At 35.9% G+C, this 123830-nt stretch overlaps 4 protein-coding genes across 5 annotated transcripts; 1 reads left to right on the top strand and 3 right to left on the bottom strand.

The window, feature by feature from the left end:
* Positions 1-27846: 27846 nt before the first annotated feature.
* Positions 27847-119008, bottom strand: LOC133534823 (pyrokinin-1 receptor-like). 2 transcript variants are annotated; one of them, XM_061874111.1, is made up of 5 exons: positions 118432-119008; positions 48973-49856; positions 46530-46750; positions 38263-38385; positions 27847-35947 (listed from the first exon to the last, which is right to left on the bottom strand). In XM_061874111.1, the coding sequence occupies exons 2-5, from the start codon at positions 49754-49756 to the stop codon at positions 35891-35893; spliced, it is 1185 nt and encodes a 394-aa protein (XP_061730095.1). In that variant the 5' UTR covers positions 49757-49856; positions 118432-119008; the 3' UTR covers positions 27847-35890. The 2 variants fall into 2 exon arrangements, with proteins under 2 accessions (XP_061730095.1, XP_061730094.1); XM_061874110.1 differs by having other exon boundaries at positions 38263-38371.
* On the top strand, positions 68870-71529 carry LOC133534818 (bromodomain-containing protein 4-like). The gene is made up of 3 exons (XM_061874105.1): positions 68870-69353; positions 69508-69660; positions 70481-71529. The coding sequence occupies exons 1-3, from the start codon at positions 69111-69113 to the stop codon at positions 71378-71380; spliced, it is 1296 nt and encodes a 431-aa protein (XP_061730089.1). The 5' UTR covers positions 68870-69110; the 3' UTR covers positions 71381-71529.
* On the bottom strand, positions 69376-72123 carry LOC133534817 (uncharacterized). Its single transcript, XM_061874104.1, has 2 exons — positions 71558-72123; positions 69376-70484 (listed from the first exon to the last, which is right to left on the bottom strand). The coding sequence occupies exons 1-2, from the start codon at positions 72098-72100 to the stop codon at positions 69669-69671; spliced, it is 1359 nt and encodes a 452-aa protein (XP_061730088.1). The 5' UTR covers positions 72101-72123; the 3' UTR covers positions 69376-69668.
* Positions 94318-95211, bottom strand: LOC133534833 (uncharacterized). Its single transcript, XM_061874121.1, has 2 exons — positions 94813-95211; positions 94318-94438 (listed from the first exon to the last, which is right to left on the bottom strand). The coding sequence occupies exons 1-2, from the start codon at positions 95209-95211 to the stop codon at positions 94433-94435; spliced, it is 405 nt and encodes a 134-aa protein (XP_061730105.1). The 3' UTR covers positions 94318-94432.
* Positions 119009-123830: the final 4822 nt, after the last annotated feature.

Below are 123830 nucleotides of genomic sequence, written 5' to 3'. Positions count from 1 at the left end.
TTTTTTTTCTTTCAACCCATACGTGTGGGGTACCCAACAAACATTATACCGTCAGTTACAGGCTTCTTTAAAACTTTAATCTTTTGAACGGCGTTATAATAATCTCAGTTATAGCTTGGAACGTTATAGAGGAGTTAAGAAATAAATTCCACTCCAACAGTGGTTCTAGAGCTACAATGGATGATGTTATGCAGAATTGAGAGTAATAATAGTGTTAATTACAGCTACTGGAGTCAAGCTTTATAGCTTTAACCTGTTTGTAACACTTAAATCTTTACAACAGCGCCCGCTGACACTTACTGATGTTTATTGTTACTTAATGGTTACTGTGAAGTATCTTATATATCTTTAGGTGTTGTGATAACTTTAAGCTGCAGGCATGGGTTGCATAAAAGAGTTAGTCAAGTATGTCGTAATACCAGATACTAAAAGCGTTGCATAACTCTCTTATGAAGTTTCAAGCTTTAACGTAAGTTTTGCTTATGCTAATTGTGTTAGCCGAGTACCTTTTTGAAGGCTTTCTACAGGCAATGGTGTAATGAACAGAGTTTGTCAAGAGTGTAGTAATACGAAAATTAAAGAAGATGCCAAAAGTTTGGATCATCTCATTTTTGCAGGTTTAAGCTGTAACGTTGATTTTACGAATGCACATTGTGTTAAGTAAGTGCATTTTAATGACATTCTAAAGGTAATGATGTGAGTTAACACAGTATAAGAACTCAAGGAATCCAAAGGGATACATGTCAATTTTAATATAAATTACGCGAATAAGTTATTAAAAGCATATTTTATAATATTATAACAAACCTAAAGAAAATATTTTACCGAGCTTTAATTAGTTACATTAAAATGAAAAGATTACACACTTGGACTAAGCAAAAGAAAACGGGTGGTGTGAAAAACAGGATAAAGCAAGAACGTCGTTCTTTTTTCAATTCCGTTTCTGGTACGAATAACACAAATGAATCTAGAAATTCTGATGAAATCCGACTAGATGCTATTGATGAAGTGCTAACAAATAACAAAAACCATTTGCTACAAATTCAAAACACAAATTGCCATAATACGAGTGATTTTGGTCAAGTTCGAGTAGAGGAACAGCGACAGGGTTCTGTACAACAAGATCAAGAGGAATTAAATTACATTGTTTTCGATTCTCTTCCACTGAGTGAGTCAGACGAAGAAAAGGAGGAAAATAAGCCAAGGCCGATATCGCAGATGTTTGGGGCCCGAGCCGCAGGCGAGGGTCGCAAATATGCGAGAGAGGGCTTTCTGTTTTACGACCCGTGTTTTGTACACAACTTTGACAAAGAGTGGGTTTTCCCGGACGCACAGCGTGCGGAAACCCGCGCTTTTTGGCAAGGTGTGATGTAAATATTATTTATCAATTATCGGCGCAAAAGTGTTTTAAATAAACGCAGTAAACATGAGAATAAGTTACCAAAGTGAAAAGTCTACTGTTTTTGTTTGTTATAACGAAAGTAACTACGTTCCAACCCGGTGTCCCACGACACCACTCGCCATTTTTATTTATGTTGCTTATCACGGGCTAACCTTTTAAAGCTACATTAATTGAAACAAGGTCACTGTCGTGTCGATATAGATTAAATAATTCATTTATTATTTTTACATTTATATACTGTATAGATTAAATAATTCATTTATTATAATGATAAAATATTAAAAATTCTACTTATAAAAAGTTACCAAATTAAAATGAAATTATCAATTTAAATTCATTGTTGCCTAACTGTTTGACACTTAATCGGTGGCATACAGTGAGTGGCATAGTTTGTTATTTTTCCAAAGTTTATAATATCACTATAACTAACGACGATACAGTGACTATATAGGTAGGCACCTACGACTATCAACAATCAGACAATAATAATAATGAACTTTGCTGAATATATAGGTATGTATTTTTATAGTGATTATTTTTTTACTATCAGGTTTTGATTACTTTGTCAAAGAACCCTAATTCTATCAGGTTTAAAAATGCTTAGCCGGTTGTATTGTCTTCTATATAGTTAAACGCTTTGTTTGAGTCTATTATTACACTCTTATGTATACTAAAGACTGCACAATACTCTCGACTAAAGATGCTGTATCTCAAAAAGTGTAAATGATGCGTTAAGGGAGAGCTAAAGCTGTAATAGCAAGTTCGCCATTGTTTTAGTAAAGTAACCTAAAAATGTACTTGTTTGATCAATATTTATGTACAAAATACTCCATTAATAATTTTTATTTTATCATTCTATCGATGCCACGTAACTTTACTTGCCAATGGCCGACAAAAAGAACAAGTTGCTGATAAAACTTTAAGGCGTCTATTTTATTAAGCATAAGTTTTACTTTAAATCTTTAATTAATCCGGAGCGCGTTAAAATTAAGATGGAAAACATGGTATACACTTACCGTAAAATCGCAGGCGCAGCACTTTTTCACTTTTCACACGATAAAACTTCTTCTTCCTAATAAAAACTTGCGAGCAGATCGCCATTAAATGTTGCTGTGATAAGTTTTATTTTCTTTGTATCATTTATTTTATAAGTTTGATCGTTTTGGATTTCTTTGAAGCTAATACATAAAAACAGTACAAAAAGAGTTCTCAAAAAGCGGTCACATATTTAATTGAGAATGTTTTAGATATCTAGTACGCGTTAAATCGTTAACCCACTCTCTCTTATAGGTTTAACAAGTTTAAAATTCTTAACTGAGGGTTGTCTCACACCTATTGTGTTAGCTAATGATTCTATGAGAACGTAGAACCGGCTAAAGTAATAGCTGAGGGTGAATTAACTCCCTTCTAAGTACTTCTAACCCTTAAGTAACACTGTTGTATAGGCTTCCTGACACCTTTACCTGTAAAAAGTGGGGCCTGATTCGTGGTTATAAGGGTGGTATAGAGTCCTCTACCAACCTACTACAGGTATTCTTAACACTCTTAATTCTCAAATGAGAGCATTATAACAGTGATATGTAGGCTATTTTGACGCTGTCATGTTAGTTGGGATATCTATGGATAGGTCTTCAACAATGATATTAAGGTTAATAATATCATTTTTTTCTAAGCTGAATAGTTTGCGCGAGAGACACTTCCAAAGTGGTAAAATGTGTGTCCCCCCCCTGTAACTTCTAAAATAACAGAATGATAAACCTAAAAATAATAATTATATGATGTACATTACCATGCAAACTTCCACCGAAAATTGGTTTGAACGAGATCTAGTAAGTAGTTTTTTTTAATACGTCATAAATGCTTACGGAACCCTTCATGGGCGAGTCCGACTCGCACTTGGCCGCTTTTTATTATTATTTCAGGGTTATTAAAAGGGGAACGATAATATATGATTATTTTTGCGCTACGACGCACGGATTAGGAGAAAATTTTAGGAAATACAGCCCTGTATCTCCTAAAACTTTCGCCTTTCAATAACCCCAAAGTAATAATAATAAAACACAAAGAAGAAAAATGACGTGCGTCGTAGCGCCAAAATAATGAAATTTTTGTTCTTCCTCAATACCCCACGCCCTGAATAACAAACACATGAAACAATCATCATCATCCTATTTTTATTATTATTTCATTGCAAGTTTAAGAAAAGCACTATACAAATCTAGGCGAGAAACGGGGTTGCCGGCCGCGTATCCCTATGCGACCTCGCTCGCTCGGCCGTCTATATCTACTTAGCCTGCAACCCTTCGTTTCCCGGCCTCAATAGTAATGTACTATAAATTAAATTTTACATTCAAAAGTGTCGCCTTCAAACTTTAAATGGAGTTTCTAAATTCAGTTAATGTTTTTACCTTATAACTTCGTATATTCAGAAGATTTAGAGGTTTGTTTTACAAGGGGACAAAGTTGTTGCATAACTCTTTGTGCTAATATTGATAACCAAGCAAGCGAAAGATTTAATTTAATAAAGTGGAATCTTAAGAGGTGCGAGGGTATCAAGGCACGATGGTTAAACAAACTTTTCTACCGCGTGTTAAACAACATTTTTCAACAAACCAACGCGCGGAAAATACTAACTGTAAAACGATACAAATCAAATGCAAATGAATGCTAGTAAATATTTATCATTCAAAATTCCACCAGCCAATATGAGAACATCATCAACTCGAAATTTTCATCAACTTACTTTGCCGCTCTTGTGGATGAAATGCAACTTTGTCATGAGTATTTGGAGAGAGTCTTTACGAGCCGGCGGTGTGAAAAAATCAATACTCATGAAAAAATCAAAGACAGGGCTTTTTGGGGTTATTACCCCAACAATACTAGTATACCTACGAAAAAAGTATCATTCTCACTGCCCATTCATCACTGAAAAGTTACTAGGTACCTATATTGCCTATACTACGCTTATTCTGTAACTTAGTGACAGACGTCAAACGCCGAAAATGGCGGACACAATCTTGACCTCGATACCTAGCCGGTCTAGTACATATAAGTCAGTGTTTTTGGAACCTAATATTTGTACAGTCCGCAAAACTATTAGCTTAGCACCGCTGCATACAACTATGTTACAATAGGTAGTCTAATAAAAGAAGCTAGCCTGGAGCTATTGGTATTATTGGTATTGTATCAGAGTCTATCAAATAAAGAAGACTGACAGCCCCAATGTAACGCCGCGAGGATGGTTAATGTTTTACATTACATTGAATATTATTTTTACATTTATGACTTGGGACATTTGTGACCGTGGGAGCCCAGTGCGAAATCTCTATTCAAAGACATTTACGAGCGCCTTGTATCTACAGAGGCATCTGCCTCTGGTGGCCAGAGGGCTGGCAGCTAATTAGTAAGATACTAAGTCTGGCCATCTAAAGAGGTAACGCTGCCAGTCTTCTGAGCACTGTCACACATGTAAGCGACCTGGGGAGCATTTTTATTTATAATTTGATTTAAAGTTTTAGAATACATGTAGTCTAGTTTTATTGATTAGTTAGTTTACTTATTTAATTTTAAGTGTTACTGTATATTGTGATTTTATGTCGCCTTTAAATATATTAAATCAAATTTTACCTTTTAGTAATTTGTCTATAAGAACTGCCACCCTCTTGCTATTTCAAAACGTTAAATGAAACTTGACTGACCGTAGTTATAGTAACAAAAGTAGATTAAAAAATGTTAAAACTAAATATTATGCTTTATTTATACTTTTATGCATATGGCAGCGCACATGAAAGTCGGATATTACATTTAAAAGTTATAAATAGCAGCATGTGACAGTTTTATATGTATGTATGTATAAAGCTAAAATGAAAAAGTAGTAATATAAAAAGGCACGCGACGCCACCAGGAACATGGTGTTGTATGGAAGCTCTCGGTCTTGAATATTAACTAGTCTCTGGTATATACGAGTGTTAAATCGACATCTATATTAACTAGGTTTAATTGAAGATCACTCTACACTGTTTTCAAAGCAAGTTTGTTATGCGACATGATTAAAAACCTAGACGTGATTCAATAAAAGTCTACCTTTCCAACTAGCATATCCACGACGTAAACCGACTCTCGATACTGACGATGACGTGCTCAGCATTAAAGGTAGGTTACTTAATATTATAATATTCAATATGGATGTGGACGGTAAATTAAATATACGGGTTATTTATTTAGTACCTGCAATAATTTACGGGCTGAATATATAGGTCATATTGAGCAACTTTTACAATGGGCCCAAACATGAAATCGAAAAATGTACACTCTGGACGAAATAAAGCTCTAGAAAATTTATGGAAATAGTAAACAGCCACAGTAAATTATGGAAACAATTTTTACTAAATAAAAAACTTCAAAGAGTTGGTAAGTAATAAGTTGTACGACCCGGTCGGACGATTACGGTCCGCACAGTGGGTAGTGACCCTGCCGAAGTTCCGGTCGAAGACAAAATTTGAATATACTATAGACTGTCTTTTTATCAAGGAGGGTTCTTTAAACTACGTAGTTTTAGAGAACATAAGAGCCTTGGCATGTCTCTAAACAAAAATCTTTACAAATAGCCATCAAAGTTATCATACCGTATGAACTCGACTATGAACGTTACTTTAAACGTGATTAGTAGGTGTAGGTACAATTTTATTATTTAAATGGAGGTACAACAAGGTGGGAGATTTTAGAAAATTGTGTACTCAATTAGTGCGAGTTGTTAAGTAAACTAAAATTTCAATAAATACTTGGTTTTGCTGTCCAATTCATAATTTATAAGCGATATTACAATGTAACAAAAGACAAAAAGGTGATTTCCATAAAGTTTTTAAGCTTAATTATCGATTAACTTTTTATAACAACTCACGCTGATTGGGTAGGTAAGGTACACTATTTTCTGGTAGGTATGTTTAACAATATTATTGATTTAAACCAACACGATTTTCGTTCATAGTTTTAAAACGAATACGGGACTTAATCGCGTAAACTTACGTTTATTATATGGCCTGTACCCCTAGTGTAAATTTGATCGACATCATAACGTGACGAACGCGTTTGCGTTAAGTCTCATTTTGTATAGGATTTTGAGTTTCCAAAACGTCCCGCTTGGCGCGCTCTTTCTAAATCCAATACAAAAGGTCACGTTTCGAAATCGAATTTATTTACACTATTTTCGAACGTGACGTTACATTCGTGGTCATAGGCAGACTGGCGAGGAATTGTATCAACAACTTGCTGCGCGAGTTTTGCGAACTACCCGCACTTGATCTTGATTCATCACTTGTACGCTAGGGTTGTCACTTAGCCTACACACAACACTCACGACATCCGATGGTATGTGTTGGAAAGTTGGTATAAGTAGACCTCTCGTGTATTTTCAATGAGTGTGTGCAATGAGTCTTCATTAAAATACCAAAACAATATAAATTATTCATAAATATCAGATCTTAATAGACCACTTTTAAATATACCTACATAAAGGCTGTCCAAATGTTCATACGATATTCCATTATATAAAACTACGACGATGTTTCTTAAAGTCAGATGATAGCTATTAATCATTAATAATAATCAAACTAAAAAAAAAATACATTTGTTCTTATTTATTTCAGAAGGATCCTTAACTTCATTAGTTAAGTTTTTGAACCGTCAGTTTTATTTGTATTATGCTTTAAAAACATGCAAATAGATCTTAAATGTGAAATATGTCCTTAATAATCCTATACGTTTATTATTTTATTATTGATTAATGATAAAACATAGTTTAAATAGGAATAATTCTTATAAAACACCAAAATCCAATTCCCATGCACAAAAAAAATACCCGTGCCCGGATCGAATTTCCAAACTGATACATATTTCATAATTTTATGAATATGTGTATCCTGAAAGTAATATTGGCTTTATTTTATTTTTCTACAAATTATGTTTCAATTTTGGTGAAATTGACGCTTACACAAACTCTATAGCTGGTTAACGTTTTGACAGTTAAAAAAAAGCTGATTTGGCCTGCCAGTCAACATTCTTTAAAGACAAAGGAGAAGAAAAAGATAGTTGCTATTATAATACTAATTAATGACTAAAGTGTTATCTCCTTCATGCTTGTTCAGTCCCAGTGCTATTGTAAGATTGTTGAACTGTTGTCCTTTACCTACTGAGTACTGAAGTAAAATTCCTGTGATCAGGATCGGCGTTCTAACTTTTATAATGTTAAATTTGGTTTGACAGTGCTCGTAGTGCTTTTTGTTCTCGCCAATATATATGAGAACGAACAAGATCAATATATCTATATAATACAGATTTTCAAAGCTAGTTTGCGACTGACAACCACAATAAAGGCGATATTAAGAAAAAAATGCTATATCGACTTTATGATTACTAAATCAAGGTAGAAAATCAAATGCAAAACAAATAAAAATACAAAGAAGTCGTTAGGTGCCAATGTGCCCTCGCCGCCGCCGCCGTCTGTGCCGTGCCGTCTCTTATAAAGGGCTGTACATTACAGCACGCACGTGCACATCTATAGATACGCACACGCATCCGGTGTGCACAGGCCTTTAAACAGTTTAAACTATTATCATCCCATACACTAAAATAACGAGTCTTTGACCATTCGCGAATGTTTTTTGGCCATTATTTGGTATTTTGTCGATGTGATGTTTTTTTAAATTCAATGTAGGTACTTCTTATCTAATCTTCATTCATATCTCGCATGGCGTATACAATTAGCGTAGATACCTATTGCATATGAAGAAGATGATAAAATTTACCTAATCCGGTAATTTATATTCATTGTCTTTAGTAATTCTTTAAAAGCTTTTCTTTGAAATGTTAATGTCTGAAATGGTAACGTAGGAATAGCAAAATAGAGTTAAATAGTGTGTTTTTTATTTATTTATTGTAAATTCTATGTTATTTAAAAATTTAGGGGACCAAATGCACCTGAGATCAAGTCTCTTAGGTAGAGGTACTTTAATCAGAATACTCCAGTCAAGTAGTCAATTGTTGTTTTCAAAATTATTATTTTTCTTATTATACAAAAAACGGTAGTACCTATAATTACCCCGCGTTGGAAAAAAGTGGGCCTAAGCGTGAGACCTAAGGTTAAAAAATAACAAATTTATTTCTATAAAGTACAAAAAAATTAGTTACCGATATTTTAAGAGATGGTACTTTTCATTAAAACGATTAACATATAAAAATCATATGAAAAGTTTTCTTTTCATATGATTTTTATATGTTCAAAAGTTCAATATTTCAAAAGCACGAAAAAAGGTCCACCTGTTTTCGAACTTCAAAAATGCACAGTTTCGTTTATATAAATTCTGTCACTGATAAAAAAAATACGATAAGTAATAATGTTGGTATTGACATTCTACTCTTAGCCCTTACAACTCACTCCCATAACGGACTGACCGGGAGTATTAACGCATCCGCACGCATTTCGTGTATTTCTTATTGGATCACATATTCCACGGTTAGTTAATGTAGGGTCTAACGAATTAAGTAACGTATATTTTATAAAAAAAATACTACTTTTATTTTCCCCGTACATAACAATTCCGCACGCGATGTATCATCAGTAGTTTGTTTTTATTCAAAATGTCACACTTAGAGTTATTTACCACTGATGTCCAGTTTTTACGGGTACGGTATTCTGCAGGATCCCGTTTTTAGTAGCGTGCGTGCAGTATCCCGCAAATAGAATGCTCGTGTGAACGTTACTATTGGCCGGGTGCAGAGGGCTTGATGGCGGGAAAACGAAAGCGATGTGGCCAAAAATGGCGAAATTCTAAAGTCGTGTCCTGTCAATTGTAATACTACTCATGTTCACGTTTTTTGCTTTAAAATCATATTTACGATAAAATTGGTCATGAAAACTCTTGTGTGATAAACTGCAATGCCTAATACTGGACGAAACAGTAAATTATAAAGTTTATACATTTCCAATACATAATTGGAAATTAGACCAAAAAACAAAATGGATAGCTGCTTTAAAAAGAAGTAATTTTAATTTTATTTATTTAGTGCACTGAAAACAAGTAATATTGGAACAGAATAATAATTAGATACATTGATTGCACTAGGATTAGGTGTATCTAATCACGCACGAGTTGCACTACCGGAGGCCACGGTTCTTCTTTACGTTCCGAAACCTTAACCTGTAACACGTAAATACAATTATCTATTTACTTAATATTTAATGCATGACATTACACCTAGTAGGTATGGATTAATGCTCACGATGTTAAAATAGTTTAGGATACTTAGTAACTAACTATTACCTACAAATGAAAAAAAGGTACCTAAAATAAGAAAACAAAATCGAGCTATGAACAATGTATAACCAATCACCGTGTAACGTGTCGAAATGTAATTTACAATTTAATTTGACAAAAAATTATGTATTAAGTACAAAAACATAATAAAGTAGTAAGTAGGTATATGTATAAAAACTAAACATGATGAGTATATGAGTAAAGGATGTCTGGAAGAGTAACCTTTTTTATTTAAAATTTATTGCACAAAATATATACAACAATGTACAAATGGCGGACTTAACAGGTTTAAGTGATGAAACGCCTGTTTATATTTATTAGTGCAATGATGAATACCAGCTTAGGTACTAAGTACCTTCTTACTCGTATCTTAAGATTTGATTGAACTGGGAGTCCATTTTTCTTATAAATAATTTTTACAAACAAAGTATTTTGGAATATGTACGCGCAATACTAAGCCGCCAGAACATTAGTATGACGACACAGCTACTGCGAGGATAAAGAGCCGAATGAATATTGAGTTTGAGGACTTCCTCGCCGCATAATGTGTACATTAAAGGAACTCCAATTTACCAAGGGAGCTTATGATATAAGATGACCACAATTTTTTTCGTAAACTCTACTATGATATACCTACTAACATTTCTGTTTTTACGGCCGCTGGCGGCGCGTGCGTCCAGTCCGCAGCCTAACAAATGATAGTTGTATAAAATAATAGGTAACTAATTATAGTCGGCATATGGTACTGGAGTAGAACTGTATCACTATATAATTATTTTTTTGGGTTAGATATCCGATATCCCGTATCATTTGTGGTATATTGTACAAAAAAGGAATCAGCCATATAGCATCTGGAGCAAGCTTGGTATGTTTTGATAATTATTTTATTTTAATTTAAAAAAACTGGCTGAAATGTAATAATGTGGTATATTTTTAAAATTGCCTCAAAAAGCCCTTTTATATAAAACCACACACGATAAGTTTCTGAAATAAAAAAAATACATACAAAAAAAATATGACTCAGCACTCCCCTCCTAAGTGTTTTTTTTTAGGAACTGCGGGTAAAAAAAAAATTGTTTTGACCTCTAGTATGCGTGTGCCAAACGGCTAAACTGTACATCGATTTGCGGTTTTTTTTTATGCGTACACCTTGCGAGCCCTTATGGAAATTAGGCATATTAACAGTTATTTTGCTACTGACACGATCGTCAGACTATATCAGTTTAATTAAAATGTGGCATTGTTCGAATGTTTAAGTGCGGCTAGGGCAAAAGATCGAAAATATCCATTGTATGATAATTTGACCAAGGCAGGGGTTAGTGAGCCGGTGTTACTTTCTTTAAGGCGGTTTTGTGGCTCTTTCAATGATATAGTATTTTGTGCAACAGGTGCCTACATATGAAGGTTCTCAAAATTCAAGGGTCGTAGTTACAAAAGTCTTGATTTGTAAATACAGGCCTGAGAATTATTTTAAGACCTAATTAATGCAGGTGTCACTCCATATTTATATACACGGTGCAAGTGTAAAGTACACATCATAATTACATAGAAGTTTGACGTTTAAAATAACCCGTAAATCGTCTGGGCTATCAAAATTGCTGCCAACTTATCTTGGTATGACTCTACCCCATGTCACACGGCGGCAGCTGACATGAGTGTATGTAGCATCGATGTGTACGTAAGGGCTTAACGTAGAGCAGTAATACCTCTTGCGTCGACTGATGGTCCCATGTAGGGTTGCCATCCATCCGGGTTTCCCCGGATTTGTTCTAGTTTAAAAGGCATCCGGGGAGCATTCGGGGGGGGGGGGGGGGGCTTCATTTGTAGTCCGGGTTTAAAAATTGTAAGACTTAGGCCGCCCGCGACATACAGACAACCTGTTTAAAAAAAAACCTGTTGGACATGTCCGGGTTCTGGACTCTAAAATCCGGGGTTTTCACGCGTCTTGTCCTGGTTTCCAAGTTTTAAAGATGGCAACCCTAGTCCCTTGGTATGGTATGACAGTAATTTTTTTTATGGATTAGCTGTCACGTAAAATGTTTCTAGACATTTTTTGGAAGTTTGGCTCATGAATGTATTTTGAAATGTAACATTTAAGTTATAAAATTACGGTAAAAACATATTTTATCCATAATTGCTAAAGTCCACCAAAAGACACTTGAAGGAACTGACATAGGGACCATCATTTGATGCGAGAGTTATAGATGAACATATTTTAGTGTAACTATGGCAACGTGGTACAATAAAAAGTAGTTATAGTTTGGCCCAGGACTATCTCTTTTTAAACATAAACGACGAGTGGTCTGGCCTAGTGGGTAGTGACCCTGCCTATGAAGCCGATGGTTTAAATCCTGGTAAGGGCATTTATTTGTGTGTAGAGCAAGGAATTTGTTCCTGACTCATGGCTGTTTACTATGTATTTAACTATTCATATAGAACACAAGCCTTAATTGAGTTTACTGTAGGATTTAGTCAATTTGAGTAATAAACCAAATCAGTGATCTTCTATCAGTCAGGTTGTTTATCTTGAATTCAACACGTAAGAAGCACAAGTTATTACCATACAATCCTGCATACAAAAGTGCGCGCACACACACCTAAGGGAAGAGCGGCGCCTCCCAACACAGACATTCATTTGCTTACTAGGAGGCCCCATCCCCTACATCATAACTATGGACGCTTTTATGAAATAAAGAATTTTGTTAACCTACTGCTAGCACCCAAAAGAAATAAGTATAATTTTCCTGGGTCTTATTGACTAGTTGTGTTCGCCAGATTATATTTGCTGCAATTGACAAACATCCGTACATGGCCACAGATTAATAATTACTACCATACAGAAATGACACTTTCTACATAAACAACGTTTGACAGCTATTCAGGAACGAATCATTTTGTCCCTTTCTAATGTATGGCGCTATACCTTTCGGTAATTTAGGTTCAAGTCATTATCTTACTGAGGTTGTGCACGCAAAGGAGCGTGAAGTTTTGCCTACCCAAATAATTGCTCGTAGCAATGCTGAGCCGAGAGCGCCCGCGAAAGGTCCAGTGTCACCCCACTGACATACTGAACTTTCCGTCATCATGTAGCAGTAGTAGTAGAAAAACACTTTATTGTACAAAAAGAAACATAAAACAGGAAAGAACACACATAAATTGTACAAAGGCTAACTTATGCCTTCAGGGATCTCTTCCAGTTAACCTTTGAGCAATCGAGGAAGAATTGGAGAACGGTAGTCATCAAAACTGTACCAAACGGCATAAATGAAACATTTGGTTTCCTAAAAGATAGGTAAGCCTATAAGTCCTATAACCTATAACTTAAAATATATAAATGAGATATGAAATAAAACAAATATGTAATGTAAATATTTAATGCTTATAATTTTATTATGTCAGACCACTAACTCTGCGGTAATCACAACGAGGCAATGTTGCATTATCTTATACAGACTCTAACAACTGCACATTAATAAAGTTTAACTGACCTGACCAAATAAGTACTTACATAAATTTCTCACAAATATATCGTAAAAATTAAGGTCCTAATTTAAAAATACAAAATGAAAATATTAAAATGTACTTAAAAAAATCTTAACCTAAATTAAAAACTAACAAACACAAAAACTATTAACGAAATTCGCCCTGCGTTCCTTTAGATGCAAAGAAGCCCAACACGCTCGCCGCGCTGGTTGCCAGTGTTGCCACGTTGAACCGCGATGGACAACCTTTGCATAAAAAACGACTCTGAACGAGGGTCATGACCACTCTCTCTCTCACTCAAACGTCTGCCCACTTCCCCAATAAACGTCTTTAACGTCGTATGTAATAGTACATTACTATAGAGGCCGGGAAACGTAGGGTTGCAGGCCAAGTAGATAGAGATAGAGATACGCGGCCGGCAACCCCGTTTCTCGCCGAGATATGTATAGTGCTTTTCTCAAACTTGCAATTAAAACAAAAAAATGTAGTCAATTTTTTTTGTGGCGACGGTGGCGACCTACTCGGCTCGCCACTCTACCAGCGGTGTACAACCTTACGCGCGTAAGTCCGCGCGCCTGCGCGATGCGCCACCGCTGTTGCTTAGCAACGAATATGCACAACAAATCACCGTACCAAGCTAACTGAAGCTAGTTGATGGTTGGACGCCAAGACGTTGTGTCACAATTTGACGTTAAAAAACAAAAGAAGGTTGCTTTGCAGTCCTAGGTGTGTAAGGCAGTATGAAATTCCTTTACATATCATTTTCACTCATCGCACCTGATATGTAGTATTTCCGGACCTAATTTGACGTAAGTCATGTCATCATTTCATAGCAAGTTTGAGAAAATATGAATGTCATGTTGCTATTCGAACTGTTATTCTGTCAATCTGTTTACAATCTGTTGGGGGCGGGCGGGGTGGTGCGGGGCCATTCTCTATGAAATACTATTAGGTAGGTACCAAACCCCGTTATCAATACCTATTGCAGTTCATTAAAAATAAGGATTGTCAGAAATACGTACCCTAAATTCACCTTAAACGTCACATGAAATCATAATTCCGCTATAAAATGTATCATGGGATTCATAGGCCTATTCAGTATCTAGGATTTGGAATAAGTTTGCAATTTTCATGACAATAAAAATGATAAGGCGAAGTTGAAGACGGGTGGCAAAGATGCAGCTTTTTAGGGTTCCGTAGCCAAATGGCATAAAACGGAACCCTTATAGTTTCGCCATGTCCGTCTGTCTGTCTGTCTGTCTGTCTGTCTGTCTGTCTGTCTGTCTGTCTGTCTGTCTGTCCGAGGCTTTGCTCTGTGGTCGTTAGTGCTAGAAAGCTGAAATTTGGCATGGATATATAAATCATTAAAGCCGAGAAAGTCGTACAATAAAATCTAAAAATTTAATTTTTTTAGGGTACCTCCCCTACACGTAAAGTGAAGGTGAATTTTTTTTTTCGCTTCAACCCTAGAGTGTGGGGTATCGTTGGAAAGGTCTTTCAAAACTAATAGGGGGTTTCAAGAAACATTTTATGATAAAGTGAATATATTCGGAGATAATCGCTCCGAAAGAAAAAAAAAATGTGTCCCCCCCCCTCTAACTTTTGAACCATAGGTCCAAAAAATATGAAAAAAATCGTGGAAGTAGAGCTTAAGAAAGACATTAAATGAAAACTATAGCGGACATGATCAGTTTAGCTGTTTTTGAGTTATCGCAAAAAGTTTTCCCTTCATAGTAAAAAGACTTATTTTAATTAGGTACTGATTATGCCTATTTGTTTAACTCAGGTGAAAGGTACCGTTTCATCCCTTGGTTAACAATTTACTATACTTTAAGCTCGAGTTTAGCTTATTGTGACGGAAGAGTAACTACGGAACCCTCCACTGAGCGTGGCCCGACATGCTCTTGGCCGGTTTATTTTATTGTGAGATCAACGGATATCTACGAGTATTTATTGGTAAAAATTTGAAATTTTAAGAGTTCCCGGCAAGCTCGGCCGAATTTCACCTTCCCATACAAACGGAGTTTCGTTCTCATTTTAAAACTACGTGTTGGATTGTAATGAAACTTTGCACAAACAATGACATAAGGTATATCTAGTCCTGTAATTTATTTATATAGCTCCAGTCAATAAAACAAACAAAATAGAGCAAAAACAAGTTTTATATGAAAAACCTAGATTCGCTGTATTTTTAACTATGGTACCTGAAGCTACATAAACTAATTACAGGATTAGATATACCTTATTCTATTGTAAGTATAAACTTTCAGAGCAGTCTAGTTGTAGCTAGTCGTTTTAAAATGAGAGCGTAACTGCGTTTGTATGGAGAACCGAGCTTGCTAGGTACCATTAAAATTTTACTTGGGTGAAGTAGTACCAACGGCGCAGTTAGGGTTTCAATGAATAGCAAAATTGATAACAGGGGTCGACTAATACTTATTCTGTGTCTAGAATATAATATAAACATGAAAATCGAATGATGCCTCATAAACATTACTTCCCGAAACGATATACACCGGCCATGGCAAAAAATTTGACATACATATACATATACCTACCACACATTCCGAAATCTTAACCCACCTTGGGCTACCCGAGTTTGAGTAAATGATGGTAAATTATGAGTTTGAGGTCTCAATAAATACACAGGCGTTGTAACTAAGTGCCTGGAAAAGATATAATAGCAATGCGTCATAAAAAGGATTTTCTTACACCATCGTGCAAGTGTGTAACATTATAAATATTATAGGAATTTTTATACAAGAGGAAAAGGCTGTCAAAAAATTCAATTAATATGTACCTATAATCTACATACTCTATTTCTATTAGGTTTAAATTTAATGTCGCTTGGTAAGGAGGAAGGATGAAAACGTGCCGAGCGAGAGACACGAGGGCGACTTCTGTCCGTTTTAAATATTGCTACCTATTTAGGAAAATCATATTCTTTGGTAGTTAAATTTTGCATTAAATATAATTGTTTATTTATTTATTTAAAATGTTTAATAAAGGTGTTTATTTAGTCATCTGCAATAATTTACGGGCTGAATATATAGGTCATACTGAGCAACTTTTACTATGAGACCAATCCCGAAATCGCGAAAAAGGTGACTAAATCAACAGCCTGTATAATATGAAAAGACTAAACGCGGCTCTCTCTGAACAAAAAGTTTCCTTTGGCAAAATTAATCTTTGCGTTCCTAAGATGTATTTAAGGAGTGGAGCCACCCAGATTTTTTTAGTACTCGGAGAGTGTTCTCGTATATATATACATATATATATATATATATATATATAAATCTTGGCTGTCGTCTTGCGTCCAACATAGCGATTTTTACATATCATACTGCGTCCGACTGACTTGTTGCGTCTAGTATACGGACGCAATATTGAACTACCTTGATTTTTCGTCAGTGGACGTAAGTGATCATGCAATGTCGTGTAGCAAAATATTGGCATGGAAGCGAGATCGCCACTGGGAAACATTCCGCTGAATTCTTTAGTTTCGCGAAACTCCGCACGTTACAAGAGGAGCTGGCGTCGCGGTGTATATTTGTGACGTGTATATATGTAATTTTTACTTCGCTACGGTACCGATCAAGTTGCGCCCTGGATATCGTGACCTTGCCATTGTTATCTCCTAAGAGTTTGGCTTGGAATGCGATGATGGTTTGTTTTTAATTCGTGTACCAAGGGTTTGAAGCTTGTTTGAACGCCAAATTTTATTTGTGCTGCTGCGTCCTTTGTGAACAGACGCAAGGTAACTTGTAAGATGTCTACCAGAACGAGACTAATAATGGATACTAAACTGTGACGTCACCCTTTAGGTAGCCGGCCTTTTTTTAAGTATGGGAAAATAATGAAATTGCGATTTTGTAGCCTACAAATTAAATTGGTTGACCGTACCTACACAAATTGCCGTCCGATTTATTTCGCAATCAAAATCGCAATTTCATTATTTTCCCATACTTAAAAAAAGGCCGGCTACCTAAAGGGTGACGTCACAGTTTAGTATCATTTTGCTAGAAGATTTTGAGTGTCAATTCTGACTTTTTTGTTACTTTAACAAAATTGGCCACATATCTATACCTAAATTTGGGGTCAATTGAAAAATACAATAAAATAAACAAATATGCCAAAATATTATTAAACAAATTCGTTTTCACTGAAATATATGAAATTGATAGATATTTTAAGTAAAAATGAATGTAAATAAGAAGTTATAAATTGACAACGAAAAAAATGGTTGTTCTTTAAAAGTGCGTGATTGCGAAGCAATGAAGGTAAATGGGCTTGTTTACATTATTTCAAATTTCTATCGACTCCGAATATATACATTTAATCATCACAACAAAACGAATCGATTGATACCCGATTTAGACCCGGGTATGTCCTTAAACTACGTCCAAAAGAGAGGTATGGGCAATGTGAATGTCATCTCGCCTTGTGTGGTAGGGCACAGCACAGCAGATGTCATTCCAGATCTAGAGCAGAGCCCAACTGGGGAAGTACCTCCACCTTACAGAAAACCGCAGCCAAATAACACTTGACCCTACTCATAGTGTTGTGTTCCTGCCGGTGAGTAAGGTTGCCAGAGCTCAACGAGGGGGGTGGGGTTAGGGTCGGCAACGCGCATGTAACTCCTCTGGAGTTGCAGGTGTACATAGGCTACGGAGACTGCTTACCATCAGGCAGGCCGTATGCTTGTTTGCCACCGACGTAGTATAAAAAAAAAAAAAAAAAAAAAGATACCAGACATTAAAAAATCATCATTGTTATTATTTACGAAAATTATTTACTCACCATTATCCATTATTATTGTGAAAACTCAGTACTAAACTTTGCCAGACATTTATTAAGACACCACACATACGAAATCGAGGTGCAAGAAATTCTATCTTATCCTAAAAAAAGTGTTCAAAGAAAAAATAAACTAACAGAACTCCGAAAAAAAGGTAATTACATACAAAATTCTGTTGAAGTTATAAAGCCCATGAGGAAACAAAAATTTACTGATTACCTACCTTGTACACACTGTTTGGGATTTTATTCAAAAAATTACTATGGAAACACAAAAAAAAGTGCACTGGAAAATCCAGTAAAAATGTGCAATCTGAAGCCCAAAATTTGTTACTACGAAACTTAAAAGTTGATGAAAAACTGAAAAGTACCGTATTTCACAGAATGAGAGCTGATAAAGTGTCCCTTATTGCTAAATCAGACGCCCTTATCTGCGCATTCGGATCACAATATTTAAAGACCCATAGAGAAAACCATTTCGTCAACGTTGTTTCACGAAAAATGCGAGAACTGGCAAAATTATTAATCGAAATAAAAAAGAATAAACCGTGAGTAAAAAAATTTTTTGATGTGCTTAGACCGGAAAACTACGATGAGATAGTAACAGCTACCAAAGTTGTGGGTAAATTTGACTCGGAGAAAGACAGGTTTGACTCACCTACATTCGCAATGAACGTTTCTACCAGCATCAAGCAGTGTTGCAACATAGCAATCACGATGGCATTGAAGAAAGAAGGGCCATACACAGATGTAAATACGGCTGAAATAGAAGCAGGCCTGAAAACTTTAACACAGCTAATAGACAACCACTGGAAATTTGACATTTCTAGCCAGGCTTCAACAGACCTGAACAAAAAGAAATGGAACAAAGTTACTATCATTCCCTTGGCAAATGGTTTGAAAATTCTAAAAGAATTTCTTGAAAAAAAAAGCTGACGAAGCTGTAAAAAAGATCAAAGAAGGTTCATACAACGTTGCAACGTACATACAGCTATTAGAAACCGTTTATTGTAGAGTCTTGTTACTGAACCGACGTAGGCCAGGGGAATTACAGAGAATTTTGGTACATGACTACTTGGAAAGTGAAAAAAATACTTCAAACTATGAAGAATTCGAGAGGGCACTCACCGCTTCCGAACGAATACTAGTGAAGAAATTCAAAAGACTCGTAATAAGAGGAAAACGTGGTCGTGGAGTGCCAGTGTTATTCAACGAAGAGGTTCAAGAAGATATCAAACTATTGCTTTCCATAAGGGATAGATTTGTTCCTACATCAAACAAGTTACTATTCGGGAATCCGGGATTTGAAAACTCAATATATGGCTATAAAGTTTTAGAAAGATATGCAAAGTTATCTGGTGCAAAAAATCCTAAAGCAATTTCATCTACAAGGCTCAGAAAACACTTGGCTACGTTAACACAAATATTCAGCATGTCTGAGAATGATATGGAGCAACTGGCTACATTCATGGGTCATACTAATGATGTCCATAAAAAGTCGTACAGGCTGCCAGATGACGTTTACCAAACGGCTAAAATTTAAAAGCTGTTGATACTAATGGAAGATGGAAAAGCTGATGCTTTTAAAGGAAAGAGTCTAGATGAGATCAATTTGGATTTAAATGAAGAGTTGGAGGGAGAAAACATTGAAAATAAGGAGATTTTAGAATATGATTTACCCGATATACGTCAACTGTCACGTCAGGATTGCGTCCAGGAAGAACGTAATGAACCACAGCCGGGACCGTCTGGTCTACAGAACAAACGTTTTGAATCTCATGCCGAAGGGTTATTGCCGGCAACGGCAGAAAAAAATGTTAAGAAAGGAAAAAAGAGAACTTTAATACCATGGACGTCAGAACAAAAAAAAGTAGTCACAACGTTTTTCAAGCACCACATAAAAAATAAGCGCCCACCGAAAAGAAATGAATGCGAAACTTTGAAAGAGCAACACCGAGAGCTACTAATAAATAAAGATTGGTTGAAAATAAAAGTTTTCATACAGAACATTTATTCAAAAACTTAGATTAAGTCTTACACTAATTATATTTTTTATTAGTATATTTATTTATTAGTATATGTTTTATTTTTATTAGTATTTATATTTATGAATTAAAAACAAAACGTAAAAATGTACCTTACTGAAAATTCTTCGCTTTTTTTTTAAAATGTACCTATACAAAATCAAAAATAATGTTAAGATTAATAATATAGGGTGACTGGTAATTAATGACCGATCCTTAAACACATCATTGTACTCGTGAGAACAAACAACTTTCCAAAAGAAACTTTTTTTTAACAAGAAAAAAATATCCTCCCATACAATATCACCCGTAACAATTTGTATGAAGACGACAATTTTATTTTAATTTCCTCATTTATGTATGTTTCTGTGGGAAAGTTGTTTGGTAAAACGAGTACAACCACGTGTTTAAGTATAGGTCATACATTACTAGTCACCCTGTATAAAATAACACAACAAAGTGCTAAATAAAAATTGATTAAAAATAAAAAGTTTTCATACAGAACATTTATTCAAAAACTTAGATTATGTCTTACACTAATTAGATTTGTTCTTAGTTCCTATGAATTAAAATGTAAATAAAACATCTAAAGGAGGGTGGGCTTATTGGCCCACGGCAGGTAGTTTTGTCGATGTCGATGATTTTGTGTAATATTTTAGTTTTCTATTCGTTTTCTGTTTTTTATGTCATTCTGTCATTAATTTTACACAGTGAATAAGACAATTCTCACCATACAAAAAAATTGGAGTATATAAAAAAAACCTTTCCGATTGTATATCGCTTATTCTTATTGGTTCCATACAAATTTATCACCCTCCTTTACCTGAAGAAAAATCTTAGAAATTTATTTTTTAAAAATATGTATACAAAACCAAAAAAATTGTTAAGATTAATAATATAATAATACAAAGGAGTGCTATGGTAACGAATATTTTTATTTTATTTATCTCGAAAGTCATAATTTGTGTTGTAGTTACTAAAAAACTAACAAAGCTTGTCAGTCGCATCGCATTCAACTCGCCCTCTGGATCTGCTGTCGGCGCCAAAATCGGTTCAGTGTACTCTGAAACGGGTGTCGGCAGCAAATTCGATGGGATTCTCCGTAGCTGGCTTGACTCTGATGATTCTTCGGTAGTAATTTCTGAGGCTGGAGGCAGTGTAGGCAAATCCATTCCGAACTTCGAGTGGCCCGAGTCTGATGAGCTTTCTGTAGGGATTTCTGTAATGCATACAACCAATAGAACTTTTAATCAAACCTCGTGTGCCAGAATCCTCATGTAACGAAAATTAGTTTTATTGATCCCGATATTTAATACCTAATCTAATTAGTGCCAAAAATAAGACAATTAGTGCCACTCAACTTTAGAAGTTTCATGCATAATAAGTTGAGGATTCTGGCGGGATCCTACCGCCAGAATCAGCATACGGCACGCCAAACCTTATGAAGAAACAGATACTTAAATATGCTATGCTGGTCATCTCACGGTCCTAAAAACCGGCTCCAACGCCTTGGAATGCTACGCTTGATGAATGACCATGGAGGGAAGTGGGATTCGGAGAAATGGAAAACCGTTCCTACAGATCCCACTACCCTCAGTGGAGCACCACTGGCCGACCGCTGTTAATAGGTGTCCAAGTCCTGCGTCCTATGAAACTGCAGTAGGCACCTATGAAAGACTGCCCCTCTATGAAAGTCATGTATCCTAAATGTGGCCTGACACTCCGATTAGAGACTGAACGATAGGGCATAATGAACACGTTTGGGGGTGTCGGGCATCCCAGCGCGTTCCAGCCAAGTCATCCAATATAATTAATCTAAGTTATTATAATGTAATTTAAATTCTAATGTGGTGAAATCTCAGTGGATAAAGCCAACCTATCAGTAAATAAATCATTCTTTATTTATAGACAACAGTCAAAGTCATAGATAAGGATATCAATTATAACAAATATTTTAATTTATACAAAAAAAAATACACCGAAATGAACTATAAACTAAAACTAAACTTAAACAATGTCATAAACAAAACCTAGTCAAACAACCCGTCCCGAGCCCTTCCAGGCGCAAAGGTGCCCATCACGCTCGCCGCGTTGCCTCGCTGGATCGCGATAGACAGCCTTTGCATCAGGAATGACCCGGAACGAGGGTCATGACCTCTCTCCGTCAACCGCCGCCCTAACTCTCCCAAGAAAACCTTGGCTTCATCAGTAAATTAAAAAAAAAAATTGTTTTACTTACGGTACGTGCTGCTACTGCTATTAGCTGCTGTATTTGGGGGTGCTAACGGCCCCATCTCCACGTACTCACTACTATTCATCGATATCGATTGAGATGCCATGATAACAACTAATTTTAAAAACAGGTTAACAAATTAATTAATTTTAATAAGATAGGTAGGTTACATGGGTGTCAAAACTAAGTTCGCTCGAGGTCGACTGAAGAATGTTTATTAGATATATGTACACGTTTATAACTATAGGGATAGGACCGATGGGGTCTCACGTTGCAGAATTACGATAGGCCAATCGATGCCGATAGGCCAATTTTTGCGGTAATTAGTACGATTGAGGGGTAGGGTATCGATGTGACAGTGTCCGCTAAAGCCGAAAACCATGAGCAAGTTAATCAACATATTCACCTTTATGAACGGAGTCACAAAGTGAGCATAATTAGATCAGACATGAACGATAATAATATACAGTATGCCACAGTGTGCCACATAGTTACCTTTATGAACTGACGCACAAAGTGAGCACCTAAATAAATCAGACATACATGATAATATACAGTGTGCTACATGGTTACCTTTATGAATGGATGCGGAAAGTAAGCACACTACATCAGATATACACGATAATATACAGTGTGCCAGATAGTTATCATTATAACTGGACGCACCAAATTACCGAGAATTATTCAAAATTGAATATTGCCATATCACATTTAAACGAGTTCTTTTTGCAACACATTACTTCGTGTGTACATAAACCAACAATATTCACAAACATGCATAATAAAATCCTGCCGGAAGAGGGAGACGCAATAAGTATCGACGCTGAAAAGACGCAACAGTGCGTCTGCGATGTATATATATATATATATATATATATATATATATATATATATATATATAATTAACACGTTCAATCCTGCTTGATACACGTCTTTAGTACTATTTAAAAAGTTGAATATAATCACATTGTACTTTTTGAAATTTATGGCAAAGGCCGTTTCTCAAAAAAATGGCATAGTAGAATTAAAAGTGACTTTTTTCAAAAAAGTAGTGATGCCGCATTTTTTAAATTTGGATTATTAAAATGCTAATTAAATAATTGATAAATGTTGAAGGGAAGAAAATCCTTTCATTATTTTAGAAGATATAGGTGTTTCAAATTCAGGTGAATGACATCAATGACCGGTGAAAAATAATTAATACCCAGGTTATCGACAATAGAAGCAGGTTAGCGAGAAATCAGTACAAATTCAAATGAGAAATTTGATATATTATTGAAAGGTACCACGAACCTGCATCTCATCCCGATTACTTGGTAACTCGTTTTCATTTACCCAACATGGACGTCATTCACCTGCCCATCATATTTTATTCAAGACTTTACTTATTTCCATACATATTTATTACAAAGGGAACATAATTCTGTCGAATAATTGCAATGCCTAGAAACAAAATATATCTATAATACCTATATATGTTTATAAATGTGTTTCAGATTTTTTTGAACGACTGTAATATATCCCATACGATCTATTACTTTTTTTTAATTTTTTATTTGTTTTTTATTTATTTTTTATTTTTTTTATTTTTTATATAACGATAGGCAAGCGTTTGACCACGATCTAACCTGATGGTAAGTAATGATGCGGTCTACGGTGGAGCACGCTTACCTATGAGATATCTATTTACCCTAGCCTTGAAGAGACCCAGATTGTACTCATGCGGAAACACAGACTCGGGCATTCCACTCCTTGGCAGTTCGCATAAGAAATGTAGAAGCAAAACGCTTCGTGCGTATTTGTGGAATACCTACCATGAAGCGGTGCCGGAGTGCCGATTGTCTGGTAGTCCGATGGTGAAATGGGGACGGAGGAATAAGGTTGTGCAGTTCCTCGGCACACTCTCCGAAATTCTTCCAATTCGAATTTCTTTCATGCCATCTCGCTAATATTCTATGATTTGTCAAGTTAACATGTTGGGCAGTAGCGGTAATAGCATTTAATTATAGGCGCCTTCATCCAAATTACACTTATTTCATAGAATAGGTAGAAATAGAAATCTGTATAATTATAGTTGATCCGAGTCCAAATTAATGTTTACCGGTTGATAACAAAATGAATATCGAAAATTCGTTATGTGCCCCTCTATCTTAAATTATAAGCATAATAAGATATTCGTATTTTTAGGGTTCCGTAGCCAAATGGCAAAAAACGGAACCCTTATAGATTCGTCATGTCCGTCTGTCTGTCCGATTCTGCCACAGCCACTTTTTTCCGAAACTATAAGAGCTGTACTGTTCAAACTTAGTAAGTGGATGTATTCTATCAACCGCATTAAGATTTTCACACAAAAATAGAAAAAAAACAATAAATTTTGGGGGTTCCCCATACTTAGAACTGAAACTCAAAAAATCTTTTTTCATCAAACCCATACGTGTGGGGTATCTATGGATAGGTCTTCAAAAATGATATTGAGGTTTCTAATATCATTTTTTTCTAAAATGAATAGTTTGCGCGAGAGACACTTCCAAAGTGGTAAAATGTGTCCCCCCCCCCCGTAACTTCTAAAATAACAGAATGAAAAATCAAAAAAAAATATATGATATACATTGCCATGTAAACTTCCACCGAAAATTGGTTTGAACGAGATCTAGTAAGTAGTTTTTTTTTAATACGTCATGAAATTAAAAAAAAAATTTTTTTTTCATCATACCCATACGTGTGGGTTATCTATGGATAGGTCTTCAAAAATGATATTAAGGTTTCTAATATCATTTTTTTCTAAACTGAATAGTTTGCGCGAGAGAACCTTCCAAAGTGAAAAAAAGTGTGTCCTCCCCCCCTGTAACTTCTAAAATAACAGAATGAAAAATCTAAAAAAAATATATGATATACATTACCATGCAAACTTCCACCGAAAATTGGTTTGAACGAGATCTAGTGAGTAGTTTTTTTTAATACGTCATAAAAATTTTAAAAAATTTTTTTCATCAAACATATACGTGTGGGGTATCTATGGATAGGTCTTCAAAAATGATGTTTAGGTTCCTAATATAATTTTTTTCTAAACTGAATAGTTTGCGCGAGAGACACTTCCAAAGTGGTAAAAATGTGTGTCCAAAGTGGTAAAATGTTGAACAAGATCTACTTAGTAAGAAGATTTTTTTTAATACGTCTTAAATTGTACGGAACCCTTCATTTTCAGTAAGGCTTCTGCTGGTCAAGTAGCCGTTGTTCTGCTGTTACTGGTCTTCATCGTATATCTTAAATATTATACCGACCAATAATGTTGATGGGAGTTTTCAGAATCTAGTGTACCCAATTAGCGTGAGTTGTTAAGAAAAATTAATTGCTGTTAGTTTTATAACGACAATTAAGCATAAAATCTTTATAGAAATCACCTTTTGCCTTTTTTTAGGGTTCCGTAGTCAACTAGGAACCCTTATAGTTTCGCCATGTCCGTCTGTCTGTCTGTCTGTCTGTCTGTCCGAGGCTTTGCTCCGTGGTCGTTAGTGCTAGAAAGCTGAAATTCGGCATGGATATATAAAGTAATAAAGCCGACAAAGTCGTACAATAAAATCTAAAAAAAATATTTTTTTGAGGGTACCTCCCCTACACGTACAGTGGGGGTGAATTTTTTTTTGCTTCAACCCTACAGTTGGGGTATCGTTGGAAAGGTCTTTCAAAACTAATAGGGGTCTTCAACAAATATTTTTTGATAAAGTGAATATATTCAGAGATAATCGCTCTGAAAGAAAAAAAATGTGTACCCCCCCCCCTCTAACTTTTGAACCATAGGTCCAAAAAATATGAAAAAAATCGTGAAAGTAGAGTTTAAGAAAGACATTAAATGAAAACTATAGTGGACATGATCAGTTTAGCTGTTTTTGAGTTATGGCAAAAAGTTTCCCCTTCATAGTAAAAAGACTTACTTTAATTAGGTACTGATTATGCAAATATGCCTATTTGTTTAACTCGGGTGAAAGGTACCGTTTCATCTCTTGGTTAACAATTTACTATACTTTAAGCTCCAGTTTAGCTTATTGTGACGGAAGAGTAACTACGGAACCCTACACTGAGCGTGGCCCGACATGCTCTTGGCCTGTTTTTTACATTGTAATATCGCTTATAGTATATGAATTGGGCACCATTTATATTTTAAATAAATAAATTGACTTGGCAATCGCACTATACAATCTAATTTAATATAATATTTATTACTTGTGAGATACACTGTGGTTTCATGCGATGGCCAAGTCATTCTGTTTATTTAAAACATAAAGGTTTTTAATTTTGATATGGTCACTATAAGATGTTGTTAGGTTAGGTAATTACGTAATAACTTAAGACAGAAGGTCCCTTAAGTAGGGACTGAATAAACTAACCGATTTGGTATTAGGGACATGGATCTCACTACTTTTTACAGTAGAAGAACTGAGTTGCGAGACTTGTTTTTTTTTTACAAGTTATGTTTTTGATGGCATCTCATTTATTTTTGTAGAAAATCTTACTTTTTCTTTTACGGTATCTTCTACTTCTTTAATTCCATTATATTATACATATACAGGTACACTGATTCATTCACTGCAAATGTAACTTTGTGATCCTATACATATTTGATTTTCTCCTTGATCTATACACTAAACACTAATTGTATTCTAAATTTGAATCTTCTATGTCTGCTAGATGTGCCTTAGAGTTTTGATGATCGGTCAGTCAGTGACTAAGTGACAAAATTAAGAAACTTTGACTAGTTACAATTCTTAAACTACTACGAATTTATAGGGGGTCGAAAATACCCTGAACTCTTTCGAGAAAAGGATGGTACGGCCGTGCCGCTTTTTTGCTCAACTTGGCGGGGGCACTGCCGTGTCTCCAGATTTACTCTCTCATAGGAAATGTCAAGGTCAGATAGCCAAAATGTATGGGGTTGGTCCCATAGTAAAAGTTGCTCAGTATGACCTAAATATTTACCCCGTAAATTATTGCAGGTAACTAAATTAGCACCATGTATATTATAGAGTACTTACCCGTTATAAGTCCAGCTTGGAAGCTCCAGCCGCTACTCGTTAGTTTATATCGTAAGTGTGTCGTGACAACTGTGACAGGTGAATGAGAAAAAATGCCGTGGACAAACTTTAAACGAAAATAACTTGATTTTTATTTAGGTATGCAAATAAAGTAAGTACGTTGTTCAAAGTTAAGTGAATAATTTGTGTTATTATTTTAAACATCGAAACGTGAGTACAACCGCGTTAGGACACGGAAGGTAAATGGTAAAACGTAATTACAAATTGTTTTATTGGGATTAATATTCACTGAATCTATTTCAAACTATTAGGCCTCAGTGTAAAAAGTCTCTCAAAACATATTTAATAATTTGTACTCATTATTCATAGTAAAAAATGTTCTAGCATGAACAGGAAACGCGGTGTAATTTTTTTGAGAAACAGCCCAAAGTATAGTCCTTTATGTGCAGTGAGCTACGAAATTGCATGGAGAAATTATGAATGAATTCATTGATTAAGTCGCCATGCACTTTTAAGGCTGATGGTAGATCAACTATTAAGAAAAGGTTGAATAAAAGTAACACCAGAACCAAAAACCATTTATATTTCAACATTAACTAGGGGTTTAAAGTTAACACATTAATTAACAATTTGTCTACCTAATTTCTACGAACAGCACACCTACGTCACAGTCATACCCATCTTTGAAATTGCTTCGAAGTACATATTTACTTACTTATATTGAGTGGTCTGGGTTGGACTTGTTTACATGAACAAGACAAAAACAATATCGGTTAATTACGGCATGCTCTTTGGCAGCCCCACATTGCGTTTTATCCAGGATTATTGAGTTTTAGCGAAAAGTCTATTTTGACGGACGGGTAACCACGGAATCCTACACGGAGTATGGCCCGACATGTTCTTGGCCGGTTTTTTCATATAACTTATATGCTTATTTCGCGTAGTACTAAGCCACGATACAACCATTTGAAGTAAATGCTGAGAGTTGGCTATATTTGCAAGTTTCCCAGCAACTAACTATGTATTTACAATCTAGACAAATCTTATACCTTTAAACGAGCAATTCTTGTATATATATTTATATATATATTTCTGTGATCTCGGAAACGGCTCTTACGATTTCGCTGAAATTTGGTATATGGGGGTTTTTGGGGGTATACAATCTATCTAGATTAGTCTTATGTTTGGGAAAGCGCGTGTTTTCGATTTTTCATGCGTTTTTCTTTCGACGCAGAATATGGTCGCTAATTTCGTATTGCCCGCCACTGTCCGTCTGGTCCAGCGGGTTAAGACGCGGACTGCTAAACGAGTGTTACGGGTTCGAATCTCGCCCGGTAACTAAATTTTTTTTTTTTATGTTCAAGTTTATATATAATTTTTTAATTTTTATTGTTTTAGACAAGTTTAATTTAGTAAAAAAATGTAGTTAAGAGTATCACCTATACACGACCATATTACAATAAATATTTATAACCGAGCAAAGCTCGGTCGCCCAGGTACTATTACATTTATGTGAGAATAAAATCGTTAGTACCATTATTTCCAGCCTCTCGTTTGCGGAAAAAGTAAGTATTGGAATTCAGTAAAGGTTGCTGGAGATACGCCCTACAGCAACGGCTTCATTTGACTTGTACTCGTACCCAAATATGTACAAATTGTGTACTATCTTCACGTTAAAAAAAATCCAAATCGCAATGAGGGATGCCGGAGAGCATGACGTGGTTAATTAACTTTCAAACGGTATAAGTAAGTAATTGAGTTAATTCGGTACATTACGAGTATTACTCGAGTTCGCAATCTCGTCGCGCTGTCAATTTGATAGGGTGTGTGGTATGTGTTTCAATATAAAATCAAAATAAATAAATACTATAGGACATAATAAATACTATACTATAGGACATTATTACACAAATTGACTAAGTCCCACAGTAAGCTCAATAAGGCTTGTGTTGATGGTACTTAGACGATATATATAATATATAAATATTTATAAATACTTAAATACATAGAAAACACCCATGACTCTGGAACAAATATCCATGCTCATCACACGAATAAATGCCCCTACCAGGATTTGAACCCGGGACCATCGGCTTCATAGGCAGGGTCACTATCCACGAGGCCAGACCGGTCGTCCAAATAATTTGAGTTTCGGTAATGCATTTAATACATATATTGTTTTATCATCATGTTTATACTATAAGTATACTTGTACTCAACTCAAAACAGCTGACATAACTTGACACATGTGAAGACTTTCCTTATGTTCTTCTATAAAACAAATATCAGTTTGAGTCTAATATACTTAATTCTTAATTTTTTATTTAGCAGTCACAAGTATAAGTTTCTGGCGTATATGTAGATGTTTCTGGCGCTGACTCTACATTAAATTTATTTATTTATATTTTATTTCGCTTTTAGGTGAAGGAAAACATCGTGAGGAAACCGGACTAATCCCAATAAGGCCTAGTTTACCCTCTGGGTTGGCAGGTCAGATGGCAGTCGCTTTCGTAAAAACTAGTGCCTACGCCAATTTTCGGGATTAGTTGCCAAGTGGACCCCAGGCTCCCATGACCTGTGACAAAATGCCGGGATAACGCGAGGAAGAAGAAGAAGATTTATATTTTATTTACTACGTTACATTATTACATAGGAAGAGTTAAAACTTGCAAAGATTTCCATTTGTCCGCGAATATGTGTGCGTTTGGACTGTTGCTATGAATTTATTTAGTATGAGTTTCATGTATAATACAAAATATTGTGTAATACGACTGTTATATAGGTACAACGCAAAGTCATTTAACGAAAAATACTTTTATTTAGAGAAATACTTTTTAGAGAAATATTTTTATTTTGATACAAAGTAATTTGCATGCGTACTTTTTTCTGTTGAAAATTATTTATTTTATTTCGGTTGATTATTGATTAGATAGAGCTGTAGTGATATTCGTACTAATTTGAACATTCACCCCCCAACCTCCCTCGTCGCCTTGACAGCGAGACGATATTGTAGAGTAAGTATAATTATTACATATTATGACAGTTTATGACAATATGAATATTAATACTTGAAATGAATCACGAACGAAATTTTTACTTCGAAACTTTCAGATCAGTACCCCTAGTGTAAATAAATTCGATTTCCAAACGTGACGTACGCGTTTGCGTTTAGTCTCATTTTGTATTGAATTTCGAAAGAGCGCGCCAAGCGGGACGTTTTGGAAACTCAAAATCCTATACAAAATGACACTTAACGCAAACGCGTTCGTCACGTTATGATGTCGATCACAGTTACACTAGGGGTACTGTACCCCTAGCAAACGCAAACGCGTACGTCACGTTTGGAAATCGAATTTATTTACACTAGGGGTACTGACTACAAATACATATTTTTAAATATTCGAATAAATTGACGGGTAGGTAACAATAGTCAATACGAATATATTTAGGGAGATAAAAATGTACAAAATTAAATTACTTACCAAATAGCAATTAACCTTTAAAAGTAGATTTTCTTTTTAATTATAATAATATATTAACTTACATAATATAATGAAATCAGTCTTACAACACCTGTAGTTACATATTTATGGATTGGATTGGAATTGAAACATCACGATGAGAGTAAAATCTTGACATGAACGGGCGTTCACGAAGGTTCTAGATCTAGATCCGAAATGTATGGAACTAAGAGATCCGTCGGATCTAGAGAACTACAGGTCGATTGACAAGAGCAGGGGGCCAACCGCAAAAACCGAAATTCGCAAATTGCGGGGATCTTTCTCCTTTACTCTCATTAAGACGTAATTAGAGTGACAGAGAAAACTGAAAAATGCCCACAATTGACGAACTTCGATTTTCCCGGTTATAGCCCTGACACGAATGGAATGAGTGAATGATATCAATCTATGAGTGTATCACATTAACCAATAGAATGGTGGCTCTCACTGTATACATCGGTATATCGAGTATCGGTATTCGGAGTGACACCTGGGGGCCTACCGCGAAACCCGAAATTCGCAAATTGCGGGGATCTTACTCTTTTACTCTTACTACGACATAATTAGAGTGAAAGAGAAAAAGGCCCGCAATTACCGAACTTCGATTTTCGCGGTTATAGCCACAGGGCTTTACGAATGACACCTGTCGTACAGACGACAGGTGTCATTCGTAAAGTACAAGTTTCGTTCATTCAATTCGTGGTAGCTTTCGTGAATCAGCCTTGACAGAGAACTATTACAACGATCACATTTCACATGTATAGGTATAAGGTTAAATGTTTATCTACTACATGAATTACATTAATAAAATATTGTGTTTTCAATCTTGACATTCCCATTTTGATCCCTTAACGCCGGCTCCGGACAAAGAGTTCCTCATACGAAGTTAAACAAATATTTATATCTGAATACGAATTTGCCAAATGTCAATGACAAATAAATAAGTTTTTACTCGTACTGTCATCTGTTATTTGATTCAGGTCTAAATCGTCTAATCAATATTTTTGTGTACCTATATTACTCATTATAACAATATTTTTGTGTTGTGTACCTATAGATAATATTATATATGTCGGCAGCCGATCATAAGATCAGGCAGATCGCAATGTTCTTGTTCTGTGTAATGTATTGACGGTAGTAACAAAAACCAATAAATAGGTAGGATAGGTTCGTTCAGTTGATTCAGATGCCCGAGGGGAAAACTGTCCAGAAATAGGGAACTCAGGGAAAGAGACAAAAAAAACACGTTTCACGATATGCCTAGGAATTTCAGGATCTGCCTGATCTTACGATGGGCCACCCACATATACCTTACTAATTTGCACATGTGTAAAACCAGTCTAGTGGGTAAAAAACGGGGGCTGAAAATCTAAATTAATATATACAGATATATATCTGGAATTAAGTAGCGAAAAGTTTACCTATACATTTTACGCTACACAATTTTAAATAAAGTATATTATAGAACGCGGGCCAGGAACATCGTTAGTCATCGCTTCCTGGATGATTTTTTTTTACGTGTTTCGGTGGCTGCCATTCCTCAACCCACCAACGGAGCGGAACCTGACGTCCACGAGGGATCATCATACATAGCCGTTAACCACTACACGAGTTATCGCCCGGTTTCATGGAAATCTGTTACTGGCTTGCGGTCTATTATAATCATGTATGACATAAGGTCTTATTAAGGCATTTTAATGCAATTATTTCGTAACTGAACTAATGAATTAAAGAAGATAATGAATTTTGAGGTAATATGAGTTCTAGGTCTTACGACGTCGATTCGATATTTTGGTATAATTAGGAATGTTGGTACTTTTGTACAAACAAAGACATTCTAGGATTCACGCGTCTTAACACTTTTCCGTTTTGTGATCTAGACATTTCTGTAAAAAAGATGCAATCAAAGTGAGATGCAATATGCAATCACACTAAAGCAATATTCTTAATTACATTATCATCCCCTGATTTACTAAAGCCATGTGCAATTTCACAATGCATTATATTAACTAGGTACTTAACATACCTTTGTTCTTGTTCTGAATCAAATAGCAAATGAGGGTTAAAACATTTTACATCATACACAATCAATATTAATTACATGGAAAACTTTCTAATTCCAATTACAATTTTACGAAACCATGAAATACCGAGTTTTATTGGTTTTACACGGGGGCAAAGTTGTTCTTTACTCGAAACTCCTCATGCCCAATTATTCCAAAATTGAATATTTCGCTTCGTTTCCGTTCGAAAAGTGGAATCTTGACCGTTGCGAGGGTTTCAAGGCACGAGGGGTAAACAAACTTTGCTACCGAGTGAATCACAAAAAGGTTCACCACACCAAAGCGAGAAATATACTAACTGTGAAACACTACAAATTTAATCCAAGTGAATGCTGTTATGTAATTATCATTCTAAATCATCAGTATCATCACTTAAAAGTCAATTCCACAAGTCATCTCAGAATTTTCATCATTACGTTGCCACTCTTGTGAATAAAACTTAACGTAACTTTGTCACCCGTTTTTGACGAATAAAGACTGACTTTACGAGCTGTTGTGGTGAAAATGCTTTTTCGCTTTCTGCCTTTATGCAATGCAAAAGGTTACTAATAAATACCCTGCTTGCCTGCTTGTACCAGTAACAACATTAAACCTTACCTACATCATTTTAATTATACCTGCGTTCACATTAAAAATCTTCATATTGTTAAGCTCTGCAATTTATGTAACTATTAATAGAAATTGTTTAGGAGAGACCGAGGCGTTTTGAAACAGAGGTGCGTTGGAATAACATAATTTTTTCTGCACCTATAACCGTTATCGATTCGCAGATTTTTTTAGCTGCGCCCCTCCGTCCGCGGGCCCCTCAGTTTACGACATACGTTATTGTCTCAAGGCGCCCGGTATTGGAGTTACCACACACGGCAAAAATAATACGAAATGAAAATTTTAATGGCTTTGTAGTTATCAATAACTTGCTAATGTGTCACAGGCCAATTCAAAGGTAACCCTATGAACTAATCGACTAGCTAGTTGAAAATTTTACCCTTAGATTGTTAAATCCTGGTTTAAAGATTATAAAAAGCACACTGTCGTCAGTCACCGGAGTTACCGGAATGAGCCATTTAGAGTCACGCAATGAAAATGTTTATTTGTTGAAAATATCGCATATTGTCTATTTTTAGATACAATTTGTTCGGTGATGATTTGTATTTTAGGAATGCTGTTTGAAAATTATATGGCAGGGATTTATTACAAATATAAAAAAAAAGATTCCAGGAACTTTCAGTATAACCTAAGTATAATTGAGAAATATTTCCTTTGTCTAATGCTAACCCTCCGTTCCCCAGTTAGCCCAATTGATGGTACGAACAAGTACGAACTAAATACAATTTCTGATGTCAGTGGCAGTGTGCGTTCGAATTGGCCTATTAGATATAGTCGTATGTAAGTCTTATGGTCGACGGTCTGACGGTACTTGTATTGGCGCGAGAGAGAGACGCACGATAACTAAATTATATCATTTAGACAATAATATAATTCTGATGTCAGTGTACGTTTGAATTGGCCTATATGTCTTCCTAGTTTCCCTTGCTAGAAATTGTAATGAAAAGAAATTGATGGCAGTAGAAATTATACATACAAAATTTTCTACTCGTTCTTTTTACTCCTATTGTATGGAGCGGCTTTTAGCGACGTGTTCGTGTGACTTAGTAGTGAACGATGCGAGTCATTGCTTATTGTTTGTGTTTGGGATGCCAATTTATAACAGATGGGAGTTGTTTTGCTACTGAGGGAATTTCAAACAGATTGTATAAACTTTCCTCGGTTTTATTTTGGTACAATTAAAAAAGGTGAAGGTTATTTTATCCTCTTTAAAAAAAATTATATGCCTGCTGAGTACTAAAAGAAACGTAGACAGAGGTATGGCGAGCCAAGAAATATCTACAGGATTTGCATCTATAAGTCAGTTGTTTAATTAATATTATGTCTGTTAATTTTGATCTCACGTAACAAATTAATGGTAAGTTTAAAAAAATGTTATTGTTGCGTAAAATGCAAAATTGAAATTCAGTAAAAAAATGCTTAAAAATTGAATGTTAATATTTAATTTTTATAAAAAAAACGTTTCAAATATTACAGCTAAAAAAACATTTCAGCCTAGGCTTGTTTCAACTCCCCACAGAATTATTTGCTCAACTTCCCACAAAATTATTTTTTCGCGCAAGCGTTTATATTGACGGCCTGTCTGTCTGGCCTAATGGGTAGTGACCCTGCCTATAAAGCCGATGGTCCTGGAGTCGAATCCCGGAAAGGGCATTTATTTGTGTGATGAACTTTGTTTCTGAGTCATGGATTTATATGTATTTATATTTATTTATCTTAGCTTCGCTTAGATTGGGGCTAGGTCGATCTGAGTAAGATTGAACCCAAATATTTATTTAATATTTAACTTTGGTACCCTTTTAGAGAAAGTTACGGCATTTATAAAAGAGGAAAAAATGGGCTATCCATCGGTAATAATCTTGTACAATTCTAGGAAAAAGATTTAATGTCTAAATTGTTTCAACTCCCCTCGGTCTCCGCTACTTTAATATATACCATAGAATGAAGAACAGTACTAATATGCAAGCACTTCACCTACTTATTAAAGACCGGATAGTAGACCAACCTGAATGCAGTCCTTTATATATCGCAAAACATGTGCCTTTTTGACCCGCTTCGTATGACAACGACGCGAGCGCTAATGATGAGCGCACTGTATAATTAACTGCTAGGAGTATCCCAGCTGCCATTTCCTGTTTGAGAAATGCTCTGATTTATCCATATCCCTTCTGACGTCGATTGATCCTGTCTCGGATTTCTCTAATGTAAGCGTCAGGCTCGTCTGTCAGAGTAACTTTGGAGTCTTGAGTATCTTCACTGGGCTCCGTTGAAGCTACAACGTATATTTCTTTAGGGCCGTTCTTTTCGTCTATTCCTTTGGTTTCATAAAGCCCATTTTCTAAATCTCGCTTGAATGAGACATCGGTTTGGGCATATTTGTGTTGATAATAAATTATATTACGTTCAAAGTCGAATTTGATCTTTTTATCTGATGATGACCTTAGAGATCCTCTTGTAATTCTTTTGTCACCAAAGGCGCCATCTTTAGGATGATTACCTGTTAAAAATATCAAATTAAAACTTAAAGAAAATACCGGTAACAGCTGTTTAGTTCTTGCACTTATATTAGGATAAGTATACCTATAGTACACATGCAGAGCGAATTATGTAAAATCAAAACTTAGTTTAGAAGTTAAAATAACTAAAACAGAAAAGTAACTAACTACAAATCTTGAACTCTCTGAGCTGTGCGAGACAACATATAGCACTTGTAAGGTTATTTTTTCTGCGATTCTATTACGTTTCCTGTAATTTTAGGGACGTCGAATAACTAATAACTAAATTGTTAGTCGCAAGGAAAAAAGCGTGTTTTAAATGGTATTTTATGGCTTCTATTTGAGTCATCTATTATCATAATTCGTATTGTATCAATCTTGGATCAATGTAACAACAAGGATTCGTTCAAGAAAAATATTTTTCCACCCAAAATACGGAGCTCATCAAACTAGCCACAGTTTATCTAAATGTAACGAAAAAAACAGCGTTACCCTAAGAAAAAAAAACACGAACACATGTCCAAGTTTTATTTATTTTCAATTGTATTGATTAGGTCAAATTATGTGCTTCGAAAAACAAATAATATTCTTTGTACTTCCTCCCCCTTAGCTAGTTTCTGGGCATTTTCCGCAAATCGACAACCATTGTGCCTACTTTGCGTGAAACAAGGTAGCGCTACTCTAGCCACCCCAGCTCCTCCACGAAACCTAGTAATGTCTTCCTTCAGGTTACTAACTGCCTCCTTTAGTGTGCATGGAGGTATTTGCTCTTGTGTACTATTAAAATCCCCTCTAGCATAAAAGTGTTATTCTCTGGGAATATGTCTGCGGTTGCGTCTCATTGCCACGACCTTTTTCATACAATTTATATGGGTCGCAGCGATTAGACCGCAGACATATTTTTTGAGATTGACCGAAAATCTGTCCCGGTTGACAGTTATAAGCCCAAACAAGTACATAAATATAAACATATATACAATACTATTATTGGAAGAACAATACTAAGGAAGGGACAAATACAAATAATAATCTTTAAGATGGGATCTCCTTACAAACGTAGTTACGCTCTCATTTTAAAACGACTACTGACGACTACTTTGTACTTACAATAGGAGAAGGTATGTCTGTAATTAGTTTACGTAGTGTGGGAAGGTGAAATTCGGCTGAGCTTGCTGCAGACTCTTAATCCGACAAGAAGAGAGTTATATTAATTAGTTGCTAACTTGCTTAAAGGGGGGGCGGGGGGAGGGGATGCTAGTGTACGTAGAGCACCATACCTAAAGGTACTTTGTTTGTCTTCCCCATACATTAGAACATAACTTGACCGAATCCTTTACCCTGCATACGATAGCAGTATAATTTTAGCATAAAATAGCTAATAATTTAGCCGAAGTATTTGACCAGATTTTTTTTTAAACCGAATTATACTTTCAGAGATATTGAGGGAAAACGTTATAAAACCCGCGTGATCCCGAAATCTTACGTCGCAAGTTTCGTGCGGCGCGCTTAATCTTTTGGTCCTTTCTAATTTCCTGGCTTTACGTCCCCTCTTAGAGAGACCCCACACTAGCGTCTTTCGAGCGTCACCGTCTAGTCAACTCTATGGTTGCTGCTGGACGCAACGTTGGCGCAACTGCGCAGTGATTCCATTTTCCATAGCGCTGACCACAGACCTATCAAACGCTAACGCATAAAGATAGCTGAAGTGTGCGAATGAAAAGCCATCACGTATATGAACATTATGAACATCCCATGAGTGCGAAATAGGTAGACTACAAATAAGAAAATGTGACCATTTTTAAGTTTGACAACGGCCGCAGATGGCAGAGAGCGTATAACCGTAATTTTTAATTTGAAAAATAAAATCGACCGGGAAATTTGATTAAAATAATTTAATAGACTTAAATCGACCGGAATATTAACCTTGATTATCTTTTATATTGTTTTTGAGCTCCCGATATTTCGACGCACTTACTTACATGCATCTTGTTCAACTAGCCGTGAATCATTAAAAACTGTTAAAATAATTTAGTAGTCTAAAAAAAACGTCTCGCTGGATCTTGTGCAGTGTAACATGGCCAAATAATCCATCAAATGAGTAATTAATTTTACAGACAATTATGATAATCCGAGCCAAAATTTTCCAAACGATATTTTGCTAAATTAATAGCATAAATAGTGCTCAATCAGTTAATATAATATTTTATCATTTAAGCCAATATTCGAGATTATTTTGTGAACAAAACTAAATTGTTACGCGTAAGCTAGGACTCTTAGGGGTTATCCTATTTATATGGCGCTGAATAGAGGTACAAACCTGAGTTGTCAGTGCTGCTGGAGGCGGGGTTTCGCCCGAGAGCGAGGGTCGTGTAAGAGCTGCGCTGCACGGCACGCGCTCCCGGTCGGCAGCACCGCACCAGCGTGTTCTGAAAATAATCACCTGCGAGATTTATTCCAATATGCATGATCGCTAGATTTTTTTATTACGAAGCGGATTTTCAGAAACTTTATATACCTTTATTTCGCCATTTGAACAGTAAATATTTAACTCTGAGTAATAATAATTATAAAGTAACGTTTCTCTAAAACAGTATGATTAATTGGCTGAATTGGATTTGCCACAATGACTGTCCCAGCCTTTGAAATAAACGCAGATCCCGCAATTTTCATTAAAAACCGAATTCCTTCTAAATAATACAACATGAATTTCAATTATGTGGGTGCTTTTGTATTATATGAGCTAGGTACGAGTACTGTGATTTATTGTGTGCGATGGATTAACTATCGATTACTGGCTATTTCTGGAGGCCAATCATAAATACATACATTTTGGTATCAAATAATAATGAATAGAATCAGGCGTTACTTTGCGGAAATCCATACTAAATAGATGAGATGCCTCCTCTTCTGAGGATCTCGTAGAGAGGCGAAAAACGTGTCGAGTTTCGTATTTTTGGTGGTGGGTTGTTATATTTTTTTGCGTATTTATTTTTGCGGTGGGAGGGTGGGAACATTAATTGCATGTAAAAATACGCAAGTGAGTATAACGGGTTAGCACTGATTGACTAGCACGTTATCTTTTCACGGATCAGCGAAATAATATTTTGTGTTTTAATTATCAAGATAATGTTATTTAGTTATTATTCGCGGGTTCATTTGGAAGCGCTGGTGGCCTAGTGGTTAGAGCATGCGACTAGCAATCCAGAGGTCGCGGGTTCAAACCCAGCTCGTGCCAATGAGTTTTATGAAACTTATGTATGAAATATCATTTGATATTTACCAATCGCTTTTCGGTGTAGGAAAACATCGTGAGGAAACCAGACTAATCCCAATAAGGCCTAGTTTACCCTTTTCCGTTACCTACATAATGTATTGGCACGACATTGACATCAAAGTGTAAATTTTAAATATACCTACACTTAACACTGTTAAAAGCTCGTGAAAAATCACTCGGGACGGGACTATCGTGCATGTCTACATATCTTGCGCACATGCACTATCTTGCCTTAATTCGTTAGTCTTATGCAGTTTTTATCGCTTATTCTACTTCACAAATGTATAGTCTACCTCGTAATTGCAGCGGTCATTAATTTTGTTACTACGGAGAGGCTTGGCTGTGTTAAACTGACTTGTAATACTTATTTTAAGAGTCCCCGGCAAGCTCGGCCGAATTTCACCTTCCCATAAGAGTATCATTCTCATTTTAAAATCACGTGTTAGATTGTAAAGAAACGTTGAACATACAATGACATGAGGTATATCTAGGGCTGAAATTAGTATATATTGCTATGGTATCCGAAGCAACATAAACCAATATATACCTTATCCTAATGTAAGTAAAAAGTTTCAGAGCAATCTAGCTAATCGTTTTCTCTAACAAAAAAATGCTTTCTTTAAATAAATGGCCTTGATTTGCCGCTCGCCGCTTGCGTCCAGTCCGCGGCCTAAATGTATTGATAGAATTAAATTCCATCCATTTGTGGTTTAGTGTGGTAATTCCTCTGACTCTTGACTTCATTAATATGGATCTACCGGTATTTAACATATCGAATTAATGCACGTGGATTTACGAAACTGTTGATACATCGACCATGAGCACTCGGCAACAGAAGTAGTTAGCGTTCAGTTATTCAATGCCAACATAATCAAGACGCCCATTGTACTTTGGCTTCGCCATCCGCAATAATAAGCTAAAATAGTATGTTTAGAATTCATAGGGCCACCCCACACTAGCGTTTTTGAGCGTCGGCGTCTAGATGTCGCTATGGAAAATAACGTCGCAGCGCAGTTGCGCCAACGTTGCGTCGAGCAGCAGCCAAAGAATTGACTAGACGCCGACGCTCGGTAGACGCTAGCTAGTGTGGGGTGGCTCTAAATTGATATTATTTCGAAATAAGCCATGTTTTGAAGAAAAAAAAAGTCCGATATAAAACCGGAAAAGTAGCCTGTGTCGCTCTAGTTATAAAATGATTCGATTGATTCTTCATGACCTCATTTACCAAAATTGGTTTAGTAGTCTTTACGCTGCATATATACACACATTTAGACTAGTTCCTGGTCGAATACTTCGAATCGCTCGTGGTCGGCAAGTAATTACTATGATTCCAAAAGACTACTCATAACGATATGGAGTGTTTGTTTATTCATATTATTTATTATTGCAACGTACAAAAAGAGTGCTTTCTTTAAATAATATAAGTTGTTTCACACCGGTCCAGAATACATAAAATTTACGGAAATACACTGATAAAGCATGATTAAATATAGTTATGGACTATTAATTTAAAATCAACAAATGAATCCATCCATCCATCCATCCATTAATAAGACAGTATTAATAGGAGATGGATTCATTGATATGTCACAGAATGCGTTTCTCATACTTCATATCATGAAATCGTTTAACTTTTAATTAAAAGTAAAATAAAAGTAATGTCGTTTAATAAAAAGTTAATAGCTGATTTGACTGGTAAGTACACACTGCCCTATTACAAAGTGGGTGGTGAGGCCTAAGCTCCTTTCTAAATAGCGCAGGGATGCCTAAGTGTATCTCCAATGAAGACTTGTTATTTAAACTTGTGTACAAGATTTATTTTTAATAAATCGGCCGTCTGTGACGTCACTAAAGATGCGTTCTGATTCTGAACAGTGGGTACATTTTCAAGTTTCTGATTGGTATGTAGGCACACATCACATTTACCTATATTTGATCAATTGTCACGTAATGTCTCGCTTGGATGGAAGTACCAATACAACACATAGCTGCGTTTTTTACTACTTAGTACGAGGGTGGGATAATAAGTAACTGGCCTAAGTAGAAAATACTTGAATTTCGGTGTTAAAACTAATTTTATTTTTCGACATAGTCTCCACCTAGCTCTATGCACTTATTCCATCTTCGCTCTAAAGCTGCGATGCCCTCCATAAAATGATTCTTTTCGAGGCCTGCAAAATACTCCTCCACAGCGGCTATGACGGCATCATTAGTGGCAAATTTCTGTCCACCCAAAAAAGTTTTAAGCTTCGGGAACAGGTGGAAGTCGGATGGTGCCAGATCAGGCGAATAAGGTGGATGGGGCAGCAAATCATACTTTAATTCGCCGATTTTTGCCATGGCTTTAACACATGTGTGAACCCTAGCGTTGTCTTGATGGAAGATGATTTTTTTTTTGCTAAGCCTGGTCGTTTTTGATGAATGCATTGATGAAGCTTATCTAAAAGATTAGCATAGTATTCCCCATTAATAGTTTTACCTTTGGGAAGGTAGTCTATCATCAAAATTCCACTAGCATCCCAAAAGACGGAAGCCATAACTTTTCCAGCCGACTTTACAGCCATAGCTTTTTTGGGACCCGAACATCCAGATTCAGTCCACTGTTTTGATTGAATTTTTGATTCTGGCGTGTAGTGGTGAACCCATGTTTCATCTGTTGTTACAAATCGATGCAAAAAATCAGCTTTATTTTTCTGAAAACGATCCAAACATTCTTCCGAATTTTGCACGCGGATTCTTTTTTGATCGTGCGTAAGCAATCGCGGCACCCAACGGGCGGATAACTTTTTCATATTTAATTCTTCACTTAGAATATGATGTACCCGTTCCTTTGATATCCCTGTAGTGTCAGCTATTTCTGATAACTTCAATCGTCGATCTGCCAAAACCATATCGTGCACTTTGGAGACCATTTCCGGAGTTGTGGCACTTTTTGGACGTCCAGAGCGGGCTTCATCTTGGACACTTGTACGGCCTCGTTTAAATTCAGCCACCCAGTTTTTTACTGTGGCGTGAGAAAGAGCACATTCACCTAAAACATTCTTTAACTCTTCATAAATACCTATCCCCTTCATACCCTTCATGTAAAGAAACTTTATCACCGCTCTTTGTTCAATTTTATCCATTTTGAAAACAATCGTCACAATATATTTTCAAATAACAGAAAATCGATAAAATATTTAAGCCATGAAATTAAAATTTTGAACACAGATAGCCAGAGACACGAAGCTTAAATTACGCTAGTTTATTTTTAAATTCAAACTTTTTAAATAGCTAAGGCCAGTTACTTATCATCCCGCCCTCGTACCTATCTTAGTTACAATGACATTTCATTCCATATAAATACCAGGACAAGGTTGTTATTAATTAAGCTATCAATTATACAGGAGCGTGCATTTGGATAACAATTGTTCAATAGCGATGGCGTGCATCACCAATAGAGCGATAGTAGTCAGGTGGAAAGTCGATCCGACACCTAACTCGCAACGGGGTTGCGGGAAACCCTAAAAACCCATTCGGAAACTTGGATGTTCAGATTTATCAAAATAGATGAAATTGAAAATTCTTCATGGTTCGACAGTTGAATTTTAAGTGGAATTTTAGAGTTCGTCGTGGTGAGGTGGTCGAAGCATCGTAATAACACGAGACAGATTAACCTACTTTGCTCAGTAAATTTATTGAAGGATTGTTGTTAAATTGGTTGGGGATTATTAAAATCAGATATACTTAACATGGGCTGCTTGGTTAAAATCAGTTTAAAAGTTTGACACTGATCTGTACCCCTAGTGTAAATAATTTCGATTTCGAAACGTCACGTACGCGTTTGCGTTAAGTCTCATTTTGTATGGGTTTTTGAACAGCGCGCCAAGCGGGACGTTTTGGAAAGTCAAAAATCTCATACAAAATGACACTCAACGCAAACGCGTACGTCACGTTTCGCTGTCGAAAATATTTACACTAGGGGTACTGACTTATAAACGTTATTCTAGTTGGTGAAGGGACCTGAGTAACTTTCACAAATCAATTTTCTCCAATATGCTTGGATGTTCACCTTATTGTAACAAAAATAGTACGGGAAGTTCTTCCTTATAGTAAAATAAAAAAAACCATTATGGTCGTATTTTAGCGGACAGGAAGTTCATTACTGTATTGTTTTTGATTTTTAAAACATGTATCCACTAAGAAAAACGCAAACAGCCGCGGGCCGCGTCTACACGACCCTACATGTCTCGTTCTTACAAGACCGTCGTGTGTGATCGTGCGAATACTGCTTAATAAAATCAAAGACTATACAATTTTTATTCTCATGCGTGCACATACAGCTTATATTGCACAATTACCTATATTTAATGAACGAACATTAAATGTTAGGTACTGAATGGCAAAATAAGTAGTGCCTTTAACTTTTTTAAATAGTTAAAGAGGTGAAGGTTCGATTTGAGTGGTGGTTGATGCGTAAATTATGATTATTTTACCTTATTTCCTCGCATGTTTGGAGAAAAGCACTATATATGCCTCGGCAGGAACAGAAATTCGTGGATTCGTCTTCTTTGTCGGACGAAATAGAATTGAAACTCATCCACGAATTGCCTTTTCCCGGCCTCTGCATTAATGTAAAAGGAAGTAAACATGAAAGGAAATCAACAAAGACACACTGCAGTGAACCCCACACTAGGTATGGCCTGTATCGCGGTGCTCAAGGTCATCACAATACATATTAAGCATAAAAATATTTACATGAATGAAAGAGGAGTGTGAGCTTGTTGTGAGAAGGGAGGAAATGTGAGTGTAATCTAAAAGTGTAATGTAATGTAAAAGTTTGTTTGGGTTTGTGTTCAAGTGATTTGAAAAAGTGAATTAAAGTACTTGATAACGAATGAATAAGTACTCCTATGAATACCTACGTATTATAAGGAATCTCTTGGGAAGATTTCAGATTTCTTCTGATTCCTCATAGTTCAAGGACGATAGCAGGTTTAGTATGCGAATTTTTGCCTCATTTACTTCTCAATCTCATTTACGTTATAAATGCCAAATGTCACAAATTTGAACTGTTTGAAATTTGTTTAAACGTGCGGGAAAGGAAATGCCGAGAAACGCTGCGCAAAAGAAGTGATGATACGAGGTTTAGGGATATTGTAAACTCTTCTACTCTTCTTTACGCGAGCGTGTGATGTTCTGGCAGACGACTGGACATAATATGTAGTATATAACGTAATACGCAGCAAAAACAATTTGAAAACACTCAGAACTGGCGATTCTTTGAAGAGTTTAGCTGTCGGATAACGTCGTAATCACCACAAACCAAACAGCGCTCCAACATTATCATGATCGATTTACCAGTGCCTCCCCAGGCATGTATACAAAAATTTCAAATTGATTGACAGAGGTCTAAGTACACAACTTGAAGTATATGACCAGTTGCAGATTCACGTAAAACTTTAAGAGTGTAGATAAGTTTACGAACCCTACCAGCAGACGTTGAAACATGGTTTTTGAAATAAAGGTTTTCGTCAATAGTTACGCCTAAATATTTGAGTGAATTGGTTATTTTTATGAAATTACAGGGACAAGCAGAAGATTGAGGGTACGGCGGTACATGTAAGTGTGTCGTGTGGTGTACCTATGTAAGCGTGACAATGGACTTTTAAATGAGAGCGGGCGGAAAATGAGTTGGATGGCGTTGTTTTGTGAAATGCTATATACTTAGATTTATCAGTGTTGAGAGTAAGAAGGTTTAGGTTTAACCACTTAGACAGACGTTGTTACTCTGAAACAGCCGCATCCTGCCAAGAGTCACCATAGAACACAATGGCTGTATCATCGGCGTAACACAAGACTTCACTGTTCCCCAGCTCCAGAGTGAACATATCGTTATCGTATCGTATAACCGTGAAGAGCATATATGTCATACTAAGGAAAAAGTGACTAAGCCCGAAGGTGGTCGAGGCCGGAATAGAACCAGCGTCTTCAGCATACGCAGCTAACGTCCTGATCAGTAAACCACCTCGCCACGGCAATACCCGGCCCACAACCTTTAGTTTATGTAATGTTTAAAAGGCTAGGCGCCTGTGACCAGTCCAACTCTAAATGATTCCGTTAAGTTATGTTCTAATATATGGGGAAGACAAACAAATTATATCCAGCTTGAAATGAATGTATTATGATACCTTTGGGTATGGTGCTTTGCGCACACTAGCGTTCCCTCCCCTTCCCCTGACGCAACCCCCCCTTTTGGCATGAAATAGGTCCCGGTTGACGGTTGTGACGGTGTGCGTAAAGCACCATACCCAATTTGGATTTAATTTGTTTTTCAACAATCATAATCCGACCTATTCAAAAGGGCGAGCAGATACGAATCCCTTACGGGACGGTATAACGAGAGAGATGGTGATTTGTTCCCAATTTATCATATACACGTTTCTCCTGTCGACATGTCCAAAGTTAAGGGATATAATGCCTATTTCTCTGATTAAATACTTATGCACATATATGAATACCTGTATGCTAAAACCAATACCTAACTTCTTAGATTTACAAACAAGCTGTTAAACTGTTAACTGTTTTAATTTTTTTTAAACTCTTGACACTTATTGTTTTAACGTCCCCGATAGATTGCTGGAACTAGTTGAGAGTATGATAAAATTAAAATGTAAACACTGCGAAGTGGAAATTGTGAGAAAGTCCGGCCAGAATTTTCGGGACCATGAAACAAACTGAATATTTCGTAGCCTTGTGTTAAATATAAGTATTATAGGTATTATATTTGAATATTTACAAAAATCTATAAGTTTCACGTACTGGCCATTAGACCAGTGCCCCTAGTGTAAATTTAGTCAATAGCGAAACGTGACGTACGCGTTTGCGTTAAGTCTCATTTTGTATGGGTTTTTGAACAGCGCGCCAAGCGGGACGTTTTGGAAAGTCAAAAATCTCATACAAAATGACACTTAACGCAAACGCGTACGTAACGTTTCGCTGTCGAAAATATTTACACTAGGGGTACAGAAGTAAAACCCTTTATAGAAAACACCAATGAAACTTAAAATACAATATGATTACGTGTCTTTTAGTTCGCATCTGTGACTGTCATTTCTAAACGAAACTTTTCAGTACGATTTGTTGATAAACAATTAGCCCCCGGGATGTCTAACCTTGTATAGAAAACGTCAATCGTCAACTTAAATAATACATGGAAATGTTAACCTGTGCCTTTGAGATTGCACCTATCATCCTAAAATATTATTACTTTTACATTGGTGTTTGTTGGTATATGATACAGTTATCTATAGGAACATTAAGATACCAACCTTGAAAGCTTCCCGAAATTTGTTCGACATGATGTGGTAAAGTATGGGGTTGATGCTGGTGGAGAAGTAGTAGAAGACCCCGGAGATGTACGTGAGCACGGTGTAGGCGTGCAGCAGCAGGCTTGAGCGCGGGCGGTGGTGCTCGTCCGTGCCGTAGATGGCCACGAGCCTCTGCGCGTGGAACGGCGCCCAGCATATGAAGAATGCCACTACTACAGCCACTGCGAAACGACAACTCATTTAAGCGGCAATAATCAGCTAAACCCCTTCACAGATTTGTCAATTTTAGGTAAATATCTCCGTCGTGCTGACGAGGGCGGCTCCTAAAATTAGCGTGATTAAAAAATCTCAGTAATCGCAGTTTTACATTATACAACAATACATCAAACTAGTTTTTATGTTTCTGACGCCTAGATTGACGAATCCAGCAACGTAAAAACTATTATAATGTATTCAAAAGGTACTTAAATACAAAATACAGTACGTAGCGGCCCCCTTTTTTAAATATCTATCGTTAAATTTAAATAATCACAATTATTTAGCAGTGGCGCTAGTGAGCACGTTGATGTGCTCTTAAATAGTTATATGATTCCATTCCCGGTATGACAACACGACAATAGGTGCAATTTCTAATGGAGCACTAATCTCGTAATCCATAAAGCTTGGCCTCCTTGCTATCAAGCACTTTTATTACCTATCGACCTAGTAACATGAAAAGTAACATTCGCGTTGCCTCATGACAAACTGACAGACTTCAGAAAAGGGGATTCAATTTCAATGATCTGCAATTAAATTGGATTTTCAATATATGTAGTAGATCGGTAATCAGTACAAGTTTCCTAGAAATCGATTTTGATGAGAATTTAAAATAGAGGTGGATTGTCAAAGAAAATTCTATAGCCATAGTAAATTTACTGCCATCTTTCGACACATGATTAAAACTTTTAGAAAACCATTTGACTTCGATCCTTATCCTTTCACTGATATGTGTTTTATTTGTTAAATATCAAAAAGTGGCGCCATTTAATAGATCAAAGGCCAAAGGTACCTTTGGGTAGTGCCAGTGCCGGGTAAGATGGCGCCCCTTTATGATATTTAACAAATTTAATCCTCCTCTATTTCAAATTCTCTTTGGTATCAGTGCGTTCAATATGATATCCTAAACACAAATATATAAGATATGGTACGTCCTTAAACTACGTCCAAAAGAGAGATATGGGCATTGTGAATGTCATCTCGCTTTGTGTGGTAGGGCACAGCACAGCGAATGTCATTCCAGATCTAGAACAGAGTCCAACTGGGGAAGTACCTCCACCTTACAGAAAACAGCAGCCAAATACCACTAGACCCTACTCATAGTATTGTGTTCCTATCGGTGAGTAAGGTTGTCAGAGCTTAACGAGGGGGGAGGTTAGGGTTGGCAACGCCCATGACTCCTCTGGAGTTGCAGGCGTACATAGGCTACGGAGACTGCTTACCATCAGGCGGGCCGTATGTTTGTTTGCCACCGGCGTAGTATAAAAGAAAACAAGCTTGAAAATGGGGGTCGTAACTGTGACGTCATAAAGTCGGCGGCGATACAAAGAAAACATTTTTTCTTTTTTTAACATACTGTGTGGGGTAACGTCGGCGGTACAAAGAATCATTTTTTGTTTTAAACTTATCATATGGGGTATCAAAGGTAAAGTGTGTAGATTATAAATATATAACACACTATAACATTTTCACTTTTGGTTTAACAAATTTTAAGAAAACGGCCAAAAATTTCACAATTTAGAGTTGATTTTTGAACTACTCTTCTAGATTGAAAACGACTGAATGGAGTATTCTAAAATACATACCAAGGGACTTTGAATATCCTCTGTATAATAACTAAAAAAATAAAAGAAGTACTTATATAAATTTGAATTACAGTATAATTTCCTGTTACAGGACACTACTAAAATACTATTTTTTTTACAGGAAATGTTTAATAAATCCACCTTGAATTCGATTCGACAGTTTGAATAGCTAATTTTATATCGGTGATTTTGAACGCATAGGTACCAAGTCTGGCACGGCTAATTTAAACCGCAATAGAAAACTAGCGTTGGACAACAATCGGCCGCTTCTGTTTTGGTGAAAATAATACAAATCAACAAAATAAATGGTTTTTTTTTTTTTTAATTAATAACAGATATTTTAAGACAAAGAGTAATTACCGACGAAAGATAATATCTCGATTAACAGCTCTAACTTTAATAGTGGCGTTTCAACACCAAATAATCAAACAATGAGTCATTTTGTTTTTAAAACCCGACTGATGTTCACGACGAGCTTTGGAGCCGCCCGGCGACCTATTTTGCACGCGAGGGGCACATAATATACTCTTTCCTTCTATCTCGATAAGTTTACTCAATACAAACTTGTTGACGATCAAATTATTTTTTAAATAAATCCTCACCTAGCATTTTTATGACGCGCTTCGTTGACTGGCTGTGCTTCCTCTGTACTTTATGGGTAAATCTCATTTTTGTTTTTGATTCCTTTTGGCCCGGTACGTCATTACTTAAATCTGATCTTTTTAATCTCAGTCCGATTAGAGAATAAAGTACTGTTATTAGCGCCATGGGGGCGAAGAAGAAGAAGAATGTTGACATCTCGAAGGAGTGCTGTATGATGACTCGGGTTTGGAGGCACATGGCGACGCCCTGGTGGCTGCGCACGCCGAACTGCAGCGCCTGCGGCAGTGCCAGCGTTAGCGCCGCCACCCACAGCGCCACCACGTGCCGCGTGGCTCGCGACAGCTTCGACATCTTGTGAGACAGGAACGGGTGGCAGATGGCCAGGTACCGCTCGATCGTGAACAGAGTTATCGTCAGAACGCTGGCGTTCGTTGACGTCTCCGCCGCCAGCCCTCGAATCAGGCAGAACGCCGGTCCAAACACGTATGGCCACTTCGACCATATTGAATACATCTCCTGAGGCATACCACTAATGAGCAAAAGTAAGTCCGATATCGCTAAACTAAATAAATAATAGTTCGTTGCGGTGTGCATACTTTTGTTTCGAATTATCACTAAGCATGTGAAAATATTTCCAAAAAGTCCGGTCACAAATATAATAGAGTACATTATTGTTATAGGTATCACTATATACATGGGGTCCCTTTGTGGCCCGAATATCAGTACGGGGTCCACAGGTTCGTTGGTAAAGTTTGTGTCATTTACACGTACAAAAGATCCCATTTTATTAAAATTGGTATTTTTCACATCGTTAATTGTTGTTTACACTATTGATCTTTCACTACATACACACAATCGCTTCGTCCATGAATCGTTTCCAGACCTGTAACAATAAAAAAGTCATTAATTAAATGTATACTCGTACCTAATGTCCTTCCATTCGATGTGAAATCAATACTATATTTACATTACAACCAGACAAGTGCAAGTTGGATTCGTGTTTCAAGGGTTCTTGTACATCACACAATTTATAACAATGTTTTTTTTAATGATCTTTAGATAAAGAACTCGAATTCAAAATTTTACCCCCCGCTGCACGCCCAACTCGAGCGTCCACTCAGGCCTTACACTAAGATTATTCCAATTCATATATTCATTCATTTGGTATATTATATACCTGCATATTTTGGCCAGTATAAAAAATGCGAAAGGTTATTAGATGTTTTGATATTAGTACCTCGATCACGCTTAACCCTTTGAACGCTTTATGTCATAAACACAAAAAACACAAACATCACTCTAGCGCCAAGATCCCGGGCGCAAGGGAGCTAATGTAAACCTTACTCGAAACTGGGAAGATTACTTTGACAGCGTCCGCCATAACACCTATAGGTATCCTTGGTCCTGGGGGCACCAGAAGTAATGAGGAATTTAGGTGTTCTTGGCGTTCAAAAGTTTAAACAGCTGAACAATATTGAATAAAATTTAGGATACAGGTAGTTGGATTATAACTTGGTGACATAGAATACTTTTTACCCCGCAATACAAGGGGGCACAAGCCTAAGGGGTTGAAATGAGGGTTAAAAATACGGTAGGAACTGAAGAGAGGTTGTGTAGTTTAAGTCAACGCGAACAAAGTCTCGAGCGGACGCTAATTATATAAATATTTTTAACTCGTATAGGTAAGCATTATTACATTGATAACATACCTACAAAGCAATTGCGGTGCAAGAAAATGACAAGCAAGGTCTTTCGACTAAGACGGTCACATTAGAGACTATTATATCGTTGGTCATTAACTTACGCTGCATTTTAAGTGCTTATAATAGATCAAGCTGCATTACTCCGTCAACTGCTGACATATACAACATATACCTATTTTACTAGTCAGCGTACATTGTAGCGTTCCTCGTCGCTGTCTAGGTGGTTTCGCATTATATCTTGGTTGCCTCTAGATTCTACAGTTTCTTCCGATTTGATTCCGATTACACGCCTGGCCCCCACAACATGGCATGACTTAAACGTTTTCGTTTCACGACGTTTTCAACCGGTACCAGTTTCTATTATTGCCTAAATAAGTTTAAAAAAATGTGCATTTTCTAAAAAAAACTTTAATTTTATAATAATATTTGCAAATAAAAATAATACTTATTTTATTTATTAACTTTCCCCTGAAATTTGTTTTCAGTGTATTTCTTCTACTTACAGGTTTACTTCCGACATGGACAGGCGTATTCTATTCAGATCTAATTCATATCCTATAATAAAAATTAGAATACGCCTGGGATTATTTGAACTTACAATAGTAACAGCAATGCGGCGACGATAACAACTCAATTTTTTACGGAAGTTACACATCGCTATTTGATATTTTTTTACCTTCTGTGCAATCATGTCAGATACCTACCTATAAAATAAATGTTTTCATTTATTAGTTAAGTACTGTTTACTTTTAGAAGGCTTCTTAGCCTCAACTATAGTCCCATCCAGCAGAAAGCACGAAACTTGGCATGCATATAGCTTTTAGATTAATAAGAATAAATAGACGTAGAAACAAGCCGAGAAGTTATTGCTTAACTTTTATATGCCTATTTTTAGTTTTAATATATTTTCATGAAAACAGTTAAAGATAATATTCTTTCCTTTTCGCATATATATTTATAGGCATACATATACATAGGATGGTTAAAAAATATTCTTCTATGGTTTTTAGTGGATAATGTTACAAAATAACATAGCTATAACATTACAAAGACCGAAAAGACCACCTGTTGCTACCTTTTTTACATTATAAATCTGTTTTTGAATGTGTTTTCTTTGTGGTGCAATAATAATGTTTTTCACTTTTTTCTGTTATTCCGAAAATATGTGCCTTTTGCCACATAAAAATAAACTAATATACATGATCTTCAAAAATTATATTCCTTAATAAATTGTAATCGTTAATCTCTGATTTTTGCTGGACAACTAAAATGGTTGGTAAAACTCATTTCCGTTCAATTTAACATTACATCAACAACGTTGCGGCATCATTAAAAATTATCGTCTTAAGATTTCATCGGAATTTCGCGAGTCGCGACATCAATTAGCGTTCTTTTTAATTATTTTTAAAGAATAGTAAATATTAAAGTATGAGGCTAACACCATTTGCTTAGTTTTTGTGAATAAATATGTACAAGTATATAGAAACAAAAAAGTTAAAGGCAGTTTCCGCATGAACTATTGACGTAATATGCATGGTTTTTGTAACGTTACTCACCCAGGATCAATCGTTAATCGTTAACGCTCCGTAGCGAACGAAACACAAATGTCACTGTCGCACTAATATGGAAAAGTGATAGAGAGAGATCACTATGATACGCTACGGAGCGTGAACAATTGGTACGTTGGCTACGCGGCCTGGCCTAGTGTGCCTACCACCAGTTCGGCACTGACATAAACACTATCGAGAACGTATCTTACTTTCTATGCATCTTGGTCGTACACGCATATAAGTGCGAGCGAGATGTATAGAAAGAAAATTACGTTCTCGATAGCGTATATGTCAGTTTTGGCACTGTCAGTGACTCATGTTACGGGTACAGGTTGTAATCAAACAAACATCACTAGTTACATTGTTATTAGATTATAACACATTCAAAATTCTATTTAGTTTTTTTGAAAAATATATTTATCTATATGTTGCGTAAACATAAATACGTAAATACATACACTGCTAATCATAATCTAGTCGAATAAAATATCCATGTCATCGCTGATATTTAAATTTACGTAACCCTGGGCGCCAAAGCTGGGCGCTTGCTACCAGAATTGTCACTTGTGCATGAAGTTTTAATTGTAATTTTTAAATTAGACCATTACGGGATTAATACAAATAATATGGTAGAAAAACAGAAGACTACATTAAAACTAACAAAAACTAAAATTCGTCGAACTATAAAGTTAAATATCTATATTATATGTAGTTTCAAAAATTTTGATCTTGTAGTTATATGAGCTTTTAACTCATCCTACAAGAAGAAGAAAAATTAAAAAAAAATATATAAACGGAACTACTATCAACTAGTAACTTCGCTGATATGATATAATACACCCAGCATAAAGATACATTTGGATGTGCATTCAATGTGACTTACTGTACAGTCTCATTACTGTACATTCTTACGTTGCGATAAACTATAACGTAAGCCCTACGTGATGCATACGTCATGTGACATTAAGAAAATAGAAAATAGATTAATTAACGCACAATAGAAATGTCAAGGGTATGAATCATCTAAGAAATTATAATTATATTTAATATTGTTAAATGTCACCTAAATGCCATGCACGTAGACAGCACTATATAAACCCTGGTTTTCCTCAATAAATCGTTCAGTAACCATCCAACCTTCAGTGTATTATTCTACCTCCGCCACCAGCGCTACCAGTCGCATCAAGCAAGTGTAAGGGCTAACGGCCCCTACACTTACTGACTCCAATAGTTTAAAATTAGTTTTAAAAAATTTCATGAAACTAGTCACAGACGCATACTTGTTATTTATAGAGAAGATTTCATTAGAGCACGAACAGAAAAGAACCAGTACTAAAGCAAATGCTATTCTCTAATTTCAGTGTACGTGAAGCATTGTTTGATGTTTGTTTGTCTTTGACGAGGTCTTTGACGTTGGGTTGTATCTGAGAATTCTGAGATAAAAGGATGACGATAGATGAAGTAGGTGAATGCTGACATTACCGTCTCTATTAGCTTAACATCCCCGCATACATACATGGTGCAACAAAAATAGTGGTAATCCGTTTAATGCATATTCGGTATTCTGATTAGGAAAAAGTAGAAGATTTTTTTTAATGAGATTTTTTTTTTGGCCTATGTATGGAGGGTTGGCTGAATTAGGCGACCTGCCCCATATACAGGGTGTCCAGTAATGAATGGACAACCTTCTAACCACGAATAGGGCACCTTAGGCTGGTCCAGAAAATCGACTTTGAGGTTTAGTAAAAGTCCTCTGGTTTTCGAGATTTTCACGCTTTTCATAATTTCAGGATTTTGCTTCCTCATTTCACTCTAATGATCGTGGAAGCCACAAATAAAAAGATTTTTACGATCTGTTTTTTGAAAAATATTCTCAAATAGTGCTACTAACTGACTAACATAACAGTGTCTTGGCAGTCCCGACGATTTTTTTGTAATCAGGCCTTCTTTCAAAAAAAATCATTTTAGACTTACATTTTCTACAAGTTTGATCGCCTGTGGTGAAAAAATTTGTATGGACATTAAAGCGGCCAACTCCCTAAAAATTAGCTTACTTAATGGTAATTCAGAAAAGGTACAACAAGTGATATTTACTACTTACGGAAAACATATTTTACCTTTAATAATCATTAAGAGCGACAATTCGATTCTAGTATGCACTGCAAAAATTATTTGTTCCAAGATTAACTTTGTCGCAATTGCTTTCTAAGCTTATCTTTAGAATAATGACAGTGTATTATTTTTATTTTTATTAATCCGCTAAATGAAGCCACCGATGTGCTACCGTACCTAGGTGCCTAATGATCGGAGTGGTAAACAAAGGGCAAAATGCCATTGTTCTAATGATAAGGTTTTGCTTACCAAATTGACAGTGTTAGTCAATAATGATTTGTTTTGAGATAAGATTAGTCGCAATCGCTTACTTTAGAATAATGGCAGCGTAGTCTAGGCTAGGTCAAGAAATTTAGGCATGTAGAATTTTCTAAAGCAAAATCGTATAGCTATATTGGATGTCGCTGGTTTAAGTTCAAATTTAGTGATATTTGCTGAGTTTGTATGGCGAGAACCGGGAAATCCCGGTTCCGGTTCTGTATTTGTATAAAAAAAATGCATTAAAAATACAATTTAGTTACGGCGACTATGCATTGAAAATACAATTTAATTTTTATGAAAAAAAAAAGATATCTTTGATTATTGAAATATTGTCCGGCTTGTGAAGCTGAATCGATCTTTGTATTCAATCTCTAATGTCGGAAGTTATACACAAGGGCATAGAGTTAAGATTGACAGAGAGAATTTGACTTATGACAAACTGTGACACTGCAATAGTGATGGTTTGAAAGGGTGCGTGTAGGCGAGTGATACCATGTAACTCAAAATCTCCCCGATGGTGAAATAATTATTTTTAAATAAAAAAACAGCACTGTTTTATGTTCGATATGCTCCTGATTTTATAGGTCTAGATAATGCGTAATGTTGCATAATTACTTTGTGCAAATATTATTTAATAGTTAGGTGCGGAAAGTAGGAAATTCACAACGAGGGTGATAAATTAAAACATGACCAAAGAGAGTGTTTTAAATCACTAGACTTAAAACAATCAGAACTGAATCATTCAAAACTGTGTTTTAATCGTCACGAGTTGCGAATTACCTATTCGCACGTATATTATACAGCGTTTTACAGTACGTACTTATATGTAGTACTTTAGATTTTCGACATGCTTATTCCCGCATTAGTGCGGGAAAGTAGCACCATATGTACTGTAATATAATAATATTTACCATCGGAATGAATTATAATAAAATTATATTTCGTCGGGTTTATTTTTAAATTTATACATTTAAATTGAAACATATCCAGTTTTTAACAAAAAAATAATGTCACTGAAAAGATGCGATACCTAATGATGAAATAAGAAAGATCGGGACAACTAAAGAGCCAGCCATGTGTTGGAGTTTCCGTAGGCGCGCGAAATACTGACAGTGCACAAGCTATGCATATAGTAAACATACATAAAAAACACATCAGCACATACAACCTTCTTCATGGGTGGAAATAGGTTAGTTTCTTTTGGTAATCCTCCTTCCTCTAAAAGTAGAGAAAGGGGTAATGTCGTAACTTCTTAAGGATTTATAGAAATGACAACCGCTGGACTACATTGTACTTATTTATATAATAGTTTAATGCCTGGTAATGGATCAACCGTTACTTTTACAATAGCAAAATATTTTTGTGGTACTACGTATAAGCATTTTTTTGCTTATTAAGTAGGTATTGTACATCAATTCACAATTAAGTTTATAAGTATATATGGAAACATAGTCAATATAGGAAACATTAGTTTGCGGGAAATTACCATAACCACCTTTTTTGAAATACACAACCAATCATTTAGCCATTTACGTAATTAGTCTCTATATACATAATGATTTAATAAGAAGGGCATCAATTACCCTAAGTTTCGGGAATTTACCCTATTGAACTTACTGATCAAACTCCTGTTTTGCTATTAACTATCGTGATTTTACGTACAATAACGTAATAAACTATTAACTTACCTATGGACAGTTATTCCGTCCCTTTTTTCTTCCGATTGGAATAATTTTTACAACATTTAACCACGCATGCCTGCATATTATATTTTTTCTTTCTACAATTCACTCCAATGACGTCTCGATTCGACTGATGGCAGATTGATGGATGATAGCTGACAATGTGTGTGTGTCGCGCATAAGTACAAGGAAATTGGTGGATGATGGAATCCTAGTTGTGTATTACCAAAACTACGCCCATAGTATTATTAGTCCAAGCACAAGGGTACTAACTTATAGTCCTTATCCTTATACTTAAAACACTCTCCAAAGTATATTAACTCAGTTAAGTGTTGACCCTTGTTGCTTCGCTCTTAGTTAAAGTAATATTCATTATTTGATGGAAATGTTGTGTCGTCCTCTTGTTTTCAGCGATAAAGAACTGCTTAACATTTTTATCAGTTATTATTAATGGCCGAATCCACTATGCTAAGTGCAAATGCTATGGTTTAGATTATTCTTTATTATGTTTATAAATGTTAATGTCTCTCTTTAGGCCAGGCAACAAATGCTCAAAAATAGTTATAGAGGGAAATGCTTGGAACACAATTTTGGACTTCGTAACTTTGTTTGGACTAGTTAGGAGGTGAAGATATCAAAAGTCCCCAGCCGTAGCCCTTTTGCCAAGGAGCCAAAAACTATCCATGTCCTGTACTGGAATTCAAACTATCTATATACCACAACGAAATCTGTTCAGCGAGCGGTTTAAGTGTGACAAAGTGTTAAAGTCAATTTTCTTTTTTTTAAATTTTGTTTTTACTTCAAAAATGTTTGTATTAGTTTTATTTTTACTATTTTTATTTATTTTAGTTATTAAGTAAAAGATGGATATTTAGGTTTCTGCCAAAGCTTGAACCACACCTAAGGGCCTTGTCGGCTTAAGGTACTGAGGAGAAAGCAGCCGAGAGCTAGCAACCGGGTGACATTTGTACTCGAGTGGCGCGATAGATGGCGCTACTAGTTGAGAAATTCACTCGATTAGGTGGTTCAAGCTTCGGCAGGAAGGCAGGCAGGTTCTATTTTGTAAATTTCATGTAAATTAGGCCATTTATTTAATTCTTGAACTGTTCGTATTAAAATAATGAAGGAAATAAGAGTGCAATAATGGCACACCTCAGTAACCTCCCGAAACAAATCTGTCAGGCGAGGGAAGACTCAAGTATGAAATGGAAGAGCGCAGCTGTTTTCGTTTCTTCGTGTTATCGGCTTGTTAGATCTCCATTATCAACGGCATTTCAGATTTGACAGACATTTATGAATAACATCCATTAGTCTTCACTCTTCAAATCATCTCTCCCTATGTTACCTCCTTGTCCAACTCATGACAGTACCCATAAAGCAGACCTGAGAGAGAGCTGCTATTGAAACAATAAACTTAATTTATAGTATACCTAATGATTGAAATTACCACAGATGTGGTCTACTTAGGTTGTGGCCGAATGGCTGTGTGTATGTCCCGGGACGCTTAAGAGATATAGATATGGGTTTTAAAATGTGGTAATAAACCACGCCATAATTTAAATACAAAAGCACGCTGGAACAGAGTAATCTTCTCGGGCTTTTCAAACAATTTATTTATCTTCAAATCAACCACTATTTTCCACAAGTTTTACAAAAATAAAACTGATTCACAACAGATTTCGGTCTACTAGCTGAGAGTTGATAGTACAATCATGAGAAATGAAAATATCCTGCCTGGCCTTCTACAAATTTCCCCATTATCGAGTTTCCGGTGTTTGTGATTAATTAAAAGGGCCTCGATTCGATGAGTCTGACTCTGTGATGTCTTTATCATTGTACGTTTCTACGTCCAATAAACATGCTTCACTTTTTACATAATTAATATGTCATGATTTCTTAATAATGATACTAAATAGTGTAAGCAAATATGAATTTTACGTTTGGCAACATTCCGAAAATACCTAAATTAATGTGAGAGTGATGGGTAATGTTTCATGACTGACCTGGCAACACGTTAGTTAGGAAGTGGTAGGGGTAAGCGGAAGCTAGGGAGAGTGTTGTACAGACTCGTTCACTTGGATTGGGGAAGTCAAAGAGACGACATATTGATGGTAACGGGTTGAGCAAAGTTAAAGAGGCACTTCCATTTTATAATTAGAGCAATCGGATATATTTATAATAAATAGAATATAAAAAAAAAATGTTCTTTATACGTAACTGTTTGTGTACGAAAAAAGACAAAAAAAAAGAATATAGTTTTCACCGTTGACATTTTATACTTTTCGTGTACATAAATAAAAAGTTCTTATTCCAATTATTAGTGCGTGTTCTTATCGTTCATATTAATAGATAACATTAAAATAATTCTACGAATTACACGTATTTTTAGTCACTCGCACGACAATTGTTTCGGAGAGCTAAAGCTTTTTTTTTAATGTTAGTATGTCTCACGACAGTTTAAATTCGAATAGACAACATTTTTGAAAAAAAAAAACTGTACATTAATAAGGTCGTTTTCCTGATGAACGTTTACAAAAACCCGCATAAATTACCTACTGTTTATTTTTAAGTTTCGAAAAGTTTGAAGACTAAAAAAAATATTAATATTGTATTATTTCGATCTTGCATTTCCCCTAAATCAAATGAAATTCTCAAAGTGTAAGAACTAAAAGAAAATATACTGTATCAAAATTTCCTTAGAGATCACAAGAGTCAGGGGTCTACAAGAGTCAAAATATGTACCTATAGTTAAAATATTTATTCATTAAAAGAAAATAAACAAACATCAAACAAACAAACGAGAACAAAATGAGGCGTCTCACTGTATAATCAAAAATAGTTAAGTTCCATTTCGACGTTAGTCAGCTTAAAGTCTTGCTTCACTATCAGATACATTACATACTGTAGACGTAATGTACTATTGACATGTAATTTAACATGGAAACTTCTGAAAGCCTAGAACCATGGTGTCCCAGCGCGCACAAGTTTTTTGCAGAAATCGCGAAACGTCTGGTTGACGTAACCGGTGACCGAAAATCTTGTGGCTTCCTCGCACAACGTCTATTGCGATACAACGAGGAAATGCCGCCAGCATCCTTGGTACAATGCCTCAAGGGCCTGTTTTAGATTTAAGCAAGTAATAGCAATCCTCTGTATATATCCATTATGTGTATTGTTATTGTAAATAAATATATGCCACAATGCTTCTTAAAAAAATAACATTAAAATAAATAAAGAAAATCAAATTACCAGGGAAAAATAAATACTTAACTGCAGAATTTTCTCGCTCCATCGTCCGACATTAGTGCGAGCCGTGTAATTGTTGTTTAATCAACAGCCGGGGCTGGTGATTAAACAACAGTAACAACACACATTATCAATCAATGATTTATCATTAATTCGTATGGACTATCTAACTTAGCTTGAAAAAATTGTATATTCACACGTTGACAAGTATTTAATAAACTTTTCATCACACTTGCTCAAAAAAGATCATATTTCATGCAGGTATACTGAAGGACAAAGGCCTATATTGTTCCCGGGGGAGTTTGAAAAAAAGTATAACTATAGCCTAGGGAGTTATACCTTTTTTTTTAAATTTTGCTACTAATGCATACGAATTAACTAGGTATAAATGAGTTTTACGTTTAAAATATGAACGTTTATAATTTAGTATTTTAGTTCATGTTTAAAAATATTTAATTTTCAATTGTGGCTGAACGTCGGATAGGTTTGTGCCTTTGATTCCTAAACTGTCACAACATGGCAATATGGCGGACGAATGTTTGAAATGTCACCGAATATCGCTTAAAATTTATTTTTTTCTTCGTAAACTAAGTGTGATGAAAAAGATTGTGTGTAACTCCAGGGGTAAGAATATTGTTACTCGAGTCTTTAATTCACTCCAGCCTTCGGCTGTCGTGAATATATCTCCCCAATTACCCCCTCGTTGCACAATGTACCCTAAAATCATGTTTGTATCATGACATTGAAGCGCAGTGGTATCATCATCATCAATAAATTTATAGGTACAAATTTTTCTTGCAAAACTGTACCAGTTCTACTTTTCCTGCAATAAATTCTTATACTTTCCGTCCTTTGATGGGAGTAACTGTAAAAATGTTAAGGTTGGGGAGCCCAAGAGGGGATTTTTGAAGTCACTCGAGCGCGTCAGATTATGATAGGGGGACACCTTGCATCCTGTCAAGTATGAGTCCTTTTCGCTATCTCTGGCTCCTATTTGTAAATTAAACATACTCATAGATATTGTCTAGGTTAAGTATAGCTTATGCGTATAAAATTTAATTGTAATTTATATTTTTAGTTGTTGGAGTTTTTTTTCTTTCTTTCTCTCTCACACCGTCCCTATATAGCCCTCCGTTGCCATTATTTTAATAATACACTTTTCACGAAATAATTGAAATATTGTTAATAGTAGGGGAGCGCAAGATGCTAAATTTAACGTACTTAACTTAAGTAAGATTAAAAATAACATTTATTCAGAAATCTTCAACCTGTGACATCTCGTAAATCCATTGGTCGATTTTGGTTTACTTGACAACATTTGATGCAGTTTACTAGGCACACAAAGTTTACAAAAAATGTATACGTCGAGAATTTTAAAAGATCAAAATCTTTTTTTTATCATCACAATAAGGATATCTGTTCCACGTTATCAGCAGATAAGGTTTTACACAACTGGGACATCAGTCTGAACCTTTCTGTACCGCTCGAATATGTCAAGATGGCGGTTTTTTGTGACCCTGCCATTTGCATACGGATCGCGGACATCGTTAGATTATTTAAATATACACTTTTGTGGCGTCCATCCCCTTTGAATATCTGACCGCGCATTTACAGTCGCGGCTCGTGGCTCGGCTCACGGCTGATCTCCTGTCTCGGCCATAGCTCGTGAGCTCCACGAGCTAACACACTCTCGCCTCGTGGTTCGGCTCGTGACTCGTCTCGTGTATCAGTCATAGCCTCTAAGCTCGGCGAGCTAATCAATGTTGAACTCAAGCGGCACGTTATAAGATTTGTAACCAAATGAAAAGCCGAACGCGAATGTAAACAGCAAGCGCGCGTCCCCTGCGATCCCCTTTGACTCGTGCCCAAAAAATCGCTCCGAGCCAAGCCACGAGACGAGCCATGAGCCCACCGTTTACATAAGCGTCTCGTTACTCGGCTCGCGGGTCGCCTCGCCACTCGCACGCAAATGTAAATGCGCTCGAGTATTTTTTTTTCCTAAGTTTTTACCCTTCCTTACAACCACTCTGACAATGTAAACCGGCAGATTAACGTACCCTTATTATCAGAGACATGTTGCACGACTGACACTACTAATATCTGACGCTCTGGAGTAAATAAAAAAATCTGAAGTCGCTTTCCTGCTCGGTAAAAAAGAAAAGAATCTTACTATCATCTAATCTTCTGAATCCAATAGGTCTCTACGATGATCGAGTAGCTACACATTTAGCATCGTCGGCTCTCCAGCTATTAAGAGATGGTCTTCTTTATTGTCCACGATATACGTGACGTTGCGTCATGTTCGGAGGGAACTTTGTCTATCAGCAACATTCACTTTATGGGCACTAAAACTTAATGGCGTTTCGAATTGTAGTTAACGTGCCAGTCAATTTCAGGAAATTTACCCGATTCAGGGCTTAATATTGTATAAAGAAAAAGGAACATTTTTGTAAAATAAAGTTTGAATATTGGATTATACGAAATTTTCTTTATAAGCTATCTGCGAGAATTGATTTTGGTATCCTCTAGCTCTTAGCTCGTAGAGCTAAGCAAGTAAGCAGTGGTGTTAGTAGCTACAATCTCAATTTTAAATTATGATTTTCACCAATATGCTTGAAAATGTTCACCTTAGCAAAAATACCTAGTACGGAATTTTTTTTATTCTGGGCATATTCAAATGAAAAAAAAAATTATTAATTATTATTAATTAGCGGACGGAAATCGTGAGAAAATCCAATAATGTATTGTTTTTTACCTTTTTAAAACATGTCGTAATTATTAAAGTCGCGTCTACACGACCCGGCTTTATCATATCAAGATATAGGATAGAATGAGACACGGAGATCAATGATAATTCTTGAATACGAATATGATCGTTGTGTATGATCCTGCGAATACTGCTTACTAAAATAAAAACGATACAACTTATATATTTGTTAAGGATCTCAAGGGTGTAAAACAGCGTCCACTAATTAATGATATAATACTCCAGATAAGTTGTAGGCTTTCCAAAATTGAAGCGCTAACCTTGTATTGAGATTCATTCAAAATAAATATGGAAGAATTTTTTGTGCTGCCTATTAGGATGTATATACATATACCCTATCTATAGTTATATAATATCATTGACACTAATAGCTTATAGGTATTGAACAATTATTATTTTATATATTTATTTATTTTGAATGAACAGGGCATTTCCAGCTCGTGAGTCTGAGTTTCCATATATTTTTAGATTTCTTCAATTATATTACCGTCATACTGCTTATACCTAGTCTAGCCATATATTCTATCACAAAGTTAATTGTCTCTAGTCTATAAATTTTAAGTTAATAAAAAAAAAGTTACATATACCTAATAAAGGGACTAATAACAAATAATAAATGTCTAATAATAATTCCACAATGTCAGCACCTCACCTTAATACATGCCGTCTAAGGTATAAGAAAATAGGCCTTAATTCACGTGCCATATTTTGTGGAAACATGACACAGAACAAGACGTTCTGATTAATTTATTCAGGTGACCAAAGTTTTTACGATTTTCAATGCATTCCTTATCTCAATGCAGATCTAAGGAAGCAGCAGATGTATTTAACAAAGTGCTGCGAGAATATCATCCCGCATCTTATGGTTTTGTGAGCAGACCCACCAGATAAAAGGGTCCCTGAGGCCAATTTTGAGAAAAAGTGACCCATTTCAGTGAATACACATGCCCGAGCGTAACGAAACAGCGTATAAGCGCCACTTGCACCATCCAACTAACCCGAGGTTAACCGGTTAAACCGTTAACCCAGTGTCAAATTGTACTGGTAACCCCAGGTTTAACTGGTTAACCCCGGGTTAGTGGGATGGTGCAAGTGGCGCTTAGAGAACAAGGTCTGCTCTACACGACACAAAAAATAGTTTATTACAAATAACTGTGGGGTGGAAATTCCAGGCGGAGGTAGTGAAAAAGTTCTTGCGTATTTTTGATGCAAGTCGCTGCTTCATTTCAAAGCAGATACCTACATATTAAAGCAATAAATGACATAATCGAATAATCGTTACGCATTATAAATTTGTAATTAGTATGTCTATTTGACATATAAAATTGGATTCAATATATCTTAATTTATAATTGTTATATACAATTAACTGTCTACAGCTCCAGTCATCTACGATGACGAACAGATTTGTCAAATCTAACATTTAATAACATGACATTACGAGTCAAGGCACGCGTCTTCGTGAATGACACGATCTATAACAGATAAAATGGCTATACTAGGTAGGTCTATAAAAATGGTACTTAACGGAATGGAAAAATAAATCACGGACAGAACTCATGATTCTGAGTAAAAAAAACATAAAAATTATAATATTTAAAACTCTTTCGTTTTGAACACATAAACGCTTTCGTTTTGAAAATAACAGCGTAAACGCCGACCGCCATAAGGTACCTTTACCCGTAGGACGTCACATATTAAGACTTATGGAAACAAAACGTATTTTTTATGGAAACAAAAAATTCCAAATAGAAATGTACCTAATAGTTTACAATTTTAAATAAAATAGCCCTTAATCAAGACGTAGAAATTAACCTTTTGAACGCCAAGAACACCTAAAGTCGTGGTTACTAGTCATGCCACTATAGGTGTTATGGCGGACGCTGTCAAAGTAACCTTCACACTTTCGAGTAAGGTTTATTACGCGCTCCCTACCCGCTCCGAGAATAACTTGGTATCTCTTTAACCTGTTGTTTTCACCTTTCATTGTTTATTTTTTCTTAATTGACACCTACGACGTTCGTAACGTCGAGGCCACTTATATAATATCCCCCAAAAATGATTTATTTTACGTACGTAAGTACGTACGTATTCGTAAGTCAATATAAATTACAAAAAATGCGTGTGTGCAATATTTATCGCCGGGTACAGTTTAAAGAATTCTACGTGGCCAAGGCGTGGGCAGAGATTAGTGTGACATAATAAAAAAACCTACATGAACATAATATTATTATATGTCGTAAGAAAACTTTAAATTCAAAATCTCAAGGGACACTCAACCCCTATAAAAACCGGGAAGGACCCAAAATCTCTATAGAAAATAGTCTCCAAGAAAAACGGGCCGTGTGCTGATCAGGCTGGTTCCATCGTAAAGAAAATTTATCTACAGACATATCATAAACCTTCTATGATGCTTTTAAAATACACAAATAACACCCAGCATCAAGATAAATTGTTGTGTTACAACAAATTTCTCTGTGAAAATGAAAATGTGTATAACATCTCTGGGAAAAAAGCAATTGGATTTGACCTCTATTATATATAATATACCTAATTTGACCAGGATATGGACCGTGGTTACCTTTTGTACCTATTGTTTTCGAGTTCCCGATATTTCGACGCAATTACATCATGCATCTTTTTCACGGGTAGCACAAGATTGGTAAGGGAAGCCGTTGAAATTCACAAATACAAAAATTTCAATCGTGAAGATGGGTTTAAAGTGTCAAATGTGTGAAATCCTGTGATTTGTTTGCGTAAAAAAAAAACAGTGGTATCCGAATCAAACACACTGACATTGTGAGTGAAGTGTGCTTGGATAGACCAATAATTATTGTGAACGCGACCAGTGATAAGGTAACGTTGAAAGCGAACGCAGCTGACGCGTACGAATGAGGATAGACCGAGCGCGGTCTACACAACTTTGACACCCACCCCCTTGAGTACCCGTGAACAAGATGCATGTAACTGCGTGGACATGTCGGGAGTTCTAAAATAATACAAAAGATAATCACGGTCTATATCCCGGTCGACTTAAGTCTAGTGAAAAGAAACCGTGAATCATTCAAAAATCTATTCTTATATCATAGCACAATCGGATTAAGATCAACCTCGAAATCTCTGGAACAGTCATAAAATTTAGTATGTATATAAATTGAAGGCCCCTTTTTCATGCCCATGAAACTTGGAAGAATATGAATTCCACTTTTAACTATACATTTGTACAAGATCTACTCCAATATCAATATTTTACTTGACTGCGAGTCTGCGACTTAACCAGAAAGTAGGGTTATGGGTTTAAGTACTGATGATTCAGTACACCCTGTAGCTTAGGATATTAGATCGATTTTTTAAATGACGTATCGGGAGATGCCTCTTGGCTTTCAAAACCTATTTCCACTTGTTCTAGTCAAGAAAAATACAGCCGCCATGAGAGGACTCCGAATATTAAATCATATTTTTCTTCTGGCGCCTAAACTATTGAGCGAATTACAATAAAATAGATATCAGTAAATCCACAATTAGTACACGAGTACTATGCAGTACAAAATTAAGTACTAAAATTAACGGAAGAAAATAGTTTACGGCTAAATAATGTGATTGCAAAAACAGATTTTAGTTCTTAAATGGGGTTAAAAAAATAGTGTCAGTAATCAAATTTGACACCTATAATTTTTGGGATTCCTGTTTACGTGTCTTAAAATTTGAGCTTCGGGGACCACGGGGATCAGACGGCATAGGATAAAGTATGCGACTTAATTGTTTTTGGTTTTTTTCTTTGTAGCTATGGATTTAATATGAATATTGTGTAAGGCGAAGTGAAAGCTTAATCAACTTCACACAATAAATGTTTACAACACTATGTCCCTAAAATGAAGCCATCTCATAGAAATATGGCTCAGAAGTTAAAAAGTTGTACTACTGACGTTTTATTCAAATAAAACTCGGTAAATATATATATATATATATATATATATATATATATTTTATTCTTCGGGTTGACTTTTATTCCCTTGTTTATATGTAATTTTTGACATTGATTAATTGTTACCAATTGTTATTATTTATTTCTTATTTAAATTCCAATGAATGTTTGTTATATATAGATATATTTTATTTTTTGTATAGTGACTTGTCAAAAGTGCTTATTTTTAAGCCTACTTGAATAAACGATTTTTGAAGTTGAAGTTTGAAGTTTATTTGTACTAAGCTAATGAAAAACTAATCTTTGAACTCGTTTAACCATGTTTTAATCAACACCCGGCAGGCCATTGTGGCTTTCCAGCTATCTCTTTACTAAAAGTAACTACCGAACAACGTCATGCTGTACGAGCACACATTGGCAAAATAATCATAGATTTGATGGAGGCCATTCTAAAAGAAAAAGAAGTCTCGCATGCTTGTTGGTATCAAATGACATGACAATCAGCCCCTGACTCTAGTTTGTATCTGAATTAAAAGAAACATACGGATGTGTGACATAAATGAAAGCCATTTAACGTACAGTTTATATGTTTAATTAAGTAGTCTGTGAGTATTACATTAATTTGTATAGTTGTTTTTAAATTAACTATAGCAAAACTTTCGTGTAAAATAAGTGATAAAGATATTTCGGAGCTGCCAACCCATATCCGTGAGTTCCGCCAAAGAGCAACGATGCCCCAATGCCGGCTGTATTATGCGGTTAGTAAATATATCATAGAGAGTTTAATAATATGTGTGTAGATAAAGTAGTGTACGTAACTGTACATAATTATGCATTAACATGCTCGGGTTGTCCTTTTATGAAACTCATTTCTTTCGTTTCTTAAACCCACACTCGTATTCTAATGTCTTTCATTATGTAGCAGTCACATAAACTACTATTTTTACTCATTGTCAGAAAGAGTATAAAAAACCAATAAAAAAAGCCTGAGTATTTGTGTTTTTTTTTTTTAATAAATCTAAATCTTTTAGTGTTACCCTTGTAGAAATATAGAATTTATCTGGTAAGTTCCTGAGATAGAAAAAAAATCATTTAAAGCAAAAAGCTAGTTGTTCGCGCCGCTTCCCTACGTTTAGCATTAATTATTCGTTTATTCTAATTTCAACCTTGTTTCCACTACACAGAGCACATATTTCACCCAATCATAACACCTGAATATCGCGTGATATGTATAATTAGCCAATCACGGCTCCGCATCCTCACGACACATATGCCGGAGCCTTCAGCTCCCAACACTTGCTTTCCTATCGCCACACAAACCACACTATTCAAAGCTATCTCAAAAACTGTAATTAAACAGTATTTATTATATTTGATTTGTGGTTTGCTTTCTAAAATATCTAAATCCTTGTTCCTATCCAGAACACTAGTTTTACCTATATGTTTAAAATCGTAAACGGTTTGTCTGTAAACAGTAAGTATAGGGTAAAGGCACCAGTAGTCAGCCTTATAACGCATTTTTAAAGTTTGTACTCTCGACGTTTCTACAGGATTAGTCGGATAAATAAACGCATAACATGGTTAGATTAATTGTTTATTATAGTTTTAAAACAAAGTATGTCACAAAATAACAATCCTCTTTATAATATCTATAATTAAGATTAAACAAAAAATGGCACTTTTCTCCAGTAGTCAGCCTCTAAAATCCAGTAAGCAGCCTTTGTGTACCCAGTACTCAGCCTTTATAAACTATTAATAACAATGAAATAAAAAACACTATTATTTGTATTAAAGTTAACGATATTATAATATTTATCATTCCTAGGTAGGAAGCTAGAGTATAGGTAGGTACATATACTCTTATAAGTACAATTCTCATGCCACGAAATTTGTAGGCCATAGGTGCTTAAAATTATTCTTGCAAACGAATAAACACTGTATTTATCTTCTTATTTTTTATTAATGAATCTGTTTATTTTTAATAGAATTCATTATTTTTAAAATCGGTTTAAATGCTGGTGAAACCCGTGCAGGGGCCCGTTAGATATTGGAATATTTCTCAACAAAAGTATGTATACACTTTTGAACCTTATTTAAATGAGTTAAAGTTCATAATATTTGGCAGCGACGTACCAAGGAAGATAATGGCTGAGTACTGGATCCGTGAAACCCAGTGGTCAGCCGCATTAAAACGTTATTTCAAATGCGGCTGACTACTGGGTTTTACTCTAAATTGACTGAGACATGCCTAACTAAATTTGAAAATGTAAATGTAACGGTCCTAACGGTCGTATTGGATCGAAAATAAAAGAAATAACTAATAACCCAAAGGTCAGCCGCGGGAGGCTGGGCACTGGATTTTTTATAAAAAAGTGGTATCCAGTGGTCAACCTCCTCAATTTATAAGTTAAATATTGATATTTCTATTTAAATATAACGCAATTTAATAGATAAACTAACCAATAAACCCATCATTAACAAAAAACAGTAACTTTTTATATTAAAACATATTTTTTCTCACGCGTTAAAAGAACACCACGTGCAGTAAAAAATATGGCGGACATGACATTCTAGCTCTCGTCAACAAACATCACCTTTATGAACGAGTATATTTCTTCTTCCCGATACCTCACCGCACCTGCCGCGTTAAAGTATTAATAGACGATCGAATATGGTGCGCTCCGTACCGCGAACTTGGTCTGCTCGGAACAATATTCGATGGTGTGTACAGCGGTCCGCCGGACAATATTATTATTATTGACGGTGCGGTGGTTCGATGATTCTCCCAAAGGATATGGTGCGGTCCGCACCAAATTCGCTCGTGTAGACGGGCCACCGCACCGTTCCGAGCGTTAGTCGCGGATCTACAACCGAGCGAGACACACGTCACAATGTCGTCTGAATCCGTAAATATAGCTGAAAAACAATTAATAGTGGAAGTGTTAGAACTTTACAAAGGTTTTCCGTGTTTGTGGGATTCAAGTCACGAACTTTACTGCAACAAAGATGCCCGCAGTCAAGCGTTACAAATAATTTTAGATAAATGGAAAACGGGTTACCCGCAGGCTACTACAGAGGAAGTTAAAAAAAAACTGGAACACCTTAGAGCTGCGTATAGACGTGAACGAAAGAAGGTAGGTAAATTACAAGTAAATATCACTCTTTAAAATCAGTATTTTATTTGTAATTAACATTGTTTTTCTAAATTTAATGGACTAATCCACTTTCTTACATATTTGTAATTCCTTTATTTTTATGAACGGTAGTACAGTGTATAACTATTTGTAGGTGGAATCCAGCAAATCAACTGGAGCTGGGTTGGGAGACGTGTACACGCCGTCCCTGTGGTACTATCCATATTTGACATTTCTTCATGAGAAGACTATGCCGGTATCCCAGGGAATCGATAATATACAAGGAACTCCAGATTCAGATAGCGAGGTGGGTAGTTAAATATTTAGCACATTAATCATTCTTTCTTGAAAATCAACACGGCCTTGATTGTTAAAATATTCTGTGAATATCTGTCTCGCCGCATTACCTTCTGCAGTACGCTGTCTATCTGTTCTATTGAGATTTACTGAGATATTATTATTCCGCCAATCTCCTGGACGGAAAGTATTGTTTGTAGTATCTTCCCGATCGACACAATTCCCTGTGACGTAGTTTGTAGACTTTTTTCTTAGAAAGTTGTGTAGTAAACATGAAGCCATTACTATTATTGGTACTTTTTTAACATTCATTGTGATGGGTTTTTTGAATACCCTAAAGCGTTCAGCTAATATACCGAATGTGTTTTCTACAATTCTCCTAGCTCTGGAAAGTCTATAGTTGTATATTCTTTTGTCATGTGTCAAGTTTTTCTGTGGGTAGGGCTTTAGAAGATTTTCATTCATGGCAAATGCACTGTCTGCAACTAAACAATATGGAGCAACTATATCAGATGACGGCAACACAGATGGTCGTGGTAAATTCAGTTGATCAGACAACATTTTATCATGAAATGATGTGTGATTAAATACTCCACCATCAGAAATACTTCCATTGGTACCTGCATTTACGTAAATAAATTCGTAATTGGCATTAACAATGCCAAGCAAAACTATGCTAAAAGTTCCCTTGTAATTGTAATACGTTGAACCGGAGTTTGGTGGCTTTTCGATAAGAATATGTTTCCCGTCCATTGCACCTAAACAATGATTGAACTGCCATTTTTGTTCAAAGTCTTTTGCTATTTGTAGCCATTCACTTTCTGTTTCAGGAACCTGTAACAAAAAAGGTAAAGAGTTCAACCAAGCGGCAAAATGAACTGTACAAGAAACAAGAAGAACTGATTCAGTCTGCGGCAGAATTAATCAAAGACAGCAACTCGCAGGACACCTCAGCCGATGCCTTTGGACGCTCAGTGAGCTTTCAGTTGAAAGAATTACCAAAAGTTCAAAGATGCATAGCCGAAAAAATAATTGGAGAACTACTGTTCTACGCTAAATTAGGAGAGCTTACTTTAGATACTTCCATAAACTTTAAAAAAAACATACATACTGCCACACAATACTCCTACTACACCCACCCTTATAGAAGCCATATTTATCCGCATCATGCATTCCCGTCCTCAACGTCTCCTCAATATTCACAAACATCACAGTCACCTAAATATTCACACACATCATCTGAACAATCGCAACCATCACAGTCTCCTCAACATTCAATAAACTTAAATAAAAACTTACATACTGGCACACAATCCTCATACCACACTCACCCATATAGAAACCATTTATATCAGCAACATTCATTACCGTCCTCACCATCTCCTCAATATATACAACAACCATCCCCGTCTCCTCAATATTCACAACCATCACCGTCCCCTCAATACATACAACAACCATCCCCGTCTCCTCAGTATTCACAACCATCACCGGCACCGTCCCCTCAACAATCGACACCCTCTCTACCACAAACACCGGCAGATTCGATTACTCTTCATTCAGCAGACACACATTTGAGTCAAGTTTTATTACCAGCTGACACTCTACTTGAGTTGACCCCAAGTGGGGAAACACAACATAATGAGCCAGACACTAGAGGAAGTGGTAATATGGATGTTTTTAGGGGCACAGGAAAACAACTTCAAGAATTCTTGATTTTTAAAAAATAATTACCTATGTAAATGTGTACACACATATGTGGCATTATCTATGAAAAGGGACCTAGATTATGAATACACTAATAACTCAATACCGACAACAAGGTCCCTACTCGTGGATAATGCCACATATTTTGATTTTAAATAAAAAATAGTATGAATTTTGACTTATTATTTATAAATACGTACCTTCATATAGTTTTTAAGCACTTTACATATTGCGTGACAGGTCTCTGGTATTATCTCAGACAACAGTTGCGATGATATACTTGTACCAAATTTGAGTTCGCTGAATTCTCTCCCTGACGCGAGATATTTTAAGGTTGCTAGCAATCTCTCTTCAGCTGTCACAGCTTTTCTCATGACTGTATCGGTTTTAGTTATATATGGTTTCACAAGTTCAAGCAATTCACTAAATGAATCGGAACTCATTCGGAGATATATACGAAAATCGTCATCATCAAGGTCTCTCACAAGTCGCACATGACTGTATGACTCTCGGTTTTTTAAATAGAATTTTGCCCATTGTTTTCTTTTTTTCCTCTGCTTTTTGATAGGTGTAATAGCTACGACGGATGCCACAACTAACGCGATTTTAGTTTGTTTGGATAAAGTCGGAGGCATGTCGACCTCACCGTTCCGTAGCACGAAAAGCACTGGACGGTGTTTGTACGGGTGCGGTGGTGTGGCGTGTAGAGCGCACCGCACCGGTCCGTCGGTTCGACGCACCATATTCGAACGTCTATTAATACTTTTACGTATTAACGAATAAGGAATCAGAGCTCCTATTTGACTACTCGCGATTTGTTTAATCGAATATACCAGATATTTATGACCAATAAACGACTTAAAAGGCTGACTACTGGTCCCTGGCTGGCCACTGGTGCTGTTACCCTATATAAATAAATAGGTACGTAAGGTAAAACATGAAATCTTTTGATATTGTTTGTTGACTTGTATGACGGGTCGATTTGGCAAAGCTGGTGTAAACTAATCGAATAAGCGACAGAAATGTATGCAGGATTAAAATCAGTCGAAATGCTTTTAATATGTGCTACCGCAAAAACCAGTTTAATTGAAAACGCGTCTTCCCTTGTTAAAACTAGTTTTACAGTACATATGGGGCTACTTTATAGCACTAGTGCGAGAAGTAGCATATTACGTTACTGTGTCGAACATTTAAAGGGCCATATGTACTGTAAAACGTTGTACGATACATGTGAGAATAGGTAATTCGCAACTCGTGTCGATTTAAAACACTCCCTTCGGTCGTGTTTTAATTTATCGCCACTCGTTTCGAATTTCCTATTTTTCGCACTTGTATCGTAATGTACTATTATAGATGCGTGAGATAATTGAGATAATATTGGCGCCGCACTTCAGCAACGTATGAATGGCGCGTGGCAGCCGTTAGCTATTATTCTCTAAAAAGATATCGAGTGCCGAGAAGAAATACTCTACTTATGGCAGAGAGTTATACGCTATTTATGCCGGTGGTAAAACTAGTTTTATTGCCCTTGGTGAAAACGCATTTTCTTTAGTTACTACTTAGTTAGTACTTTTAAGAAAATGCATGGGATACCAATTTTCCATTTCCAGAAGGAAAGTTTTCTTCATTTCCTGTGAAAATGTTCTGAAATTTCATGTAAATTTCCGACCTAATATCCAACTTTTTTGAAACTATTCACAATTTGCACAATCCACATCAGTAGCCAGCACAGACTTTATGTATCTTATAAACTAACTTATTATTTAAAGCGTAGGTGTATCGTCTAGTCAAAATTAGTGAACAATTTCTCGAAACTATTTGACTGAACTATTCCTGTCAAAACTTGTTTTCACTGGGGCCTTACGGAAAACTAGGTTTAACTAGTGAACACGCATTTTCACTTAGCCGATATGGAAAACTAATTTTAACTTGGGAAAACGAGTTGACACTATAAAGGGGTAATCTTCCAAGTAAAACTTCCATATTATTTCAAGTTGTAGTTAAAATAAATATTGATAGCCTGATTCTTTAAAATCTGGACATTCTTGGGCTCATTTACCCAGAATCGACAGCATTCTCCATCCTACCCTTAAAGCCTTTATGAGCTGGTGTGTTGAATATATTAATTTCCATTCGTTACGGGTTACCAAAGAGCATATAATCACCGGGTTACGGGACGAAGACGAGGTTCTTTAATAAAAGGACGGAATGAAAATAAATATTATATTATAAAGGAAGAAAACTAGATGCTATCAGAAACTTAACACGTTCTTTGATTCTTTGAAACTATAAGTTGTTGAGCAACAAAAGGGTTTGAAACTTATAATCAGGGCTCGTACATTTCATACCGTTGACGTAAAAATGACGTAATTTCACATACAGGTAGTTTTTTTTATATTATAAATTTTGGTAACTAACCTATTGACGCGTAAAAAATAATTGTCTCGTTAAATACACTGTTCAAAATCAAAAATATCTATTATTTAATAAACTAACAATCTATTATTTAGTCGAGTGACAATAACATGAAAGTCGGTTAGACGTTTCTGTACTGATTGTCAAGTATCTATATCAGTTAACTAAAGAAGTTGACGAATGATTAATTATTACGAAAATAATAATTGGAATCAAGTTAGGAGAGTTATGTAGCGTGACGTCATTTTTACGTCAACGGCATGACATGTACGGGCCCTGCTTATAATACTTACTTACTTTAGAATTATAGTGACCTACTTTTGAAATGAAAGATTCAGATTCAGATTCAGATTTTTTATTGGTAAAAAAAAATACAGATTTTTACAAGTCAAATAAAATATCATATTCTTAATTTAAGATAGACTTAGTTTTTGGGAAACGATAAAAGAGATAGTAACGCTTTTACACATAAACACCTTAAATAAATTTATATCTATTGTGCGCTACAACGAATGTTGTGAAATTTAAGAAATATAAAATAAAAGAACTAGTGGTTCTGTGAGCTACCTCTAGATAGCTTATTCAGCTTATCGTGAGGTCTAGTCACGATAAGCTAAAAAATGTAAAAAAAAATACTTTGCTGAGTACTTATCACAGCGAACTCACAATGGTTTAAGTTCCATAGATAGAACCTACTGGCACTTATGTCTTTTATGCTAATTTCTGCCATTTTGAACATTTTCTAAAAAACGAAACGACAAAAAAAAGCGGCCAAGTGCGAGTCGGACTCGCGCATGAAGGGTTCCGTACCATTTATGACGTATTAAAAAAAATCTACTTACTAGATCTCGTTCAACATTTTACCACTTAGGACACACATTTTACCACTTTGGAAGTGTCTCTCGCGCAAACTATTCAGTTTAGAAAAAAATTATATTAAAAACCTAAATATCATTTTTGAAGACCTATCCCTAGATACCCCACACGTATGGGTTTGATGATAAAAAAATTTTTTTCAAATTTTTATGACATATTAAAAAAAAAACTACTTACTAGATCTCGTTCGAACCAATTTTCGGTGGAAGTTTGCATGGCAATGTATATCATATATTTTTTTTAGATTTTTCATTCTGTTATTTTAGAAGTTACGGGGGGCGGGGGGGGGGGACACACTTTTTACCACTTTGGAAGTGTCTCTCGCGCAAACTATTCAGTTTAGAAAAAAATTATATTAGAAACCTCAATATCATTTTTAAAGACCTATCCATAGATACCCCACACGTATGGGTTTGATGAAAAAATATTTTTTGAGTTTCAGTTCTAAGTATGGGGAACCCCCAAAATTTATTGTTTTTTTTTCTATTTTTGTGTAAACATCATAATGCGGTTCATAGGATACATCTACTTACCAAGTTTGAACAGTATAGCTTTTATAGTTTCGGAAAAAAGTGGCTGTGACAGAATCGGACAGACAGACGGACATGACGAATCTATAAGGGTTCCGTTTTTTGCCAATTGGCTACGGAACCCTAAAAACTATCTAACTACACACAAAATTTCACGATAATCGGTTGCAAGCATTTTTGCTCAAGCTGAAAAAGAGATTTTCACTTACTCTTCGTCAATTAAAGTATTTTTAAGTATTTAAAATAAAAATAATGATAAAATACATTTAAAATAAAAATAAACGAAAATAAGATCAAATCAAATCGTAACCCGCGTCGCATCACTAAACCTTATAAAAGGGTCAAAAATCTTTTCGTTCTTTTCTTTCTGACATTGTATTAGAGTTTTCTATCAAATAAAAAGTCGACTCGAGTGCTATTTTACATGTCTTTATAGTTGTTGCTTATATTTTACTTGAGAAAAACTTAAAACTAAAAATGATCCCAATCATCAAAGCTACACTCCGTCACATTTTTGAGGACAAAAAACGAGACAATAAATAGAATTTTGACCCATAAAACAAAGTCACCGCTACATATGTTAACTAAGGAGTAGAGTTTGTGAAGTTAGGGCTTGTAGAGTTAGAAGCTTGGCTCTACAAGAGATCTGGATATCTTTTTGACAGTGCGAGCCTTATGGTCTCGTCTTGGCTTCATTTTGCATGAAAATGTTTTTGATGGGATTTCATTTCTTTTTTGTAAGTCGCTTATCTTGCATCCCCTAATTTAAAGGGTTGGAGGTGATTTAGGTACTATTAAATATCCTAAAATATTCCCCATATAAACATGAACCCCCTTCCCCCCTCCTAACGCCCTTTTTCACCCCATTTTCACCCTTACGGGGTGATTTTGGGATTTAAAACTATTCTATATCCTTCCCCATAACAAAACTATCTACATGCCAAATTTCAACTAAATTGGTTCAGCGGTTATTGATTCCCCATACATAATTCCACCCCCCTTTTCACCCCTTTAAGGGCAAAAAAATCTCAAGTTTTTGATTTTTTTTGTTGTTTGTGTACTAATACTCTCCTACATACCAAATTTCAGCTTCTTAGGACATCAGGAAGTACCCTAAAGATTTTGATGATCATCAGTGAGTGAGTCAGTGACGAAATCGGGTTTTTTAGACATTAATAAAATCTAAAGTATGAGAGCTATGTAATTGAAATTTTTATGCTTAATAAGTCTACTATTGACATTATATCCCGAAAATTTTATTTACAGTACATATGGGGCTACTTTATAGCACTAGTGCGAGAAGTAGCATATTACGTTACTGTGTCGAACATTTAAAGGGCCATATGTACTGTAAAACGTTGTACGATACATGTGCGAATAGGTAATTCGCAACTCGTGTCGATTTAAAACACTCCCTTCGGTCGTGTTTTAATTTATCGCCACTCGTTTCGAATTTCCTATTTTTCGCACTTGTATCGTAATGTACTATTATCTGGTATAACCAAACCCAAGTTATGAGAGTTCAAAATATCGGAGAAACGCTACGAGAAAAGGTAGGTAGTGCCCTTGCGCTTCGCTTTGCTCGTCTTGGTCCACAGATCCAACCAGAATCCTAGTATTTTATTTTGTCTACTAAACAAAATAAGTTATTTCCATGAATTAGGTTAATGCGTTGTATTTTTCGCCCTCTGCTAAATAAAAAAGCTTTAGTTTTACTATTCGACATCTCTAACCCTTAGTATTATTATTTATTGAGTTAATTCTATATTTAGAAAAACCACAAATATTACTATTACTTGTAATCATGAAATAAATTATTGAAACCACGTAAATAGAATTTATAACGATGTTATTAATATGCACTTGGCATCAGTTTATAATAAACAGTTGGTACCAATAACTGCCAATGGAAATAAACCATTCCCTGGAGAGTAGACTAGAAGTCGATGAAGGATATTATAATCCTTCACGTCATCATCTGCCCGTGGGTATAATAGGGTTTATTATTCTCTAGGATCTAATAACTTTCCTTTAATTAAACCTTATTCAAACCACCATTCCGTATCATGTATTGATTTGTACAGCTTTAAAGCTTTCAACCATTAGCATCCCATATCGGATGATTTTGGATACCGGTATTGACACTTACCATTGTCCCTCAATGCCGGAATTCCGGAATTAATACCGGTATTGAAGATGACCATTTAACATCTCTCTTAAGGTGAAATCATTCAATGAAATTAAAATGGTTCATTTTTAATAGTTACACCATTACAATTTATTGATATACATATACGTTTCCGACATGATATCAGAATGGTGTCAATTAGTTATCGTATCGTCTGACTGGCGCCGATACATGTAGGAAAAATTAGGTACCTACGAGCGAAATGCACGATATCTCAAATATCTCAATGACACCAGTTAGATGTCACTCTTGAGTCGGTTTAGTAAAAATGACGAAATCGTCCAGAAAACGTCAACTCGCTGTGTCATTTCACCAGACTTTTTTAGTGATTTGATAAAATCCCTGAACCACGTCAGTGACTTGATAAAACAAGCTCGAAAAGTCAACTAGTTTTATTATTACACTAGACACATTTAGTGACATGATAAAGTATCTACTCTCATATATATGTGAAATAGGTAGCTACTGATTTGATCAATCTCTGAACTAATTCACAGAAATTACAAAAGTAAACATTTATATCTAGGTAGATATAAACTTTACTTTAAAATAAATTTGATCATATCTCCCACCTGATTTAGTGAAATGATTGATGATGAAATTAATGAAATCATGTCCAAAGTAGGTATTAAAGTTGTTTATTAATTTGGTATTTTAATCGAATATGTTCAAGAATAAGGGGATTGAACATAAAACGTTTTCGGGTAAATAATAAAATACTCTTATTCAAATATTATTATCTATGTAGGTATCGTTTTAAACATGGTTTTTGATCACATTGTTTTTACATCATTTTAATTGTTTTTAGTATTTGTTCGAACAAACATTGTTTATTTAAATATGTACATCGGTAAATGTTACCGTATTGTATTCAAATGCGGGAGTCGGTTGTTTTGTTTTACATTTATTTTGCTGTGTTTGCAAGAGGTAATTAAATCTGTTAAATTTTGCCGCCACCTTTGGACCGAAGTATGAAGCGATTCTCATACCTACTTTACCAGGTGTCTGTAAGTATGTTTACTTGTAGGTAACCTACCCAAAGGTTAAATGTATAATGTACGTGCATTAGATACTGCCGGGAGTCTCACTGTAGCGATGAACTTGACACGCGTTTTATTTTACAAAATGACTGGTGGTGGTCGCGCGACCCAATACTACGGGCGTTGCCGCGTTTATAAATACTGTGTTATAACTCACCTCTCTGTCACTCTAATTACGCCTTCGTTGGAGTAAAAGGGAAAGAATTTGCGAATTTCGGTTTTCGCGGTAGGCTCTCTGAGGCCTAGCCAAGACGGCAATCGTTCATAGACAAACGCCAAACAAAATGAAGAAATTCGTCAGAATAACAGCTAGATGCTACGAAAAGTCACGTAACTATTTCCATACATTAGTTAAGTTTAGATTGGCGTTTCAATCAATAGTTGTCATCATGGCCAGCCCCCTGTAGTAATAAACGATACAACCAACTCTTTTACAGTTATATTAGTATCTGTTCCATCCAACCGTAATTTAGCTAATAGCACTTGACGTGGCAAAAATGTAAAATTATGTGGGACTACAGGAGATAGTGCGTTTTGTGACGTTGAAATTTTTAATCGATTATAGTCTGTCAAGCTGGATATGTCAATAGCAATGTAAAGCAAACTGAAGTATGGTATCCCTAGGAAACGAACAAAAAGCAGCAATGTACATCGAACGTATCTAAATTTGCCTATTTGCGATAATGTGGTAGAAAAAAAAATTGTTTTTGATATAAGTACATTTTTTTATGGAGTAATGTGAAGATATTATAATGTGAACAATTACGATATGTAAAGGATACAGAGGCTGATTATGGGACCAATAAACCTGGGATTACGTTCACAAAGTGAAAAAAATACCTATATCATATTATACGAATCCAACAGGACAAGTTTAGAATTTGTACTGAAGGCTTTTGTCATTTTAGTTAACAAGTCTGTTTTCAGATACCTATAAATATCTACTTCAAATAAGAAGATTTGACTTGTTAATTTTTGTGAGGTTATTTTATCCTATTTAAATCTGTTGTAAAATACTTAATAAATTAAACACAAGAGATATTTGGGTGTTCATTTAATTTTTATACACTGTTGATGTTATAAGAGTAACCATACAAATTACAAATTAACATCAGTAGGGAGGTACTTCTGATTTTTGCCTCGTCTTTTATGGACGAGTGACAAACCTGTAACAATCATAACTTATGTAAGAACTAATCAGATATTGTGTATATGTAAATACAAAGCAAGTTATAACCATTATGTTTATTATATTTGCTAGATGTTTACTTACCTTTAAAATATTTCCTCTTTAATGTTCGTTTGGCGAAACAATATCCCATATATTATAGGTATATATATGTTCATGTTTTTGAATATATTAGGAAGCAGGTATGCAAAAGAAAGGTGTATAAACGGTTTTCTTGATATCCATTTCGTATTTAACTAGTTACTTACAAAGAAAACTGCATATCACTGCATAACCTCAAATTTACATATATCGCTCAAATATAATCATACCTTGCTAATGTATTTAGGTAGTTTTGATGACCAGTACAAAACAATTATGTTATTTATGTTCCAACAGTAAAATTTAATTGATAGAATGAAATAGTAGGTATAGTTGGTCAAGCAAAACTTGTCAGTAGAAAAAGGTGGCAAATATGAAAAATCACGAGTTAGCAACACTACGTTTGAATTGTTCGAAAATCGTGTGTCATTTATATCGTATCTGTGGAACTGTTTTGTTTACATTTAGATTTTGATCAAGTTTGTAGTTGCGATTTTCAGAGATTTTTTTTACATCATCATTGAAAAATATACAAATAAGACTGTGCGTTTACCTTAGCAACGTCTGATAAGAAATTATTATTGACCTTTTAAAGTACTTACTCATTGGTTTCTACTTTCTACTTTTGTAGGAAAATCACCACTGCGGCCTTGAAATAAGGTTTTAGAGGCCAGTCATTGGTGGGTGGCAGCATTAGAGTAGGTATATCGGTAGTGCCTATTGTGGTGATATAGGTACCTACCTAAATACTGATATTTAAATTTAAAGTATGAAAATCATTCGTCCTTATTATAATTTGTAGTGTGAGAAAGATGAAAGATAGCGTATTGCAACAAACCGGCATGACAGCTAAGGTCAAGAAAATTAATCAGAATATGGGCAATCGGGGGAAATAATTCGTGTAGTTTTGTAAATCGGTACAATTATACCTTGTGGTGTCCAGATGAACATACTAAAGGTACTCGAGGGTGGAGGTTGTGCTGACGGTATATGGGTGGGGGGCTGTTAAAGGTGCCTTTTTCAGATTTTTGCCCATATCTCGAATATCTGTACGAATAGCATTACAATTACTTCGGACAACATTTTTAGCGTAAAATTTCCCCGCCAACTATATATATACATACCAATTTACAAAACTACACGAATTATTTCTCTTGATTTTATTAATTTTCTTGAGCTATTATACAAGTATATAATCGCCCCGAACTACATAAACAACTTTAAAAAAAAAATCGCATACCTGTATCAGTATTTTCTGATTGCCAAATTCAGGCGATTTTTTAGCATTTTATTTTTTGTTATCTACTTATGTATGTCTACTTATGTACTTATGTTGTCGGCGACCGATCATAAGATATCATGTATATTACCATTCGCTTCATCTTTATAACATTTCACTGCCATTTACATCTTAGCCTTAGACGAAATGGTAAAATAGCGGTCTCCTTTACCTGGTAGAATGGCTGAAGTTTTATTTACTAAAATGTAAAATCGATGTATTAATTATGCTCCAGACTATTAGTTTTAATGGTAGGTAACTTTATATTTGAGGGGGTATATACTTATGATTGCCTATTCAAATTGACCATTTAGGAGAAAAACATGATCATACTTAAGCTTTTGATAAAAGTAGCAATAAAAGGAATTTGAAAAGAAAAAGTCGACATTCTTCAGAGTAAATGTTCCCGGGCGCCACTACTATCGCTAATGGGCAAATATTTCCTGTTACATGACATATGTACAATGTACTTATGTATTTTAGACACACTAAAGGTTTTTAGAAATGGCTTCTTACTAATATTAAAATTATAATGATAATATGAGCAAAATTAAAAAAAATTAAATCATTGGAAAAATAGATAATGTTTGGTGGAACTACTTGTTAAGACCACAACTGAATTTTTAATGATACTTACTTTTATCAATTCAATTTCATTCTTTATTCATAAAATTTACATTACAGTACATATGGGGCTACTTTATAGCACTAGTGCGAGAAGTAGCATATTACGTTACTGTGTCGAACATTTAAAGGGCCATATGTACTGTAAAACGTTGTACGATACATGTGCGAATAGGTAATTCGCAACTCGTGTCGATTTAAAACACTCCCTTCGGTCGTGTTTTAATTTATCGCCACTCGTTTCGAATTTCCTATTTTTCGCACTTGTATCGTAATGTACTATTTTATACGTCACTAGACATATTAATTATTATATATATATAGTACTGCAAGTGCTGCAACTGGGGCGTTCTAATTCGGCCCTGAGCATGGGCTTATTTACTTTTTCAGTTTATAATTTATACAGTTACATTTTTTGTATTTATTTAACATGTCAAAATACTCATTGCAAAGAAAATCGTGTATGGAGTTCAAAGCGTCTTTGACTAGTTTTGTTTTCATTTGTCGTACAAATGAAGCGTAACTTGGGGCCTGTTTATTTGTGGAAGGGATCTTATTAGAAGCTTTTTGACCAATGAAGGTAAGGCATTTTTTAATTTTAGCCAGTCGTGTGTGTGGCAAGCTTAGGTCAAGGGCACGCCGCCGTGGCGTCATGAAGCCGTGCGCATCAGCGTTGGTATGGAAGTGGTTAATGTGACACCTAACATACTTAGCTAGTTCCAAGATATTATAAAGACTGGATATGGTTGATCCCAGCTTACACCAGCGGTGGTGCGCAATGAAAAATGGTTTAAATACGTTCCGCAGCTCGTAGCCCAGCCCCAAAGGTCAATAACGTAAGTTAGTATGGAGTTAAAGTAGCCGGAAAAGAAGCCTACTAGGCTTTTTTTACGTTAGCCAAATCCATACATGGGCATAGTCTATGTGCGGCGCCCATTTTAAGCCGGCATCGATGGTTAGTCCCAAATATTTAACCTGGTCGACTTGAGGTACAGGTTAGCCATTGCATGTGATGTTTAATTTGTTTAGTGATTGATTACTTAGGCACCGTAGGCTAAAGTATCTTTCAACATTGAGCACTGAGCACCGTGCCATTAGCTGAAAACCGATACATTACCATTTGGAGTTTTAATTTTGGCAGGAAGTAAGCCTCAGCCGCAACAATTACACATCCGTCGTCAGCAAAGAGGACAAATTCCCCCTGGTCAGTTACAGATGTGAAATCGTTCATTAGTATAATAAAAAGATTGTTTCCCATACACGATCCCAGGGGGACTGAGCTGCTTTTAAAAGTGCTAGACTTGAAGTGAAACAGATCATACAAAGAATTTGGCACAGATGTGTCTACTACAGATGTGGCTGGAAGCCACCAGCAACATGCTGAGATGAGGTAATTTCGGGGCACTTTATACTTTCTATTTTTATTATATTATGTAATCTGTCTCGTTTGTGTTTACGAATAAAAATAATTATATTCTATTGGAGATTTGTCCGCAGATACATGTGTAGCTATCTACATACATTAAGAGCGACCTAACGTAAAATTTTAGTGCAGGCTTATGTTTAATTGTTACACTACCTATACAAACACAAAGCCTTTACCTAATACAACGGAAAATGCTATGAAATAGTTCACACGTAAACTATGTATTTTATTTGCTAGGTTGCAAACTCCAACCAAAACCTTACTAGATTAAAGTTGGCTCGATAGAAAAAAATTACGAAGACAACTCTAATTTGCATTAATTCGCAATTATACTAATAGTATATTCTTGAAATATTAAATGGCTAGTGATATAGTAGCTAAGGGATCTGACAAGCTTAATGGTTCTCGAAATTATGGCCAAAAATTATTATGCCGAATGTCATTTCCCAACCAATTTTCGTATAATTTCATTTCGCCGAATGATCAAGTAGCAACTCAACATAATAATTCGTATTATTTCCTAACCTAACAGTTAGCAACTGTATTTTTGGACAACAACTTAAAAATACACTTTTTATAACGCAATGTTTAGGTAGCAGTTAGATGCAAAAAAGTCGGTTCTGCTAGGTCTCAGTTCACCTAACATGCTCCTCCTCGCTTCGCTCGTCGTCGCACCTATCTTGTCTCTGTCAAATGAATAGACGTTATCGTATTTTTTTAGCCAAATTAATGATTTGGCAAAAGAAATGTATTAGAAATGTTGTATGTTATAATAGTAATCTACTAAACAATAATTCTACCAAGTAAAATGTTGTCATAATAAAAGTTTGCCGAATGTTGGTTGACAAAGTAAATCATCTGCGAAACCGGGACCATCGGCTTCATAGGCAGGGTCACTACCCACTAGGCCCGACCAGTCGTTAACAGTTCCTGACTTTACATCCCTTCCTTAACAGATTATTCGCCAGGCACATGTATCGTGTAGAGCTGACGGACACAAATGTACACCGTAATCTCTTGCTAATGTTTTGCTAGCTAATAATGATGAAAATTACACATTTAAATCATTCTGTGTTTTCGTAAAACTTGTCTCTAATTTATGTGTGTGTACCTACTTGTATAGGCTTGTAACTAGTTTTTGTGAAGTCACTTGCGTGACTACTCGAGTTTTTTTCTAGAAAAACAAGTACTACGTTAGAACTAATAATAATTCGACAACTTGATATATTATTTACTTTGACGACCTGTCTGGCCCAGTGGGTAGTGACCCTGCCTATGAGGCCGATGGTCCCGGGTTCAAATCCTGGTAAGGGCATATAAATATTTACATATTACCAGGGCCCGTAAATTTCATGCCGTTGACGGAAAAATGACGTCACGCTACATAATATGATTTTCGTAATAATTAATCACAACCTCTTTCGTTAACTGATATAAATAGGAGACAATCAGTACAGAAACGTCTAGCTGACTTTCATTTAATGTCACTCAACTAAATAATAGATTATTCGTTTATTAAATAGTACATATTTTTGATTTTTAACAGTATATTTTACGTAACAAGTATTTATTTTTCAACGCGTCAATAGGTAAGTTACCTAAATTTGTAGTATTGTAAAAAAACTCCCTGTATGTTAATTTACGTCAATTTGGCGTCAATGGCATGAAAAGTACGGGCCCTGTATATTACATATATCGTTGTATAAGTACCTACAACGGCTACAACACAAGTCTTATTGAGTGGGACTGAGGAAGTTCGTGTAATAACGTCCTATATTATTTATTTATTTATCAAGTAATCACTTTTTACTGGAATCTAAAATTAAATATTTATAGGACTGTAGACTTTTAATATTGTTAAATTATGATTAGAGTTTGAATAGGTACTAAATTGACAAATTCAGTGAGCTTAATACCTAATATGCTTGGAGTTTTTCTGTTAGATCAAATTTAAAAATTTCGAGACAGAATACAAAGGTTTCCAGTCATATGTTGTTGACAACCGGTCTGGCCTAGTGGGTAGTGACCGTGCCTATGAAGCCGATGGTCCCGGGTTGAAATCCTGGTAAGGGCATTTATTTGTGTGATGCTGATGAACACAGATATTTGTTCCTGAGTCATGGGTGTTTTCTATGTATTTAAGTATTTATAAATATTGATATCGTTGTCTAAGTACTCACAACACAAGCCTTAATGAGCTTACTGTGGACTTAGCCAATTAGTGTAATAATATCCTATAATATTTATTTATTTATTTATTTTATATGTGAGAGTGAGCGGGTCACATTGCTTGAGTGGCGACCTCTGGAGAAAACAGCAGCCGGGGACCTGCGACGATCTGGAAGAGACCGCTGCGAACCTTCAGATGAAGGTCGGTTCATATCTTCTACACTCTACAGGTACATGATAAATAAAAGACGGCGTGTGGTGCGTAGTATGTATATTTCCAGACTGATCGGTCTAGCTTAAACCCACCCTCAAGTACATTTATAATAATTTATATCTACCCCATATTCAATACCTAACACCTCCACCCTTATTTTCTAACTTAGGACAACTAAGTTATTTAATACATCTATGGATATAAATATTGACTGTTACCGTGATTGCAGGTGCAAAACAATACGGTTAAGTTAATCAGTTTTCCTTAAGGCTAAAGCGAGTTTACATTTGGATTAGGTACCTGCATATGGTAATTATAAACAAAGGCTGATACGACATCTTATATGGCACGCGTATACCAGGGACATACAATCGTGTTCAAGGGATATCTTTAAATTAAACTTTTAACATTGTTTACAGTAGGTACAACCGTTTCTTACAATTAGAATGAACATATAATTCTTATATGCTAGGCGAACTTAAAACTTGTTTTAACGACAAAAGATCGTATACCTGTTTGCAGAATAATACAAAGCTATAACAGTACACAGAGGTTAAGCACCTATACTTATTTATCTATTATTTATACTAGGTAGAAATACATTTACATATATCATAATGAGCAAACATTACAAAATCTTTTTAGATAATAAAATAAGAAACATCACTAAAAGATGTCCTCGAAACCGAAACGTCTAGGGGGGTTCACAATAGGTCTCAAGCGATCAGGTCGCGTGCGCTCAGCGGCGGCACCTGGGTCGGGCCGCTGCGCCAGCTCCGGGTTCGATTCCGGATCTACCCGCGCGTCCCCTGGCGGATTGTCTACCTCGCAATCGACACTCTCCGCCGACCCTGAACTCGACGCCTCCCCGGTTAGGATCAACAAGGGTGTCTGAGCCGGTGGATAACTCAATGCCATATTACGCGGTCTAGGCTCCCGGACTTCACCATTTGAATCGCGTTTTCTTAGTTGATTTATATGCCGATGTGTAACTCCTACCGAACTAGCTATTGTATAATCGGTTTCCCCTATCCGCCCCAAAACCTGCCCAGCTTCCCATTTGCCCTGTGAGTTCCCTACGTTGTACCGTCTATACCATACCAAATCGCCTACGTCGAATGCTCGCTGCGTACCTCCCGCCGCCTCCCTCTGGCGGCGTTGAAAATCGGTAACCCTCTGTTCACGATCAGGTTTAAGACAATCTAACCGGGTACGCACCGCTCGACCTAAAAGAACCTTAGCTGGACTCTCGCCCGTGGCATTATGAGGGGTATTACGATACATTAATAGGAATCTACTTCAGGCCGTCTCTGTATTAATATTCTGCATTATCGCGTTTTTAATTACGCGCTTACACAATTTGACCGCATTTTCAGCAGCTCCATTAGAGGCAGGATGGTACGGTGCTGAAAACAATTGTTCAATTTTATTATTTGAACAAAACGCTCTAAACTTCTCACTCGAAAACGGAGGTCCATTATCACTCACTATCTGTTAAGGCAAGCCGAACCTAGCAAAGTATTCTCGCAGTTTTTTAATTAATATTTTTGCCGTTGTACTCGACATTTCTGCTATTTCTATCCATTTAGAATACGCATCTATAAGTACCAAGTACTTAACTCCAGCTATTGGACCTAAGAAATCTAAATGAATCCTAGCCCAAGGACGACTGGGGTAGGGCCAGGGGCAGGGTGCGTGGCGCGGGGGCGCCGCTGCCACCGCGGCACACACGGGGCAAGCGCGGCACATGGCCTCCACGGCCTCGTCCAGGCCGGGCCACCACATATAGCTACGCGCCAGCGCCTTAGTCTTCACGATACCCATGTGCGAATCGTGCAACTTTCGCATAACACGTTCGCGACATGCCGTTGGCACCACTACCCTATGACCCCACATGACACAATCAAGCTCTGTATATAATTCCGATTTACGATTGAAAAAGGGTTTTAATTCTTTTATGTCTGTATCTTGGGGCCAGCCGTCTCTGATATAACTAATAATTCTACCTAGCAATACGTCGTAACGAGTTTCTTTACTTACCGCATTATAATCCAAAAGCATCGCGTCAGTCGCAAAATGTAAATATGTTTGTTCCGGACCGTCCTCGTCTTAGACCAATAGTGGGACCGGATTTTTGCCCTATAAGTTTCGATAATTCTAAAGAGTGAAAAGTGATGTTTATCTGGTATGGGACATATTTTTAAGCATATTTGTAATATATGAAGAAAATTTAGAACGAGCGTTAGATATAAATAAGGTATTTATGTATTTTTATTGATGAATTTTGAATATTGAATTAAAGTACAAAATTTAAGCATCGTCTTTTATAATATGTATGAGGCTTTATGCTATCAAATTTTTAGAAAAAAAATCAACGTGCTACTTTGTCAAACTCAAATTAGCTTATTATTTTGTCAATATTGAATTAAAGTTTGAAAAATCCACAATATCATATCTAAATTCTTAAGTTAATAGGCAAGGCAAAAAATTAGAAGAATAGGATATGTGCTTTACAATTAATATGCGTTTTTTGTCCTGTAAGATCTAATATTGAATTAAAGTCCGTAGAGATAAGTCTATTACTATAAAATAATATATGCAGCCATTTTATGGAAAGGTAGAAATATCTGTGTGTAGCTTGCATTGTAATAGTAAAATCAACTTAAAAAGGCGCGAAATTCATAACCACGCCGCGCTGGTCCGTCAACATGTCGGCTCGGCGCGCGGGAGCCTATCGTAGCCGACCTAGTGAGCGATAGACACCTCGCCCCGCCCGCGCCCCCCGCTCAGCTTCGCAAGCGCTGTTTGTCTTTTCTTTCAAATCATTCATTTGTTTGTTTATCGTGCACATAAATTAGATGCGGACATTACATGAATTTAATTATAGAATAAAAGTTATTATGACTTCAAAATGAGTGAAAAATGTTTGATATGTGTACTGTACTGTACTGACTTAGTAACAGAGAAAAAACGAGGAATTGAGCAGTTAATGCGAGCAAATAATCTTTCTTGGTGATGGGAAAGTTAAATATTTCTACGGGAAGGAGGAACTACGTTTCCATAAAAAGTGTAGATTATACATTGAGTCGAAGGCTATACCGGCGTACAAAAGACTAATGGAGGTGGCATCAGAGGGCTTACCGCGAACCACGTTCGACGTGTTGTCTCCCTGTCATACTTACGTACGAATTTACAAGTGCGACAGAGAGGTAACACGTCGAACGTGGTTCGCGATAGGCCCTCAAATGTACAGCCAAGTGACGATGATGAAAATTACATTTTCAAAACTTTTGTCTTTTGTTACCATTGTGTTAGCCGCCTGTACTTACTTTCAACATATATTAGTAGTTTATGTTACTGCTACATAATAAAAGGCATTAAAATACACGAGTGTGGGCTTAGGAAACGAACGAAGTGAGTTTCTTAAAAAGATCACACGAGTGTTTTAATGCCTAATTATCTTATACCTTTAAACGAGCAATTCTTGTATATATATATTTCCGGGATCTCGGAAACGGCTCTAACGATTTTGCTGAAATTTGGTATATGGGGGTTTTTGGGGGTAAACAATCGATCTAGATTAGTCTTATGTTTGGGAAAACGCGTGTTTTCGAGTTTTCATGCGTTTTTCTTTCGACGCAGAATATGGTCGCTAATTTCGTGTTGCCGGCCACTGTCCGTCTGGTCCAGCGGGTTAAGACGCGGACTGCTAAACGAGTGTTACGGGTTCGAATCTCGCCTGGTGACTAACTTTTGTTTTTTTTTTATATGTTCAATTTTATATATAATTTTTTAATTTTTATTGTTTTAGACAAGTTTAATTTAGTAAAAGAATGTAGTTAAGATTATCACCTATACACCACCATATTACAATAAATAGTTAGTTATAACCGAGCAAAGCTCGGTCGCCCAGGTACTGTATAGTTATTGCAGGTAGTTCGCAATCACATTTTTAGCACAGGCATTATAAGAGAGGTATGGGCATTGTAAATGTCATCTGGCTCTGTGTGGTAGGGCACAGCACAGCGGATGTCATTCCAGATCTAGAGCAGAACCCAACTGGGGAAGTACCTCCACCTTACAGAAAATCGCAGCCAAATAACACTAGACCCTACTCATAGTGTTGTGTTCCTGCCGGTGAGTAAGGTTGCCAGAGCTCAACGAGGGGTGGGAGGGTGTTAGGGTCGGCAACGCGCATGTAAATCCTCTGGAGTTGCAGGCGTACATAGGTTACGGATACTGCTTACCATCAGGCAGGCCGTATGCTTGTTTGCCACCGACGTAGTATAAAAATAAATAAAAAAAAACACACAATTAAAATATTTCATACGACATGTGCTAATTATTTGTCTCAGTGTAAACAAAAATATATCATAATTATGATATCAATTTTCAAATTCAAAATGGCGGACATGTTTTATAACTTATTTTAAGAAATTATGAGTAGTTTAAGACTTTAAAAAGCAAGAAATTGTTTCTTGCTTCTGTTTGTATATGTATCATGTAGTATTTGATGTTTTCATTATTTTTGAAAGTCCTCAGGGTGCCGATTACGAAAATGACATCCATTATGGAACCCAAGATGGCGGACATTCATTTTTCTTAAAAATCGGTATGGGTATCATCTCCGAGGTTCTTCGAGGTTCCGATTACGAAAATGACGTCCATTTTGCAATCCAAGATGGCGAACATTATTTTTTCTTAAAAATCGATATGGGTGTCATCTCCGAGGTTCCTCGGGGATCCGATTACGAAAATGACGTTCATTTTGAAATCCAAGATGGCGGAAATTATTTTTTCTTAAGTCGATATGGGTGTCATATCCGAGGTTCCTCGGGATTCCGATTACGAAAATGACGTCTATTTTGAAATCCAAGATGGCGGACATTAATTTTTCTTAAAAATCGATATGGGTGTCATCTCCGAGGTTCCTCGGGGATCCGATTACGAAAATGACGTTCATTTTGAAATCCAAGATGGCGGAAATTATTTTTTCTTAAAAGTCGATATGGGTGTCATATCCGAGGTTCCTCAGGATTCCGATTACGAAAATGACGTCTATTTTGAAATCCAAGATGGCGGACATTAATTTTTCTTAAAAATCGATATGGGTGTCATCTCCGAGGTTCCTCGGGGATCCGATTACGAAAATGACGTTCATTTTGAAATCCAAGATGGCGGACATTAATTTTTCTTAAAAGTCGATATGGGTGTCATCTCCGAGGTTCCTCGGGGTTCCAATTACAAAAATGACGTCAATTTTGGCGCTTCTTGTTGGTGCAGATTTCAAAAATAGAGACCATTTTAGAATTAAAGGTGGTTGATATCACGGCTACACACATCGACACCCATTTCAAAAAGTAGCGTCCGCCATATTTATTTTCAAAATAGATGCCATTTTTGAAATCCACACCCCTAAAAACCCAGAAAACAACACCCATGACGACTTTTTCAAAAAAGTGACGTCCGCCATCTTTATTTCCAAAATGGACGTCATTTGTAAAATTAGTACACATACATCATACAACATGAAAATTAAAAACATTTCCATCCTCTTTTGGGCAGTTGTGTAAGTCTGTGATAACCCTAGGTAGGTACGGAGACCTTGAGCGGTGTCGGCATTTACGCAAACATCAAAGGCGTCGGCCCACTGTTACTTTTTACACTGTGATTTTAGTGTGTAAACGAAAACGTCACATGATATATCAAAAGAAAAGTTATTTTATCTTATACCTTTAAACGAGCAATTCTTGTATATATATATAATTATATTTCTGTGATCTCGGAAACGGTTCTAACGATTTCGCTGAAATTTGGTATATAGGGGTTTTTGGGGGTATACAATCTATCTAGATTAGTCTTATGTTTGGGAAAACGCGTGTTTTCGAGTTTTCATGCGTTTTTCTTTCGACGCAGAATATGGTCACTAATTTCGTGTTGCCGGCCACTGTCCGTCTGGTCCAGCGGGTTAAGACGCGGACTGCTAAACGAGTGTTACGGGTTCGAATCTCGCCCGGTGACTAACTTTTGTTTTTTTTTATATGTTCAAGTTTATATATAATTTTTTAATTTTTATTGTTTTACACAAGTTTAATTTAGTAAAAAAAAATGACCTATGTAATAAGAGAAATCGACAATAGATGGCGTTACTCTGTGACAAGTGCTGTAAGGTTAAAATCGATTGTAAATAATAATAATTGTCAGTTGACATTTTACTTTTTAAGTTTATGTACATTATCACCACCATATTACAATAAATAGTTATAACCGAGCAAAGCTCGGTCGCCCAGGTACTATATTACTAACTGTACTAAGTTGCCTTTTTAACAAGTTGGTCCAGTCCATGGTTGCCTACATTTTATATAAAAATCGGTTAATCTAGGCGACCATTAACTGGACCAACTTTTTAAATACGGCAACTTTCAAATAAGCTTTCATTTGATATATCATACGATGAAATAACAAACAAAAAAACTATCCGTACGCAATCTTACAAGGCAACCTACTTGAAATGTATCACTGTGAATTTTGTCTTACATTTATTTCTTATCAGAAATAAATAACATGAGGGTGCACATACCTTATAACGTATCTCTATATAACTATCGGTTATCAATATTAGCATTAGCGGTTAAAAACAACATTCCCCTTAAAACAAATAACTATCGCGAGGAAAATACCAAGTCCAAACATCTGAAAAAAATCGGGAAAGAAAAGCTGCAACTGGCTTTTAAAATGGTACAAGGAAGGGTGGTCATCTGTATGGGAATGTGTTTTTTTTTTGTCTCTATTTGACCCAATGGTTGACTGGTAGAGAATGCCTTTTGGCATCAAGTCCGCCATTTGTGTTTTTTTTTGTTTGTGCAATAAAGTTTAAATAAATAAATAATATTCATGTAACGCGATAACGAATTCTACGTGAACGAAACCGCGGGCAATACCAACAAAATAACAATTTTCTATTGCTATCAATTTAAAACACGATTTAGGAATTTTTTTGATGGACCGTAGACGCAGTCAAGGGCACCCCGCTCCCCACTACCGTTGTTCGCTGCCTCCTGCCACAGCGCGCGGCGCGCGCAAACTTGCCGCGCGTTTGAAACGTAACGTATTTATATAAGCAAGGAATGCATACATATCAGTAATGAGTGTCGCCGTGATTTTATATTTCTAAATTTTTGTTTAGTAACTGAGATCATTGTTGATGATCGATTATTATTAACTCTACAAACTTTAATTCAATATTAGCTATACTGCTTAACCTGAAATCAATATCTAGACAAGCACATTGTCTACATGTCTAACTTTTTACTAGAATACTAAGTTGATCGATAATATCGTAATTTTGCAATATCAGCAACTCTAATTCTATATTTACAAAATAACTCGTGTTTTTACGTTTACCAGAAAGCAGCTGTTCCAGATTTCTAAAAACTGAAAATTGTACATAAATTGAAGTGTTATTCGATATGCTAAAGTTTTCTGTAACTTTAATTCTATATTTACTTAGTTATTAGCAAAAATTAAAATATTTAAATATAACCGAAAGCTCAACCTTAAAATTTCTAACTTTTTACCAAAGTATTATTTAACATACTCCCAATGACATATCAAAAAAGAAAAAACTTTAATATTATCGAAACCCATTTTTGTTCAACCGCTGGTCTATCTACGGAACCCGTCAACTTGTGTGCCGCTATGAGTCGCGAAAGAGCGTCCGCTGTGTTATCATCCGATTTTACGTATTCTATATCAAAATCGTACGCCGACAATATCAAGGCCCAACGCTGCAACCGGCTCGCAGTCATACTGGGTATACCATTACCCGGTCCAAATATGCTCACGAGAGGCTTGTGGTCGGTCTTCAACGTAAACCGCCTACCGTACAGGAATTGGTGAAACTTTCTTACTGAAAATATAATAGAAAGTGCCTCTTTGTGTATTTGACTATAGTTGCGCTCGGCCGGTGTGAGCGCTCGCGAGGCATAGGCGATGACGGTGTCGGGCGCCCCGCGCGCGCGCCCGCGCATGGCCAGCACGGCGCCCACGCCGTAGGGTCCCGCGTCACAGGTGACAACCAGTTCCCGATCCGCATCGTAATGTCCTAAAACCGGCGCCTCGCTCAACACTTTTTTAACCTTGTTAAATGCCCTGTCCTGTTCGACCGACCACGTCCATTTCCTTTGTTTCCTTAATAATTCATATAAAGGCGCTAAAATTTCACTAAGGTTTTGTATGAACTTTCCATAAAAAATTACCATACCTATAAACGACTTAAGTTCGGAAACATTCCTAGGTCGAGACATTGTTAAAATTGGCCTAACTTTGTCTGCGTCTACCCTAACCCCATTTTTATCAATCACAAATCCCAGGTATTTAACCTCTGGTACCAGAAAGGAACACTTTTGTTTTTTTATCCTCAGCCCATTTTTACTTAATCTTTCTAATACCTGCCGAAGGCTACCTAAATGTGAATCTAAAGTATCCCCAGTTATCAAAATGTCATCTAAAAAAAAGTCACGTTAGGGATATCCTTCAAAAGGTTACTCATGATTCTTTGGAATATACCCGGGCTAGACGAGAGGCCATATACTAAACGCTTATACCTGAACAATCCCCGGTGCGTATTAATTACCGTTAAATCTCTAGAACCGTCATCTTCCAATATAATTTGATTGTAGGCTTGTGATAAATCTAACTTAGTAAAATACCTACTACCGCTAAGCTGGGAAAACAGGTCTTCAATTTTAGGAATTGGAAATTTGTCTACTAATAAAACGCGATTCAAAGTGGATTTATAATCCGCGCACAAACGTAACGATCCGTCCGGTTTATTTACAATTACCAATGGCGTGGCCCAGTCCGAGTGCTCCACCGGCTCGATGACGTCGGCGCGCAGCATGGCGTCGAGCTCAGCGTCGACGCGGTCCCTCAGCGCGTAGGGCAGGGGGCGCGCGCGACAGAATACGGGCGCCGCGTCCGGCCGTACGCGCAGCCGAGCCCGGCCGCCGGTGAACGCACCCAAGGTCCCATCGAATATTTCTTTATGCCTGTAAATTACATCGGATATTTTATCGTCACATATTACATCATTTGTGAGAACATTTTCGCATGAAGACAGCTTAGGTATTGCAATATCCAATTCGGCTAACCATTCACGACCTAATAAACTCGTCGTACCTCTCTGATGGACATATAAATTCAGTTTTTTTTAAATGTTTTTGTACTGCACATTACCTACAATAAAACCTAATAATGGTTTCGTTACGGTACCATCATAAAACTTTAAAGATATATTACATGGCTCTAAAGGTACATCTTTAAACAAAGTATCATATGTCTGTTTACTTATACATGTTAAGGCTGTACCCGTATCAATCTCAAAGGTCATTAACTTATTATTAACCATAACTTGTATCCTTACCGGTCTATATTTGTCGAGGCTCATTTGGTAAATGGGCTCCTCGCTTCCGTCGTTTACCCCGAACGGTATTTCCTCCTGGTCCAACTGCCCATCTTCAACCACCCAGTGCACTCGTGAGTTGCCCCAGCTGTTTCTAGCGCGACCACCACGCGCTCCGCTGCCACCGGGAGTGGCCGCTGTTCCCGGCCCGTAACGAGTGGCTCCGCTTCGGCCACGTCCGGCTGAAGTCCTTGTACCGCCACCCTGAATATTGCCTCTAAACGCGGATACCTGTCCACGTATCCCGTCGGTCATGGTTGGGCACATGCGACGCAAATGCCCCTTTACATTGCACCGACTACACACGTAACTGTTAAATTTACAGTGAGCCTGCTCATGACGAAAATCACCGTCATGCATCCCGCCGCTGCCAAGCGAATATTATGCACTTGTGCAATAGGGGCCCCTGTTGCCAAGCCACATATGGCTGCACCGCCGCCTCCCCTTTCGACCGCTACCGAATCCCGCTCGGCCGCTTCAAGAGATAACGCTAATGACACTGATTTCGCGAAATTTATTTTAGTTTCCGCAAACAATCGCTGTCGTATTATATCACTGGATAGTCCGCACACAAACTGGTCTCGCATATTTTCGTCTAAAGTTGCTTCGAAACCACAAAACCGCGTACTGCGCCACTATTTGACCTTTGACCTGTCGGTACTGACGAAATCTGAAACGTTCTGCTAGCACCGAAGGAGTTGGTTCCAGATGCTTTCCCATACCTCTTTAAAGGTCATCTCGGCTGGCTTCTTTGGGCTACACAAATTCACCATCAATTCGTAAGCTGTCTCACCGACCACTGAAATCAATGTCGGTAATTTCCGCTCATCTTTTACGTTGTTGACGACAAAGTAGCTCTCCAGCCTGTCACAATATGATCTCCAGCTACCACTTTGGACGTCAAACTCTCGAATTTTCCCCACCGACATGTTGATTTAAATAATATCCTCGTCAGCCACTGATAAATAAAAGACGGCGTGTGGTGCGTAGTATGTATATTTCCAGACTGATCGGTCTAGCTTAAACCCACCCTCAAGTACATTTATAATAATTTATATCTACCCCATATTCAATACCTAACAGTACAGATATTAAGCGTGCCAGACACGTGCCGTGTATTTAGGGCTCCGTACCAAAAATCCATCCGTATCCGTCCATCTGTCATATACCTAATATGAAGAGGGGGCAAAATTTCAAAGTTTAGTCATGTTAACGGCACCAATCATGGGACATTTAAGAGAAAATTTGGTTTTTCTTTTTATATTTCACCGACATCTGTAAAATTTTTACCGCTTTATGCTTTATCCAATAAAAGTTGAATGTCCAATTCATCCTTTATGTTTTCTATGTATTAAATCAAAGCTGCAATAGGGTCGTTTCCATCTACAAATCTTAGGGCAGAATAGTATCCCAATAATTTTTTATGGATTATAAAAATATGTTAAACTACCTTTAGTGGACATCTAATGAGCATATTTTTTGTAAATATTGAATTTAAAATATCTTTTAACACACGTCACGTGCCCCAAGTAGAAAAGACATTGAAGATTCCGATGACGTCACAACTCACGGTTTGACACTGGGCTATAACCACGAAAATCGTAGTTCGTCATTACGGGCATTTTTCTCTATCATTCTAATTACGTCTTGGTAAGAGTAAAAGAGAAAAAACCCCACAATATGCGATGTTCGGTTTTTGCGGTAGGCCCTCCGTTTTTTTTTATCTTTATTTATTTATTGAGTTTTTCAAACAAATAGGTCAACTAGGCCCCCCGTTGTCTGTTCTCAGTACCAAATTTAATACTCAAGCCGTAGCCATTTTGGTGGTGGGCAATTAATTGAAGCTTCGATATCTGCACTAAAAATTAACATCATAGAAATGCTAATGGATTATTGAATACTTTATGATATATAATAACTCAATGATTACAGAAAACATATTTTATTAGTTGGTTAAAAACCCACACGCACACACAGCTTGCCCACCACCTAAATGGCGACGGCTTGAGTATCAAATTTAGTAGGTACTAAGAATAGACAATGGGGGCCTTGGTGTTACGTGTGTATGTACCTATATACTTACTTTACTCTTTGGTCTGTGCATAGTTGTGTCAAATCGTAAAATGTGACGTCATACAATTTATAAAGAGCGTTTTGGGCACGAAAGCATGGGTCAAAATATATTTTGTTAATTTATCATATTTAAAGCCGTTTTTAGGGTAAAAGTTAAATTTTAGGGCAACTTTTGGTTGATATAGAACGTATAGTTTCAATATTATTTACCAATTAAAACTACGGTTTTTTTGCTCCAGTCATGGGAATGGATCAATTAATTTTCAAACAACAAATGTCAAAGAAAAATTAAACTTAGAAGGGGGGTTAAGGGGGGAATGGAATGTTATTTATTATTCTTATTTTTTAACTTGTATTAATTACAATGTTACAATGTTATTTTTCACATAATTACGGGAGATATAATGAAATGTTATAATAGGTTAATACTGTGAGAAATATTGTGTGCCCTAACAGGGAGTCATGAATTTACTAACTTTATATAACTGTAATATCTTATCATGTAACTGTAATATGTTCCTGACTTAGCAAAAAAATAATTTGAATATTAATATTTATCCTTTTTCACAATTGCTCTCTAGGGGTAAGACAGATAAGACCACCTGGGTGCTCTGATTCGATTTTGGGTGATCTTGAGATTTTGGTGGCATTGAAGATGGTGGTGTAGTATAAAAGTTAATATTAATTGTTAAAACTGCAAATCATGGTCACCCTGAGACAACCATCAAGTTTACGTTGCCACTATTGAGCGCACTACAATTGGCCTCGGCAATTTGCATAACGTTTCATGTCTGTAAAATGACGATGCCCTTTGTAAAAGGCAGAATCTCACAATTTATCTGCGACACCTATACCCTATGGGGAGTTGTGAGGTGATGTTTAAATGTTTATATTTAACCATAATAATGATACATGTACACGAAAACATAATCATCTCCCTTTTTGAATAAACGGATCCAATACATCTTAAGAGATCTTTATACACCGTGGACCGGTAAAACCCGACAGATTTTAACCACGCATTCTTGAGATCATAAGGAGCATAACATTTGCAAAGATTTTTAATCAGCTGAGTAGCGTGTAGAAACATGTAGGTACTAAACGCATTTTATCATTTAATTGGTACATTCCTCCTTGATTTTTTATTTGTTGATAGTGACATAAATGAGGCTCATTTTGATGCAAATCTGAGATTACAAATCCTTGGTGATTTTGCTGTAACATATGTCTGGTAATAAGGAAAATGATCAAAATCAAAAAAGCGGCCAAGTGCGAGTCGGACTCGCCCATGAAGGGTTGCGTACCATTTATGACGTATTAAAAAAAACTACTTACTAGATCTGGTTCAAACCAATTTTCGGTGGAAGTTTGCATGGTAATGTATATCATATATTTTTTTTAGATTTTTCATTCTGTTATTTTAGAAGTTACAGGGGGGGGACACACATTTTTTCACTTTGGAAGTGTCTCTCGCGCAAACTATTCAGTTTAGAAAAAAATGATATTAGAAACCTAAATATCATTTTTGAAGACCTATCCCTAGATACCCCACACGTATGGGTTTGATGAAAAAAAAAAGCTACGTAAAGTAGCACTTTTTGAGCAACTGTATTAAAAAAATCTGTTTGGGCGGTTTCACAAAAAGTTGTTGGTGACGTATAGGAATTCCACTTTTGAAAATATTTTAAATTATTTTCAATTGTAGCTAATTTGATAGTTTATTGTATGAACAGCTTAAAACTATTAAATTTATTAAGATATAATTACAATTCAAGTAAATAATCTCAATTATACTTCATGTTTGGTGGGAAGAGGTTCCATTACGTCACTGATTTAGCAATGGATTTTAAAAAAACTAGAAAGTTTAAAAGCATAATACACTGTATTAATCAAACATAAACAAAAAATTCTTCACAAAAAAAAAGAAAATCGTTTAAAAATGTTAAAAAAACCAGTCACTTTTATCAAAAATCTTTCCTTAACGCTACTTTTCAGTACTTTTCACTATATATTATTGCCCACAGCTTGACAAATACTTAAGATTGAAAAAAAGTTTTATCCATCTTTGATAGCTAATTAAGTACAATGTCTTTTAACAAGTTATCATTTCAATATCGTTAATATATTGTACAATATCTTAGAAAATAAATCACAGCCATAAAAGGACACAATTGACCAGTGGCGTAGACTGGAACACAAAATGGCGTTTAGGAACTATAAGGTAATATTCACATTGCTAGGCTTTTTGCACTTTATTTCTAGTTAATACTACAGAGGCAGATCATTGAGATCATAACAGTCATGATATATATAAACTATAAAAACTTTTTTTATCACTTTAGTGTGTAAACAGGAGAAGGGATACCATTTATTTTTGTTAATTTTTTACTATAAGTATAGAGTATCTGGCAGACGTCGAAAGGCGATTCCTGAAAATTTTCTAAATAGAAAATATCCAAAGATGATCTTTCTTTATTTATCTTGGCTTACACTAAAGGTACAATATAAAGCAATATAACAGTTAAAATAGTTATTTTGATTAGTTAGTCTAAAGAATTATAGAAGCGGCATTAGCCAAAACTTAACAAATTTGCCTGTTTTTTCGCGATCTATTACAAAGAAATACTCCCAGAGATCGATGCAGCCCTTTGTTTCGTGCACAAGAACCATTAAAATAATTAATAAGCGTGTCTCTCACAGGTGGTATTAGTTTAGCAGTTTAGAAGCCATCGCAAATAAATACGTAATCAAACCAAGACTGGCAGATCAAGCAAGCAAACAGGCTGACGATGAAAAACATTGTGTGTAACTCGGGGCGTAAAAATATCGCAAACTCAAGTCTTTAAATCGCTCCGGCAAGCCGTCGCCTTTTAACTATTCTCTAGTTTGCAATATTTAACTTACGCCCAATGTTTCACAATGTACTATTATGTATTAACGACGACCTTTACAAACGAAAATTTAGATAAATAAAAAATAATAATAATATTGCATTTGCAATTGAATGAACTATTTATATGTATTACTATTGTAGATTTTCAAACCAGTTTATTGTACTGTCACATTCTGATTTAAATAACGTACAGTGTCATGTAGATACCCAGCAATAGCTTCTTTATGAAACGAGCCTTAGAGTTCCTTTACGTCACTTTTGAGTTCCATTCACGCTTTAGTGGCGTAATGGAGGTAACGTATCCACGACTTCGCGACATTAAAATATAATTGCAAATAAAGTATCAGATTTACAATGAATATCACTCTTTATTCTGAATCTTGATTAAAACGGTTAATAACACGCTAAAAAGTTTTAAGTAAAGAATTATCTTACCTTATCAAAATCAGTTGCTTAGGTGGAACTCCTTTTTTTGACTAAGAGCCACGCGACCGCTCTTTTCACATATTGCGTACGAATTGCTGTCATTTTCAACAAACTGGCGGCTGATACAGGCTTGAAATGTTGCTATAATCGAAAATAACTTCGTATTGCTTTGCTTTATAGTTGCCAAGGTAATAAAAATGCGGTGGCGTAGTATGGGAATTCCGCTAAACGCTATTTCGCAGGACAAGACAAAACCTGTTGTTTTTAATTAAATTTGAACCACACTGCTGCGTTTTAAGGTTTAAAATTGTAGTTTGGGTTATTCTTTATAAGTAAAATACCCGTTACTTTCAAATAGTCTTGAAATTGTATTATTTTTCTTACTCCGATCTTGGCATGGTTGGTATGGGACACGTCAAAATTAGACCACTCTTTTTACTTTATTTGGTTTAATTTAAAATTGTACAGAGCAAACTATATTTTTTAAGGGCTAGTAAACAGTCTATAAGTTGTTTGTTAATATAGTCTTCATCATTCAACATAAATTTAGGTAAAATTCATGAAAATGGCTAACAAAGTCATGGGACATGACTATTTCGGCCCAACAACTTTTTGTGAAAACGCCCGTTTTGTAGTTTTTATTTTACCGTTCTGTCGCCATGCATGATTAATGTATTCATGCCAAACTGCAGCATTCTAGCACTAACGATCACGGAGCAACGCCGCGGACGGACGTACAGACGGACATGGCGAAACTATAAGAAACCCTAAAAGTGTCTGGTAAATATCATATTATTAATATGTCGGTCATAAGTTAAGATAGACATATTGGCACAAGTCGGGGTATAAATCTCCCGTTTGGGAGCCGCACCATTCCCGTTGACGGCTCATTTTGCGGCGCGGCGCGACGGCGCGGCTTCGGCACGGCTAGGTCTGTGGTTTTCATAGGCCGTTCATCTCCACCAATAATTATTCCAGCCCTTCCTTATTTAAGAGGAAAGGAGGCCAAGGCCCTATTTTCCTGTTATTATAAATGTTTTTATGGAAAAGTGGTCGTCCACTATTATCGTAATGAGTGTGAAAAATATGTTATTTGCTGCGAATATTATTAACCAGTAGATCTATCATGATAAAACCAAGTTATTTAACTTGGAACACGCTCTGTCAGCTATAATCTCGCTTCGCTGGCTCATTCGATGTATTCGTTCAAAATGTTTGCGGTCATCATATTAATATTAAAGTGTAGGTAATATTTACCTTATACAGAAATCGTTAATTGGAGGTAAAACCACAACTAATTTTACTATTTGTTTTTAGTTACTTAAACATAAAAAACAAAGAGTTCGACATGCATTCAGTGCATTCATTGTAATAGGTACATGCCTATATTGAACTACGTATAATCAAGTGCTGATAATTACCATGATCCTGCATTGGCATCTTCCTCATAGCAATCCTGTTAGCCTTTGGTAAACAGGTTTTTTAGGTACCTACACTACCTGTAAATACAATCTATACATATTATACATAGGTAATACCTATTTGCGTTAAGTCAGTAGGCAACGCGGTTAATGTCAGATTGATCGCAATGAATATGGATGGGAAAATATAAGGAAAAATAAAATAAACGCCAGCTCAGATTATATTTTAAGGTGCAGTAGATTTGGCCAGCATAGGTTTTTAAAAAGCAAAGTGCTTTTTTAGATCACAATACGGTTGGCAAAAATTTAATTATCAATCTTAAGGGCTTTTTCTAGTAACTTCATCCGAGCCCTGATTTTTCGACTTTTGGTCGACGAACATAGGTCTAAAATGTAACTTAAAAATTTGTAACAGTTTATACAATAAAGCTAAAAATATGAATACTTCTTCTAAAAATACCCAATTATATATTTGATCGAACTTATCGATTACTTTTTTATTTATTAAAACATACAAAATATTAAAATCCAATACATGATATCTGCAATAGCGGGCACGCACAGCCATCTCGCTTACGCTTATGATCAGTGAAAGTGAGAGAAGAACCTGAACCCATGGGACCTCAATATCTATATCGCAATCTAGCCGGACAAATTTCCTTTGGAACCTCGGCAGTTTACAAATTTTTAGTGGTACAGTCGTTGTCAAAGATATGTTTACGAGTTTAACTCAAGGTTTTTTAGTCACTCGCGCGACATGTTTCGGAAAGCCAGGTCTCCATTTTGACCTACAAGAACTAACAGTAGGTACATGAGCAGCGATCACGATAGAGCGTATACTTAAAAAAAAAACAGTCAAGTGCGAGTCGGACTCGTGTTTCAAGGCTTCCGTACATCACACAATTTTTAACCATGTTTTATTTTTGAACGTGAAAAACTCCTATTGGGTCGGATCAAAAACTAGATGTAACGGAATGTGTTATGGCGCGATGGCTTATATCTCTGCAACTATAATGTCTATATCATATGCATAGTTTTTATATCGATGTTTATGAAAGAAACCATTACATGGAATTGTACCGCTGTGAGAAAGATGACGCTCATTTTGCACTAGAAACGACACATTCGGAGCTAAAATAACTTTTATCTTATTAGTCTATGCAGTTTTTAGAAAAAAAGTAATGTTATTTGATAGATCGTTCGTAATTGATATAAAAATATAATTTATGACGGATTAAAACAAGTTGTAAAAAAATGAAAATGTGGGATATTTCACAGATATTTTACGATTGATCTAGTTTGAGGCCACTGTGTGCGAAAATGTATGTACAAAACTGATGCAAAGTAGGTTGAATAACAAGATCAAATACCCCAAAGCCCAAAATCAAATGCGAAGGCCGATGGCCGAGCTCCGTGTAGGGCCGAAAGCTCCGAGCGTCCGAGGGGTGTGTCCTTCCCGCAACTTTCTCAAGTATTTTAATAGCGAAAGCCGAAGAGAAAGAGTTGCAGGAATGTAGTATCTACTCAAACATAAAACAATAGTACAAGTACCATTGCAGCTTTGTGCCAGATACAGCCTACTCGCATTTTTATTCTTCAGTCCGACTCACGCCTCTCTTGGGCCCTTCTTCCCTTCGGCCCTACGCGGTGCGCGTTCGGCCTTCGCAATTAAGATTCTTTGGCCAGTATTCTGTGCTTAAGCCCTAATGTCCCGCAGCTCGCATGTGGGCGTGCCTCTCTTGAACGCTTTTGGTTTTCGGCCTTCGCATTTAAAATACTTGTGGAATTGTAGGAAGTATGCACAGATCGGAAGCTCCGGGCCTTAAGCTCCACGCGGGGCTCGGCTTTCGGTCATCGAATCCAGATACTTGTACTATTGTTCTTTGTCTGAGCACTAACCTCCCAAAGCTCGACCTTCGGCCTCAGCCGTGTGTATTAGTCACGCCTCTTCAGGACGTTTCGGGCTTTCGGCCTTAGCAATAGCTGCCTATACCACTTCTTCTTTGTCCGCATCTTTGTCCCGCTGCACGGGGTTGCCTTTCTTAACCATGCCACGCCATTTGTTGCGGTAATATACGTCATTGCATTCTAATGAGAGAATTTTCATGGCCCTTTTGGACAGTCGTTAGCCATGTGGCTAGCGGTCTACCGCCTCCCCTTTTGCATGTTGCGATGGAATGCCATGCCATAAGGAACCGTATGACTACTAAGATACGGTTGACTTTTGTTTATATTTTTTAGTAATTAGTGACTTTTGCTTGTCACCTGACGGTGTACCAAATTTCAAATTAATTGCTTCAGTAGTTTCGAAGCAAATGAGCTGTGAGAGACGGACAGACGGACGGACAGACAGACGCGCGAGCTATCCCATAAGGTTTCCGCTTTTTTCCTTATAAGGTACGGAACCCTAAATAGTGAACATATCTTTAACGTCGACTGTATATACTTTTTTTTACTGATAATGATTGCAAAATAGAACACGCTGCGATATAAAATATGATTAAAATACAACGAATAACTTATTTCAGATAATAATAAAGATAGTTTATTTTTCAAGTAGGCATATTACAATGCGCTTATGAACGTCAAATAAAGCTACACCGGCTCTAACCCTACACTTCTGACCCTAGAAGGTTTAAATCCCTCCTAAATTGTCGGAGACAAGAAACTCGGCAGAAAAAAGAAGAAGGATGATGTAGAATTGAACTCAAGTTCATTTCGCAAATTATGAGGAAATCGGAGCTAAAACCTAAAACATATTGTAAAATAACCACAACCGATATTCGTAACTGTCAAGACATTTTATACTTGACCAATTAAGAGGAAGCCAAGCCAAGTCAGCCACACTGTAATGACTAAAAAAATGTCTTTATTTAATCTGTTTATTTTCATTTCGGTGTTGAGATACAATCCGAACTCAGTTACAATCTCTATATATGATTGCCTAAGCATTTTTAGCGCTGCTATCATATTGATCTGTCAGGCTTTATTATAAGTTTACCGTTTTATTGAGGTGTTTACTACGGTTGAAGGCTTGGCTGCACGCAGCTGATTTGTATGTTAGAATAGAATAAAATTTATTCAGGATACTTGAACAACAAAAAAATTTAACAATAATAACATGTCACAAAAACTATTGTATGTTGTATGTTGATGGTATGAAATATACACCATGCACGTCGGAATTTAGAAAATACCTGATTTATCCGGGTATCGCCGTCGACGGATACGTCTGGGAGGACATCATCATCATCATCATCATCACCTTTATTAGGCTCTGGACAAACTATCACACTGTCGTTGTGAACAAAAAAAATGTTAAATAAAAATGTAAATATGTTAAAAGGAAATACCAGTTGAGCCTCTTTTCAGATTTGAGAATTTAGGTAAATATCTCCGTCGTGCTGACAAGGGCGGCTCCTAAAATAAGTGCGATACATTATTGTGATTCACTGCTTTGAATAGATCTAGATTTTATACGTTAATACAGACGACAAGGGAATTCTCCTTAGAATTTTGCATATGGTAGGAAAAATTGCAATTTCAAATATTTATGTCGCAAGTGGGTTCTAGGGGTATTTTACATGTGTCGATTTCTGTACAACGTACAACTGCAATTGAAAGTGAAGTGAATATGAATATGGTAAACATCCTCGACTCCTGAGATTTATTGAGCATACGAATAGATTACCTACAGCTATTTCGTCACCTCTGTTGCCAGGAATATAGGATTGAGAGAGGCGACTTGTTATTGCGGCTACTATTGAGTATCTGGAATATTTAAGTTAAATTATGAGTTAACATATATACTCCCCACTTTTATCACACAGCATACCAACCTTTTATTACCTATACATTAAAGTAGTGTATACATATTTTTGGCACTTTGTTCGTGTCGATATTTAATACCTTGACTGTACAAAGCAGTCGTGGTACGGGGGTAAAAAACCAAGACAACTATCACAAAATTATTGTCGTCCTAATCATTGCGTTCATGATTGGTGTCTGGAGGTTTCATTACATTAATTAAAGAGTTTTTTGTAAACACTGAAATGCATGACAATTTCAAATGTGCTAACGTCGGGTTGTCAAAAAAATCAAAAAATTCCTAAACTGTGTACGATTCCCGAGAGTTGTTGAAATACGTGGAAATGCAGCCCAAAGCTTTACCGGAAACGTTTCCCAAATTGACGATATCCACACAATGCTCGATTGATAACAGTGGCTTCCGCGAGTTCGTGAGAATAGGCCTGGTCAGCCGGAAAGGGCTATCGGATCGTGCCAGTGCAGGTTGAGAATAGATTCTCGTGCACTTCAGACAGGTACGAATACGAACGTCAATTAATCGTATTGCTCGGTACTAGTACCAAAACTGTACACGAGATTTTAAAGAGGCATAGAAAACATCCCTTTAAGGTTTAAAGGTGCACTTTCCCGGAATTTGCCAATATGACACTGTTACTGCAATGGGGTTGGCCAGTCGAAGTAAGTATTTTACAGATGGCGCCAGCATTCTCGTAGCTTGCTCTGTCAATACCTAGAATTGTATGAAATTATTATTTTTTTTATTCTACCGCCTGGCCAGCCGTGTAAGCCAAATTTCATTAAACAAAACTAGAGTAAGGGGCAAGCTATGATGGCGCCATCTATGCAAACCATTGACAGTTGCCAACCCCATTAATTTTAGCAAAAAAACATTTAAATGTTTGCTTCGTATAAGAGCTGTCATTTACATTACACTTGTCAATTTACTGTGCTGTGCATTGCTGGCAATTAAAATTGAGTTAGAAAATTAATAAAGTCGGAATTTTAGTTTATTATTAAATTAGGGTCATAGTTATATTATAGTATTTTATGCAACAGTTGTATAAGAAGGGTCAAAAAAGGCGAGTGGCGTGAGTTGAATACGCCACGAGCATTTTTTGACCTACTTATACAACGTTGCATACAATACTTTTCCTACGAATCAACAAAAATAAATCTTAATTTAGGTAAACAAAGCAAAAGTATATAGCCAAGACGCGCGAGCATACCTTGTTACGCGCCCGGCCCGCCCCGGGCCGCTAACGGCCGGTCAGCTACACCTCCTCGTAACTCATGAGGCCCTGGTACTTGCTACTAGCTAAATTAAAAATTTGGACAGTTTTTTCTCGATTTTGGCCACCGTAGCCTACGGAGACTAACAAGCAACGCCAAGCGGTCTTCGTAGTCTATGGGTGTTGCTATATTCCGGGTGTCACATGCGTGTTTCTGACTTATGAAGTGATTGTTTTTACTATGCGACCAAATGAATATTTTGTAAGTTGGCAGCAATGCACTTAGTTTAAAACTGTATTCGTTTTGATTTTGTTAGGTTGGTAGCCATTAATCGCAGTAACGTTATAGCGATTAAAAGCACAAGAGCTGTTATGAGGAATAGACAATATAGACATTTCTTGAAACCTTTTATGTATGTTCTTATATTCGTGTTAATGAATGCATAAATGACAGATAACAGTAGAGGAGTAGGAAAATACATATATGCTTTCAATCATTTAATGAGAAAGGAAAGGAGAAAATAGTGGTAGGCTGAAATTGGTTATTTAAAAGGTTTCCGACGTATGGAATAATTATAAGATTGCTGAAATATATAATGGATGCGGGCGGCCGATTGTTCTACATCAACCAAACGTTTTATCTCCGAATGAGAAGTTATATAAATTCGAACCTTAATACTATCACGATACAGTTGCTTTTAAACGACATTGTTACTTTGACATCTTGATGTTTGCTCTGCATAAAAGAAACAAAGGCTTCTGTTTAGCATATTATTGTTTTCTTAAGCCTAAAAATTACCTCAGAAAGTTTCAACTGTATCTACCCCTATACCTACTGGCAGGTTCATTAGGACTTTCGTCGAAATGGATTAAAGCACTAGTTTTAATGCTTAATTTTTTTAAAGGTTTTTTAAATGAAAAAAAGCATAATATTTTTGCGTAAAACGGTTTTATTGACCGAGCCAGTGCGAAACGTGAGTGTCTCCGTTTCAGCTTTGGCAAAAAATTACGTATGTTCTCTCTCAAATTCACGTGATTTTTTTCTTTCCGATTCAGTTTTGGATTGCTTTTAAAGGCTGCTATGAGGATTTGAGCGTTGAGCCACTAGTAGGTATACAAATAATTTAATATAGATAATATCGAGCGTTGAGCCACTAGTAGGTATACATATAATTTTATATAGATAATATAGATAGTATAAGGTGCTAACAATTTTGCTACCAATATTTTAACGGCTGATAGTACTCGGTTCCTGGAGTAATACTGAGAGTATTTTTGATACCATCGCATAGTCAAAGCGACGTTAATTTAGGCTTTGATGAACACTCTTTCATAGGGTTTATAAAAATGGTTGACTTTTATTTTTCCATATAAAGTAAATTCAGCAAGCAATGTGTCACTACTTTGTTTTAACTCAAAACGACGCATTTAATGACGCAACGTCACAACTGTCACAAGTGGTCACTATGTACAATTAAAAAATACATTGCCGCTCGGAATATTGAAAAAAAAAAAATGCCCTGGTAGCTACCTAAGAGTAAATAAAAAAATTGTTTCAGAATTGTTTTATAGCACTAAAACCTACGTCTAGTTTTAGTTTGCGGTTATATCAAAATTCACACTGTATTTAAGTATGAAACATTATAGGTTTTATAATGTTTCTGGAGATAATTGGAAGACAAATTTACTACGTAAAAACATCCTGTTAATGAAATAATTAAATGAGACCTCATTGAACACATTCTGGAACATCTTTTACCTAACACCCATTTCACGTGCTGCCAATCCATAATGACATATTCGACAAACATTTGTTGACATGACAGAAAGTGTTAATCTTGTCAGTTGCACAGTGCACATGATGATTATTTTTAGATAGTTTTTTTTTTTTCGGTTACTCAAAGATTTCTTAATTTCTATTTATTTGATTTTTAAATGTAAAGTACCATCTCTTAAATTATCGGTTACTAATTAGTTAGTACATTATATATTATAGACGACCGGTCTGGTCTAGTGGGTAGTGACCCTGCCTACGAAGCCGATGGTGCCGGGTTCAAATCCTGGTAAGGGCATTTATTCGTGTGATGAGCATGGATATTTGTTCCTGTGTCACGGGTATTTTCTATGTATTTAAGTATTTATAAATATTTATATACTTACTTATTAATCTTATTATATATATATATATATATATATATATATATATATATATATATATATACATATATATTATATATCGTTGTCTAAGTACCCTCAACACAAGCCTCATTGAGCTTACTGTGGGACTTAGTCAATTTGTGTAATAATGTCCTATAATATATATATATATATATATATATATTATAGTGATTAAGAGGAAAGCGGACGGCCGTTTCTCCATACAAACGTAGTCCCCATTTTCCTCTCTGAATATTGACATTATGGATTTTTTTAAAATATAATGTGATGTATATTATGCCTCTGCCTTTGGCTTTTTTTTTATATTTTTTTATTATTGTAAAAATTAAGAGCGAAAAGTTTTCATACAATTTTTTAATGCTCCTGACTCTTATAGTAATTATAAATTCGAAAAATATCTAAAGTAGGGGCATAGCTGTAGTCAAAATACAAACAAATTGTATCAAAATATTTTCAAGAATGTTAATATCTAGAGAGGAAAATGAGGACTACGTTTGTATGAAAAGGCGATTTCGCGCGGGCCCTCCACTTTCGTCTTAATTTGATTAAACACTATTATATTTATATTAAAACATGTTATCTGCTATAAACGCAATAGCGCTACAGATTGATTCTTACTGAAATCAACTCGTATACATTTCTTCATAATAAAATTGGATTTATAATATATTATATTTTCCTTCCAATAATATCAAGAGATATTTCATTACAACATTTATAACTAATACTCACAAGGAAACAATCTTCCTATCTTATGTTTTAGCTTTCAAGTGTTTATTAAATACTAAGTATACAATGGGGCTCCACGTTGGAAAGCTCCTTGAGAACCCGTTTGTAAAGTTAAGGCGGTTGAAAGCGTTACTCTCAGAGGGTTCACTAACTACTTAATAAGTACGAGTATATAAGATAGGTAGGTGCTTAACTAACAGACATTATTAATAGTACACTATGATACAAGTGTGCTAAGTTGGTCATTACACACGAGGCGATATTGTGCGCGCGAGCTGCAAGCGAGCACGCAATAAGAAAGCCGATATGTGTAATGACCATAGCACACGTGTCTCATACGACGTTTTTCAACACACTTGCGAGGAAAAAACAAAACTTATAAATTAGATTTTTTTTTGTCAAATCAGTTAAAGTAGAATGTTCAAAATGGTGGCTTACAGTTTTAACATCGAATAATTGCACCAAAGCGTGCTGGGCTTGTAGGCACTTATTCACCACTTCACCAGTTCATTAAAGTAAGCTACCAACACGTTTTCCAAGAAAGACTGGTTTTTGCTGATTTTTCATTGAATAAAAGTTTCATATGCCGCCAATTATTTTTCACCCGATTTTGATGGTAAAAGGCTATCATCGTTCTCGGCTCTTGTTTCTATTAGTATTACTGGCAACGTCAATTTTATGTGTTCTATATATTCAATGCTTGAAAATGTCATTTTCGACAATATACAAACTAAAAACATGCAAAACTATTCAAATTTTATGACAAATACGGAAAATGGCTGGCGCGTGATTTTTTTTTACACACGATTCCAATGCGCGTGCAAGGTAAAGGCGCGAACGAAATCGACAAACAGACAATTAAAAAAATTAAAAAAAGCTAATATTTTCGTATTTCTATTCGACGGATAGAGATCAAACCGATAAAATGTTATGTTTATTCATTAATGTAATTTACGAGATAATTTAATCTTCAAATTATGTTTGGTGTGATAAAACCTCTTTGAACTAACATTTGAAACCTAATATATATTATAAAAAAATGTATTACTCGACCAAATTAAGAAGTAATCAGTTACCTTCTTAACTCAGTCGGATAATATAATGAAAAAGCACGAGTGTTTAATATCTAAGATTATGAGCCAAAAATCGGTGGATTAAAAATGTCGTTTTGAGCAAGTGTTATTGAAAACTATATTAATGTTGGTTATATTCGGTGACCGGAAAGGCTGACTACGAGTAGGTGCATATTATTTATGATGCAACCGTTCAAAGTAACGCAGTTGCTTCTCAGTGACATTCATTTTGCAAGCAATCCGCCTTTAATATAACATAATGTTGTATGTGGATCAGTTCACAAAAACAGTAACATATTTATGTAGTTAAGACGAAAATGGACGAATGCGATTTGATGTATTACCTTTCGTTTGTTTTTTTTTTCGAATTTTTATTTGTTAGAGTTAAATTTTAATAATTTTAATTTGCATGGAATTAGTTTTTCGCTCCTAACTCTTATAATAATCATATGGAGGGGCGAACGTCACCTTCCCTCTTAAATGCAATCGATTGCAGCAGTATTGCAGCCCGACATTACTGCCGTTAATGTCAACACCGATGTTTCTGCCTAGATTTATGGCATTTGCGACATCAATGCAGTCGGCAGTAATTTCGCGCTGCACTACTGCAGCAGTAATGCTGGTGCAGTCAGAATCCAAACGGTACCTTAACTAGGTACGATACGAGTATATAGGATTTCACGAAGATGTAGCACAATCGGATTAGGACCAACCTCGAAATCTCGGGAACAGTCATGAAATTTGGTATGTATATGTCACCGTAAAATTGTAAACACTCGTCAGTTTATAATCTCGCTAGTTACATTATAAACTGACGGTAGTTACATTACAAACTAACCTAACCTGACCTACGTCAGATTATAAACGGGTGTACAATCTTACGGTGTCATATATAAATTAAAAGCCCCTTTTTTCATGCCCACACCATTTGACATTTATTGCTAAACCTGTTCATTTGAAAAGAGCTGTTCTCTTAAAAACCGGTTTAAAAATAACGGTTTTTTAAACGAAATCTAAATTAAAAGGTTTTGCGCCAAGTTCATGATAACGGCTTGTTAATTTAACATGTTTCCGAGCCTTGGTACCTAGACGTTGAGATACCTACATGTACATTAAAATAAAAATCTGAACCAGTTCGTCTTGAACTAAGCTCGTGTCTGTACAACCACTTTTTTTCTGCCACCTGGCTGGTGTTTTTCATGCATTTTCATAATCTGAATTTAGGTTTACCAATTTATTAAACCTTTATAAAAATACGGGCAATACAATAAATAATAATTGATTATTTTTTTTCGTATCTAACACGAATATGCCTTTTCAACAATAGGGTAGGTACGTAAACTTTCCTACTAGTAAAATCAGTTTCTTTTTTAGAACTGTCTAAACGATTCGCTAATATGGAATGTCTCGATCAACTCACCTACTTTTATTATTCTATCAGATTAATTATATAGAATTTGTGTACGTAAACACAGCGAATTAGGCCTGGTAGCCCCTCAAACATTCTAATAATCGTCTGGTGCTTTATTTTGTGCATGGTGTGAAATAATTTATTTTAAATGCAGGAAACATCCCTATTCAATGAAAAGGGTTTACCACAGAGCTCAATGAATGCAGCACGCACACAGAGGCAGCACCCGCCACGATGAAAGGACTATTGAGAGTTAATGAAATATAATATGTAATTTAATAGGCTATTTGGGTGAAAGCGATGGACTAAATATCCGAGTGGGATAAAATACTGGATGGTTAACTAATAAAACGGGACTTCCGATTTTATTTAAGTATGTTGAATGGTGTCTCGCCCCCACAATTAGATGGCCCCACAAAAAGAGAAATATATAAGACCAGGAACTGATTTCCATGACCAATCGCCTCCCGGGCGAAAACTCGTATAGCGGTTACCGGCTATGTATGATGAACCCTCGTGGACGTCAGCTGCCGGTCTGTTGGTGCATTACGCATACGTTGCGGACATAAAGTGGTAAGGCGCGTATTTTTTACATGTTCATTTTACAGCTGACGGTCTTTCCACCGCGATAGAACCGGCTGACGGTTTTTATTAATTTAAAACAGCATCATCATCAGCCGGGAGGCGATGACTGACGAAATATGCTCTTGGCCCGCGGTCTATAATTGGCCCGATGTCTAGAGGCAAATATCGGTGTATAGAGCAGGGGCAGAGAGGTGTCATTGGACTAACAAAATTTTGTTTAAAATGTCATAATTGCTGGTAGTTGCCAAAAATATACTCTTAAATATCTACAAACGCCATACACGTACAGTGCGTCGTAGACATTACGCCCCAAAGAAATGCTATTTCTAACATACTTTTGAAAATATGTGGATTCAAAACTTTTTTTTGTTTCCAAAGAGTCCCACGGGGTCTTAAAAATAAATACTTCAGTGTTTCCTGGAATAAAATATACGTATTTTTACTTAGTACCTCTATATATTAAAAATAAATTTAAGATTAAAAATTTGCCTAAACCAATATTAAAATGTTTTACAAAGTCTATCATATGATGAAAACTACGACCTATGTAGGTATATTTATCACCCAAAATTATCTGGAAAGGCGGAACATTTATTTTGGCAGAGATCCATTTGTGTCAATCACTAGAGCAGTAGTAATTTCATCATTTCCGTTAAATATAGTACCGGAATAACAAGACGAAAATAATGGACCCAGCGTTCAAAAAATGTAAACATTATTATTACATTACTACGGCCTCCTGGCCTAGTCGGTAGTCACCCTGCCTATGAAGCAGTAGGGCCTTCTTGTATGTTTATCATTATCACAAATATTTGTTCCTGGGTTATGGATGTTATATATATACCTCTCTAAGTATATTTTTATCTATATAAGTATGTAGTTGTTGTATATCATCTCCGAGTACCCATTACATAGTTCATAAATGCTTTGCTTAGTTTTTTTTTATTTATTTACTTAAACGGGACTTGATCGCTTAAAAATAAGCTTTAAAATTACCTCCGACATTTCGAGAACGGTATTATCCCCGAAATCTCGAAGATAAACTGATTATAGTAACCATCAACATTTCTTATAGCTGCGCGAGTTTTTCTATTGTACATTACGATACAAGTGCGAAAAATAGGAAATTCGAAACGAGTGGCGATAAATTAAAACACGACCGAAGGGAGTGTTTTAAATCGACACGAGTTGCGAATTACCTATTCGGACATGTATCGTACAACGTTTTACAGTACATATGGCCCTTTAAATGTTCAACACAGTAACGTAATATGCTCATTTTCGCACTAGTGCGGTAAAGTAGCACCATATGTACTATAAAGGTACTTTATCAAATTGATCATTCTGCACACTTAGGATGTCATTCGGTCGATACACAACACTCGCGATATGTTTTTCAAATGGCGAAATTAGTTTTCGCTTACATTTACTAATGACTGGATTACATGTGGATGAGATTTTGAAACCATCGTCCCAATTGATATGCAATGTTTTTAAATGTCATCCAGCTAGAAGATTTTGATGTCAACATTAGCCAGGCTTTCTTCGACACCACGAGGACAACGCCATCCTCGAAATGTAGGAGGTAAGTTTAAGGCTTAATTATACGCGATTAGTAAATACGAGTAATAACAAAGTAAACATATTTTTGTGTAACATTCAAATTGCTATACCATAATTGGATACAAGGTGTATATTTCCCACTTATATTTTGTGGTGCTCTTATCGCTCTGTCGTAGGGGTAGAAATCCCTAATATTCAAGAAAATTATATACTTATCCACTTCTCAGCTCTTGCTTCATATTTTGAAAAGGGTCACCTAAGAACTTCTGGTCCTATTAAAGAGTAAGTTTATGTGATACTAATATATTTATTGAAAATAAATTCTTCCAAGATGAGGCCAGTGACCCATATCGGACCTAGGGAATATATTTCCCACATTGTTTTTTTTAAATATAATATAAACAAATCTATGAAAACTAAGTACCTGTGGTGTTTTTATCTTTTACCTGGATAAAAAATGTACATGTCTTTTTAATACCTTAATATCAATTTTCAAGCAATGCCGCATTAAGGGTTAAGGGGATCTTTAACTTAGTGTTAATTTTGTTTTTTTTTGTACAAACATGTTAATTTTGATTATTATTTATTTTTTCCAAATTTTTGTTACTATTAATAAATAGCAACAAAACAATAGCTTATTCTACAATAATAATATACAAGCAATAGCTTATTCTATTAAATTACCTACATTATTCAATTGACCCGTTAACAGTTTCAGTTTGTCATTCATAAACATTCTCAAACAGGAATGAAATGAAAAAAATAATGATGTTCATTATCTTCCTCGCGTTTGTCCGTCTTTTTTGCTACATCCCGCTAAGTGAAACAGGTCTGTTAGCTGATTGCCAACTTGTCCTCTGTGCAATATTTTTTTGTATTTCAGGATTGGCTCCATTTAATATAAGAAAACCGGACAAGTGCGAGTAGGACTCGCGTTCCAAGGTTTTTTTTTAAATAAAACGTGAGTTAACGTTTTTAAAACCCGAAAGGGTCGGAGTCAGTACCCCTAGTGTAAATAAATTCGATTTTGAAACGTGACGTACGCGTTTGCGTTTAGTCTCATTTTGTATGGGTTTTTGAACAGCGCGCCAAGCGGGACGTTTTGGAAAGTCAAAAATCTCATACAAAATGACACTTAACGCAAACGCGTACGTCACGTTTCGCTGTCGAAAATATTTACACTAGGGGTACAGATCAAAAACCGAATGTAACAGGAAGTGTTATGTTTCGGTAGCTTATAACTTTATATCTATTATAAGATGTATGCATAGATTTTATATTTATGTTTAGTAAAGGAGCTATTACTTGGAATTTAATGACAAAGATGGCGCTGTTTATGCGCTAGATTCGGAGCTAAAATAAACCTTATGCGTTGTGTTTATGACGTATCTAGAAAAAAATAGTGTCATTTGATAACTTACTTCATTACAATACATTACCTACTATATTAATAAAATACGTGGGATGGTAACATTAAGGTGTAATAAATTAAAAGTTTGAGGTTTTTCGGAGATATTTTACGCTTGCTCTTGTTTGAGGCTCTGTGTGTGAAAATTAACGCCCAAAACCGATGCAAATTAGCTGGCATATCAGGATCAAATACAGAACAATAATAGTGCCAAAAAGCGAAGAACGAAGACAGAGCTGCATGAATGTAGTGCTCGCTTACAGCTCGCGCGCACAATATCGCCTCGTGTGTAATGACCAACTTAGCACACTTGTATCATAATGTACTATTAAGGCTCCGCTTTTGTTGCCAAACTAATAATTTTAGTACCTATTTCTATTTTTTGTAATCTACCGAAATCCGATTCATTTTATGACTCGTTAAACACGTGCTAACGTGTTTTTTTTTTGCTAATAACGGCCTAATAATTTTACTTGAGAAGGTTAAATGGCTACGCATATAGTTAGTGTCATTCACGATGACGCGCAGATTAGTTAAATGTAGCCTTCAATAACATGACATTACGAGTCAAGGCCCGCGTCTTCGTGGATGACGCGATCTATACTTAAAGCTGTAACTGCCATTGGAAAACGCGTTACATTTTTACCGTATTTTTGTGTACTTCATTCTAAATTGAGACGGTTATCGAATTACTTTTCTGGCACGGTTAGTTTCACTAGACTTAAGGTCGGTTGCACGAACCATGCACGGTTACGAACTGACTAACGTCGCTCAGCAGTGAACTACCAGATTTCCCATACAATAAAATTTTGTGAACTCTTTAACGAAAGGGTGGGCAACCGGCCCTCAATTTTTAAGATTTTTTAATTTGACTGAGCAAGGCTAGCAGGTCCCCCGCGCTTCAGCTTGAGCAAACATATATAATTTCGTATGTTACGCCGTTCTCTTTTACAGATACAGGTCGCATTTTTAAACCGATTCTCGTAAAATTTTGTGTACTTATATCTATAACGACGAGGATTTTCAGTCGATTCAGATTTTGAAAATTCTTTAAAATTTTGAAGCTATGGTGGTTTACGAGATCTATAGCTCACAGAGCCAGTAGTAGTTATTCGAACGGTGACGGTGACACTTTGACGTAAAACATATAAATTTACATTACAGCTTCCCCGAAGAAGAGTCCCCAACCGAATTTCACTTTCCCATACAAACGGAGTTTTGTTCTCATTTTTAAACTACGAGTTGGACTGTAATGAAACTTTGCATATACAATGACATGAGGTATACATAGTCCTGTAATTCGTTTGTATAGCTCCAGTTTATAATAAAAAGAATTAGAGCAAAAACTAGTTTTGCTCTATTTTTTTTTATTATTAATTCCTAGTTTTGTTGGTAGTTCACAGCACAGCCATAGCTTACATCAATCATCTTTGGTCCCCACATTTTCAAAACTATAGGTAAACATTTTTAGCAAAAAACAACAGAAAATTCGAAATAACTCATTGGTGTCATTTTGTACATATTTGCGTTATGTTTAAGTACATTTATAATATGTGTACCTTTAAATGTTGTATATGTTGCAATTCTAAGCTTGATATAAATATCAATCAGAAACTATAAGTAGTTTCTGATGAAATACTTAACCCTATTACTTTTTTCTCAAGGAATTACACTCCTATGAAATAAAATTTGCTTAGGTTATTCGATAATGAGAAAATTTCCCCCTTGCTAACCCTTCAATCCCTGAGCAATTCTATAGAAGTGTGCAAATTGTAAATTTATACGCTTAATATAATATCATCAGATAATCTACCCATTATATTGATAATTTAATTATAATGAATAAATCAGTGGTGTAGGCGGACTTCACAACTAAACTGAAATCAACACTTTTAAGTTCCGTCCTGAAATAAGAATAGGAAGGAATATTTTTATGTACCTATAGGTAGCATAATGTAACGTCGTCCATATGACCCGTAGGTATTGAAGAATGGAAATTTACGTTAATCAAGCTTACAACCACGGCACGTGTCAATTCTATGGTATGATTATATTGTTATATAGTAACGTTAATAATATCTACATAGATAATATATTTTTTACTCTTCGATTTATTTTATTCCTTTAGAGTGATATCTACTATCTGCTGTGAGCCGGACATGTGTTTGAAAATAAATAAATAATAAATATCGATATCAAATCTAGGTAATTTAATATTACAACCTATTTTGTGCCACATTTCACCCGTTCGGTCGTTTTGGCGTCAGAGAGATAAAAAAAAAACAATAATATTTTTAGTATTGCAAAATTCTGAGGTTGTATTAAATTAGTTAAATTACGGATATAAAATCACTGTATTATTTTTTTAAATTTACTTACACTTTATTATTGTCCCAAATGTAACAATGAAATCCATAAAAGTTTTAGTATTATTTTACAATAGTCGACCAGTTCAAAATGATGATAAATAGAGATACTTCTTCTAAAAATATGTGTGAATTCATTGAATTCAGAATATGTTTAAAAAATATATTAGAAGCGTTTATTAGCACAAAAAAATTCAAAAGATAAAAAAAATAAACATTATAAATATGATTTTCATTTTTTACAATATACATGCGAAAAAGAAATTCGCAACTCGTGTCGAATTTTACAATTTATCGCCACTCGTTGCGAATTTCGTTCGCACTTGTACCGTAATGTACTATATTCAATTAAGAAGATTATGATAATTATAATTCTAAACAGTGACACAAAAATGAAAAAAATAGTTACAAATCTTACCTTAATATATCCATTATTGTCCATTGTACCTAATCCAGAAGAAACATAATTACACTGAAGCTTCAAGTAAAGTGAAGTGAAGCTTTAAAATTAAACTAGTATATTTTTTATAAATTATATTTTTAATATTCAGCTATTTAGAACATTTAATCACTTTATAATTATACATGTCAATAATATAACACTAACGATTATATTTTTCCAAATAATTTTCACAAGTTCATCATAGTTCAGTTTTACGCGGTAAGATCGGCGTTCGCAATTGTACGGAATATGGAGACGCGAGTTCGCTGTGCGAGGCAGAGGCGCTAACTGGCGCACGCGGCATCCGGCAAAACAAACCCGCTACTTCATGTGTTGTGATGTTCATATGACATAAAAAAAATATTGTACTTAGATTGCGATTTGAGTGTTTTTATATTATTTGTGGCTCTAAGACATACCCAATTGCAAATTATATTGAGGCAACAGTTTTTGTGAATACGAGTATGGTACAGCATGTAGGTAGATACTTAGTCTATGTTTGATTGGCTGTAGCGCGGTGTTCTGCCTTTTCGCCGAAGTTTTACTGTCCGAATTTCACTTGCCATCCAACTTTTCGCAGATTATTTACTTTTACACGCAAGACGCAGCAAAGCTTAAGCGGGCGAAATATTTAAATTTGCAGTCGGCCTACGAATTTGCACCAGGTGGCCGGCCGTAGAGACTCGCGGCCCTTGGTACGCTGAGGCAAAACAATTCATCAAAAAGTTAGGCCAACGCCTATGTGAAAAATATTATATTATATTTACCATTACCATATTAAATTTAGTGCAGCACATATTGGCTTGCCATGCAGCAACCCATAGCTAGCGGCATGTTTGGCATATTTATGCCGGGTACAGTCAGCATCAAAAGTAGTGGATCAAACAAGGTTTCAAAAGTATCTACCATTCTGTAACAGCTTAACAAAAGCTGATGGTTCTATATGTAGAACAATTTAGACTGTAAAAGATATACTTTTGAAAGTAAATTTCACAGGATTATATTTATTTGGAAAAGTTATCCGGAATATCAGATACTTTTGGCGCGTGATTCATCCGCTACTATTGATGCTGACTGTACCTCTCGGTCCTAGTTTATAGTCAATTTAGTTTTAAATATTTTTCATATCTGATGCTCTGAAAGTGGGTCATAGTTGATCTATAAAGTGCGCAGAAAGTAATATGTTTCTGCTCTAGTTCAGAAAAGTGGTGTACTCCTCTGTGTCCCCGTCCCATGAGCAACTAAGTGCAAACAAATGGAAATATATTCTCTACTCGTATTTACCGCCTGGAACAGTTGGTAAAGGGCCTTGACCAAGAGATTTGAAGAGCTCTTGTAGAGCTGTTGCTCTTGATCAATGTACTTTCTAAGTAGGGTTTTTTTTCTTTTATACAATAAGTACCTAAAATTTACTTTCCCCTTTTCGCAATGAAAAGGAGAGGGTTCTCTCTGACTGCGTTCGAGCGCCATACTAACTCGACAGATGGGCGCCTTTCATCCCTTGGTTAACAATATATTCTTTTCGTTACGATACAAGTGCGGAACTTAGGAAATTCGCAACGAGTGGTGATAAATTAAAACACCGAGGGGAAGGGAGTGTTTGAAATCGACACTAGTTGCGAAATACCTATTCACACGTGTATCGTACAATGTTTAACAGCCCTTTTTATATTCGACATAGCCACGTAAAGTGATTATTCCCGCACAAGTGCACTAAAGCAGCACTATATGTACTGTAATAGCACATTATGATACAAATGTGCTAAGATGGTCATTACACACGAGGCGATATTGTGCGCGCGAGCTATAAGAGAGCGCGCAATAAGAAAGCCGATGTGTGTAATGACCATAGCACACGCGTTTCATACGACATTTTCAACACACTTGCGAGGAAAAAACAAAACTTATAAATTATTATTTTTTTTCGTCAAAACAGTAAAAATACAATTTTCAAAATAGTGTCTTACAGTTTAAACATGGAATATATGCACCACAGCGTGCTAGGCTTGTAGGCACTTATTCGCCAGTTCCAGATATTTGTTCCTGAGTCATGGGTGTTTTCTTTGTATTTAAGTATTTATAAATATTTATATATTATGTATATCGTTGTCTAAGTACCTTCAACACAGGCCTTATTGAGCTTACTGTGGGACTTAGTCAATTTGTGTAATAATGTCCTATAATATTTATTTATTTATTATTTATTGAAGTAAGCTACCAACACGTTTTGATTGACAAGAAAGACTGGGCGTTTTTGCTGATTTTCCATTGAATAAAAGTTTTATATGCCGCCAATTATTTTTCACCCGATTTTGATGGTAAAATTCTATCGTTCTCGGCTCTTGCCTCTATTATTACTGGCAGCGTCAATTTTATGTTTTCTTCATTTTCAAGGCTTGTAAATGACATTTTCGTCCATATAATAAACTAAAAACATGCAATACTATTCCAATTTTATGACAAATACGGAAAATGGCTGGCGCGTTATTTTTTTTACGCACGATTCCAATGCACGCGCGAGGCAACAGGTACAATACTTGTACAATGGGCTGTGCTCTGAAGAATTGTTCGACATGATGCACCGCACCGCTCGCCGTCGGATCCTCACACCATAGAACCTAAATGGTCGCGTACTGTGCGGTTTAAGAGGAATTTCCTCCCGCGAACAAATCGGCTGTGGAATGAGCTTCCTGCCGAGGTGTTCCCGAGGGACTACAGTATGGGGTTCTTCAAAAAGGGAGTTTATAGGTTTTTAAAGGATCGGCAACGCGCATGTAATATATCTGGTGTGGCAAACGTCCATAGGCTACGGTGACTGCTTACCATGGTGGGCCGTATCCTTGTTTGCCACCGACGTGGTATATAAAAAAAGGCAATGGCGCGAACGAAATCGACAAATAGCCAATTTTTTTTTTTTTTCCATTCGACGGATGGAGATCAAATCGATAAAATGTTATGTTTATAATGTAATTTACGAGATAATATTAAAATCTATAAATTATGTTTGGTGTGATAAAAGTTAAAACCTCTTTGAACTAACATTTGAAACCTAATAGTTAGTTAAAAAAATGTATTGCTAGACCAAATTAAGAAGGCTCCGTTTCCATACATATTATTAGCAATCAGTTACCTTCTTAACTCAGTCGAATAGTATAATGAAAACGCACGCGTGTTTAATATCTAGGATTATGAGCCAAAAATGTGTGTTGTGTGTTGAAATAGTACATTACGATACAAGTCCGAAAAATAGGAAATTCGAAACGAGTGGCGATAAATTAAAACACGACCGAAGGGAATGTTTTAAATCGACACGAGTTGCGAATTACCTATTCGCACATGTATCGTACAACGTTTTACAATACATATGGCCATTTAAATGCTCGGCACGGTAACGTAATATGCTAATTTTCGCACTAGTGCGGTAAAGTAGCACCATATGTATTGTAAAAATAATTAACAAAACGCTATTCACTTGCGTCTGTCTGCCTGATCCTGATTATAATAATAGTAGTCGAGGTATTTTCCACATTAAGACTGAATAGCCTTTCTAGACTTGTACTAGACAACCTTGAGGGGAAACCTCATAAGATTACACGAATAATAAAAAAACACTACATAAACAATAGGCGTTAGAAGCTGTAGCGAGCGACGTACAATGACATCAAAATGATATCTAATGCATTTCGCGTACTTGTCCGTACATGTATTGGGGCGAGAGAGACAAAATGACATCATTTAGATACAATTCTGATTTCTGTGTACGTTCTAGTTGGCCTATAAGTCTAGCGTGGGGGATAAAGCACAAAGTTGAATCCTCGCGTAAGGAGGTGACGGAGAAAGTAGGACGTGCTTAAACTAGTGCATGTTGGTCTTGTAGGATTTAAGAAGAAATGGATTTGTTTTCCAATATGTTCGGAAATGTTCACAGTGATAAATCAAAAAAGTTCCTGCAGTTTTTTTTTATTATAGTTTATCAATGCAGATGATTGAAAATAAGGGTTGGCAAAACTACGTACCCTAAATTTTACTTTTGTACTTACATTTCGCCTAAAATCAGAATTCCACTATAAGTTGTATCACGGGCGTTTAATAATTAACATTTAGATTTATGGCATACACTTTTGAAATAGTTCTTTTAAAAAACTGGAAAAGTTAGGGTGTTTTTTGAATTTTTATTATTTTACTTTAAAACAAGTTTTATGCAGATATATTGTTTGTAAATTCAATAGATATCTACTTCTTGGTAAAAATATTATTTTAATATTTTACTTGGGTGAAGTTTAAACCAACAGTGAAGTTAGGGTTCCCTACGGTTATTAAGCCCCTATTTTCAATGAATTTAATAACGGGGTTTGGTCATGGTAGTATCCGATATCCTTACTTTTTCTACTGTAGCGCCTGTTTAATTGTTAATAATGAGGTTTGGCCATGGCAGTATCCGATATCATTCCTTTCTCTACTGTAGCGCCTGTTCAATGTTTAATAACGGGGATTGGTGATGGCAGTATCCGATATCCTTCCTTTCTCTACTGTAGCGCCTGTTCAATTAACAATAACGGAATTTGGTCATGGCAGTATCCGATATCCTTCCTTTCTCTACTGTAGCGCCTGTTCAATGTTTAATAACGGGGTTTGGTGATGGCAGTATCCGATATCCTTCCTTTCTCTACCGTAGCGCCTGTTCAATGTTTAATAGCGGGGTTTGGTGATGGCAGTATCCGATATCCTTCCTTTCTCTACCGTAGCGCCTGTTCAATGTTTAATAGCGGGGTTTGGTGATGGCAGTATCCGATATCCTTCCTTTCTCTACTGTAGCGCCTGTTCAATTAACAATAACGGAATTTGGTCATGGCAGTATCCGATATCCTTCCTTTCTCTACTGTAGCGCCTGTTCAATGTTTAATAACGGGGTTTGGTGATGGCAGTATCCGATATCCTTCCTTTCTCTACCGTAGCGCCTGTTCAATGTTTAATAGCGGGGTCTGGTCATGGCAGTATCCGATATCCTACCGTCGTGTATTAAAAAAAAGGAAAAACTTGAATGACAACATAATACTATGACTACATTCGTTGTACTTTTGTACGAATAATTGTTATGTATATACTCGTAGTAGTGTGACTACTTAAAAAAAACACAAATCAAAAAATGTTTATTAAAAAAATTAATTGTTCCCTGGTTGACTTTGTTATGGTTTTGAACTGATTTTAATCCGACCTTGAAGATGGCGGGTGGACCTTTTTTGTTAAATATCTCGTTTCAAGGGGAGGTACACTGATTTCAAGTTGCAAATCAAGAGAATATCCCCTGGAAAAGTATCTGGATTTAGGAAGTATTTTTTATAAGAATACTTGTTCCGCAAAAGTATGTAGGTATA

This window comes from Cydia pomonella, chromosome 2 (assembly GCF_033807575.1).
Source record: "Cydia pomonella isolate Wapato2018A chromosome 2, ilCydPomo1, whole genome shotgun sequence".
In the NCBI taxonomy this organism is placed as follows: domain Eukaryota; kingdom Metazoa; phylum Arthropoda; class Insecta; order Lepidoptera; family Tortricidae; genus Cydia; species Cydia pomonella.
The sequence above is the reverse complement of the archived record's forward strand: the minus strand, read 5'-3'. Positions and strand labels throughout refer to the sequence as shown.

Coding starts and splice junctions, on each gene's coding strand:
- LOC133534823 (XM_061874110.1), bottom strand. CDS start 49,756: ATGGGATCTTTTGTACGTGTAAATGACACAAACTTTACCAACGAACCT. Junction 46,751..48,972: donor GCGCGTCATAAAAATGCTAG/GTGAGGATTTAT, acceptor GTCGTTTCGCAG/TGGCTGTAGTAGTGGCATTC. Junction 35,948..38,262: donor CAGCAGCACTGACAACTCAG/GTTTGTACCTCT, acceptor TATTTTTAACAG/GTAATCATCCTAAAGATGGC.
- LOC133534818 (XM_061874105.1), top strand. CDS start 69,111: ATGTCGTCTGAATCCGTAAATATAGCTGAAAAACAATTAATAGTGGAA. Junction 69,354..69,507: donor ATAGACGTGAACGAAAGAAG/GTAGGTAAATTA, acceptor AACTATTTGTAG/GTGGAATCCAGCAAATCAAC. Junction 69,661..70,480: donor CTCCAGATTCAGATAGCGAG/GTGGGTAGTTAA, acceptor TTTCTGTTTCAG/GAACCTGTAACAAAAAAGGT.
- LOC133534817 (XM_061874104.1), bottom strand. CDS start 72,100: ATGGTGCGTCGAACCGACGGACCGGTGCGGTGCGCTCTACACGCCACA. Junction 70,485..71,557: donor TGCTTAAAAACTATATGAAG/GTACGTATTTAT, acceptor TTTTTGTTACAG/GTTCCTGAAACAGAAAGTGA.
- LOC133534833 (XM_061874121.1), bottom strand. CDS start 95,211: ATGCATGACGGTGATTTTCGTCATGAGCAGGCTCACTGTAAATTTAAC.